The sequence below is a fragment of the Oncorhynchus tshawytscha genome, linkage group LG03, assembly GCF_018296145.1.
Source record: "Oncorhynchus tshawytscha isolate Ot180627B linkage group LG03, Otsh_v2.0, whole genome shotgun sequence".
NCBI lineage: Eukaryota > Metazoa > Chordata > Actinopteri > Salmoniformes > Salmonidae > Oncorhynchus > Oncorhynchus tshawytscha.
The window spans coordinates 40,526,186-40,629,424 of NC_056431.1; the positions used below are offsets into that span (position 1 = coordinate 40,526,186).

Sequence of the window (103,239 nt, forward strand, 5' to 3'; positions counted from 1 at the left end):
GTTCTGTTATAATCTCCAACCGGCACAGCCAGAAGAGGACTGGCCACCCCTCATAGCCTGGTTCCTCTCTAGGTTTCTTCCTAGGTTCTGGCCTTTCCAGGGAGCTTTTCCTAGCCACTGTTTTGGGTTTTAGGCTGGGTTTCTGTACAACACTTTGTGACATCAGCTGATGTAAGAAGGGCTTTAGGAATACATTTGATTGATTGATTGATTGAAGTAGCTTTTCAGATGCTTTGTCTCAGATTTGTCTTCGTTTGTCAGGCTGCAGGTAGCAAGAAGCATGTCTAGGGCCTTGATGATAGACGGTAAATGAGTTGCCACCGGTCGGACCGCAGCAATACACACACTCCATCACGTGTCTGAAAGGCGATTAAGACAGCAGCCATTTTTTTTAAAACTTGAGGATGGCCCATCTCTCTGGGCTGGCACTGAACAGATTGTAAAGACAATTCACACAGTGAAAAAAGGTTGATACTTCTGGGCACGACTGAGCTGCATGTACACCCACAAGATTAAGAGTATGGGATGCACAAGGTGAGTATGCCCAAACAGTTCGAGCTTCTAATTTTAAAAATGAATCTCTCCAGAAATAATTCTCTCACTGTTGCTGCCTGTTATAGACCCCCTCAGCTCCCAGCTGTGCCCTGGACACCATATGTGAATTGATTTCCCCCCATCTGTCTTCAGAGTTCGTTCTGTTAGGTGACCTCAACTGAGATATGCTTAACACCCCAGCAGTCCTACAATCTAAGCTAGATGCCCTCAATCTCACACAAATTATCAAGAAAACCACCAGATACCCTAAATCCGTAAACATGGGCACCCTCATAGATATTATCCTGACCAAGTCAGGAACCAATACATACAGTCAGTCAGGAAAGCAAAGGCTAGCTTTTTCAAACAGAAATGTGCATCCTGTAGCTCTAACTCCAAAACGTTTTGGGAGACTGTAAAGTCCATGGAGAACAAGAGCACCTCCTCCCAGCTGCCCACTGCACTGAGGCTAGGTAACACGTTCACCACCGATAAATCCATGATAATCCAAAATTTCAATAAGCATTTCTCTACAGCTGGCCATGCTTTCCTCCTGGCTACCCCAACCCGGCCAACAGCTCTGCCCCCCCACAGCTACTTGCCCGAGCCTCCCCGGCTTCTCCTTCACCCAAATCCAGACAGCAGATGTTCTGAAAGAGCTGCAAAATCTGGACTCGTACAAATCCGCTGGGCTAGACAATCTGGACAGCGCCTTTCCTTCCAGTTCTCTGCTGCCAGTAACTGGAACGAATTGCAAAAATCACTGAAGCTGGAGACTTACATTTCCCTCACTAACATTTAACATCAGCTATCTGAGCAGCTAACCGATCGCTGCAGCTGTACATAGTCCATCTGTAAATAGCCCACCCAATCTACCTACCTCATCCCCATATTGTTTTTTTATTTACGTTGCTGCTCTTTTGCACACCAGTATCACTACTTACACAACATCATCTGCTCATCATCATCTGATCATTTATCACTCCAGTGTTAATCTGCTAAATTGTAATTACTTTACTCCTATGGCCTATTTATTGCCTTACCTCCTCATGCCATTTGCACACACTGTATATAGACTTTCTTTTTTTTCTATTGTGTTATTGACTGTACTCTTGTTTATTCCACGTGTAACTCTGTGTTGTTGTTTCTGTCGCACTGCTTTGCTTTATTCTTGGCCAGGTCGCAGTTGCAAATGAGAACTTGTTCTCAACTAGCTTACCTGGTTAAATAAAGGTTAAATAAATAAATAAAAAATTAAATGTGGCCAGTGGATTCTTTTCCAGTATGTGTGCTTGAACTCCCTTCCCTTTCCCTGACATACTTGCACCATTAACATAGCCTTCACCACGGCAATCTGCTCTGCAATGCCAGGCCCTCCTAATGCACTCAAAATCATTTCAGAAATGTCACTGCCTGTCTTCCTAGCAAAGTCTTTAAATTCAAGAAAACGTTCAATTATTTCCCATTTACCTGTTCCCTGAACTTTATCGTTGTGGACGTATCTCACCAATAATACATTTGCCTCAGTATGGGAAATGTCTGGAGTTGCGTCACATACAACCGAGTAATAGATTGCATCTTCTCTTTCATAAAGTATTGTTCTCAACACCCTTTGACCATATATTCCTATGAACACGTTTTGGCTCTCAGGGCTGAGGTAAAGAGTCAGTCGTGCTCATTTCTATTGGTCCCTGACTTTCTGTAAGTGCTCACCTAATAGCGGGTCATAATTTGACAACAATTCAAGTAAGCCTACAGTAGGTAATGTCCATTATGCACATCGTCAATATTAAGTGATTTCCCCCAGAATGGCAGATGCCTAGATGCTAAGTACAGTGTCCCATCCAAAATCCTTTCTAAAAGTGCTATGTTTTTATACATTACTGACTGGGTTTGCTTCTGCAGCTGACTGTCTATACCTGTAGCTGTTGTTTTCTGTATGCTGCAGATTTGTTCATTCCCAGTAACAGTTCTTGTGAGACACATCGTCCTCGTGCTCTGGTGGATTGTCCTACATTCTCCACCATTTCAGTGATGATATCTTAGCCATCCTTACTATTCAGAGGACTGGGTAATGGTTTACTTTGCTCATGAGAAAAAAGAACACATGGGATGCAATATAATGCCTTTACACTCTAACTATAAATAAGCCAGTCTCTCTGTACCTTTTCTCTTCTGTTTTGGTGACTTACTGTACTGTAAATAGTTGTGGAATGGCTTGGCTTCTGAGTCTGGGGGCATGATTTTATACAGTTCTGTCTCATCACCACACCTGTTGGCTAGTCTGCGAACAATAGCTCCGAATCTTCGAATCTGTCCATACTCTTCCTTTCCCTTATTACTTGCTTGTTCAAATCTCTTCTGTCACCCCTTCACCAGCACTGCTGCTACTCTCTCAACTCCTCTTCCTCCTCCCTGCTCTCCTCTGCATCAGAGTCTGTCTGACAGCTTTCGGCTGAGATTCTGCCTACCTGGGGCTCTCTAGGCACTAGGAAGTGAGTTAACAAAGGGAATTTTAGGTTTAATGTTTGCTCCTACAAAGGTTACCATACTAAACATGTACTACTGAAGAAAAACATTTTTTTAATGGTATACATATCAAATAGAATACGTATTTAAGTCTGTCTAAGTCATCATGTGCCTAACTTTACAATTTAAAAATGGTCTAGTTATGCTACTGCTGCTACAAAACAACTGCCTCACCTTCAAGGTCCACTGTTTCAACTTCATGTAGTAGACACATGTTGGGATCTTTGTCTACAGCAGTAGTAGTAGTAGCATCTACAGTATGGATAGGTAGTCTACATGTTAGGTTTTAATTAAAGTCTAGCTAGCGAACAAATATCACGCAAATAGTGGGGAATACAGTTACAGTTGAAGTCGGAAGTTTACATACACTTAGGTTGGAGTCATTAAAACTCGTTTACATACACTTAGGTTGGAGTCATTAAAACTCGTTTACATACACTTAGGTTGGAGTCATTAAAACTCGTTTACATACACTTAGGTTGGAGTCATTAAAACTCGTTTACATGCACTTAGGTTGGAGTCATTAAAACTCGTTTACATACACTTAGGTTGGAGTCATTAAAACTAGTTTACATACACTTAGGTTGGAGTCATTAAAATACTAGTTTACTTACACTTAGGTTGGAGTCATTTATACTCGTTTACATACACTTAGGTTGGAGTCATTAAAACTAGTTTACATACACTTAGGTTGGAGTCATTAAAACTCATTTACATACACTTAGGTTGGAGTCATTAAAACTTGTTAACATACACTTAGGTTGGAGTCATTAAAACTCGTTTACATACACTTAGGTTGGAGTCATTAAAACTTGTTTACATACACTTAGGTTGGAGTCATTAAAACTCATTTACATACACTTAGGTTGGAGTCATTAAAACTCGTTTACATACACTTAGGTTGGAGTCATTAAAACTCATTTACATACACTTAGGTTGGAGTCATTAAAACTCGTTTACATACACTTAGGTTGGAGTCATTAAAACTCGTTTACATACACTTAGGTTGGAGTCATTAAAACTCGTTTACATACACTTAGGTTGGAGTCATTAAAACTCGTTTACATACACTTAGGTTGGAGTCATTAAAACTCGTTTACATACACTTAGGTTGGAGTCATTAAAACTCGTTTACATACACTTAGGTTGGAGTCATTAAAACTCGTCTACATACACTTAGGTTGGAGTCATTAAAACTCGTTTACATACACTTAGGTTGGAGTCATTAAAACTTGTTTACATCCACTTAGGTTGGAGTCATTAAAACTCGTTTACATACACTTAGGTTGGAGTCATTAAAACTAGTTTACATACACTTAGGTTGGAGTCATTAAAACTCGTTTACATACACTTAGGTTGGAGTCATTAAAACTAGTTTACATACACTTAGGTTGGAGTCATTAAAACTCGTTTACATACACTTAGGTTGGAGTCATTAAAACTAGTTTACATACACTTAGGTTGGAGTCATTAAAACTCGTTTACATACACTTAGGTTGGAGTCATTAAAACTCATACACTTAGTTTACATACACTTAGGTTGGAGTCATTAAAACTAGTTTACATACACTTAGGTTGGAGTCATTAAAACTCGTTTACATACACTTAGGTTGGAGTCATTAAAACTAGTTTACATACACTTAGGTTGGAGTCATTAAAACTCGTTTACATACACTTAGGTTGGAGTCATTAAAACTCGTTTACATACACTTAGGTTGGAGTCATTAAAACTCGTTTACATACACTTAGGTTGGAGTCATTAAAACTCGTTTACATACACTTAGGTTGGAGTCATTAAAACTCGTTTACATACACTTAGGTTGGAGTCATTAAAACTAGTTTACATACACTTAGGTTGGAGTCATTAAAACTCGTTTTTCAACCACTCCACAAATTTCTTGTTAACAAACTATAGTTTTGGCAAGTCGGTTAGGACGTCTACTTTGTACATGACACAAGTCATTTTTGAAAAAACTGTTTACAGACAGATTAATTGTGGGGGTGTTTTGCTGCAGGAGGAACTGGTGCACTTCACAAAATAGAAGGCGTCATGAGGCAGGAAAATGATGTGATATATTGAAGCCACATCACAAGCCATCAGTTAAAGCTTGGTCGCAAATGGGTCTTCCAAATGGACAATGACCCCAAGCATACTTCCAAAGTTGTGGCAAAATGGCTTAAGGACAACAAAGTCAAGGTATTGGAGTGGCCATCCCAAAGCCCTGACCTCAATCCTATAGAACATTTGTGGGCAGAACTGAAAAAGTTTGTGCGAGCAAGGAGCGGCTAACGCAGCCTCTACTATTCTTGGGGTCCACAAGATGATGCTGACAGGCTTAAATAATACATTAACATCAAATCAGTTACACTAAGTTGTCTTTCCTTTTGTTTGCTATCACAGTTTATCATTAGGTGTAACAAAGTACCTACATTTGTAACTTAAGAGGTTTAAGTATACATTTTCAGTACTTACCTACCTCTGCAAACGGGACATTATTCGTCTTTTTACCTAAACATGCAAACACCATCAGATAGAATTCATAGCAAGCAGTGCACTGGAATGACATTCATATGAACAGGAATGACATTCACTCTCATGGGATGGGTGGCCAAAAATAACTAACTGAAACCCACACGCCCAATAAGCTATGAATATGACCGCATTGAGGCATATGTTTCTACAGCTACATGTATATGCAACATGCCGCTGCCTACTGTACTTCATTTTTTCATTTAACAAACAAGATAGCTCATAATCCAGTGTCTCACCAGTGCCTTTATCACAGTCAACAAACCAATAGCTTTAAAACGGCAACATTTTCTCCCAGCCTCATGGCAAAATGTGTAGAATAGCAAGATTAGCTATACAACTGCACATTTTCCTCTCTGTCCCATGGCAAAATGTGTAGAATTGCAGGAAATGAGCTTTAACACAGCAATGTTTTATCTCAGCCTCATGATAAAATGTGTAGAATAGCAAGATTAGCTATACAACTGCAAATGTTCATCTCTGCCCCATGGCAAAATCTGTAGAATTGCACAGAAATGTAACTGTTTCTGCACCCCCCCCCCCCACCACCACACATTTCTCACTACGCTACTGATTTGTTTCCTCTCGTACTCCAATGCATGTCAGATATCAGAGAGAAGCTGAGAGTGGCAAGTTTCATCCAAATGGCACCCGATTCCTTATATAGAGCCCATAGGACCTCAGGCGGAGACAGTGAAGGTGCATCAAAGCTGGGACCGAGAGACTGAAAAACAGCTTCTATCTCCAGGCCATCAGACTGTTAAACAGTCACCACTAGCCAGCCTACGCCCAGTACCCTGCCCTGAACCTTAGTCACTGTTCTAGCCGGGCTACCACCCGATACTCTACCTTGCACCTTATAAACTGCTGCCCTATGTACATAGTCATTTAACACTGGTCACTTTAATAACGTTTACATGCTGTTTCACCGACTTTACATGTAGATACTGTATTCTAGTCATGGCTCATCCTCAACTTATTTTTATATTTTTCTGGATTATGTGTGTATTGTTTTGTTTTTTATTGCTAGCTGTTACTGCACTTCAAATCTGTGTACGTGACCAGTAAACTTTGATTGATTTTGATTTGATTTTGAAGGACTCACAATTAGCGCACTACATAGGAATAGGCTGCCATTTACGAAACACCCTATTTCAGCCTGACCTCCAGCATTTCCAGATAAATAAACATGTAGAGTAGTGCATAGACACCACACTCTCTCTGGCTCATTTCTCTCGCTAACATCGAAACAAAGCCCGCCCCATTTTTCAACAGCCCACGAAAGGTTTTGCTAAATTTAAAGTCTCCCCTAGGCGACAGATTAGTGTACCTTCTGTGAGTCGTTAATGACGGTCCTAAATAAGGTTTCACTCATCCCCAAACTATTTTTTGTTGTACCGCAATGACTCGTTAATTGATTAAAACCATACTGTTCTTCCACCCAGAAGATTGCAACACAGATAAAAAGGAATAACAAGGTCGGCCTAACCTTTCTGTTGCACTTTGCATCAGTTTAACAGTGCAGTTTCAATAATCAACATCTTTACAACATTTTTTTATAAGGTCTTGGCTTAAGACTTTAAAGAAGTTCATTCCCGGCATTACAGAGCCCTGGTATACTGTAAGTCTCTTTTTTTTTTAAATAAAAATTCAGCACAATCTTTCTGTACAACAATCACTAAATTTCTATAGTGGTTGTTACTATGGAAATAAAAACAGGCAGGCAGAAGTATTGACCAAAGTACTGGTCCGGATCTATAGCCCACTGCAATTGTCTGAGATGTAGGCCTATTGTAGAAGTGTATTCCTCAATCCTCTAATAGTCCTGCATTAGCCCATAATTTAACTCTCAGGAACCGTGACTCTCTCTTATTTTGATTAAATTGTAATAATACCGATCCATTCCAAACACTGATTATTCCTCCAACTCTTAGCTATTATTTGTCTGCATGCTCCTATAAGTGGAGAGCTCTGTGTTCTTTTCGACATAGTTTGTCTTGTAGTTTCTCCACCTCTCTTGATGTACTCTCAAGTATTTACCTATTAGTCTGTGAAATTGTTGTAATTGGCTAACCTTCTTCTTATTCCTTTACAAAACTCTCCAAGAAACATGAACTTGGCATGAGCTTTTGAGCTGTCGGCGGACAGTTTTCTCAGCAACATAGTGCTGTATATATCTACTAAAACTGTTAGTGCTGTAAATACAGTATTGTTAATGTACATGTAGTGCAAACGTAATGTAAATCTATTACCATAATAAGGGTTAGGGTTGGGGTTAAAGCTATTCAATTCAATTCTAATAAGTTATTCTATTCTAATATGTTTCTTTTTTCACATCTGCCAATTTTCAGATGGGGAGGGAGATGATTTTGAGAAAAGACACATTCGATTGTGAGAGTTACCATAGCATCCTTTCTGCTATCTGAGCAACAATGCAGTACAACCTTCCACTCAAAGTTCATGGGAGATTCTCCCTCCTCAAACTAGACACTCTAATGTACTTGTCCTCCTGCTCAGTTGTGCACCGGGGCCTCCGACTCCTCTTTCTATTCTGGTTAGAGACATTTTGCGCTGTTTCAGAAGAAAGGTCTTTGTTTCTGGCCATTTTGAGCCTGTAATCGAACCCACAAATACTGATGCTCCAGATACTCAACTAGTCTAAGGAAGGATCGTTGTATTGCTTCTTTAATCAGAACATCAGTTTTCATCTGTGCTAATACAATTGGAAAAGGGTTTTCTAATGATCAACTAGCCTTTTAAAATGATTAACTTGGATTAGCTAACACAACGTGCCATTGGAACACAGGAGTGATGGTTGCTGGTAATGGGCCTCCGTACGCCTATGTAGATATTCCATAAAACATCTGCAATTTCCAGCTGTAATAGTCATTTAAAACATTAACAATGTCAACACTATCTCTGATCAATTTTATGTTATTTTAATAGACAAAAAAATGAGCTTTTCTTTCAAAAACAAGGACATTCTAAGTGACACCAAACGTTTGAACGGTTGCGTATATATATTTAAATGAGAAATACAACAACAACAAAAATACTAATAAAAATAACCATTAAGAAGGAAAGAAATTCCACATATTAACTTTTAACAAGGCACACCTGTTAAATGAAATGCATTTCCAGGTGACTACCTCATGAAGCTGTTTGAGAGAATGCCAAGAGTGTGCAAATCTGTCATCAAGGCAAAGTGTGGCAACTTTAAATAATTTGTTTTACACTTTTTTGGTTACTAAATTATTCCATTTGTGTTATTTAATAGTCTAGATGTCTTCACTATTATTCTACAATGTAGAAAATCCTTGAATGAGTAGGTGTGTCCAAACTTTTGACTGGTACTGTAAGTCAAAACTGTAACTAGGCAACTCAGGAACATTCAATGTCATCTTGGTAAGCATTTCCAGTGTATATTTGGCCTTCTGTTGCAGGTTATTGTCCTGCTGAAAGGTGAATTTGTCTCCCTGTGTCTGTTGGAAAGCAGACTGAAACAGGTTTTCCTCTAGGATTTTGCCTGCACTTAGCTCTATTACATTTATTTTGATCCTAAAAAACTCTGTAGTCCTTGCTGATGACAAGCATACCCAAAACATGATGCAGCCACTACCATGCTTGAAAATATGAAAAGTGATACTTAGAGATGTGTTGTGTTGGATTTGCCCCAAACATAATGTGTTGTACTCAGGACAAAAAGTGAATTTCTTTGCCACATTTGTTGCAGTATTACTTTAGTGCCTTATATTCTGTGCATGCTTCCTTTCACTCTGTCATTTAGGTTAGTATTGTGGAGTAACTACAATGTTGTTGATCCATCCTCACTGTTTACCTATCACCATCTTCAAAGAGATATGTATCATCTGCTTTTTTAGTTTTACCCATCTACCAATAGGTGCCGTTCTTTACGAGGCATTGGAAAACCTTCCTGGTCTTTGTGGTTGAATTTGTGTTTGAAATTCACTTCTCGACTGAGGGACCTTACAGATAATTGTATGTGCGTGGTACAGAGATGGGATAGTCATTCAAAAATCATGTTAACCACTATGACTTCATGCTACTTATTATGTAACTTGTTAAGAAAATGTTTACTCCTGTACTTATTTAGGCTTGCCATAACAAAGGGGTTGAATACTTATTAACTCAAGACATTTGAGCTTTTCATTCCCAATTTATCTGTAAAAAATGTTTTAAACTAAATTCCGCTTTGACATTACGGGGTACTGTGTGTCGATCAGTGACACAAAATCTCAATTGAATCCATTTCAAATTCAGGCTTTAACGCGACAAAATGTGGAGAAAGTCAAGGGGTGTGAATACTTTCTGAAGTCACTGTAACATCAAGACACTGATAGGTGGACAGAAGAGGTGGGACATGTCATTAGAACTGGCAATAAACAATATTGGGGAGTATTCAAATGAGTGAATATATAGGGCCTATCCTGCAATATGAATACAGTGTGTCAGGACAGGACACTGACGATTTCAGGAAACCGATTGCCTCGAGTCATTTGAGTAAAGCAACTCATTTTGTAAGTTAGAAGTACACTTGGCTGAATTAGGACAAAACCATTTTTTCCCCCCATGTCACTTATGATACATTTAATTGAACAGGAAATGTATTACCCAGTGAACAATGGGAAACAATTAGGCTCCGTGTGTTAGAATCCTGACAGCACTTCTGCTTGGCAGAAAACCCCAGCTCACCAGATGGAAGCAGTATTTTTTTGTTTTTCTTGAGCTTGCAACATCTTGCTATTCATTCTCAGCGAGGAAATGTGTCCACTGTAATGAATCTGACCCGAGGAAAGCAATATATGAGTAATATAGCAGAATAGTGACTCAGTTGTAATGGCTCACAGTGGTGGTTGACTGCAGCAGTATGAAGAAGATAGTGGGATACCTTTGCAATAGAGTATAACTACCCCCAGTCTTATAGAGTCCCCCTAGTTCAGACCATATGAACTCATGTTGTGACTTCAATTGCCAGAATACACTGGTGGCTAAATGTTATTATTTATATATATATATATATATATATTTTTTTTTTTTCCACTCTCGTAAAAGCCCAAGATAAGTAATATCACAATGGCTTTGAACAACTTTAGATTTTGACACAATTCACAATTTAATATCCAGTTTGTCTACAAATGAACAATCGAGATGTTCAATTCACGTCTCCATCTCGACCAAAAGTTAAAGAATAGGACCAAATCGAATTAAATCAAACTTTTAAATGCACTTTTAATAAAGTTTGATTTGATTTAGTCCTATTCTTTAACTTAGATTTTTTTATAGCTGCGATGGAGACGTGAATCCAACACATTCATTGTTAACTTGAAGATTACATATGAAATCAACCAAAGCTTGAAATCCTTGGCCTATATGTGTTGTCTATTTTTAGTTGAACCCTGAGTTGAATTGTAGTAATAGCGGTTGATGACTTCGCAAATGCTGTTCATGGGTTGCACCCCCATCACTCGGTCGCATAGTTGCCAATGTTATCAATATTCTGCAGACTCCTCAAGCACATATGATGCTCAAAAGTAGAACGTGGGCTAATGGCTGTGTTCTCTAAATTACATTATAGGACCTCGGGGACTACAATGACGTTGCTGAAGTAGGCACATATTTAGCAGGACACAACTTTGCTGTTATCATCATGTTGTCAAATGTACTTCAGACAAATGGCAATGTTGTCTGTCATTAGCTAGCACATTTCTCAGTGAAAATCCATGAATATAGGCCTAAATAGAATAATTGATATGACTTATAAGTTCTTAGATCAACTCTCCAGTAGGAGGTGCTGCCCAGCCTACAGTTTTTTTTTCTGATAGTGGATATAATGTTCCAGATCTGACATTATTTCAAATTTATCCTCAAAACAACATGTTGAAAATTGGTTACCATGATGACATAACCCTGTGGTTGAAATTTCACCCTCAAAACAACATTTTAAATGCATGACGTTTTGCAAATCCAATGTATTTTCCATGTCACAATACATTAACAAATTAAGTTGAAACAACGTTGATTCAACCAGTTTATGCCCAGTGCCTACTGGGCACAGACATACATTCAACATCTATTCCACGTTGGCTCAACATCATTGTGTTAAAATGATGTGGAAACAACATTGATTCAACCAGTGTGTGCCCAGTCGGTGGGTTGTCCTCCTCTGCCGCTATTAGTTACTCTGAGTGACGTAGAGGTGGGCTGGCAAAGTGGTAAGTGGTGTAGTTTAGAAATGCTATCAGTATAATCAAATCATCACAAGTCAACGAGACTCCAGATAGCGCGCTGTTAGTACACTCACGACTTTCGGATGTATTCCAATGCAAATATCTTGGCGGAGCTGTCGTACAATTGTGCAGATGTGCGATAGCATGCAAGAGTGTTTAGTCGTCTCTCTTCCAACTTATTATCTTCATTCAATAAGTTGACAGATAGTGCAGTCAAACTAGTGTCGTTCTTTGAATGACTTGTCCTGCAGTCGTTAGGTACGTCCAGCACTTTGTCAGTCTTGTATCAGTTCTCAAATCAGATCCATACTTGAGCTCACGACCTGTCATCCTCAAAGCGCGTCCCCCGGAACTCTGGAGTGGACAGATATTAGAGGGACATATAACTTGTTATACACCGCTCTATGTTATTTCTTATCTTTTGTCAAAAACAAGCGACACAATGGATTTCTCGTTCTGCCGCCTATTATGTCTTGTGATTGCAATCACTATGTTCAATCAAAGGTGAGTTGAGAAGTTTCATTTGCTTACTTCAATATTTTTTACCTGAAGATTTCTTTGAATAGTCGTCTTTTACTTTTGCTGGTGTAGTCATTCATCTTCGATATATATACTCACAAGTTAATGAAATAATGAATGTTCCCGAGTTTATCTAAAGTTTGCACCACTATACAACCTACAGTTGCTACATTATTTTCGGCTGTGATTTTATTTACATTTTGCAGCACCTAGCTACAGTTTACACTCTACTCTAGTCTATGTTGGCACAACTATAGGTTCATTGTAGGCATTGCTCTTGTTCACAAATCATATTGTGCAATTAAGTACTGTACAATAAATAACCCCGAATAACTTTAACTTCACAAATCATGTTCATTTAGCATTATATGAGTTTGTCACAACTGAATAATACGTATCATATTATTGACGTGGTGACTAACTTTACTGTCATAAAGATCAGACTCTTTGCATGATAATGTAATGCACATGGAGATTTTTAGGAGATGTCAGCAACGACAACAAAAAAACGATCTTTGTTCCACACTGGGTCAGTGCAGGTATCCTGCTTAGACTATTGTAAAAACCCAAAGTTGATTTAAAGGGATATCAAATGTTTACTTCTGCGTAACTGTTTTACTGATGAGGATGCTGCATCACAGACAGACTACATTTCTTTCATGATTTACATGAATGTTCCCAAGTACTTTTCTACTCAGAATCAAAGTGATGTGAATTTGCTCTTAGGATTTTTCAATGACTCTAAAAAGTTATCCCACCATGTTTGAACTGAGTGTCTATTTTCCATTCCTGTTAACATGGTGTCCATCCTCTCTGGTGACATGCCCCTTCATGCCATACCTGACTGCGGGACTTAAGGTTTGATGTCACAGAGTGCTTTGAGACATGGCACAATGAGTTGTAGAAATGCAATCTGTTATTTTATCAATGACATTTCAGAAACATGTTTCTTTGATCAGTCCTGGCATTTACAGTAACAACTCTGCCAATATGAATGGTTGCACAAATGGATATTTATGTAATGAACTTCCTGAGATTGACTGGTGTGTGTGCTCGCGCCCCCATGTGTGTGTGTGTGTGTGTATGTGTGTGTGTGTGGGTGTGTGTGTGTGTGTGTGTGTGTGGTGGGTGGGTGTGTGTGTGTGTGTGCACATGTGTGTACACATGTGTGTGCGTGTGTGTGTGTGCAACAGGCAATATAATTCAGAATGCATAACAATAAAATCACCACTTTTCGACCTTCGACTACTTCATGAGTCAATACTGTCAGAAACAATTTACAACCATAAACTCTCAGAAGTGTAATACTGTAAAACACCCGACTCCTGTCATGTAAATGACAGTTGTTACAAATGATTTACATGCCACAGAAGTATCAATCATGTGCTACAGTACAGACACACCTTAACATCAAACCTTCTGTGTTCCAGGGTAGATTCCAACAAGATTCTTGGGCTGAAGATCCCCAATATCGACCCCATTCTCAATGCTAACACCGTGTGCTTGACCCTGCCTGGACTGAACCACAGACAACTGGAGGTGTGCATGAGAAACCCCGACGTCACCGCCTCGGCCATCCAAGGCATCCAGATCGCCATCCATGAGTGCCAGCACCAGTTCAGAGGACACAGGTGGAACTGCTCCAGCCTGGAGACCAGGAACAAGATCCCATACGATAGTGTGGTTTTCAAACGAGGTGAGTCACCTAACAGACAGTACGGGGTAGGGACCCCTCCTGAGTTTAAAAAAATGGTGCTTCTGATTCCCACACCTGCATCCCAAATGGCACCCTATTCCCTATAGTGCACTATTCCCTACAGTGCCCTTACTTGTAAAACGTATTACGCTATGAAGGGAATAGGATACCATTTGGGACCTATCCCACACGTCCCCTTTTTACTCATTCACTTTACACACAGCATTTGTTGTTAGATCTCTGGTGTTTGGTTATGGATGGGTATGTTTTGCCTGAGGCAAAAACAAACGTTTTCAAATGAGTTGATTCATCCGCTAAGAAATGCATACTTTGAATGAATATTTCGTTACATGGTTGCATTATATGAAATATATTTTCTTGTACTACTTCAACAAGTCATACAGTAGGAAATACAGTAGCGAAACGACAGATATGACACTATTAAGCTAATAAAAGTTTTAGTTTAGAAGCTTTTATGAGTGGATTTTGCGAATGCAGCATATTATGCATGCCCTATCCAATTGTTTGTTTGGATATCTAATTTTACTACAGGAAACATATCCTCTTTACCTCAAACATGTATCTGCTTGTTGATTTATTCTGACATACTTTATGGGGCCATATTTCTACGTTAGTCTGAATTAAAACTAGGCTAAAAAGCCAGTGAGACACATAAAGTGAGCCTTCTCGGGGCCCGGCTAATGCTTTTACTCTCTGTCAGTGCAAGTGCTGTGAATTGGCTCACAGCACTTTCCCAACTCTCAGTGGTAATACATAAACCTGTTTAGTTGGTTTCTGTAACACAAAGTGACAGTTTTCTTTAATCTTTCATTCATTTTCCCACTTCCTCAGCCATCAGTTCAGCCGGGCGTGCCTCTCACTTTAAATTATTTGTTAGATTGATTTGTTCCAGGTCTCTCGCCTCAGTCTGCTAGGGAGGAAATCTAAAACAGCATTTTCATGTCTGTGTCTCTGGGCTGCATCTAAGTGCGGTCCTCCATCCCCCATGGAATCATGGGGAGTTGGAGAGGCGGAAAAACGACTGTGTGTGTGTGTGTGCGTGTGTACGTGCGTGTGTATGAGTGAGTGAATAGGGGATGATCAATGGAACATCATCGACTATATCTTATCTATCCTCTATACACTTGGGTTGCTTTTCTTTAAGGCTTTCTTTACAAGCCCCAATATGCATTGAACTGGGGTCATGGCCAGTTTAGGACTTGTTCAAACTTCGGCACCTTTTTTTGGCCTCCAAATGTCATTTCTAATTGATACTGTATACCTATACATATTTAACAATAACAGTTACAGTTGGGAGTTTTTAAATGATACAAATGTGACCAATCGAATTCTTTCTTGATCATGTCTTCTTTTTGTCATCAAAAAGTAAGAAGATCATTGTTACAAATATCACAAGTTGAAGTAACACAGGATAAGTAACACTGAGCATCTCTACAACAGTGACACATTTGGACTGTTTGTAGTAATATCATTTCCCCCTCAAACTGAAAGCAGTTGAATCAATCCCAAATCGTACTCCCCTCCCGTTTCAGTAGAAAGCTGAGGGATGGAGCTGGAGAAATGCAAACACTCTCAAATTCATAGGCAGAGCTACGGATGCAAGGACTTACCATTCATGATATCACAATTACACTTTTAACCATGTTTTAATATAGTGTTTATTTACAACTACGGCAGTTGAACTAAGCTCATGAGGCTAAGTCATATTCAAGAATCAATTAGTACATTACCATTCATTTATAAGCCTAAAAATGGATGTAGCAACTGCAGATCTCCCCTTTAAAGTCTTGAGTATGTTCCAAACATGTTTATTTTATAACACTTTTTTTCCCCTCTTCTGTAAGTGATTCTGAGAAGGGCTGGTTTTATAGGAACTCGGGGAGTCATGGTTACAGGCTATTAGCTCTGATCACCACTAAGGAGAGTACATTATAGACAGACACCTGTGGTGAATATGCTCTGTATGTTACCCTGTAACCCTTTGGAATGGGCCGTACTGGACAGAGAAACTCTAGGCGCATTAAGTTGCTGTAACAATGTTAGGATTCTGCACGAACAACACGAGTAAGGTCCTCAAAATCGCCTTTACACATGTGAACCTTCTGTCAGAGATGTGTAGAATAATATGTATTTATGTGGGCCTACTTACAGCATGTGCTGTCAAGTGCTGCAAGATTCTGGTAACTTTCCCAACCTTTCCAGGTTTTCCAGAAATCCCCGTTGGAAGATTCCCGGAATCAGAAAGCAATAAGCAGGAAATCCGAAATCCTCTAACCTAGGATTTCTGGGAAAAAAACGTCATTTTGAAACCCTAGTACTGGTAACTTTCTGCTATTTCTTTTTGTTCCGCCTGTCACCCATAACATGCATGGCATGACAGAGCAGCCCATACTGGCCTGATTAGGGCTGAGACGCTGTGCGGCTGCTGTGTGTGATTTGGCAGGCAGATCAAATGGTTTCCGACAGTAGCCAGGTTAATTGTAAACATGCTGGAGAGCTCAATAAAGGGAGAGCTTTAAAGGGGATTAACAATACGGAGCTCACATCTGCTGCACCACCACCGGCCACTTCCAGCCCTGTTAATGATCACTGTCAGATCCTTATGTTGAAAGGATGGTGGGGGTTTGTTCACTCTCAGCCCCTGGGCCTGGAGACATGCAAGTGTTTTGGTTTAATTGCTGTTGTCCCAGATGTTTCTGCCTCTGTTGTGCTGTGAGGTAGGGTGGGTTTTATACTGGTACTGCAGTGTATCTCAAAAACCCATCAGGGCTCATTGGACTTCTGTATAGCTCCACAGATAGTAATCTACTGAGCTGTACTTGTATGTGCAGTAGGAATCAAAAGGACTATAACAGGATAGGATCTCTATTGTTAATCTTTTATTTCTCTTCATCTCTTGTAGGTTTCCGAGAGAGCGCCTTTGCATACGCCATCGCGGCAGCGGGCGTGGTCCACGCCGTGTCCAATGCCTGCTCCATGGGGAAGCTGAAGGCGTGCGGCTGCGACGAGAAGCGGAGAGGCGATGAGGAGGCTTTCCGCATCAAACTGAACCGGTTGCAGCTGGAGGCCATCCACCGGGGGAAGGGCATGGTGCACGGAGTCATGGAGCACTTCCCTGCAGACCTGCCCGGGCCTCAGGACTCCTGGGAGTGGGGAGGCTGCAGCCCCGACGTGGACTTTGGGGAGAAGTTCTCCAGGGACTTCCTGGACTCGCGCGAGACATACAAGGACATCCATGCCAGGATGAGGCTCCACAACAACAGAGTTGGCAGGCAGGTGAGAGGAGGCGTTTCAGCTACTGACGAGGGCTGTTTGGGGGTGGTGGGTGGTAGGGTTGCTATGGTAAAAAGTAGTGCACTTTATAGGAAATAGATTGTCATTTGGGACGTATTCTTAAATCATTGAGGAGTTTTGAATGGAAAAGATGTATTGGGGTAATATTTGATATACCGTAATTTCCGGGCTATAAGCCGCTACTTTTTTCCCATGCTTTGAACCTTGCGGTTTATACATTGACGCGGCTAAATCTATGGATTTTTCCCGCTTTCACAAGATTCATGCCGCCAAAAATCTGAGCACCGTCACATAATGTGACGTAAATCGTGCGCGCTCAAACTTCCCATCATTCTGATTACGGTAGTCATTTTGTCACCCTCATCGTGGCAAAGACACAGAGAAATGCATATGATGCAGCTTTCAAGTTGAAGGCGATCGATCTGGCTGTTGGAAAAGGAAATAGAGCTGCTGACAGCGTGGAGCATTGTCAAAAAATCCACTATCATCAACGGGTTTCGAAAGGCTGGACTGCTGCGTGTTGAAGAGGGCAGCGTTCCAACATCGGATGAAGCAATTCTGAGGCTATTCAACTCCGACACCGAAGGAGATGACTTCAGTGGTTTCAGTGCACAGGAGGAGAAAGATAGTGACCAATGACTTTCTTGGTAGGCTACTGTTTACTGCTATTTTTAAACATTTAAGTTACAAGCCGTGTTTCGTTTAAAAGCCTATTTATTTTTGTTACAAGCCGTGCTTCGTTAAAGCCTATTTATTTTTGTTACAAGCCGTGTTTCGTTAAAGCCTATTTATTTCTGTTACAAGCCGTGTTTCGTTTAAAGGCTGTGTAAAGTTCATTTGTTTCAATGTACCGGTAGTCACCTGCGTAAAAATTCCCTGTCTTAGGTCAGTTAGGATCCCCACTTTATTTTAACAATGTGAAATGTCAGAATAATAATAGAGAGAATGATTTATGTCAGATTTTATTTCTTTCATCACATTCCCAGTGGGTCAGAAGTTTACATACACTCAATTAGAATCTGGTAGCATTGCCTTTAAATTGTTTAACTTGGGTCAAATGTTTCGGGTAGCCTTCCACAAGCTTCCCACAATAAGTTGGGTGAATTTTTGCCTATTTCTCCTGACAGAGCTGGTGTTACTGAGTCAGGTATGTAGGCCTCCTTGCTTACACACACTTTTTCAGGTCTGCCCACAAATTGTGTACAGGGTTGAGGTCAGGGCATCGTGATGGCCACTCCAATACCTTGACTTTGTTGTCCTTAAGCCATTTTGCCACAACTTTGGAAGTATGCTTGAGGTCATTGTCCATTTGGAAAACCCATTTGCGACCAAGCTTTAACTTCCTGACTGATGTCTTGATATGTTGCTTCAATATATCCACATCATTTTCCTCCCTCATGAAGCCATCTATTTTGTGAAGTGCACCAGTCCCTGTTGTTCTGGGATTAATTTGCACTTTTCACACCAAATAACTTTCATCTCTGGGAGACAGAACGCGTCTCCTTCCTGAGTGGTATGAAGGCTGTGTGGTCCCGTGGTGTTTATATTTGCGTACAATTGTTTGTAGAGATGAACGTGGTATCTTTAGGCATTTTGAAATTGCTCCCAAGGAAAAACCGGACTTGTGGAGGTCTAAAATGTTGGCGGATTTCTTTTGATTTTCCCATGATGTCAAGCAAAGAGGCACAGAGTTTGAAGGTATGCCTTGAAATACATCAACAGGTACACCTCCAATTGACTCAAATGATGTCAATTAGCCTATCAGAAGCTTCTAAAGCCATGACGTAATTTTCTGGAATTTTCCAAGCTGCTAAAAGCCACAATCAACTTAGTGTATGTAGACTTCTGACCCACTGGAATTGTGATACAATGAATTATACGATAAATAATCTGTCTGCAAACAATTGTTGAAAAAATTACTTGTGTCATGCATGAAGTAGATGTCCTAACAGACTTGCCAAAACTATAGATCGTTAACAAGACATTTTTGGAGAGGTTGAAAAACAAGTTTTAATGACTCCAAGCTAAGTGTATGTAAACTTCCAACTTCAACTGTACTTCACATGCGACCCCTTGATAAGACTATGCACTTTGTATGTTAACAAAGCCCATTGTTAATCTGACTCCATCAAGACTATTCAGCAATACGCAAGAGACTATAGTTTAGGAACAGGAATAAAGTATCAAGAAAATAATAAGAATTGTCTATCAAAGGCAAATAAATCAAATCAAATCAAATTTGATTTGTCACATACACATGGTTAGCAGATGTTAATGCGAGTGTAGTGAAATGCTTGTGCTTCTAGTTCCGACAATGCAGTAATAACCAACAAGTAATCTAGCTAACAATTCCAAAACTATTACCTTATAGACACAAGTGTAAGGGGATAAAGAATATGTACATAAAGATATATGAATGAGTGATGGTACAGAGCGGCATTGGCAAGATACAGTAGATGGTATTGAGTGCAGTATATACATATGAGATGAGTATGTAAACAAAGTGGCATAGTTAAAGTGGCTAGTGATACATGTATTACATAAAGATGCAGTAGATGATATAGAGTACAGTATATACATATACATATGAGATGAATAATGTAGGGTATGTAAACATTATATTAGGTAGCATTGTTTAAAGTGGCTAGTGATATATTTTACATCATTTCCCATCAATTCCCATTATTAAAGTGGCTGGAGTTGAGTCAGTGTGTTGGCAGCAGCCACTCAATGTTAACAGTGGTTGCTGTTTAACAGTCTCTCGGTCCCAGCTTTGATGCACCTGTACTGACCTCGCCTTCTGGATGATAGCGGGGTGAACAAGCAGTGGCTCGGGTGGTTGTTGTCCTTGATGATCTTTATGGCCTTCCTGTGACATCGGGTGGTGTAGGTGTCCTGGAGGGAAGGTATTTTGCCCCTGGTGATGCGTTGTGCAGACCTCACTACCCTCTGGAGAGCCTTACGGTTGTGGGCGGAGCAGTTGCCGTACCAGGCGGTGATACAGCCCGACAGGATGCTCTCGATTGTGCATCTGTAGAAGTTTGTGAGTGCTTTTGGTGACAAGCCAAATTTCTTCAGCCTCCTGAGGTTGAAGAGGCGCTGCTGCGCCTTCTTCACGATGCTGTCTGTGTGGGTGGACCAATTCAGTTTGTCTGTGATGTGTACGCCGAGGAACTTAAAACTTACTACCCTCTCCACTACTGTTCCATCGATGTGGATGGGGGTGTTCCCTCTGGTTTCCTGAAGTCCACAATCATCTCCTTAGTTTTGTTGAGTTGAGTGTGAGGTTATTTTCCTGACACCACACTCCGAACCTCCTCCCTGTAGGCCATCTCGTCATTGTTGGGCCTACCACTGTTGTGTCGTCCCAAACTTGATGATTGAGTTGGAGGCGTGCGTGGCCACGCAGTCGTGGGTGAACAGGGAGTACAGGAGAGGGCTCAGAACGCACCCTTGTGGGGCCCCAGTGTTGAGGATCAGCGGGGTGGAAATGTTGTTGCCTACACTCACCACCTGGGGGCGGTCCGTCAGGAAGTCCAGTACCCAGTTGCACAGGGCGGGGTCGAGACCCAGGGTCTCGAGCTTGATGACGAGCTTGGAGGGCACTATGGTGTTAAATGCCGAGCTGTAGTCGATGAACAGCATTCTCACATAGGTATTCCTCTTGTCCAGATGGGTTAGGGCAGTGTGCAGTGTGGTTGAGATTGCATCGTCTGTGGACCTATTTGGGCGGTAAGCAAATTAGAGTGGATCTAGGGTGTCAGGTAGGGTGGAGGTGATATGGTCCTTGACTGGTCTAACAAAGCACTTCATGATGACGGAAGTGAGTGCTACGGGGCGGTAGTCGTTTAGCTCAGTTACCTTAGCTTTCTTGGGAACAGGAACAATGGTGGCCCTCTTGAAGCATGTGGGAACAACAGACTGGGATAGGGATTGATTGAATATGTCCGTGAACACACCAGCCAGTTGGTCTGCGCATGCTCTGAGGGCGCGGCTGGGGATGCCGTCTGGGCCTGCAGCCTTGCGAGGGTTGACACGTTTAAATGTTTTCCTCACGTCGGCTGCAGTGAAGGGAAGTCCGCATGTTTTAGTTGCGGGCCGTGTCAGTGGCACTGTATTGTCCTCAAAGCGGGCAAAAAAGTTATTTAGTCTGCCTGGGAGGGAGCAAGACATCCTGGTCCGTGACGGGGCTGGTTTTCTTTTTGTAATCCATGATTGACTGTAGACCCTGCCACATACCTCTTGTGTCTGAGCCGTTGAATTGAGATTCTACTTTGTCTGTATACTGACGCTTAGCTTGTTTGATTGCCTTGTGGAGGGAATAGTTACACTGTTTGTATTCGGTCATGTTTCCGGTCACCTTGCCCTGATTAAAAGCAGTGGTTCGGGCTTTCACGCGAATGCTGCCAACAATCCACAGTTTCTGGTTTGGGAATGTTTTAATCGTTGCTATGGGAACGACATCTTCAACGCACGTTCTAATGAACTCGCTCACCGAATCAGCGTATTCGTCAATGTTGTTGTCTGACGCAATACGAAACATACAGTGCCTTGCGAAAGTATTCGGCCCCCTTGAACTTTGCAACCTTTTGCCACATTTCAGGCTTCAAACATAAATATATAAAACTGTATTTTTTGTGAAGAATCAACAACAAGTGGGACACAATCATGAAGTGGAACGACATTTATTGGATATTTCAAACTTTTTTAACAAATCAAAAACTGAAAAATTGGGCGTGCAAAATTATTCAGCCCCTTTACTTTCAGTGCAGCAAACTCTCTCCAGAAGTTCAGTGAGGATCTCTGAATGATCCAATGTTGACCTAAATGACTAATGATGATAAATACAATCCACCTGTGTGTAATCAAGTCTCCGTATAAATGCACCTGCACTGTGATAGTCTCAGAGGTCCGTTAAAAGCGCAGAGAGCATCATGAAGAACAAGGAACACACCAGGCAGGTCCGAGATACTGTTGTGAAGAAGTTTAAAGCCGGATTTGGATACAAAAAGATTTCCCAAACTTTAAACATCCCAAGGAGCACTGTGCAAGCGATAATTTTGAAATGGAAGGAGTATCAGACCACTGCAAATCTACCAAGACCTGGCCGTCCCTCTAAACTTTCAGCTCATACAAGGAGAAGACTGATCAGAGATGCAGCCAAGAGGCCCATGATCACTCTGGATGAACTGCAGAGATCTACAGCTGAGGTGGGAGACTCTGTCCATAGGACAACAATCAGTCGTATATTGCACAAATCTGGCCTTTATGGAAGAGTGGCAAGAAGAAAGCCATTTCTTACAGATATCCATAAAAAGTGTTGTTTAAAGTTTGCCACAAGCCACCTGGGAGACACACCAAACATGTGGAAGAAGGTGCTCTGGTCAGATGAAACCAAAATTGAACTTTTTGGCAACAATGCAAAACGTTATGTTTGGCGTAAAAGCAACACAGCTCATCACCCTGAACACACCATCCCCACTGTCAAACATGGTGGTGGCAGCATCATGGTTTGGGCCTGCTTTTCTTCAGCAGGGACAGGGAAGATGGTTAAAATTGATGGGAAGATGGATGGAGCCAAATACAGGACCATTCTGGAAGAAAACCTGATGGAGTCTGCAAAAGACCTGAGACTGGGACGGAGATTTGTCTTCCAACAAGACAATGATCCAAAACATAAAGCAAAATCTACAATGGAATGGTTCAAAAATAAACATATCCAGGTGTTAGAATGGCCAAGTCAAAGTCCAGACCTGAACCCAATCGAGAATCTGTGGAAAGAACTGAAAACTGCTGTTCACAAATGCTCTCCATCCAACCTCACTGAGCTCGAGCTGTTTTGCAAGGAGGAATGGGAAAAAATTTCAGTCTCTCGATGTGCAAAACTGATAGAGACATACCCCAAGCGACTTACAGCTGTAATCGCAGCAAAAGGTGGCGCTACAAAGTATTAACTTAAGGGGGCTGAATAATTTTGCACGCCCAATTTTTCAGTTTTTGATTTTGTTAAAAAAGTTTGAAATATCCAATAAATGTCGTTCCACTTCATGATTGTGTCCCACTTGTTTTTGATTCTTCACAAAAAAATACAGTTTTATATCTTTATGTTTGAAGCCTGAAATGTGGCAAAGGGTCGCAAAGTTCAAGGGGGCCGAATACTTTCGCAAGGCACTGTATCCCAGTCCACGTGATGGAAGCAGTCTTGGAGTGTGGAATCAGATTGGTCGGACCAGCGTTGAACAGACCTCAGCGCGGGAGCTTCTTGTTTTAGTTTCTGTCTGTAGGCAGTGATCAACAAAATGGAGTCGTGGTCAGCTTTTCCGAAAGGAGGGCGGGGCAGGGCCTTATATGCGTCGCGGAAGTTAGAATAGCAGTGATCCAAGGTTCTTCCAGCCCTGGTTGCGCATTCGATATGCTGATAAAATTTAGGGAGTCTTGTTTTCAGATTAGCCTTGTCAAAATCCCCAGCTACAATGAATGCAGCCTCCGGATAAATGGATTCCGGTTTGCAAAGAGTCAAATAAAGTTTGTTCAGAGCCATCGATGTGTCTGCTTGGGGGGAAATATATACGGCTGTGATTATAATCGAAGAGAATTCCCTTGGTAGATAATGCGGTCGACATTTGATTGTGAGGAATTCTAAATCAGGTGAACAGAAGGACTTGAGTACCTGTATGTTGTTATGATCACACCACGTCACGTTAACCACGTTAACCATGAACCAGAAAGATGTTTGTTTCTGTCTGCGCGATGCGTGGAGAAACCAGTTGGCTGCACCGACTCCAATAGCGTCTCTCCAGTGAGCCATGTTTCCGTGAAGCAAAGAACGTTACAGTCTCTGTCTCTCTGGAATGCTACCCTTGCTCGGATTTCATCAACCTTGTTGTCAAGAGACTGGACATTGGCGAGAAGAATGCTAGGGAGTGGTGCACGATGTGCCCGTCTCCGGAGTCTGACCAGAAGGCCGCTCCGTTTCCCCCTTTTACGAAGTCGTTTTTTTGGGTCGCCGGCTGGGATCCATTCCGTTGTCCTGGGTGAAAGGCAGAACACAGGATCCGCTTCGCGAAAGTCATATTCTTGGTCGTACTGATGGTGAGTTGACGCTGCTCTTATGTTCAGTAGTTCTTCTCGACTGTATGTAATGAAACCTAAGATGACCTGGGGTACCAATGCAAGAAATAACACGTAAAAAAAACAAAAAACTGCATAGTTTCCTAGGAACGCAAAGCGAGGCGGCCATCTCTGTCGGCGCCGGAAGTAGATGTAATTACATTGTAAAAATGAATGATGGCATTAGCTTAAGTTGCAAAGCATTAACAAGCATTACAAGACATTATTCTAGGCATGATCAGAGAGGGAGAGAGAGAGAGAGAAGTCAGCCTGAAAGGTCATTCCCCAAGAGTCCCAGAGGTGGAGAGAGAAAGAGAGAGTGTATCTCACCGGCGCAGGTCAAGAACAAAGAAAGGAAAGCTAAGACCCTTTTATAAGCATCTGACTTCAAAATCTTAGTTGTTGACTAATAGCATTACTGTTCAGTTAACGTCCAACCAGAAGTCAGACCTACAGAATGTCAGGACAACAGAACCGCTGCTTCCCAGATGTGTGACAGAGTGGGGGTTGGTGAGATAATGCAGCTTTCCTAAGACAAAACAGAGGAAACCTTGCATACTGTTGATAAGAGTCACTTTAGGGGCTGGGCCGCCCTGCAAAGACACATTAACCATGAAAGCAGGTAAAGAATGAGATGATTATGATTTGGATCCTAATGGTCACGTCATTTTGAGACACAGTGTCTGATTTTATTGGCCCAGAAGTCAGTAGTTGACCTATCAATACAGATGACTCACTGATTTTCTCCACATGATGCAATTGCCTTGCGAGTGTGGTCTCTTTGAGTCAGGCCTCCAATCCCACTGTATTCTTAGTAATGTTTGTAATCTGGCTGTTACAATAACACCAAAGGACGCAGCTGCGTATTGTGTTCGAAAGTGCTCTTTGTTGTAGTATGGTTTTGAAGATATCTATATAGGTTGATTGATATGAAATAAATATCATAGCTGACATTTATTGGCAAATTCAGTGTCGTCACCACACCTCACCTTCATGCATACATACATTTTCCGGTCATTCTTACGTTTCAAAGTAAGGTGCCCCCTTATTCTTGTTGTGGATGTCTATCCCATAACTCTTGTTCAAGTGACTTGGATCTTGCGATTTATGAATGCTCTATTTAATCAACGTTCTACTATGGGCTTTCCCTGTGTAGCATGTGGCTAATGACGAAGCTTGGTTATGATGGCCATATAGCATTGGTCTGGAATGCGAACAGTTTCCTTCAAAAGATTGGTTATACTTAACGCTAGTTTTCTTTGATTGATGTTATGATACCATATGTGATCAATCGAATAATATAAGTTTGGTGTTCCATGGGGATTTTCCCAGACAATGTAGTTGATTTCATGGACAGATGCTTGGTGTTGACAATGGTATTATTGATCTGGTGTTTGACAAAGTGGATGATTTGTGTCAGATTTGTGTTGCTCCAGAGATGACAGGAAGTAGCAGTATCAGGGGATTGGGTTATGGGTTAGTTCAGTATGTTTTATGAAAGAAACAAAGAAGAGAAAGTGCCCATGCATTACAGAGTTTATAATAGAGATGATCATATACAACAATTACTACCACTCCTACTCCTACGCCTCCTTCTACACTATTACAACTTCTACTACTACTACGACTACTACTAATACTACCACTACTATGACTACTACTACTACTACTACTACTACTACTACTACTACTACTACTAGTAATACTACCACTACTACTACTACTGCTACTACTCCTCCTACTCCTACTCCTCCGACTATACTATTACAACAACAGCAACTACTACTACTACTAATACTACCCCTACTCCTACTCCTCTATTACAACAACTACTACTACGCCTACTACTAATACTACGCCTACCACTAATAATAATAATACTACCACTACTACTACTGCTACAACTACTACTACTACTAGAACTACTGATACTACTACTACTACTACTACTACTACTACTACTACTACTACTACTACTACTACTACTACTACTACTACTACTACTGCTACTACTACCACTACTAATACTACTAATACTAATACTACTAATACTATGACTCATCCTACTCCTTCTACACTATTACAACAACTACTACCACTACTACTACTGCTACTGCTACTACTACTAATCCTTCTACACTATTAAAACAACAACAATAACTACTACCTCTATTACTACTACAACTACTCTTTCTACACTGTTACAACATCAGCAACAACAACTACTACTACTACTACTACTACTCCTACTACAACATTACAACAACAACTACTACTACTGCTACTACTACTACTACTCCTCCTACTACACCATTACAACAACAACTACTACTACTACTACTACACTATTACAACAACAACTACTACTACTATTAATACAAATACTACCACTACTACTACTACTACTACTACTACTACTACTACTACTACTACTACTACTACTACTACTACTACTACACTATTACAACAACAACTACTACTACTGCTACTACTACTATTAATACTAATACTACTACCACTACTACTACTACTACTCCTACTCCTCCGACTACACTATTACAACAGCAGCTACTACTGCTACTACAACTAAAACTACCACTACTACTACTACTACTCTTTCTACAATATTACAAAAACAACTACTACTACTATTACTACTACTCCTTCTACACTATTACAACAACTACTACTACTACTACTACTACTACTACTACTACTACTACTACTACTACTACAACTCCTTCTACACCAATACAACAAAACAACAACTACTACTACTCCTTCTACACTATTACAACAACAACTACTACTACCACTACTACTACTGATACTGCTACTACTACTACTCCTTCTACACTATTACAACAACAACAACAACAACTACTACTACTACTACTACTACTACTCCTACTACACTATTACAACAACAACAACAACAACAACAACTACTACTACTACTACTACACTATTACAACAACTACTACTACTGCTACTCCTTCTACACTATTACAACAACTACAACTACTACTACTGCTACTACTCCTACTACTACTCCTTCTACACTATTACAAGAACAACTACTACTACTACTACTACTACTACTACTACTACTACTACTAATACTATACCAACTCCTTCTACACTATTTCAACAACAACTACTACTACTACTACTACTACTCCTACTCCTACTCCTCCTACTACACTATTACAACAACTACTACAACTACTACTACTGCTACTACTACTACTACTACTACTAACTACTACTACTACTACTACTAACTCTACTACTACTACTACCACTACACACAACAACAACTACTACTACTACTACTTACTCCAACTATTACTACTACTACTACTGATACAACAACTACTACTACTATTACCTTCTACACTATTACAACAACAACTACTACTACTACTACTACTACTACACATTACAACAACAACAACTACTACTACTACTACTACTACTACTGCTACTACTACTACTACTACTACTACTACTACACTACAACAACTAACTACTACTACTACTACTACTACTACTCTACTACACTACTACAACACTACACTACTACTACTACTACTACTACTACTACTACTCTACTACTATTACAACACTACTACTACTACTACTACTACTACCTTACTACACTACAACTACCTTCTACACTATTACTACTACTACTACTACCTTATTACAATTACAACAACAACTACTACTACTACTACTACTACTGATACTACTACTACTACTACTCCTTCTACACTATTACAACAACAACAACTAACAACTACTACACTATACAACAACTACTACTACTACTACTATTACTAACTACTCCTACTACACTATTACAACAACTACTACTACTACTACTACTACTATTACAACTACTACTACTGCTACTCCTTCTACACTATTACAACAACTACAACTACTACTACTGCTACTACTCCTACTACTACTCCTTCTACACTATTACAAGAACAACAATAACAACTACTACTACTACTACTACTACTACTACTACTACTACTACTACTACTAATACTATACCAACTCCTTCTACACTATTACAACAACAACTACTACTACTACTACTACTACTACCCTACTCCTACTCCTCCTACTACACTATTACAACAACTACTACAACTACTACTACTGCTACTACTACTACTACTACTACTAATACGACTACTACTACAACTCCTTCTACACCATTACAACAAAAACAACTACTACTACTACTATTACTCCATCTACACTATTACAACAACTACTACTACTACTGATACCGCATCTACTACTACTCCTTCTACACTATTACAACAACAACAACAACTACTACTACTACTCGTTCTACAACATTACAACAACAACTACTACTGCTACTACTACTCCTACTCCTCCTACTACACTATTACAACAACAACAACAACTACTACTACTACTACTACTCCTACTACACTATTACAACAACTACTACTACTATGACTACTACTACTGCTACTACTCCTACTACTACTCCTTCTACACTATTACAACAACAACAATAACAACTAATACACTACTACTACTACTACTACTACTACTACTACTCCTTCTACAACATTACTACAACAACAACTACTACTACTACTACTACTACTCCTACTCCTACTACACTATTACAACAGCAGCTACTACTGCTACTACAACTAAAACTACCACTACTACTACTACTACTCCTTCTACAATATTACAACAACAACTACTACTACTACTACTACTACCACTACCCCTTCTACACCATTACAACAAAAACAATTACTACTACTATTACTACTACTCCTACTACACTATTACAACAACACTACTACTACTACTACTACTACTACTACTACTACTCCTACTACACTATTACAACAACTACTACTACTACTACTACTACTACTACTACTACTACTACTACTACTACTACTACTACTACTACTCCTACTCCTCTACACTATTACAACAACAACAACTACTACTACTACACTACTACTACTACTACTACTACTACTACTTCTACACTATTACAACAACAACTACTACTGCTACTACTACTACTACTACTACTCCTTCTACTAACTATACTAACAACTACTACTACTACTACTACTACTACAACATACTACTCCTTCTACACTATTACAATACAACAAATACAACTACTACTACCTTCTACACTACTACTACTACTCCTTCTACACTATTACAACAACAACTACTACTACCACTACCACTACTACTACTGATACTGCTACTACTACTACTACTTCTACACTATTACAACAACAACTAATACTACTACTACTACTACTACTACTCCTTCTACAACATTACAAGTACTACTACTACTACTACTACTACTACTACTACTACTACTACTACTCCTACTACACTATTACAACAACAACTACTACTACTACTACTACTACTACTACTACTACTACTACTACTTCTACTACTCCTTCTACAACATTACAAGAACTACTACTACTACTACTACTACTACTACTACTCCTACTCCTCCTACTACACTATTACAACAACAACAACAACAACTACTACTACTACTACTACTACTACTACAACTCCTTCTACACCAATACAACAAAAACAACAACTACTACTACTCCTTCTACACTATTACAACAGCAGCTACTAATGCTACTACAACTAAAACTACCACTACTACTACTACTACTCTTTCTACAATATTACAAAAACAACTACTACTACTATTACTACTACTCCTTCTACACTATTACAACTACTACTACTACTACTACTACTCCTACTCTTCTACACTATTACAACAAGAACAACAACAAGAACTACTACTACTACTACTACTATTACTACTACTACAACTCCTTCTACACCAATACAACAAAAACAACAACTACTACTACTCCTTCTACACTATTACAACAACAACTACTACTACCACTACTACTACTGCTACTACTACTACTACTACTACTACACTATTACTACTACTACTACTACACTACTACTACTAACTACAACAACTACAACTACTACTACTACTACTACTACTACTACTCCTTCTACACTACAACAACTAACAACAACTACTACTACTACTATTACAACAACAACTACTACTACTACTACTACACTACACTACAACAACAACAACAACTACTACTACTACTACTACCAACTACACTATTACAACTACTACTACTACTACTACTCCTACTACTACTCCTTCTACACTATTACAACAACAACAATAACAACTAATACTACTACTACTACTACTACTACTACTACTACTACTTCTACAACTATTACAACAACAACAACAACTACTACTACTACTACTACTACTACTACTACACTACTTACAACAGCTAGCTACTACTACACTATTACTACTACTAAAACTACCTACTACTACTACTACTCCTTCTACAATATTACAACAACAACTACTACTACTACTACTACTACCACTACCCCTTCTACACCATTACACCAAAAACAATTACTACTACTATTACTACTACTCCTACTACACTATTACAACAACTACTACTACTACTACTACTACTACTACTACTATTACTACTACTACTACTACTACTACTACTACTCCTACTCCTCTACACTATTACAACAACAACAACAACTACTACTACTACTACAACTCCTTCTACACTATTACAACAACACCTACTACTACTACTACTACTACTACTACTGCCACTACTCCTACTACTACTACTACTACTTCTAATACTACTGCTACAACTCCTTCTACACCAATATAACAAATACAACAACTACTACTACTCCTTCTACACTATTACAACAACAACTACTACTACCACTACCACTACTACTACTGATACTGCTACTACTACTACTACTTCTACACTATTACAACAACAACTACTACTACTACTACTACTACTACTCCTTCTACAACATTACAAGTACTACTACTACTACTACTACTACTACTACTTCTACTACTCCTTCTACAACATTACAAGAACTACTACTACTACTACTACTACTACTACTACTACTCCTCCTACTACTACTACACTACTACAACAACAACAACTACTACTACTACTACTACTACTACTACTACTACTACTTCTACTACATTATTACAACAACTACTACTGCTACTCCTTCTACACTATTACAACAACTACGACTACTACTACTGCTACTACTCCTACTACTACTCCTTCTACACTATTACAAAAACAACAATAACAACTAATACTACTACTACTACTACTCCTAATACTACTACTACTACTATGAATACTATAACAACTCCTTCACTATTACTACTACTCCTACTACACTATTACAACAACTACTACTACTATGACTACTACTACTGCTACTACTCCTACTACTACTCCTCTACACTATTACAACAACAACAGTAACAACTAATACTACAACAACTACTACTACTACTACTACTACTACTCCTACTACACTATTACAACAACAACTACTACTACTACTACTACTACTACTACTACTACTACACTATTATAACAACTACTATGACTACTACTACTGCTACTACTCCTACTACTACTCCTTCTACACTATTACAACAACAACAATAACAACTAATACTACTACTACTACTAATACTACTACTACTACTACTACTGCTACTACTACTACTACTACTACTACAACTCCTTATACACTATTACAACAACAACAACAACTACTACTACTACAAGTACAACTACTAATACTTCTACTACTACTAATACTCCTACTCCAACTCCTTTTACACTATTACAACAATACAAATGTTTACTACTACTACAGCTTCTACTACTACTACTACTAATACTAATACTACTACAATTACTGCTACTACCAATACTATTACTACTACTACATCTAACTCTACTACTAATACTACTATTTTTCCTACTCCTACTCCTTCTACACTAATACAACAATAGCAACTATTACTACTTCTACTACTACTACTGCTCATACTACTACTACTACTACTGCTCCTACTCCTTCTACACTATTGCAACAACAATTACTACTACTATTACAGCTGCTACTACTACTACTACCACTACTACAACTACTACTACTACTACTACTCCTTTTACACTATTACAACAACAACAACTACTACTACTACTAATGCAGCTTCTAGTAGTACTACTACTGCTATTACTACTACTACTACTACTACTACTCCTACTACACTATTACAACAACTACTACTACTATGACTACTACTACTGCTACTACTCCTACTACTACTCCTTCTACACTATTACAATAACAACAGTAACAACTAATACTACAACAACTACTACTACTACTACTACTACTACTACTACTACTCCTACTACACTATTACAACAACTACTACTACTACTACTACTACTACTCCTACTACACTATTATAACAACTACTATGACTACTACTACTGCTACTACTCCTACTACTACTCCTTCTACACTATTACAACAACAACAATAACAACTAATACTACTACTACTAATACTACTACTACTATTACTACTACTACTACTACTTCTACAACTCCTTATACACTATTACAACAACAACGACAACTACTACTAATACTAATACTACTACAATTACTGCTACTACTAATACTATTACTACTACTACATCTAACTCTACTACTAATACTACTATTTTTCCTACTCCTACTCCTTCTACACTATTACAACAATAGCAACTATTACTACTTCTACTACTACTACTGCTCATACTACTACTACTACTGCTCCTACTCCTTCTACACTATTGCAACAACAATTACTACTACTATTACAGCTGCTACTACTACTACTACCACTACTACAACTACTACTACTACTACTACTCCTTTTACACTATTACAACAACAACAACTACTACTACTAATGCAGCTACTAGTAGTACTACTACTGCTATTACTACAACTAATACTAGTGATACTGCTACTTCTACTACCTATTGTTAATGTTGATGCACTGGACACTGATATTTAAATGACAGCGATAAGTTCTGTATGCTCCCAGGCAGCACTGTTGCCATAAACAAAAGGAATAGTAAATTGCTCATTGTTCTACGCTTCCTCCTCAGTAATTCGGTCTTGTATCTTTCCATCAGTTTACTTCTGGTTTCCTTGATTATTCAGACAAAACACAATTGTGGAGTTACTTAGCGAAGCAGGGAGAGAGAGATAGATAGAGAGCCTCAGATGATAGTCATGTTTCTCATGTGCAGCATGATAAAGCCATGCTCGGCCCTACGCAGTGACCCATGAGTTTGTCCATAGCATAGACACAATAGGCCATGACACCATTTGCTTTTTGGAAAAGTTCAAGAGGCCAGTGATATACTGTACAATCAGATGACATACATTGAAAAAACGAATAAATAATTTCCAAATCAATAGTCAATTTAATCCTCTTCTTAAGATTTTCAGAGTTTCTATGTTTGCGTATTACGAGGCTGCTGTTCTTAGTTGGATCCCAAGATTAATGATATATGATCAATGTTACACCCTTTGGTTTTAGGAAGTTGCAGTGTTATGACAAAAATCTATCAATATAGGGAAGATAGAAAGGCATAGCTAGCTACTAATGTTTGATATATTCGACACTCAGGGTGAAATGTTGCAGGGAAGATTTCATAGTTTGGGCACATTGAAGCTCTGTTTTTGCCAAGAGGCCAATTTGGCAACAGTAGCTGATTGTGTTAGAAACGTTACCTGCTGCTACTGGGACATGCTTTGAAACTGTCAAAACCGCTTTTTGGAGACAGCTTCTTGGATCACAAGGGGAGCCAAGAAAACCGGCACTATTAACATACATAAGTTGAAACAAAAACTTCCAGTACAAGTAGATTCACAAGAACGTCAATCAGCAGTTGCACTGTGTAATTTAAAGGAGCTGTGTCTTCAAATGTATTTCTGTAAGGCTCTGTTACATCTACTTGGAATTGAGTTGATTGTGTGCAGTGTCACTGAAGTCAGTGTAGAGTACCTGAGCTGTGTTTTGACACAGATATGACCAGCGTTCAATGCTGCAGAGTCTGTGCATCTGCTAGTCGTCTCTCAGATCAGGTTGCACAATGCTCTGGGCGTGTGGAGTGCAGTTCTCTTAGCACACCTCAAAGTATCAATGCTTTAATGAGTTCTACACTGGGAGAAGAAAACAATTGAAGGTGTCAATGTAATATACTGAAGTAGTGTACAGAGACAGCAGAGGTACAGTATGACTCAGGGAGTGGTGCATCGTTAGATGAATGCAACCAGGGCAGTGCCTTGATTACTTCAAACAGAGCAGAAAGCCCCCCCAAATCAAAACGAAAACACTGACAGGTGAGGTCTCAAATAATGCCTCATACCCTCTACCACCTCCCCCAACACCTCCCCTAAAACAAAGTGGTGTATACATGTCGCCTCATGCCCACCCTCTGGCTCTCACGACGTTCAGTCTTGTTAAAAGCTCTAATTAGTGGCTGCTGGCTGTTTGGAAACAGATGTTTAAACCCAGCAAAAGATTTTAGACATCAAACAGGGCGGAAAGTAAAGAGATTCGCCCTTCCTTCCCCACAAATACAGATTTCAGAGAAGTTAATCAGGGGAGAAAAGTTTGTTGTTTTTTTATTTAAAAAAAATCCCTCTCGCACATCCCTCTCCTTCTGAGTAATTTCTCTTTTCTTTATTTTAAACAAACGTTTAGCAAAATTTACTTCGCAGCAGCAGGTGTGTAACTTTCGGGGTAAGGGGGGTCGTGACCCCCACCAATATTAGTAACAGGTCAATTTAACCCCCCTACCCCCCACCCCCCGATAATATACCATGATGAGTTTAATTGATTGGAAAACACTTCCCTACTGTAAAGCGCCAGGCAGCTACTGGATTTATGTGGCTTTGCACAACAGTGACTCAGTTCCTCGTTTTATGATTGTATTCCAAAGATAGGAAAACAATATGCCAGAATTGAATTTCTGTCAGTGACAGGCTAAAACAGGTATTTGGCGCATTTAAGTGAATTGAGACTGAATATCTGACCCGTGGTGAAGGGTACACAAATAGAATAATGGGTTTTGACATTTAAATGTAGTTAAACCAAGAAGGCGTGTGATAGGGATTTTCTGAACTGTGAAGAGTAACAACACAGTTGAACGTAAAACAGAAACATATTGGTATTTCAGTTGTGATTTGGGTATATTGACCAAATTATCAGGACATTTTTGGATGTATTTTACCTTCAAAATTCAAACAATAATTTCACAACTATATACATATATATATATATATAAAATAATCTCCCGGGGTGCATTGCCCCCAGACCCCCCTAGCGGGGAACCCATTGACCTTGAACCTGACCCCTACCCCCCAATATCCAACACAAAGTTACGCCCTTGCACAGCAGTATGTTTGTGTATAATGATGTCATGACTGATCGGAACATCGTTTTGAGGTTCCCGCTGCATGACTAAATGTTTACAGTGGCTGTCGACAACATGGAGACATTTGCAATGGTAGTACATTCCGTTCAACAATATGTTCATTGGAATCACTCAATTGGAACTGCACACCCGCCACAAATGCTGACATCATTTCACATGGCATGTCTGTATTCACAGCTACGAGCCCGAGCAATGTGCTAAGATTGTAGACGGACACATTTACATGTAAATGCAGGTAATTTCATGACAACGCAAACGGAGCTTTTCTTTATACCTTCGGGATAGCTTCTTTGAGCGGCTGGTGCTGTGGGTGACAATTATCTTTCTGCTTTTATGTTGTATATTTAGATTAATGATGCTGTTTTTTCTTCTCTCTCTCTCTCTCTCTCTCTCTCTCTCTCTCTACTATGTAGCAGAGCTTATTACACCTTGACTGTGCATTGTGACTTTTTGGTCTGGCCTTTGTAAATCCTTTATGGTTGCCTGTTGGATCTCCATTAGAGGCATGCAGCATCATCTGAGGAGAGGGAGCATTCCATTGGCACCCAGAACAAATGTGCACCACTGTTAAAGCACGGCAGGTGGAAACTGTTACGGATACATTTTTCACTAGGAAGGCCAAATTGGATCGGTGAATGTTGTGTACAATTAACAAGAGAGTAATCCTGCACACGATTGGCACACGATGTAGTGGACGGTTCTCATTTGGTCTCCTTGTTGCTTTTAAATGATTGTTTAGTGTCAATTGTTGCGTGTCTCCATCTTAACCGTCCTTTGATGACTTGTGTTTGATTTACTTCAGTGATGCTGAAGCTTAATACGACGTGGGTTTGTTTATATTCTTTGAAATCGTGGCTTCACATCCCTTTATGGTTGCTGTTACATGTCTTTGAATGGAACAACATAAAGCAGTGTGCAAACTTTTGTTCGTAAAAAATGGCGGTTTACAATTCCAGGACAGATATATTTAGCACAAATATCTTAGTGGTTGTAGCGAGCTTCATAATTTAATGTCATATTTGCTAAACATTGAGTCGTTATCGTACTGTTAATCCCATTGAAGACAGACAACATACCAGTAACAATTCACAAGTAAGACAGTCAATAGAAGTAATTTAGGTCATAACATTTTAATAGACAATTAAACCCCATTTTTAATGACACAATAAGGATGACAGGAGTAAGGGGATTAAGAATGATGACAATATTAAACAGACACAGCATTTGATAAAGGAAGGAGCAAGGCTTGCGTCACAAATGGCACCCTTTTCGCTATAAAGTGCACTACTTTTGACCAGGGCCCTGCGCTGTATTTGGGACAGAGAGATAGTGAAGCGTTTGAGTCCTCTGTAGACCATGTAATACCTCGTTTTGCCTGTGGTCCTACTCTGCTACAAATATGTCTTATTTGATCTCCGTCTGAGGCTGGTTTATAGAGGAGTCTGTCGCACTCTTCCCCAATTAAAACAGCCCAGATGTGTGTTTCTAACGGTGGTCTGCCAATGAATTTGGGGGCAATTACTTCAAAGTACATTTTTTTTAAATGGTATTCTTTGCATAACTACAGTTTATAAGACCTACATATGTAACACACAATCTTCAGTGAGACTGACAGTCAAAGGCCTGAGATAGAGGCCTTTGGAGGATATGACCATGTGGAGTTAGACATTAATGTTTCCTCATATAAGAGGGCATTCAAATCGAGGCAATACACTAGGACAAAAATCTTATTTGGCTGTCCCCATGGGAGGACCCTTTGAAGAACCCTTTTGGGTTCAAGGTAGAACCTAATGTGGAAAGAAAGGATTGAAAAAGAAAGAATAGAAAAGAAACGAAAAAGAGGTTCTACCTTGAACCCAAAATGGTTTCTTCAAAGGGTTCTCCCATGGGGACAGGCAAAGAATCGTTTTATAAGATGATACAGATGATAAGATGATACCGTTGTAATACAGAGGTAGCAGCCTTTGGTATTACTGTAAATACTGTATGTATTGTTTGTTTATATCATCTGACAGTGATTACCATGTATAATATAGTATGTGTTGTAAACATGATGGATTATTGTGTGAATATAATTTAGAGCAGGGGTCCCCTATTAAATTCAGCCTTGGGACGATTTTTCCTTGAGCGGAGTTCGGAGGGGCGGAACATTGTTATAAATCATTTGTACACCGCAAATTGACAGCAAGAATCCCAAACAGATACAGTGCCTTCATAAAATATTCTTAACCCCTTGACTTTCTGCACATTTTGTTGTGTTACAAAGTTGAATTAAAATGGATTTCGTTGTCATTTTCTTTTGTCAACGGTCTACACAAAATACTCATCAAATAATGTCAAAGATTAAGAAAACGTCAGACATTTATTAAAAGAAATTATGAAAAATAAAACACAAATATATATTGAATAGATAAGTATTCAACTCCTGAGTCAATACTGTACATGTTAGAATCACCTTTGGCAGCGATTACAGCTGTGAGTTTTTCTGGGTAAGTTGCTAAGAGCTTTCCACATCTGGATGGTGCAACACTTGCACATTATTATTTTCAAAATTCTTCAAGCTCTGTCAAATTGATTGTCAATCATTGTCGGCAGATCTTTTCAGGTCTTGTCATTGATTGTCAAGCAGATTTAAGTCAAAACTGTAACCCGGCCACTCAGGAACATTCACTGTCTTCTTGGCAAGCAACTCTAGTGTAGATTTGGACATTTAGGTTATTTTCCTGCTGGATGGTGACTTCATCTCCCAGTGTGTGGTGAAAAGCAGACTGAACTAGGTTTTCCTCTAGGATTTTGCCTCTGCTTACATGTAGCTCCATTCCGTTCATGTTTTTATCCTGAAAAAACTCCACAGTCCTTAATAATTACAAGCATACCCATAACATGATGCAGCCACCACCATGCTTGAAAAGATGGAGAGTGGTAATGTGTTGTATTGGATTTGCCCCAAACATAATTTTTTGTATTCAGGACAAAAAAAGTTGTAAAAATTACCATATGTTTTGCAGTGCTACTTGAGTGTCTTGTTGCAAACATGTTTTGGAATATTTGTATTCTTTACAGGCCTTCCTTCTTTTTATTCTGTCAATTAGACTAGTATTGTGGAGTAACTACAATGTTGTCGATCCATCCCCAGTTTTCCATCACAGCCATTTAACTCTGTAACAGTTAAAGTCACCATTGGCTCATGATGAAATCCTTGAGCGGTTTCCTTCCTCTGGCAACTGAGTTAGGATGGACACCTGTAGCTTTGTAGGGACTGGGTGTATTGATACACCATCCAAAGTGTAATTAATAACTTCACCATACTCAAAGGGAATTTCAATGTCTGCTTTTTTTTTACTCATCTACCAATAGGTGCACTTCTTTGCGAGGCATTGGTAGACATCCATGAGTCCATGCAACTTATTATTTGACTTGTTAAACCATTTTTTTTTCATTTTTTATTAATTTGTCAAAAAATAAATACAAAAAATTCCACTTTGATATTTTTGGGGATTGTGGGTAGGCCAGTGACCCCAAAAATCTCCATTTAATCCATTTTAAATTCAGGGCCTAACACAAGAACATTTGGAAAATGTTATTTTACTGTCTTTTATGTCCAATATGTTTTAATTAAATAAAATCACCTGCGGACCATCTCTTGGGGAACCCTGCTATAGAATGAGACCTGTACAAGACAGGCAGTGTTAGCAGTGAGCGTCAGTAATGAGACCAGAGTTAGGCTAGGTTGCATTCCAAACGGCATCCCTATACACTGTAGGCCACCAATACTCAACTGGCAGACCGCGGTCCGGATCCGGTCCCAGAATGTGTTCAATACGGACCGCAGGTACCCCCACAGGAATGCACAATTTATAGTCCAATATTTACACTTGTTTTGGGGAAGGGGGAGTCTGATAGGAACAGTTGTGATGTGTAGCATGTGTAGTATATATGTGTGTGAGTGTGTGTGTCACAGGAGGTTGGTGGCACCTTAATTAGGGAGGACAGGCTTGTGTTAATGACTGGAGTAGAATTAGTAGAGTGGTATCAAATACATAAAACACATGGTTTCCATGTGTTTGATGCCATTCCATTTGCTCCGTTCCAGACATTATTTTGTACCGTCCTCCCTTCAGCAGCCTCTACTGGTGCATGTGTGTGTGTGTGTGTGTGTGGATGAGTGTATATCTGTGTGGGTGTGTGCGTGAGTGAGTGCATGTGTACTAAAGTGTGGAGGGTCAGTGCAGGTGTGCAGTCCAGTTCAAGTGTTCAGCACTGCGATGGCTTGTAGATAGAAACTGTCTCTGAGCCTCTTGAGAATTGCAGAAAATGTACTTTAAAACTGCAAAATGTTCTCTCTGCCAAAAAGAGGGGGTGGGAACAGTTTGGGGTCACATGCGTCGCAGGGTCGCAAGGAGGGGGTTTGTTACTACGCCGATAAATGACAATATCCATCCGGACCTTTGCCATCTAGGAAATATTTGTGACCTCACTTTTTCAAATTGTACTTTAGTATACCTGCCATAGGCCATACTGCTTTGGTCAAAAGTAGCGCACTATATAGGGAGTAGGGCGCCATTTGGGACTCCAATTAGGAGTTGCTAATCAGTGGATGGCAGACACAGGCATGAGCATCAGACAGTTCCTATACTCTGATCTATGTTCTCCCCTCCAGGCTTGTCTAGCCACTGGTCCTATGAGTGAGATTCTGAAACCCAGTCAGTCAGTTCCGTATCCAAAAAGGCTCCTTAAATCACTGTCAGCGTCTCTCGTCAGTCAGTCGGAGAGCTCGGCAGGCACCTCACACACGCTTCCTCCCGGTGCCACAGGCACGTGGACTCAGCTCATGCTCCCAGGTGCACGGTTGGACACGGCGTGGAGTAAAGGGAACAAGCAGGCAGATCCCATTCCCTAAACTGTGAACTGCACTGAGGGTTTTACACCCGTTTTGGTTTCAGTCGTCTCTCGTTTTAGTGTGCCTTTTTTTTGCGTTCGTCGCTTACAGGTTCTAAGATATCGCTTCATCCAGATGTTTTGTTGTTGTTGTAGTTAACAAATCTTCTAGATAGACAGTTGATTGTGAGAATTCCTGGGGGGAAAAACTACAGTAGGGATACAATTAGACCGGCCCGTTCAGTGTGTATCTAAAGGGTTAAGTGGGTAACTGTTGCGTAATTACAGGGTGTATGTAAAGCCAGAAGGATTCAGTTCGGGGACCCAATGCGCTGATGTAAAAACGAAGCATACAAGTATTTAGCCAGGTTTGTGATATTTGGTCTGAATGGGCTGTGATCAATAGTTGTTAACTTTGGCCCCAGTGAGATCAGGTGTTGTTTCTCTTTCCGTATCCTTCCTAATGGATGATTCAAGTGGGTCAATTTATCACTCTCCAACTCTCATTCACACAGAATAGCACTTTCTCTCTATTCAATGGAAACACCTACAAGAGGCCCTGAAATGGAAACCCACAGCACACAAATCCAAGCCTTCAAAAAAAGTATGTCCTGCTTCTCCACAAAGTACATCTGCTTTTGGCAACTGTTCAAAATGACCTTTAGTCTTAGAGTGGTTACGACCATGTCCTCGGCTCAAACCGTCAGAACGCTCTGTTTAATGGATCAGAACACAGCTGAATAATAAAGTTGGGTTTCAACTCGTTTCTAACCAAAGGGAAAACATGTTTCGGGATCTCCTCGCTCTTCAGCGGATTCTATCTCAAAACAAAGAAAGAGAAGCCAGCACATTAAATAGTCCAGTTTCACCCCAGCTCGTTTCATCTGTGACTCACATACTGTACTAGTAGAAACCTAAATCCTTTGGGTTTCAGCAGACTAAACTTGTTTCCAATCGTCTTCATGTGTGTGTGTGTCCAAGGGCAGCTGGTTAGAGGCCTAGGAGAGAGTAGAATGTGTGAGTGCTGAAGGTGTGTGTTTGTGCTTGTGCTGTTGATAGGGGTGGGTGTAAGGAGCATCTGTCAGTGCTGAGGGTGGCCCCTTTTCCTGTTGGTAATTGGATCTAAAAGTTTATAACTCAGGCTGACAGATGAGTGCGTTGTTGAGAGAATGGGAGGTCTGGGAGTGTCGGAGGGACATCCTCAGTCGGGATGTGAACTTGACATTGTCATGAAAAACGTTACTACAGTTCAGCTTCGGCGAGTCAGTTATTCCACTTAAAACCGCTCAATATTAGGCTAGTGCTACTGTACCTACATGTTTGTGATGCCTGTCATTTTTGTTGATGCCTAATTGGTTACTCAGCAATGTGAAGCACACACACACACACACACACACACACACACACACACATCTAATTTTGGGAGAGGGGGCCAGGATCAAGTGGAAGGGAGTTCCACCACCTTAGAGTGAGAAATGGTGTACATAAAGTTTATTTCTGTTGAACATTATTGCAGAAAAGTCAAGCCAATTATTTTAGTCACAATTATACGTCCTAAGTGTTGCCAGTTGTAGAGTGAAAGAGGAGTCTAATCACAGTCTAGTTCATTTGCCTAATTTGATTGACTGAACGTGTGTCCTACTGCAGGGATGGGATGAAGGAGGATGTTAACGTGCAGTTCCCTGTTCCCCTCTGTGCAGGTGGTGATGAACCACATGAGACGGAAATGCAAATGCCACGGGACATCAGGAAGCTGCCAGCTGAAGACCTGCTGGCAAGTCACACCGGAGTTCAGGGTGGTAGGCTCGCTGCTCAAGGAGCGTTTCCACATAGCCACCCTCATCAAAGCGCACAACAGGAACACGGGCCAGCTGGAGCACGCCCACCACCCCACACACAGACGGCTCAACGAGCTGGTCTACTTTGAGAAGTCCCCGGACTTCTGCGAGAGGGATCTGCGGTCCGACTCGGCCGGAACGCAAGGGAGGATCTGTAACAAGACGAGTCACGAAATGGACAACTGTGAAAGCCTCTGCTGCGGGCGAGGCCGTAACATTTTACAGCAGACCCGCAGTGAACGATGCAACTGCAAGTTCCACTGGTGCTGTTACGTGGTCTGCGAAGAGTGTCGAATAACAGAGTGGGTCAGTGTCTGCAAATGAAGAAATGCCGAAATGTAATAATCTACCTTTTTTTTTTTTTTTTACAGAGAAAGACTGCAATACACCCCTTCCCTTTGCAATGGACTGCCATTTCCATTAATAGAATGGATCGCACGAAAACAAGACTGGAATATAGCCAGTTCAAAGAGGTGCACAACCAATGTGTGCACAGCATGTGTCCAACCGCCACAGTTCCCGAGACTCTGGATCTGCACGGCCTTTCATCTCGGAAAGTGTTTTTAGGATACATCAGATTAAAGATAGTGAGATACTATGGATGGTATTGATTACTGAGCACTCATTTATTTAAACAAGGCGTCCCGAAAATGACAAATGGAGGATTTTGTTATCTCTAGACTAAAACAACTGCATGGGATCCCGGTAATTTAAGAAGAAGAAGAATGTTACATCTACTCTTGCTATACTCAGAGCGACAGGTTAACCATGTCAACTCATTTTGAATGTTTTGTAATGTTTCAGGTTACAAAATGTGGCAATTCTAGATGTCACTCTGCAAAATGGCTACCTTGTCCCTCACAACAGTACATTTGTCCATACTGGCAAAAAAAAAAAAAAAAGAAAATGTGGACTAGAGTGTTGACTGTTGCGGGTGTTCTCTTGCAAGGATGGAGTTGGGAAGACAGAGGATCAGATGATCAAGCGATAGAGACATGAGTAGTTACAGTACACAGAACGGACATGAGAAACAGCCCGAGGGCAAATGGTGGAGCTGATTCATGTCTGGAAGGCTGAAACAATGAAAAGACTGGGCCCGTTGGTTGGTCTATGCAAAATCGGGTCATCTATAGCCCTGCCTTCACACGACTAACTGTTGACATGTAGTCAATGTTATAAAGCACTACCGTTATCTCATAGGTTTGACTCAATGGACAATTAGAAATTGACTGGGTTGTGGTGGTGGTCCAAAATAGGGGAGGGGTGTTTTTCTATTGGGCACAGGGGTGGGTATAGTGCGTTTATTCTCTGGTTTACATTCGCCGTTTTGCAGATTTTAATATATGATTTCTTCCATCCTAGCCAAATGTCATCATCTGCTTGTGCTTCCCCTATCAAGGTGTTTTGGTACTTCCCTGATGCACTGCGCTTTTCCGCACGTTAATTATACCACAGGTCAATATAGTCTACCAGTCTAACTGTCTATACTGCTATCTGTCCACCATTCATAGTGACAATAGTGGTAGGTGGATCGTTTGCAGGTTGACATATTTTTGTCTTGTCCTGAAGGCAGAACTGAGTGATGTCCCCTTAGATTGGCCAGCTGGCAAAGTCAAAATTGTCTATATTGTAGAAATGTATGAAAAGAAAATGCTTTTTGGTCTTCATTTTAGGTTAGAGTTAGGTATTAGGGTTAGCAGTGTAGTTAAGTTTAGGGTTAAGTTTAGGTTTAGGTTAGGTTTAGGTTAGGTTAAGTCCAGAACAAGATTCATGACAGAAAATGTTAACCTGCGGATAATTTATCCAGATCTGATACATGCTAAGTCGCAATCATACCACACATAAAATCATTCAAATCGGCACCAATTTTCAATATAAGCGGAGATGCCAAGTGCATGAAAGAACAGTGAAGACATGAGACACGCAACTCTAAAAGCTCCCGCATTTATCTTTTTTAGGGACAATACAATTATCCTACCTAAACTAGCCTACAACACCACCATTTCAAGTGAGTACAAAACCCATGCTCTAGGCTTTAAACTGCAATGAAAATGTAACTTGAAAAAGCCTTGTTATCTGAACATTTCCTTCCATTAATTCCATTTGGATCATTTGTGGGTTTACTCTCGATGCGCTGTCTGTTGCATATCATCATTCTCCCAAGTTGTCTTATAATATTGGGGCCACATATCCTCCCAGCAGGCCCAGTTATTCAGGAAAGCTGAAAAGGATACTTCGGGATAGACTTCCAGTCATTGTGCTAACGCTAGTTAGCTTTGGCTCGCAAAACTACCTTTAACTTACTTCAAACTGGACACAGAGACATACATGTGGTTCCTCTGACTCTGGGGAAGTATATAAAGGGCCTCATTGCCAAAATCCCAATGTGTCCCTTTAACACTGCTCTGCCTTCTCTCCGATCTGAGTGACTATTCCTCGCGCACCTAGAACCTAACGCTTCAATATAGCCGAAATATTTGTCATTTCGCTGTTAAAATGTATGACCTTTTATGTGTGGCATAAACACAACCGGTCACAATGTTTTAATCCGGTTAGGCTACTTCAAAAGCCTCCTTTAGGCTACTTTCGCATATTCGTCCAAAATATAATTCCAGCATCCAAACTGCAGATTGTGGTGTTAAAATTGCAAACCAAGAAGTTGGTCTACTTTGCTTATTGGTTGTGGTGCATTGGTACAAAAACCTGTTTGTGAAAAACATGTTTTTATATATATATAGAATTATAAATATAGCATCAAAATCTTGAAAATCGTATTCCCCCCTAGCTGATCATTGTCTGCAGCCGGCTCTGATCGTAGTGTAGGTCTAATGGAACAGGCAGGGAGAGTTAGCTGTCCGAGGTGGTCGTCAAACCCTCAACATTCTGGCCCTTAGCCCTGCGTGGCACCGACTGTGCCACAAAAGCATGCAGAAGTGGCAAAGTCGATATCCACGTTTATAATCACAGATATTGTGATTTTGGTCGTAAACATCATTTTTTGTTAATTCTGTGCCGGGGGTGTGCATTTTATTTTACAGTACAAGGGGAGGTTTGGGTGAAAATATTTCAAATGTTGCGGAGGTGGGCGATTCTTTTCTTTCTATGACACCTCAAGTTGGACCAGACCCCCACCCCCAGTACATTTCTAACTGTCCCCAATTAAGTTAGCTGTAAACCACCATTTTGTACAGATGAATGGTTGATGTAAGTTCTTCCAAACCTAAAACTCAATGCAAATATATGGTTGTCTATATTCTGTAAAAAATCATAATAATTGTTGTTTCAACTAAATACTATTAAGTAACTGGTTCCACAGCTTTTCTTTGTGTGTTTACACACCTTTTTCAGTTAAAGGGTTAACATTTTTAGTTGGGCCTAAACTTGTGTTTGCCCAAATGATGTGTTTGCTTAAATTGTCTCATATGTTCATTCAACTAGAAATGATTATTTGGGCATCTTACCTAAAAAAACAAACAGCTGTGGAACTATTTAAACAGACACAGTGTGTTTAACATACATATTTGACAGACATTGCACATGTTCATTTATAAAGTCATTCATATTCAACATGTCCTCTGAACTCACAACCTCTTGGTTTACGGCACGCTAATCTTCCTGCTACACTATCATGTCTGTGTCAACGACTGATTTCACCTGTACTGCTACACGTTGCACTTCACTGTAAATCTCAGCTCTGTTAAAAGTACACTCAAGAAAAGCTATTATGTTCGTTATAGTGATTCAGGAGTAACATTAAAACAGAGTAATATGCTCCGCCAACATTAGACAACTATACAGAAAAAACAAGAATCACTTAAAATAAGTCCATCAAATCAACGATGAGAGAATAGTCAGGTGAAGAGATAATCCACCAAGACATGGTGGTGTAGCAGGAGGATCAGAATGCCATCAACCAAGAGTTTGTGAGTTCAAATCCCAGGTGCATATATATAATCATCCTGTAAATAAACATGCACAATGTAATTATGTGTGTCAAATATGTGCATTCAAATCACTGTCAGTTGGACAGACTTTTTTTTAAGTTAAGATGCCCAAGTAATGTCTAGTTGAATGAACATATGAGACAAGTTGAGCAAACACATCATTTTAAATGGACAGCATTTTTGTCAAAGTTTCCTCAAGTTGGAGCTTAGGTTTGGACCATATATATACATTTTCTGTTCAGGTAACACTTGGAATGAAAAGTTGAGTAAACAGAAAAATGTCTGGAACCAGTTACTGAATAATAATTTGTTGAAACAACTAGATTTGTGGGTGTTTTTACAGTGCATCCTTGTTTGCTAATAGGTCCATTGTTTGCTAATAGGTCCATTGTTTGCTAATAGGTCCATTGTTTGCTAATAGGTCCATTGTTTGCTAATAGGTCCATTGTTTGCTAATAGGTCCATTGTTTGCCTGGATGTGTGTTTTTATTATGAAAATCGAATTTCTGCATAGAATATATCAAAATGCATTTTATCAAAGAACCGGTCAGTTAGGGTAATTTATTATGAGCAAATACATTGGGTCTGTGTTTTTTTTAAAACACATGATATGTTACTGGTAAAATGTTAGATTATTTTGATGCAGATTTAGTAGTTTGCACATTAATTTTGTTCTGGAGAAGGTGTATTTTGGGGATATAACATAGCAATATTAATTTTGTTATAAATGTATTATTTTTCATCTTTGTTGGTCCTGGTTATTTTCTAAGTTATTTTATTTTTGTGGACGACTTAATATTTGTAAAACAATAAAGAACTAAAGTTATTTTTTTTAAAGGGACTTTAATGTGAAGACAAATGAGAAGAGTACGTTTAAAAAATATTAGAAAATAAAGTGCAACAATGGATCTGGTCATGAGTCAGCAACTTTACTGGTGATGCACATCATTCCGACTCTTTTGCCTTCCCATAGATGTTGTAGTTTGCGTGCAGCTGCAGATAACAGCACCGGGGCATCCTGGCTTAGTGATGCATTCTCAGTTCCCTAGTGTAGGATGAAGTGACCAAGTCAAGTGTGAGAATGTGAGAGATATGCTTTCAAAGTCAATAGATGTGCACTATTAATGTGGAAAAGTCATACAGACCTATTCTTATCTAAACGCACAAGCTGAGAGAACAAAAAAAAAGCTCTCCCTCTTTACTGTCTTATAATAGTAGCTTGGCATCCAGTACTAGTTTGGTTCATTTTTTGGCTTGGTAAGAGCTGCTTGAACTGTGAGAACATGTCGGGCCTCAAACCCTAGGTTGACATGTAGCGTTTGCAATCCGCACTGAGATATCCCCAGGCCTTCTGTCAGCCGACAGTGAGCTTCATCAGCAGCCAAATTGCAGCGAGTTGATCATTTTTGCCTTATATAAACAGGCAGTACCAGAAATGAACAAACAGTACTTGCGTAAGATGATTTTTAAGCTTCCCTTTGATAATTCCTTCTGTCTTTCAAAAAAAAGGAGGAATTTCCATTTGAATCATGAATAGGTATAATCACCCAGATAAATACATTAAAAAGAGAGCAATCAATAGTTGGCCATCATTGGTGCATGCATCCCTGTCTGGACTTTTAGTTCATTTGAATAGTATCTCTTATTGATCTTGAGAGTATGTCCCAAAGTTATTCTAAACGTAAAGAGTGACTGCCTTTAAAAAATAAACAAATTCCTTTGATGTGGCGTCTTCTGTATATGAGTCAGAAACAGTGAATCTAGTGTCAAAGTTGACGACGAAGTGTATTTAGGATCATATTGGTCAGAAAGTCAGTCTCGCCTAAAAAATAAGTTTGGAACATCCGTGGGTCGTAATAGGTAAATGAAAGTTGGGTTTTGATTGGAGGATGGTCCATTTGCACGGTAACATGGGGTGAACAGCTGCGGTGATTGCTCTCCATCCAATACCATAGACAGTGAGACAGACCTGCTCAGCAGCTCCGACTTTGTTGACATAAGACATTTTTTTAAACTTGAGAAATACTCCACCAAATAACCTTAGTTAACTAAAACGTCCTCTGCAAAAACGTCAAAAGGAATGACAGATTTCTTGAGTTATCTTCGATTCATTCCGGGGATTTTGAGGAAGTGAAATAGGCTGCTATGTCTACGGTGTCCCATGGGGGACAGAAATCATTAACCAGCCACGGAATCAGTTAGGAAACACAACTCCAAGACTGAAATCTCGTTTTTCTAATGAGCAACAGACAAAACACGTGCCAAGCGAAATGTTCAGTGGCTCTTAAAGTACCTAACATTAGGTTGGTGATTGAGAATGAGATGTTTAATCCTGTTGCATGAGCTGGCAGGTGTGGTATAAACCTCTTTATACAAAAACAAACATTCAAATGCTGCAATAATTACACGAGGACACACTTGGACCTACATTGAACAAATACTTATCGTTGCACGCACTCATTATCCAATAGCACACCCTTTTCCAGCCCAGTCCCATGAAATGGCAGAAAAACCTTCCATTTGCATTTTAATCAGTGCTTTTAAATGTCAGAAAACACTGCTGCCCGATGTCTGACCTTGGGGCATAGAACCTACATGCTCTGAAATAAAAACCATGAATTGTTTCACCAGTCATATATTTAAAGAGTTGGTGACCAAAAATGTAAGCAACAGAAAATGCTAGTCCATTACTCTCCACAAACAAGCGTTGCTCTTTGTGGTGTAAAGACGGCAGGGAAAGCCACTCGCCATAAAGAAGAGCAGAGCAAGTCTCAGAGCTAGCAGATGGAAAACAGTCTGCACTGCCAAAGCCTGATTTGAAATAAATGTTCCCTGTGCATTCCCCCCCCGAGGGTGGATCGCCTAAAGCAGATTCAAGGGACCAGTCCATACAAGCAAGGTCCCAAACAGAAGAGAGTACACACAGCGCGTGAACATCTGAGCAACAGTTTTTTTATTGCAAGAAGTCTTCATGATTGCCTTTGTTGAACGCAAACACACTGCAATTCAGGGTTAATAACCATAGCATGTTTCTTGAAAGTGTCACATGACTCGTTTATGCTTGTTTGGCCATACTCGGAAAGAGGAATTATTATTTGACATTATCGTCGGCACGAAGACCACACGTGAGTGCTGTTATAGGTGTAGGATTACTGGTCTCTTTGACGTGTCTGACAGGAGCAAGCTCTGCTGAAGGCTACCAAACCATGAAGCATAGTCATTATTGGTTTATTACAATTCAACAGAAAACAACCACTTTTCTCATGTTTTGACATCCAGTGCGTGGCCTATCCATCATAGCTTAGCACAGGTAGGGTGTCCATATTAGGGGGTGTCCTAATACGGACACGGTACAGAGGTACGCTACTGTGGCTGCAGTTAGGGAGGTGATCACGAGGCAGTGCTCCTTGCTATCAGTACCGTTCATCTGGGGAAGGGCTTGGTGATTACCAGACCCATTGTTTACGGACTCCCTTCCTATGGGCACTCAGCCTGTGGTCCTGACTTGTGTGGCTGAACGGGGCCACAGGACACCTCCTCTAGAGACACACACATGTTCGTAAAGGAGTGTAGCGAAACAATCGTTGTGCCACTTTTTGATAATAATTCACATAAAAATGGACCATTCCAGTAGCGTGATGGTTAATCACAGATCAGGGTTTCAAAATTCCAGTAGACTTTCGGAGATCCTGGCTGAATCTTCCAAAATCCTGGGAATTTGGGGAACGCTACCAAAATGTCGCAGCCCTATCACAGACCAAGCTCAGAAGTAGCAGTGGGGAATAACAAGACACAACCACACGTTTTCTTTCTTGACAATGTCAAATATGATATTGTGAGCATTGGAGTGCTGCCCCGTTGAGTTATATGGAACCCCCCAAGCAAACATGAGTGGGCTGTAGGTTCCTTATAAACGAGCTATATGAACATTCCATTGTTGACTCTGATCTGAACTCAATGGCTGGGGGGTTCCAGCTGGTTCAAGCTTTCTGTGTTACACCAAGCAGTTGGTCATATTAGAGAGTTAGCCACACATGCTACAATACTTTATAGAATTCTAACGTCTTAGCGGGTGATGTTCAAAGACATTCATGGGATGGGCGGTTGAGTGAATCGGCCTGATGCTGCTCTAGGTGACTACGGACTGTAGCCTACTGTAAGTGACCAGTGGTCTGAGAGACGCCACAGTCAGTATGTCAGCAGATATGTAAGAGCAGATATGTAAGAGCTCAGGTCAGATCAGACGAGAACTCACATACAGACGTTTAATCCCATCCAGGCCCTTGTTCTCCCTCAGGTTACACTGTGATCGATCACTTTTGACGCGTCTTTATTGTCGGATTTGTTCTGTGGTCAATATGATAACACTCTGGACTGTCATCCTGCTTTGGTGAAAACATAATCCTGACTTCTTTTCGATACTCAGCTCGAGTTTGGAGAGATGCTTTTCTCCCTCAGGTTCTTGGCTGTCATTGGCGAAGTGTTCCATCGTTGATATAAGAAAAAAAAAAAAATTTAAACGTGCACTTGGCTTTTCCTACTTTTATTGAGGACAAATGGACTGATGACGGCTGTGAAATGCGGTTGTCTCACCTAGTTATCTTAATTAAGATGAATGAAGCTGTAAGCCGCTCTGTAAAAGAGTGTTCACTAGATGACGCAAATGTCAATTCAACTTGATGGGTGCAGTATATTCATTGTTATTTTAGTTCAAATTGAGATTAAATATGAAAGAAAATACTGCGTCGCTAGCATAGGTAAAATACGTGCTACAAACACAGAGATACATACGGTACCTCACTGTACATACAGACATACTGTACCTCAGACATACACTACCGTTCAAAAGTTTGGGGTCACTTAGAAATGTCCTTGTTTTCCATGAAAACATACATGAAATGAGTTGCAAAATGAATTGGAAATATAGTCAAGACGTTGGCAAGGTTAATTGAAATAATAATTGTGTCCTTCAAACTTTGCTTTCGTCAAAGAATCCTCCATTGCAGCAATTACAGCCTTGCAGACCTTTGGCATTCTAGTTGTCAATTTATTGAGGTAATCTGAAGAGATTTCATCCCATGCTTCCTGAATCACCTCCCACAAGTTGGATTGGCTTGATGGGCATTTCTTACGTACCATACGGTCAAGCTGCTCCCACAACAGCTCAATAGGGTTGAGATCCGGTGACTGTGTTGGCCACTCCATTATAGACAGAATACCAGCTTACTGCTTCTTCCCTAAACAGATCTTGCATAGTTTGGAGCTGTGCTTTGGGTCATTGTCCTGTTGTAGGAGGAAATTGGCTCCAATTAAGCACCGTCCACATGGTATGGCATGGCGTTGCAAAATGGAGTGATAGCTTTCCTTCTTCAAGATCCCTTTTACCCTGTTCAAATCTCCCATTTTACCACCACCAATGAACCCCCAGACCATCACATTGCCTCCTCCGTGCTTGACAGATTGCATCAAGCACTCCTCCAGCATCTTTTCATTTTTTCTGCGACTCACAAATGTTCTTCTTTGTGATCCGAACATCGCAAACTTAGATTTGTCTGTCCATAACACTTTTTTTTCCAATCTTCCTCTTTCCAGTGTCTGTGTTCTTTTGCCCATCTTAATCTTTTCTTTGTATTGGCCAGTCTGAGATATGGCTTTTTCTTTGCAGCTATGCCTAGAATGCCAGCGTCCTGGAGTCACCTCTTCATCGTTGAGGACATGTGAGGCGTCTGTTTCTCAAACTAGACACTCTAATGTACTTGCCCTCTTGCTCAGTTGTGCACCGGGGCCTCCCACTCCTCTTTCTATTCTGGTTAGAGGCAGTTTGCGCTGTTCTGTGAAGGGAGCAGTACATGACATTATACAAGATCTTTAGTTTCTTGGCAATTTCTCGCATGGAATAGAAATTTCTCAGAACAAGAATAGACTGACAAGTTTCAGAAGAAGGTTTCTGGCCATTTTGAGCCTGTAATCGAACCCACAAATGTTGATGCTTAGATACTTAGCTAGTCTAAAGACGGCCAGTTTTATTGATTCTTTAATCAGTACAACAGTTTTCAGCTGTGCTAACATAATTGCAAAAGGGTTTTCTAATGATCAATTAGCCTTTTAAAGTGATAAACTTGGATTAGCTAACACAACGTGCCATTCGATCACAGGAATGATGGTTGCTGATGGGCCTCTGTACGCCTATGTAGATATTCCATAAAAAATCTGCCATTTCCAGCTACAATAGTCATTTACAACATTAACAATGTCAACACTGTATCTCTGATCAATTTTATGTTATTTTAATGGACAAAAGAATGTACTTTCCTTTCAAAAACAAGCACAATTCTGTGACCCCAAACTTTTGAAAGGTAGTGTACATACATACATACATACTGTACATACATACATACTGTACATACATACATACATACATACATACATACATACATACATACATACATACATACATACATACATACATACATACATACATACATACATACATACATACATACATACCTCATTCTGTCAGCTTCTTTACAAATACTTGATCTGTGCTAACATTACAGTTTGATCTTTATTACTTCTTAATGGCCTGTACCAGCATGAATGCTATCGAGGAGGAAAGAAGGATAATTTGTGGGCCATATTCATGCAATATTTCAGAGCAGGCCAGCAAGTACATGCTTTTAACACCATTTGCAACATGTTCTGGGTGACCGAAGCCGACACCACGAGTGGCTTTAGTTCCATTTTCTTGAAGGCTTAGCGAAAAGGGTTATGAAGCCTGCTCACCCAAGTGACTGTTCCCAATTTACACTAGCTTAGGCTCTATGGCCATGTCTTCACCAGGCAGGAGATTGGAGTGACACAAGGAGCAATCCACTGAAATATTGATTAGCGGGGTTAAATATTTCCTCACCACGAGTGCTATAAACGGATAGGAACCACAAGCTCTCGGCCCAACTAGGTCCCTAAGAGGGAAAGCTTTCGACTCACAGCCAGCCCACTCCACCTCCCCAGGTCCCCGTCTATCATTAGATCAAATCTGTTCTCGTGCTCTGTTGTGACGTCCTAAATACTTCACGAGTTCTCTTTTAAAAAGGGCTCCTTGAGTCACTTGTCGCATCCCTCATAGAACATCATGTCCTTTGGCCCTAATGGGGGCTGAAGATCATGATCTAATGGACGTCATGCAGTTTTGGGAACATTTTGTCAGTTAAGAATGAATTATTTCAAGAGAGCGTGTTTGAAACATACCTAACGTCTTGAAACTGGAGTGAATTGGGGCAGTCCACATATTTTCCCAACTAACTAATGGAGTTTGTAAAAAATGAAAAATGTCATCAAATAGTCATTTTATCACTTTTCCTGATGGGTGGCATTTTTATACAGATGCTATCTTAGCCTTCGATATCATTGGCCTCTACTCAAGGGCCAAGAGTTGTTTTAGGTAGATTTTAAGACAGTTTCATCCATGGTTGCCTTTAAACATAGGAATGTACTTAAAACACCATTAGAAAACAATCTTTTATCTGTGCTAGGATGCATATTTTGGTCATCTGTCATGCATTCTCACGAACACAGACAGCCCCTGGTGTAACAGCCCCTTTTTGCCTTCGAGAGAATTCTCCTGGAGAATAATATAGTGTTTCAAAATGTTTACACTTGGGGCTGGGTTCAATCTGTATCGCTGAAGCGTTGCAGATTGCGCAATCAAAGTTTTAAGGTCATTTCCAAATGAGAAGACATATTGCAGCGTTTACGTGAATGCAGTCTCCGCTCACACGGGACCATTGCCTTTAAACTTCAATCACGCTTTTACACTGAACTTCAGCGATGAACATTGACTCCAACCATACAGATTGACTCCAGCCCTTGGTCATCATGGGAATAAAATGGTACTCCCTGTGTCCCTGGAGATACCTCCGCACTCTCCCACCCAGTGACCCAGGGCTCTACAGCTTTGATCAAAGTGATCTGCACTAAATGAGTTAAATAACTGCATCATCGAACCGACCATTCAAAAGTTCTAAAGAATATAACTCGCAATTTCAGCATTAATAACATAAAACGTACAAGCAACGTTACCCTTTAATCTTAGGCTCTTCAGATTATATATATATTTTTTTTTTTGGGGGGTTATTGCTGACTCACACCAACCCACAAGCCACAGTTTATGGTCACATAATATTAAATCACAGAGCTGTGGATAGTAAAGTGTTTTTATTAACCGATATGAGGGGCGATGGTTGAACAGAAACGGAGCCAAGCACTTGTGAATAAATTGAGGAGCTGAACTGTCGAAGTGAAAACAATGTTCCACAGTCATTTGAAGCATCGGGAGAAGATTCCAGACAACTAGAGATGGGAATAGGTACCACAGCTACAGGAACATGCGTGATTTTGTACTTGAATGATTTTTTTTTTTTTCTGTTTTGTTATAAGTACGGAATGTTTTAAAGGGGCAATCAGCAGTTGAGAAGTCCATTTTTGGACTTGTGAATGTATGATGCTGTATGTACTCATTTGTTCTTAAATAATATAACTTAGAAATGCCTCATGTGCTTAGTTCAACTCATCAGAACCCAACATATAAGCTTTACTCCAATGTTTGTAAGCAAAGTAAACGTAAACAAACACTATAAAGCCTAAAACATGGTTAAACAATAATTTTGACATTATGGAGGGTCAGTCTTTTCAGCCACAGCTCTGTCATGTGGCTCAGTTGGCAGAGCATGGTCCTTGCAATGCCAGTGTTGTGGGTTTGATTCCCACGGGTTGACCAGTACGAAAATGTATGCACTGTAAGTCTGTATGTTATATTAATTTGACAGTTCTTACATTTCTCCAGCCCCGTCCCTCAGCTATTTATTGAAACAGGGGCGGGGAAGCACTTTGTTATTGTTTCAGCTGCTGATTGCCGCCTAACGGAATTCTCGCAATTTCAGTACAAATCTTTACCATCTACACAACTGCATGGCCAAACGGATGGCTATTATCTCAAGTCTTTCCAACTGCAAAGACGTAGCTCTTCAGATGAAGATTTATCATGGGACCAATGTAATGGACACACTTTGGTGCCAAAACCTGCATTCCTCTACTGCGGTCACACTTCAAGAAGGACTTCAAAACGGACTTTACCGTAAAGAATTTGAATTCAAGAACAACAAATCACCAGGTATGCCATTGCCACTCATTGGCTGACCATTAGGCCCGGAGTGAATCATTTATATCTCTGAGCTACAGCATGTCTGACAATGAGGACGGGGGGGGGGTGAGGATGGCATAATACACGGTCCAAGCAGAACACAGAAGTTCTGACAAGTATTCAAAGACAAACAGTAGAACTACGGTTTCAAAAAAGTACGTGCAAACTTGTTCCATACGATTTATTTACCTCGTAAAAAAACATCAGAGGGTATTTATTATGAATAAACCATTGGTAAAGGGACATGACACTGGGCTACGTGAGGCTAGAATATAGGCTAATCAATAACAGCTCTTTGTTCCGAAAAAGACAAACCCCCAGGGCATTTCTGCTACCTTAAACAAAAGTTCAACATGCTCTGCACAGACCTGTAGTACTGAGTTCAGAGATCATTCCAGAAATGTTTCCCTCCTTCAACCCTGCAGATCTTTCCCAGTGAAATATGTCTAATACCGCTTGTGGCACACTATACAAGTATACTGTGAACCAGTTGAATCAGCTGTATACATTAACTGTATCCAGAGAAGGCCTGGACAGGAATGTACTCCACTTTCACGCTCGACGTCTCACGGGTGCCCCGTGAAGTCAAATGAAAGTGTGTCAGCGCTAGGGTGTCATCTACCACCACCCCTCCCTCTCTCGTCTTATTTGGTATGTGAGAGTCGTCTTAAGCAGCGCTAGAAATGACTTGGGAGAGACAGATTGGGACATGTCTGAAGGGGAGTGTCGAGGCTTCACTGTTCCCTAATGTTGAAACCTGCCTGCTGATGTGTGTGTCAGACATTACCTGCGCCAAACACGACGCCTGAATCAGATGACATAACCTTGGTCATGTGACATCAGCATCCTACTACAGTACGCACACGTCTTGTTCACAGCATACAATTTTTTAACCCACCTAACTTTTGAAATCCTTTTGGAGGGGTAAGGGTGGCGGTGGGAGGAGCGGGTCCCGATAGACGTCTTTCCTCTGAGGTGTAATTCTTCTTACGTGATCCGCCAAGCTAGTGACACGCGGCTTTTTAAAACAACACCGGGGTGACATCTGGAACAGGCAACCTTTATAAGGATTACGACATCAGGGTGTTCTCCTCCAGATAAACAAAAAAACAAGAGGTCGTAAATGGGTTGGTACATTGCAGGCGCTCCAAACAGACAGTGTTATAGGTATATTCCTCATCTCAATGTGGAAACCACAACTGAGCACCTGGGAGGCTTCTGTGTCATCTGACTGATGGAATACACTTAGCTTAGCTTAGCTTAGTTTAGCTCAATTGACATTTGAGTCGGTGGGCTATGGAATCAAAGTCAGCTCTGATATTGAACTGCATTGCTGTATTTGTATCAAGAAAAGCCCCTTTTTCTCTCATTCACCCTGGTTGAATGTTTGATGGTTGGCACTTGACATAGAACCGACAGTTTCTCTAGGCACTTTAGTGAGGGAACGATTGTGTGTTATACAGAAAACTATTACAGAGCAAATGTCTGCCAGAGATAGCTAATTGTCCAATCTTCTCCAATCAGGAATCCCTCTCTCCTTCTCTCCTTTCTCTCCTTTTCTCTTTTCTCTGGCATTGATGCCAGGTTGGCGGTTTCGAATGAAGACAAGTGAGTCACTCACTATACACTCTTTCGAAGCTCAGTAAGAAAGAGCCTATAATGACATGCTGCATGTATGAGACAGCCATAGAACCAAAACAAGGAAAAGCATGAGCCCAGTGCCGACTCCAAAGAGCCCTCTGTGAAATGTGTTGTGAAGCCCTACACAGCTGAGCCTTTGATGATTTTAATCGGCAGCAAAGCACTGTCAAATGAACTTTAAGGAAACCTTAGGAATCCCACAAGAAAGACCTGCACTGGTGGTGTGCTCTTCCCACTTCCCGTTGACTGCTGGAGATCCTTCATTGTCCTGCTGCTACTGTGTAACGTGATATTAGGTGAAATACTGTATATTCATGCACAAATAACCACAGGGGAGCTTTTAAACAGACAGCTGAATACAACTGTCAGCCACGCAGGGACCAAACTGCATTACAGTAGATGCACCATGCATTCATTAAACACTGTGGTTAATAGGAATACGGTGTCCATATTAGGACTGCCTTGTGAGAAAGATGAAAGGTGTGCAGCAGGTGACATGGATGGGTTGAGGGTCTTTCAGGGGATTGGGCCTTTATTGAGTGGCCAGCCATCCAGCCAGGACGGTGACAGAGGCCAGAGAGAGGCACACAGCGTGGAGCGGAGCGGCAGCGCCGAGCACATCAGTTAGACGGGCAATAAACGCAGGTCTTTAATCTGGCTAGACCAGCTGGCCGCGGCTGACAGCACCGAGGTTCTCATTACCTCCCTTTCATGTGGTCATGCATCTGCAAGTGGCGTGCCTCCACTACATTGCTCCCAAACAGGGGGACTTTCCAAGTAGAGGAGAGAGAGAGAGAGAGAGAGAGAGAGAGAGAGAGAGAGAGAGAGAGAGAGAGAGAGAGAGAGAGAGAAACATCCTAACTTTGGAGTAACAGTACACACTTTGCACAGTCCCTTTGTTTCTACACTTGAGCGTAAAATAGACAATTTAGCTAAGCAAGACTGTGCAGAATCAGAAGGCACCATTTTGAGATTTGAAGTGGTTTGCCGCCTTTCATTTACAACCTGTTCATGTCACAGCAGGGAGCTATCAACATAGTAAGAATGAGAAGTTCTTCAAGGTAATGTTTTTGGAGGTGGTGTCAACGTGAGGGTTTGTCATGTGTGCATCAGTAGGTTACACGGGGGTTGAGAGGGAGATACTGTGCTGCAGCTAAAAAATGTCTCCCGTACAAATGTGCCCCAGGTGATCGGTGGCCACAGGTGATCGGTCTGAGGAAAGCAGTTTACCTCACATGAGAGGAATGCAAGTGTTTACCTTACACATGCAAATAAGTTGTGCTCTGTATCAAAGTTCATGAGAGAACTTCAGATACCAACCACACCTTCAAGAGCTTTCTGATATGAGATAACACAATGAGGTGCGGTCGACACAGGACATTATCATTAGCCATGAAGTCTGGTCAACGGACATTAAATAGACAAGGAAATAAATAAATAAATAGTGAATACATTCACGGTGTATATTTGCAGCCAATTATTATTATAAAGGAAGGACGTACAGGTGTGGTCTTTCCTGCTCTACGACTCGTGCATGATGCATCATGCACGAGTATTGCTACTGTTTTTAATCTTTAGTCATTTCCAGAGGAACATGTAACGTCTCTCTATGATAATGATCTGTCTCTCCCAGACCCAGTCCCCACATTGATCCTTATCTGAGCTTCCATGACTAATGGGGAGGTTTCCCAATCACTTAACAGATCTAGGATCATAAATCAAAGTGATTATAAACGCTAGCCAGTCATAAGAGAACAATTTCATGAATTTGAAGCAGTAATTCAGTAATTCATTCGAATCCGATCATTAGACCTCTCACGGCAGGCTTCAGTCATACAAACGTTCTACTTAAATCTGAACTAGTTCTCTAGCAGATTAGTAAGAACGTCTCAAGAATGTCTCCCAGGTGGCGCAGTGGTCTAAGGCACTGCATCTCAGTGCAAGAGGTGTCACTAGAGTCCCTGTTTCAAATCCAGGCTGTATCACATCCTGCTGTGATTGGCGAGTCCCATAGTGCAATGTAGATTGCAAAATAGTTGGGAAGAGATTTTTGATGTAATGATTCCATGGAACATGATTTATGAGCTGGTACACAAAATGACTATCAGGTTTGAAGGTAAGACCCAGATGCAGACTATGTTGGAGAAACAGGGCAGGAAAACGACAGGTCAAGGCAGGCAGGGGTCGATAACCACAGTACTGGGGGAAAGGTACAGGACAGCAGGCAGAGTGGTCAGGCAGGCGAGCTCAGAGACAGGACAGAGAATGGTTAAAACCAGGAGAGTGAGAAGAAGAGAGACTGGGGAAAAGCAGGAGCTGAGACAAAATATGCTTGTTGACTTGACAAGACAAATGGGTAATAGACAAAGGGCTGTGAGACATGGGTTTAACTCTGGACACACGAAAGGTGGGATGTATACGAAGAGTAGAAGACAGCAGAGGGGCTAATCATTTTGCCGATAAACCGGGGGGAGAGTTTGCGGGATTCCACCCGGAGGGACAGATCTCAGGTGGATAGCCATACCGTCTGTCCGAGACAATACCGGGGATCCTCTTGTCGTTAATACCTGGAGGTGGCCTTGAGGGGGGTAGAATCCGGAGGACAGGCTGGCCGACGACCCTATGAGGACACAGAACGCCTTCCAAAACCAAGATGAGAACTGATGGCCCCGGTCAGAGACCATGTCAACCGGTAGTCCATGGATCCAGAAGACTTGCTGCACCATGAGCTGGGCCGTCTCCTTGGCAGAGGGTAGTTTGGGGAGAGGAATGAAATGGGTGGCTTTGGAAAACTGATCCACCACAATCAGGATGGCAGTGTTGCCATCAGATTGGGGAAGACCCGTGACAAAGTCCAGGGAGATGTGGGACCAGGGACGCTGAGAGACAGGCAGAAGTTGGAGGAGATCAGCCGGAGCTTGTCGAGGAGTCTTGTTTTGTGCGCACACCATGCAAGCGGCAACAAATGCGGAGACGTCATAGCGGCCACCAAAAGCATCCTCACACAAAAGCCAGTGTTGTGACGTTGTATTGGTTAATGTGTCAACTCTTGCTCATCGAATGATTGCAAGTTTTTATTTACGTGATTAACTGAATCAAGCAATTATTAACTCATTAACCTGGGGCACCATGGGAAAACTGTTTTTATTGAGTTTCTATTTCCCAAATTAACTCAAAGAATATCAGAATATCGATTTTACAACAGCCGCTAATTAACCAGTTTCCTCTATCAGTCTCATAATCTGAACGTCGTATAGCCCTTGCATCTGCACAGACCCGGGTCCCACTAATGAATTCGTACCACACCAATCTTAATTGAATAGTTATTTACTAAAAAGCTAAAATTATGATAAAAGATACACATAGACAAAACACATTATAGGCTATTGATTAGAACTTAGTATAACGGGCCAACACACTATGGCGCGTGTTACCCACAATGGGAATTTCAAAAGAGAGAGAAAAAAAAGAGTACACAAGAGAAATATACATTTGGGTGAATTTGTCAGCTATGCTATTCTAACCCTAGCCTTGCCTCAAACTGCCGCTCTTATGGGTCAGAATATATAATGATGTAATTATGTGGGGGGTGATCTCCGGGGATTCTCTGCGTGGACCATTCCGTTGTTCGATGACGCACTTCTCCTGCGCACCTCGTGTCCGTGTCCCTTTTGGCTTAGGAGTCTGTTACCTCACCCCTTTCTCTGGAAGAGGTCTTCTGAGGACAGACAGCTCTGTAGCTCAGAAGCCACAGCATAGGAATGAAACCCTTTAGATATCACAATTTGATGGGAGATGGAGGCTAGGTGGTTCGACTTCAATTCACCCGCTTAGACACAGCTACTCATCCGTAGCTTGGGTAGAAAAGGATTTCTTTGTCCTCAAACTTGCGTGGCGTTCGGGGTTGGTTGACTTTTTCAGACCCTGCTGCAGCTGGGGTCACGTAGTCCTGTTGTAAATTCTATACTCACAGGTTTTATACCCTTGGGTCAGAAGTGGGCGTGCCCGCCTTTTGGGCAATTCTCTGGGCGTACCAAGTAAATGAGGCAAGGCTAGATTTTCTCAAATCCCATTTTAGACAACTATCTTAATATTTCATCTTCCCCAAAACATTCTCTTTGATTTGGATATTTTCCATACAACGTACAATGTGTAAACATCACACATATATTAGGAAAACCCTTCACATTACAATGTTTTCGTAATAACATCACCTTTAATAACAGAACAAAAATGACATACATTTTCATAGTCCACCTATCGTCATGACCACCATTGTGGCTAACGGAAACTGTTATTTTTTGTTCCAAAGTCCCTTTATTTCATGTTTATTGTTCTGAGGCTGATTCTCCATAGTGACAGGACAAAGGAATTTGTCTGTGGCCTGAGATTTACAAGGGGCGTGGGGCCATAAAACTCCCCCACGTCTTCAGACCCACAGATCTCTCCTGCTCTGTTGGGGTTGAGAGATAATCTTGTAGGGTTGTGGTCTCCTGTAACTTGACACCAGGGTCCAGTGGGAGCCCAGGTGGCACGCCAGTCTGAAGGAGTGGGCCACTCCAGGACCGCGAACCCCCGGGGTTCGGCTGAGAATGCTGTGCCTCCCGGACCTGTTTCCCTATAGTTTCCCTATACCCCAGCTGAGTGCCGTCGCCAGGCACAAGGTGGGAAGGATGGTCGCATGCTCCAGGGTAATCTGGCTTGACATTCTAGGATCCCGGCCGATATGAGAGGGAGAAATTGAACCGTGTGCACAGCAGGGCCCATCTAGCTTGCCTGGATTCGAGGTGCGGAGATACTCCAGATTTTTGAGGTTGGTCAATATGTTGAATGAGTGTTCCGCCCCATTCCAGCCAGTGCCTCCATTCCTCCAAAGCCATTGTCTCTGCGAGAAGCTCACAATTTCCTCATCATAGTTTTTTTCCGTGGCATTGAGGCGATGGGAGAAGGGGCAGGGATGTAGCTTCAGGTCCAGGGCAGAACGCTGGGACAGGACCTCCCCCACTCCTACATCCGAGGCATCGACCTCCATCATGAACTGACAGGAAGGGTCAGGATGAACCATGATGGGAGCAGTGGTGAGGCGGTATTTGAGGTCCCAGGAACGCCCGGTCAGCAGCAGGGGACTACGTGAAATTGAACCTTGGGAGAGGAGAGTTTGATTTATTTTTATTTCACCTTTATTTAACCAGGTAAGCTAGTTGAGAACAAGTTCTCAAAACATACAGTCAATAATACAGTAGAAAAAAAGTAAAAAGTCTATATACAGTGAGTGCAAATAAGGTCAAATAAGGGAGTTAAGGCAATAAATAGGCCATGGTGGCGAAGTAATTACAATATGGCAATTAAACACTGTAATGGTAGATGTGCAAAAGATGGATGTGCAAGTAGAGATACTGTGGTGCAAAAGGAGCAAAATAAATAAATACAGTATGCGAATGAGGTAGATAGATGGGCTGTATACAGATGGGCTATGAACAGGTGCAGTGATCTGTGAGCTGCTCTGTTTGCTGGTTCTTAAAGCTAGTGAGGGAGATGGGAATCTCCAGCTTCAGTGATTTTTGCAGTTCGTTCCAGTTAGTGGCAGCAGAGAACTGGAAGGAAAGGCGACCAAAGGAGGAATTGGCGTTGGGGGTGACCAGTGAGATATACCTGCTGGAGCATGTGCTACGAGTGGGTGCTGCTATGGTGACCAGCGAGCTGATATAGGGTGGGGCTTTACCTAGCAGAGACTTGTAGATAACCTGCAGCCAGTGGGTTTGGCGACGAGTATGAAGCGAGGGCCAGCCAACGAGAGCGTACAGGTCGCAGTGGTGGGTAGTATATGGGGCTTTGGTGACAAAGCGGATGGCACTGTGATAGACTACATCCAGTTTGCTGAGTAGAGTGTTGAGGCTATTTTATAGATGACATCGCCAAAGTCAAGGATCGGTAGGATGGTCCGTTTAATGAGTGTATGTTTGGCAGCATGAGTGAAGGAAGCTTTGTTGTGCAATAGGAAGCCGATTTCTAGATTTCATTTTTGATTGGAGATGCTTAATGTGAGTCTGGAAGGAGAGTTTACAGTCTAGCCAGACACCTAGGTATTTGTAGTTATCCACGTATTCTAAGTCAGAGCCGTCCAGAGTAGTGATGCAGGATGGGCGGACAGGTGCGGGCAATGATCGGTTGAATAGCATGCATTTAGTTTTATTTGCGTTTAAGGGTAGTTGGAGGCCATGGAAGAGGAGAGTTGTATGGCATTGAAGCTCGTCTGGAGGTTAGTTATCACAGTGTCCAAAGAAGGGCCAGAAGTATACAGAATGGTGTCGTCTGCGTAGAGGTGGATTAGAGAATCACCAGCAGCAAGAGCAACATCATTGATGTATGCAGAGAAGAGAGTCGGCCCGAGAATTGAACCCTGTGGCACCCCCATAGAGGCTGCCAGAGGTCCGGAAAACAGGCCCTCCGATTTGACACACTGAGCTCTATCAGAGAAGTAGTTGGTGAACCAGGCGAGGCAATCATTTGAGAAACCAAGGCTGTTGAGTCTGCCAATAAGAATGTGGTGATTGACAGAGTCGAAAGCCTTGGCCAGGTCGATGAATACAGCTGCACAGTAATGTCTCGATGGTGATTATGATATCGTTAAGGACCTTGAGCGTGGCTGAGGTGCACCCATGACCAGCTCTGAAACCAGATTGCATAGTGGAGAAGGTACGATGTGATTCGAAATGGTCAGTAATCTGTTTGTTAACTTGGCTTTTGAAGACGTTAGAGATGCAGGGTAGGATAGATATAAGTCTGTAGCAGTTTGGGTCTAGAGTGTCTCCCCCTTTGAAGAGGGGGATGACCGCGGCAGCTTTCCAATCTTTGAGAATCTCAGACGATACGAAAGAGAGGTTGAACAGGCTAGTAATAGGGGTTGCAACAATTTCGGCAGATAATTTAAGAAAGAGAGGGTCCAGATTGCTGTCGAAACCGAGGCTAGTGCTGACAGGGGGAAGCCAGAGTGCTGTAACCCCGGATGAAGCTGCAATAGAAGTTGGCGAACCCCAGGAAACGTTGCAGCTGCAACCTGGACGAAGGCTGGAGAAAATCCACCCCCGCTCTCACCTTCCCGGTATCCATCTGGACACTTCCAGCGGAGATGATGTACCCCAGAAAGGGGATGGTGGAGCGATGGAACTCACACTTCCCTGCCTTAACAAACAGCTGGTTCTCCAGGAGGCACTAAAGAACCTGTCGGACGTGAAGCACATGTTCTTGGGGGGAGCGGGAGAAGACGATGATGTCATCAATGTAGATGAAGATGAAGCGGTTCAACACATCACGGAGAACATCCTTTACCAGACCCTGGAACACAGCAGGGGTGTTGGTGAGGCCAAATGGCATGACCAAATACTTGTAGTGGCCGCTGGCCGTATTGAAGGCAGTCTTCCACTGATCCCCATCCCATATCCACACCAGGTGGTAGGCATTCCGTAGATCCAGCTTGGAAAACACGGTGGCCTCCTGGAGCAGCTCGAAGGTCGAGGAGATGAGTGGTAGAGGGTAGCGGTTCTTCACCGTCTTCACCGAGTCCCCAGTAGTCGATGCATGGAGGCAGGGTCTTATCCTTCTTTTCCACAAAGAAGAACCCTGCGTTGGCGGGAGAGGACTAGGACATATAAATCCTGCAGCTAGCCTTGGTCTCCGGTTTCAACAGCGAGTACTGTCGTCCCTGGGGCGGAACGGTGCTAGGGAGAAGGTCAATCCCACAGTCATATGGTCGGTGCGACGGAAGTGAAGTGGCCCAGGACTTGTCGAACACCTCCAGAAGGTCCTGGTACTCCTGAAGGTCTGGGGACCTTCCGAGCCCCCAGGAAGAAGTCCCGGGCTCCCCAGGAAGAAGTCCCAGGGCAGGTTGCACTGAATTCAGACACTGGGCATGGCAGAACAGATTCCAGCCCATGATGGCACCAGTAGACCAGTTGATGAGGGCATTGTGTCGCTGGAGATAGGAGAATCCTAATACCACGGGTATCTAAGGAGACTTGATGAAAAATAATTGAATAGTCTTGCTGTAATTCCCCTGACACCCGTAGGTTGATGGGAGTGGTAATATGAGTGACTCGGGCCCAGAGTTAATGAGGACCCGGAGAGATTTAGACTGGTTTCCCCACACCAGAATGGCATGAAAAGGGGTGCGTGCAAGGGAAGCAGGAAAGTTCTCCAAATGGCCCACGCTCCTACCAGTGAGCCTGATCTTTTTAAAGGACAAGAGGACCCAAAATTATACAGACAACTCTTCATGTTGATCCTGTACTGCCGTTCCGCTGAAGATAGCCCAGCTCTACCTAGAGCTTCGGTGACTCTCAGCGATAGGCTCAGGTAGCAGTGAATTAGTCATCTTTGGTGACTCTCAGGGAAAGGCCGGGAAGCCTCGGGTTATCTCGGCAACGGGGTCGTTGTGGACTTCTGGAATGACTCGGTGGAATCTCTGGACATGCGAGCGAAGTCGAATTTCCTCTCCCTCATTCCCTCATCCCCGTAGTCACCCATCGATTCGAATGGTCAAATCGATGAGGGAATCGAGATCTTTAGGTAACTCCTGAGCAGCAAGCTCGTCCTTGACCTCCTCCGAGACGCCATGCAGGAACATATTGAACAGTGCTTCCTGGTTCCAAGCACTCTCCGCTGCCAACGTGTGGAAATCCACCGCATAGTCGGCCACACTGCAGGAGTCCTGCCGAAGCTAGATTAGCTTCTGGGCAGCTTCTCTCCCGGAGAACGGGGTGTAAAAACTTCTTCACCTCTCTCACGAACAACTCCAGACTAACGCATATGGCCGGCTGTTGTTCCCATACAGCAGTAGCACAGGTGAGAGCCCTCCTGGACATCACCGTGATGAGATAGGCTATGTTGGAGCGATCCGAGGGGAAGGAGGAGGGCTGAAGCTCAAAAATGAGGGCACACTGAGCTATAAATGCCCGACAGGTGCTCAGCTCTCCATTGAAGGGTTCCTGGGGGGGGGGTAGACGGGGCTCCCGAGAAGGTGGAGTGGCCGATGAGACGGCACTGCTAGTAGCTGGGTTACTGAGGGGCTGTGGGGTTACCACCGTGGTAGGCTGCCTTCCAGAAAACCCTCGGAATTGCTCCAGCAAACTGTCATGGCGTTCAGCCAACATTTGGACCCCCTCCATAAGGCCATGAAGCAGTTCCTCGTGCCTTCCGATGGTAGCTCCTTGGGAGGAGATGGCATCGCACAGCTGGCCGGGTCTGCTGGGTCAGTCATGGCCAGTTCGTCAGGTTTATAGGTAAGACCCAGATGCAGACTGTGTCGGAGTAACAATGTTTATTACAGCAACAGGGCAGGCAAATGACAGGTCAAGGCAGGCAGGGGTCGATAACCAGAGTAGTGGGGTACAGGACAGCAGGCAGGCTCGAGTCGGGTCAGGCAAATGTCGGTAATCCAGTGGTGGGGCAAAGGTACAGGACTGCAAGCAGGCTAATACCCTGACTACATCACTCGCGTCGGGTGCGCGAGCGTTGCAAAATAAATGTAGAAATCTATGTTATTCAATTATTGCACCAAAGCTGCTTGCGCGCGTCAACAAGCGTCTGCGTTGCCAAGGGCTAAAATAGAAGTCCTTTCTATTTCTGACGAGGATCGCGCTGCAAGTCCTGCCTCTCCCATCTCCTTATTGGTTTATAGAAGCAGGTACCCACGTGCCATCTCCTCATTGGTTATACCCACGTGGGTGATTGAAAGATGACGAACTGTGTTGCCGGTTGTCGTGGTAATACTATGAAAGTTTAGATGCCAATCACCATATAAGTTCAAATATGAAAAAGCCTGGAAGGAGGAGAGATGACTAGAAACGATTCGGTTGACAGTTGTATGTGTGGATTAATTGTCAGAGTAGAGGACCTTGTGCATTTCAGGTAAAATAACAACTCAATGTTTATATCCCAGGACAAATTAGCTAGCAACAGCAAGCTAGCTAAATAGGACAAATTAGCTAGCAAGTGCAAGCTAACTAGCTAAATTGCCATAAATGTTTCATGCTTTTCGACCTGTCCCCAAATTAATGTCATTTGTTCAGCGTTTGTTTTGATATTTTAACCTGCGTGTCATGATCACGTTTGGTGTAGGGGGACAAAATAAATGTATGCACGATGGCACACGATGGCGCACGCGAGCAGACGGTTTGGGTTCCATGTAAGGGTCAGGGGCAGGCAAAGTGGTCAGGCAAAGTGGTCAGGCAGGCAAACTCAGAGACAGGACAGGCAAGGGTCAAAACCAGGAGGGCGAGAAAAAGAGAGACTGGGGAAAAGCAGGAGCTGAGACAAAAAATGCTGCTTCACTTGTTAAACAAGACAAACTGGCAACAGACAAACAGGAGACAAAGGGCAGTGAAACATGGGTTTAACTCTGGACACCTGAAACACGCAAACAGAGAACACAGGTATAAATACACAGGGGATAATGGGGAAGATGGGCGACACCTGGAGGGGGGTGGAGACAATCACAAAGACAGGTGAAACAGATCAGGGTGTGACAATGACGCTGGATTACAGTTTTTCAATTTAAATTATTATGTAAAATTCTTGCAACCAATAGAATGTTAAATGAGGGATACAACCTTCCCAGCTCTGCAGATTTTGCTGCGAAGAGACTGAATCATTAGATCATTTGTTTTGGTACTATGTAGCTTGTTTTTTGTCGTAGATACAGGAATGGCTGAAGAATTGCAACATTTATATGGAGCTAACACTGTAAATAACACTGCTGGGCGATTTGAAAAGTTATACTGTAGTCAATCGCTCAATAATATAATAATACTTTTAGCAAATATGTTTATCTTTGATTTACAATGTGTAGAAACTATGAGAATAGAAATGTTCAGAACGTTTGTGAAATAACACAGCACATTTGAAAAATATATGGCAAATAGAAATCAAAACTGGATGGTGTTCCGAGATAGATGGGAGGGGTTGAGGGAAGCTGGATGGGACTAAAAACAAACAAAATATGAGTATTGTAAAATATACTGTGTCTGTAAAATGTATATAGTTATGTATAAGCTGGAAGTAGAAGCGTAAGTGTTGTCCATTAGTTTACTCCAATTAAGGGAGGGGTGGTAGGGTTAGTGGAAAATAATAAAGGAAAATATATATTTTTTAAATATCTATATATTTTATAGATATACAGTATATTTACAAAATATATATGAGGATTGAAAATTATGCAATGTTAAAGCTAAAACCTAAAAAATAAGAATAAATCATGAAATATATTACATAATATTATCATAGTAGACAAAGTAATTGTCCAGATTAACTCTTTACATCATATTATTTTGGCAATACACACATACTTTAATGGTCCAATGATAACCCATTAACTAATGTATGCTGTCCTCATCCATTTCAAAGAATTGCCTCATTTGCAGATGTACAGTCTCATCAATAGTGGCAACCACAGCAGGCCGTGAGCCCTTAGTTCTGCCTGGCTGCATGCACATCTGGCCCTGAGGTCATGGATCTCCTATTTGATAACATGAGGATGATGGATGCAATGGGCTCATATGACTCAAGTGGTTTCTCCCAGAGTTCAGATGCTGTCAGGTTTGAGGCCAGCAGGGCTATGTAAAGAAGATAGGCTTTAATATACATCACTGTTAGATGTTCTCCAGTGGCAGACAGGTCATTGGGAAAAAGCAACGGTCAACACACTTGTCCACTTCTTTGATTTGTTGAAAAATATAGCTATTTTTATTCATTTAACCCTTTTCTTACCAGGAAGTACCATTGAGGCCAGAATACCTCTTTTTTACATTTTCTTTTTCTTTTTTACATTTTCAGGGTAGTGTAGGGTAATGAAACGTTAGCCTGGTCCCAGATCTGTTTGTGCTATCATGCCAAACATGTGCCTAGAAGTTGAAATGATAGCGCAAATAAATCTGGGACCAGGCTAATGGAATGTCAGCCGAATAATGGTTTGTTGGGTGAATAATGTTTCTGTTTCCTTGGTGTTCACGTAGCTATTAAAACCAATGAGGAGTGATGTCCCTGTAGTTCTACATTCCAATGGGCTTTCGTGATGCTTACAATTTAATTTAAAATGCATAAGAGACCTCTGCATCTGGTGATAAAGCTGGGTGTGACACAGTGTGTGGATTTATAAACCAGCATTCTTGTTCATTAATGCATAAAGACACTGTTCTGTTTCTCAGAACACAGGAACACATGCTCAGTGTGCGTTGTGTTTGTCCTGAAAAGAAGAGCAAATAAAATGTGATCAGTCATTATATCTGCGGATATTCCGTTTGTTCTTATTTGACCCATAATCTGTGTCCAGGAAATGGACCCCTGGGTGGTTTATTCCCTTCAAAAAGATCTGAATAAGTCTGAATTCACCATTCCTGGTGAATAAGCAAACCATTAGACTACAGCAGTCATAATGGTTTCAATGTCATGGTCTGTAATGGTCTTTCATTATAAAAGTCCAAAACACACACTGTATAGGGTTTTGCCATGCTATTTTACTGACTCTACTGACTCTGAAAAACACCAGAATAAAGATGCCCAGGGTCCCTGCTCATCTGCATGAACGTGCCTTAGGCAAATTGCAAGGAAGCATGAGGACTGCAGATGTGGCCAGGGCAATAAATTGCAATGTCTGTACTGTGAGACGCCTAAGACAGCTCTACAGGGAGACAGGACGGACAGCTGATCGTCCTCACAGTGGCAGACCACGTGTAACAACACCTGCACAGGATTGGTACATCCGAACATCACACCTACACGACAGGTACAGGATGGCAACGACAACTGCCCGAGTTACACCAGGAATGCACAATCCCTCCATCAGTGCTCAGACTGTCCGCAATGGACTGAGAGAGGCCGGACTAAGGGCTTGTAGGCCTGTTGTAAGGCAGGTACTCACCAGACATCACCGGCAACAACGTCGCCTATGGGCACAGACCCACTGTCGCTGGACCAGACAGGCCTGGCAAAAAGTGCTCTTCACTGATGAGTCCCGGTTTTGTCTCACCAGGGGTGATGGTCGAATTCGCGTTTATCGTCGAAGGAATGAGCATTACCACGAGTCCTGTACTCTGGAGGGGGATCGATTTGGAGGTGGAGGGTCCATCATAGTATGGGGCGGTGTGTCACAGCATCATCGGACTGAGCTTGTTGCCATTGCAGGCAATCTCAACGCTGTGCGTTACAGGGAAGACATCCTCCTCCCTCATGTGTTACCCTTCCTGCAGGCTCATTCTGACACGACCCTCCAGCATGACAATGCCACCAGCCATACTGCTTGTTCTGTGCGTAATTTCCTGCAAGACAGGAATGTTAATGTTCTGCCATGGCCAGCGAAGAGCCCGGATTTCAATCCCATTGAGCACGTCTAGGACCTGTTGGATCGGAAGGTGGGGGCTAGGGCCATTCCCCCCAGAAATGTCAGAGAACTTGCAGGTGCCTTGGTGGAAGAGTGGGGTAACATCTCACAGCAAGAACTGGCAAATCTGGTGCAGTCCATGAGGAGGAGATGCAATGCAGCTCTTAATGCAGCTGGTGGCCACACCAGATATTGACTAACTTTTGACTTTGACCCCCCCATTTGTACAGGGACACATTATTCCATTTCTGTTAGTCACATGTCTGTGGAACTTGTTCAGTTTATGTATCAGTTGTTGAATCTTGTTATGTTCATACAAATATTTACACATGTTAAGTTTGCTGAAAATAAACGCAGTTGACAGTGAGAGGATGCTTATTTTTTGCTGAGTTTGTTAAAACCTACCATAACCAGAAACTGTGGATAGATGGCAGCATTCGCGCAAAACTAAAAGCTCGAACCACCGTATTTAACCATGGCAAAGCAACTGGGAATATGGCTGAATACAAACTGCGTAGTTATTCACTCCTTAAAGCAATCAAACAGGCAAAACGTCAGTATAGAGACGAAGCAGAGTCGCAATTCAACGGCTCAGACACAAAATATATGTGGCAGGATCTACAGACAATCATGGGCTACAAAGGGAAAACCAGCCACATTGTGGACACCGATGTCTTGCTTCTGGATAAGCTAAACACTTTCTCGGCTCACCTTGAGGATAACACAGTGCCACTGACGCGGCCCGCTACAAACGACTGTGGGCTCTCCTTCTCCATGGCGTCGTGAGTAAGACATTTAAGCGAGTTAATCACCACAAGGCTGCCAGCCCAGTCGACATCCCTAGCCGCGTCCTCAGAGCATGCGCCGACCAGCTGGATGAAGTGTTTACAGACATATTCAATCTCTCCCTATCCCAGTCTGCTGTCCCTACTTTCTTCAAGATTTCCACCATTGTTCCTGTACCCAAGAAAGCAAAGGTAACTGAATTAAATGACAATCGCCCCATAGCACTCACTTCTGTCTTCATGAAGTGCTTTGAGAGGCTAGTTAAGGATCATTTCAGCTCTACCTTACCTGACACCCTAGACCCCCTTCAATTTGCTTACCGCACCAATAGATCCACAGACGATGCAATCTCAACCACACTGCACACTGCCCTAACCCATCTGGACAAGAGGAATACCTATGTGAGAATGCTGTTCATCGACTACAGCTCGGCATTCAACGCCATAGTACCCTCCAAGCTCGTCATCAAGCTCGAGACCCTGGGTCTCGACCCCGCCCTGTGCAACTGGGTACTGGACTTCCTGATGGGCCGCCCCCAGGTGGTGAGGGTAGGCAACAACATCTCCTCCCCGCTGATCCTCGACACTGGGGCCCCACAAGGGTGCGTTCTGAGCCCTCTCCTGTACTCCCTGTTCACCCACGACTGCGTGGCCACGCACGCCTCCAACTCAATCATCAAGTTTGCGGACAACAGTGGTAGGCTTGATTACCAACAACGACGAGACGGCCTACAGGGAGGAGGTGAGGGCCCTCGGAGTGTGGTGTCAGGAAAATAACCTCACACTCAACGTCAACAAAACTAAGGAGATGATTGTGGACTTCAGGAAACAGCAGAGGGAACACCCCCTTATCCACATCGATGGAACAGTAGTGGAGAGGGTAGCAAGTTTTAAGTTCCTCGGCATACACATCACAGACAAACTGAATTGGTCCACTCACACAGACAGCATCGTGAAGAAGGCGCAGCAGCGCCTCTTCAACCTCAGGAGGCTGAAGAAATTCGGCTTGTCACCAAAAGCACTCACAAACTTCTACAGATGCACAATCGAGAGCATCCTGGCGGGCTGTATCACCGCCTGGTACGGCAACTGCTCCGCCCTCAACCGTAAGGCTCTCCAGAGGGTAGTGAGGTCTGCACAACGCATCACCGGGGGCAAACTACCTGCCCTCCAGGACACCTACAGCACCCGATGTCACAGGAAGGCCAAAAAGATAATCAAGGACAACAACAACCCGAGCCACTGCCTGTTCACCCCAATATCATCCAGAAGGCGAGATCAGTACAGGTGCATCAAAGCTGGGACCGAGAGAAAAACAGCATCTATCTCAAGGCCATCAGACTGTTAAACAGCCACCACTAACATTGAGTGGCTGCTGCCAACACACTGACACTGACACTGACTCAACTCCAGCCACTTTAATAATGGGAATTGATGGGAAATGATGTAAATATATCACTAGCCACTTTAAACAATGCTACCTTATATAATGTTACTTACCCTACATTATTCATCTCATATGCATACGTATATACTGTACTCTATATCATCGACTGCATCCTTATGTAATACATGTATCACTAGCCACTTTAACTATGCCACTTTGTTTACATACTCATCTCATATGTATATACTGTACTCGATACCATCTACTGTATCTTGCCTATGCTGCTCTGTACCATCACTCATTCATATATCCTTATGTACATATTCCTTATCCCCTTACACTGTGTATAAGACAGTAGTTTTGGAATTGTTAGTTAGATTACTTGTTGGTTATTACTGCACTGTCGGAACTAGAAGCACAAGAATTTTGCTACACTCGCATTAACATCTGCTAACCATGTGTATGTGACAAATAAAATTTGATTTGATTTGATTTGATTTTTTTGAATGTGGGTGTGTTCGGCCCTCTTTTCCTGTAGTCCATGATCATCTCCTTTGTCTTGCTCACGTTGAGGGAGAGGTTGTTGTCCTGGCATCACTCTACCAGGTCTCTGACCTCCTCCCTATAGGCTGTCTCATCGTTGTCGGTGATCAGGCCTACCACCATCGTGTCGTCAGCAAACTTAATGATGGATATGGTATAAGATATCCGTAATGATATAATGCAACCTTTTTTGTGTCAAAACCATCTGCAGAGTTGAAAATGTGATGTAAACCCATTGAACTTGTATTTGTTTATTCAGTACATGGCAATTTAACAGCAAAAGTTATTTTATGCTCACCACATAATCATGCACAACCTTTTATCCGCAACAAGTCAATTGAATGGAAACAAGTCAATTGAATGGAATCTCTGGTGGGGATATGTTTGTATGCTGATTTCAGAATATTCACATGAAGATCTTTCGCCAATTGGATTGAAACCTAGCTACTGACTAATTTCTCCGAACAGGGTAAAAGAATATACACAAATAACTCAAACAAAATACATGACATAGTATGGAGAAGCAATACTCCAAGCCAAAGTTCCATATTACTCGTCAAACATAGAGAACTTATACTGTATACTGGTTGTTGGGGTGTGGTGGGTCCGTGGGTGGCTTTTGACATTTTTTGGGTATTCCTAATCTTACTCATTGGTATGAAATAGTTTGGTCCAAATCGGATGTTGGGTACTATTTTAAATGAATATTATCTGAATTCTATACATTTAAATTGCCAATTTGGGTGCAACCAATTAGCTTAATTTCTCAGAGATCAAATTATATTTCAACAAAATAATGTTTCAGGAATGCTAATTGTATCTGTTACTACTATCTGTTACAGAAACGATTTCAGAACAATCTAAGATGGTGGGTGTCGAAATCCTCTTTCTTGACCCTGTACCCATGTTTGTCCAAATAGTTGTCATAGAAAAGAGGCAGTGGCTTTCTTCAGAATAACCTTAAGTTTCATTAGACATCCCAGTACACATGATCTCAACATCAAAACCAGGCCATCCTGGAACCGCTGGATGGCAGGTTTGACATTGTAGTTTGAGACTGAGGCTGTCCCAATATGGAAAGTGTGACTAATAACTTTTTATTTGACTGATCATTTTGGATGTTTTTTTTATTTGGATGTCGTCAAAACATTAGAAGAGATAGGATGTTTAAATCCCTGGGTGTATTTGGACTGACTTTCTGATCAGGCATCTGCAGGCCACATTGATGGAATCAGACCACACAACTAGTCAAACCTCTGTCACACAGGGCTTAATTTGTTTCCATCCGTCATGACGTCCCATCCAATCTGCATATCTAGATTAAAGAGTGCCATGACATGGGTAAACTGTAAACTTAGACAATTACTGGTTGAGCCCCTCTCGCAGGTAAGATGTCAAACACCTCACAGGGGAGTCCGTTTGTTTGCATGCAGTTAGGCCTTTGATTTCGGGCTAAGTTATGACCACAAGCTTAAGTGTAATAGCTGTGACTTTGACCTGTCCTCTGTGAGGGATGAGACAGCTTGAAGCCAAATAACAGGGTGATGTTAATCGCAGGGCCCGAGAATGAACGGTTGTCACTTACGAAGGATAAAGATGTTTAATGAGTCGCTAAAGGCAGGATATAAGATCCTGTAAGGGGGGAAATGACAGAGACCTACTTAAAGTATTTTGTGATGAGGTAATGACTACTTAACTCAATTCCCAGGTGTAACTTGAAACCTCAAGACATACTGGACTCAGAAGACCTGCAATGCGGTTCAAATTAAAACAAGTTGTCTGCCGTAAAAAAAAATATATGTATATTTAAAAGTCATCATCACTTTTGGATTTGGGACAATTCTCTTGAGGATAAATTGCAGGCATTTTTGTGACAACTAGTTCAGGTCTAGTTTTCCAAGGGAATTAAAAAAACTAAAGAAAGCTGGCAAATAGAACGGTATTAGCAGTAAACGTGCAAATAGTGCATTTGTCTGCTGTTGTGATTACTCCCAAGGTTTGTATTCTCATGGATTCCTCTCACAGTTCCAGTAATATCGACAAGTGATCTCTTTCCTGCGCGGTTTTTAACGGACTTACCAAACATAGTTAAAAGTGGATGACTACTTGTCCAATTAAAACATTATGGGAAGGAGTGAGTCACAGGGGTCAGAGGTCAAAGTAGGTCCAACTTACTTGTCACGACTTGTGTGGCTTCAGTGATTGGTTTGAGTGAGTCTAAGGGGGGTGGGGGGGTATTTCAGTCATTATCGTCAGGGTATTTACCGTCCCCATACTTACAGACAGAAGTAGACTAATGACACAATTGTATCCAGATGATAATCCAGACCTTTATAGTCACCCGCCACAGACTGCCACACTGCACACACTCTGGTGCCCTGACACTCTGGTGCCAATTTACGAGCAGGGCATGTAAACCTGACAGACCAGCTGGGACCACATCACTGAGATATGAATCACAAAACACAGACTTTCATCTTAAGCTCTGTGCTCCGCCAGTGGTGGCTGAATCAGGGAGCAGTTGAAACATGACTTGTTCTGGCCATTGTACTGTGTGCCCCGCCACCATTTTATCCTTAAATCACAACATTACAACATCCTCAGTCTGGCTTTGTTACTTTTCAAAATGGATATGATCAAATAGGGAAAACATTTAGCAAGAAAACGTTTCTCAGAGAAAATATTAAATGGTCCTCCTTGGTACTTTTCTGGACATGCTTTCTTTGTGCAGATCCAGATAGCAATGAGGTGACAAATCTATGCATATTTTGAAATTGTCAAATGTCGTTTTGTTTATGGTGAAATAATGGAGTCGGATAAGATAAAGAAAGATATGTAGTAAACATATAACTGCACTATTCACACATAAGAGATACACATGCTATACGGTATGTACAACATAAACATAAGTCACAAAAATGATATTTTCATTGATCTTTTACTGCTATCAATGCGACATGTCTTTGCTCCTGGAGAGCTGGCAGCTATAGAGACAACCAGACACCAGAGAACTCACAAAGTACCTATTAACATCCTGTTGCAATAATTAAGTAATTTACTACTGTAAAGGTCAAAAGCGTTCATCATTCCTCATAATGGCATTCTTCTGAACTTCTATTCACATTGGACAGTGACACATCATTTTTCCTAGTGGTTTCCTCAATAAAAATGCAAAAAGCATTCATTTCATTTTTTAAAAATGTTACATTTATCTAGTTAGGCAAGTTAGTTAAGAACAAATTCATATTTACAATGATAGCCTAGGGACAGTGGGTTAACTGTCTTGTTCAGGGGCAGAACGACAGATTTGAACCTTGTCAGCTCGGGGATTCGATCTAGCAACCTTTTGGTTACTAGCCCAACGCGCTAACCACTAGGTTACCTGCCGCGTCTCTTTGTTTAAAAGAGAGATTTTAAAAAATCCTTCCTTTTTTATAAAACCGCAACATTACCTTTTTTTATTTGGGTAAACCTAAATGTATTTCCTTTTTTTTAACCGTTTGTGGACATTGACTGAACACCAAAAATTGGTCCTGGGTGTAATAGGTGCGTGCTGGTGGCAGGGAAGTCGGGCGCAGGAGAGTGAACTTGGTATAAATGGAGCAGTTTAATAAACGCTAACAAAACTCTGAACCAAAATATACACCAATAATATAAAAAGGTAGAAAACCCGTCGCACACCAGCGACATGACTTGCACTAACATACAACCGATGTAACATACAAACAATCGCTGACAAGGACATGAGGGGAAAAAGAGGGTTAAATACACAACATGTAATTGATGGGATTGAAACCAGGTGTGATGGAAGACAAGACAAAACCAATGGAAAATTAAAAAATACAGTGCCATTTGCCTGGTCCAAAGTTGCGCACTATGTAGAGAACCTGTACAACCTGTGTTGTTTCAACACCCCCAGACTCTCCATGATAAATCCTCAATCATATATTTTCACTCGTTTAAAATTTGGAACATGCCAGAAACGTAATGCCTTTCAATTACACATAATAATCCCAATATTTCAGAGAGTGACAGACTGCATTAGATGGTCGATCTAGCACAGTATTATTGAATTCAAACTGCTTTCCCATGCTTCACTGTAAATTGTTTGTGAATTTTCCCACCAGCGCACACCTCAATCATATCCACACGATTCTGAAAAGGAGTTTTTTCGACAAATCCGATGTGACTGTCCTGCTTGGTTCCATATGGCGGGCCTGTCTCTGTGTATTTAATGGTCATTGCTGCTAGGGAGGGATCTGTTGGATTCCTATCTGGTGTGTGACTGGGAACTGTGGGTTAACTGGCGGGGCCGGCCGATGATGTGGTTCCCCTGTGCTACTTCACACATGGCGATGGCCGATGCCCATCAGGATGACTCCGTGGGAATGTCAGGGCCCAGTCCACCGCCATCAGTGAACGCTCTGCTGTGGTCACACACACAGATGATTACACTTCCCCAAGTTCGCAGATGGGCAGAGCACCTTGCCACGGCCTATGAGCCCTTCTTTGAGGTAGCGGCCGATATATCAAAGCGTGATTGTATCTTCTTTTCAAAGTTGTACCCCCAAGAAAATAAGAACTTCATGTTTTGTCTTGTATTGTCTCTGTTCCCATGTTGTGCGCCCTCAAATTGCACCCTATTCCCTATATGGTTCCCTAAAGAGGGCTTATAGAGCTCTAGTCAAGAAGAAGTGCACTAGCGTGCTATTTAGGGTGCTATTTGGGAGGCATCCAGGGCCTGTCCTGGTTTCTCACTGTCATAAAATGTAATAGGGCCATTACATTTTCCAGTGTAAATGTTTTCTGTTTTGTTTTGTTTCTCTAAACCTCTTTAACTCCATCCACCATTGCTTTTTTGGTCGTTATTTTACTAATTGGACCCATTAAGATCACAGCAACCGATCCTCTGCAGCTTGCCTTCATTTGGGTGTTGGGGTATTCATTGTTATGAACTCTACTAAAACAATGTTTATTTTCTTTATGTCACGCACATAGTCTACTCTCTAACCCCAACCTAACCTTTGACCCTTTCAGATAATAAGACCTGAGTAGTGAGGACTCCATCTTAGGACTCCAGTCACCTTTCCCCAATGCTATCCGCATATCAGCCTGTATCACCTAATCTTTTCTGTCGGATGTGAGATTTTCCTAACGGCAATGGCAGGACTTCTTCCCATCTTTAAAACAACTTTGTAAGTACTATGGTAAGGCCTATCATATATCTGTTTCACAACACAGCTCTCGGTAAAAATGTGACTGTGACACATGTCGAGGTACTCGAGTGGTTCTCGAGAGGTTCTTGAGCGGATCCCGTTGGTAGAGCAGCTGAGGAGGCGAACCAGAGGATCTGAACTGTCTGATTGAAGAGAACGTTCAGTGTTTCCAGGGAATCTGACTCAGGGATCAAACAACCTATGGACTCCAGCCACCAGTGACGGGCTGCTGGACCCTGCTCCAACGGGAACACCCTCTCTGTGGCTTCCTTTACAAATATTAAAGACCTATACTTTCGTTTGGAGATTTCTGCTCTTTATTTGTGGTTGCATAAATAAAAACTGCCATGCACTCATTCATTTGTGCATTTAATATTGAGTGAAATCCAAAAATACACAAGAAAACATGCACATGTTCAGTTCACCATCTGCAAAAATACTTCCAATAGCTGCCGCTCAGATTTTTCTTCTTCTTATAACAGTCAAAATATGAGGAGGAGCATTCTTGTGTAGAGGGAATTCAACATGGATGTTGATAACATTGTATACTCTCTCTCTCTCTCCCCCCCTCTCTCTCTCTCCCTCTCCCTCTCTCTCTCTCTCTCTCTCCCCTCTCTCTCTCTCCCCCCCTCTCTCTCTCTCCCCTCTCTCTCCCCCTCTCTCTCTCTCTCCCCCTCTCTCTGTCTCCCTCTCTCTCTCTCTCTCTCTCTCTCTCCCCCCCTCTCTCTGTCTCCCTCTCTCTCTCTCTCTGTCCCTCCCCTCCCTCCCCCTCTCTCTCTCTCTCTCTCTCTCTCTCTCTCCCCCTCTCTCTCTCTCTCCCCCCTACCCTCTCTCTGTCTCCCTCTCTCCAGCTGACAGGTTGGGGATTAGCAGGACTGCCTTCAAAGCCAAGTCTATGTGTGAGCAGATTTACTCAGAACACAGGGAATAATTAAGCCAAGGCCCTGCTTTACGCTGCAACCAACTAGAACCGAAACACTTTTTACCTGCAGAAGGACTAGATTGAAGACACCACAATGTTACTCGAAGCATTTGATTGTTACAGCTTCTCATGCTCCCTTTGTTGTGTCGTTTTTTTTAACCTCTGAATCACTAATGTACATTAGATCAAGTAGACTAGAGCAGTGGTTCCCAAACTTTTTATAGTCCCGTACCCCTTCAAACATTCAACCTTCAGCTGCGTACCCCCTCTAGCACCATGTTCAATGCACTCTCAAATGTTGTTTTTTGACATTATTGTAAGCCTGCCACACACACACTACACAATACATTTATTAAACATAAGAATGAGTGTGAATTTTTGTCACAACCCTGCTCGTGGGAAGGGACAAAGAGCTCTTATGGGACCAGGGAACAAATAATAATATAATAATAATCAATCATTTGTTCAGATATCGGTAAGTGGAATGGAGGCAGGGCATGAAAGGGATAACGAATCCAGTTGTTTGTGTCATCCGTTTCAGGAAAGTACCTGCGTAATTGCATACCGAACTCACTCAGGTGCTTCGCTATATCACATTATAACCTGCGCAATTCTGTATGTTGTAAAAGCATTACATGGTCGCTGCCCACATCATTGCATAGTGCAGAAAATACACGAGTTCAGGGGCCTTGCTTTAACAAAGTTAACCATTTTCACTGTAGTGTCCAAAACATCTTTCAAACTGTCCGGCATTCCCTTGACAGGAAGAGCCTCTCAGTGGTTGCTGCAGTGTACCCAAGAGGCATCGGGAGCTACTCCTTTACCACTACACTATGTCTCCCTGTCATGGCTTTTGCGCCATCAGTACAGATACCAACACATCTTGACCAGCAAAGTCTATTTTATGTCCATGACTTTAAAAATATCCTCTCCTGTTGTCCTGGTTTCCAGTGGTTTGCAGAAGAGGATGTCCTCCTTAATTGACCCCCCATAAACATAACTGCCATGTGTCAGGCCCTGTAACGCATAGAATTCACTGGATTGTATGCGAAGCAATAATTGTGTCAAAACATCTCCTGCCATGTCACTGATGCGTCGTGAAACAGTGTTGTTTTATGAAGACATTGTCTGTATAGTTTTCCCCCAGCTTTGTCTCAGCCATATCTGCTGCAGCAGGAAGAATTAAGTCCTGGGGCTTGTCTGTCCTAAGCACTTGGGAAATCACCATATAATATGCTTCTATCCCCTTCTTATTAATGGTATCTGTTGCTTTTATACATGTCTTACTGCTCGAAAGTCATCTTAATTAAACCATCTAATGTTATTGAATGTTAATTATTTGACTGGGCTACCTGTATCTGACATTTTGTTGTTATTTCGCTGAACACTAGATGGTTTCAATTACTTTTTAGTGAGACTAGGCTACTCAGACGAAAGAAAAAAAACTCACCCAAATGTATAGCCCCATTGGAAAATATAAATGGCCTGTTTGAAAATGTGAAGACATTTTTTTTGTTTAATAAAATATGTTTTATCTTAAATGTTTTTTAAAATGTGAATCCCATTTTTATTTGGCGTACCCTCGACGGCATTGCGCATACCCTAGCTTGGGAATACCTGGACTAGAGCACTGACCTTCTGCTTGCCACCCCCTCCTGTCCACATACACTAATTACAGTTATGTGTCAAAGCATATAAAAGAGGATTTAAAATCAATTATAAACAGGATGGTTTGAGCCCTGAATGCTGATTGGCTGACAGCCGTGGTACATCAAACCGTATAACACGGGTATGACAAAACTGTTATTTTTACTGCTTTAATTACATTGATAACCAGTTTATAATAGCAATAAAGCACCTCAGAGGTTTGTGGTATATGGCCAATATACCACGGCTAAGAACAGCCCTCAGCTGTGGTATATTTGCCGTATACAACAAACCCCTGAGGTGCCTTATTGCTTAAATATTTAACCACAGAACTTTTTGATATGGCATGACCTTTCTGCCCAAGGAGTGGTTGACATCGTCGGGATTCCCCAATGCCTGCTGTCCTGTCTTCAGGTGCAGCTTTGCTACACCTCACCTTCTTCTACGTTAATCTGCACTTGTGTAAACATGCTCTGGACGAGGAAAGAGAAATAATATCACTGGCCAGCATAAGAAAAATTGGTGAAAAAAAGAGAAGTTCCACAAAATTACAAACGTCAAAGCTCATTTTCTCCTCTCTCTGTGACATCTGGCTAACAGGTGTGTAACCAGCTGTGGCGGCAGGGCTGGCCGAGACTGGGGATCTACTCTCCCTACAGGACAGAACGGGAAACGCACTCTCTGGACAGGCCTGAGTTACAGATAGGCCTATGTTTTATAGGCCTCCTGATCTCAACAAAAATTCACTACACAGACAACAGATGTCAGATAACAGAGTGTATCCAGTACTACTGTAAACTCTTTCTTGGTTTATTGATTCTGGAAACAATGACAGCTGAGATCTCTAGGTCAAAACCATAACAGCTAGCTGAGAAGGGAAGGTCAGCTGAGAGGTTAGAGTGACTCCAGAGGAGGCCGATATGAAAACATTTTTGTTTTAATCTAGTTTCTCCTCAATAACGAGAACCAGCACCAGGGCTGTATCCCAAATGGCACCCTTCTAGTCCACCACTTTTGACCAGGGCCATTGTAGGGAATAGGGATGCAATCTGGGTGTGCAGCCCAACATTGAATAGATCATGGTTGTAGGCTCTCAGTGTGTTAACATGTCTATGTCGTTGAGAAACCACACCCACATCCTCCAGCTGATAAACCCTTCAATAGCTCCCATCTGTATGGTGCATTTCCGTCATACATTCTGTCGTAGCATCATCCCACAATCCAAGCTCTATGCAATGGGAGCATGTTGGGGGCAGAGCATCACATATAAACAAATCACACAGACACACATGCACGTGCACACACACACACACAAACTAACCTTGTGAGTACACACAATTTGGTCCCATTCAAAATCCTATTTTCTCAAACCCCTAACCCTAAACCAAACTCTACCCGTACCCTAACCCTAACCTTAACCCTAAAACCTAACATTAACCCTCAACCTAAACCTAACCCTCAACCCAAAAAAGGTGCCTAACCTGCATTGCTTGCTGTTTGGGGTTTTAGGCTCCTTTGAGATATCAGCCAAAAATAAATTTGATTTGATTTGATTTGATTTGAACTAACCCATGTTTGGGGTTTTAGGCTAGCTCCTAACCCTAAACCTAATTCTAACCCTAATGCTAATTCAAATCGTAACCCAAAAACCCCTAGAAATAGCATTTGAACTTGTGGGGACCAACAAAATGTCCCCAGTTAGTCAAACTGGTCCCCACAAGTATAGTTAAACACGTCCACACGCGCACACACACACACGCACACACACACACACACACACACGCGCGCACACACACACACACACACACACACACACACACACACACACACACACACACACACACACACACACACACACCCTTCTGATCATGATGATGACCTTGCATGATAGACAAAATACTCTCTATATGAGTTACATTACATGAGGGCTCCTGAGTTGTGCAGTGTTCTAAGGCACTCTATCTCAGTGCTGGAGGTGTCACTACAGACACCCTGGTTCGAATCCAGGCGATATCACAAGCGGCCGTGATTGGGAATTCCCTAGGGCAGAGCACAATTACGAGTTATTTTTAGCGCATCATTGCCAGATTTAGGTCAGACCTAACGCTTTGGAAAATGTAATTAACCATATTGGTCAAAATATTGACTTATTCCTTTCCTTTTTCACTGTTCCGTCCTACTAACACCTGACATTATGTTGCTCTGGCAACCACTGCCCGACGTAAGTATTTCACGTCTTTGTTAATGACCATCTACAGGCTTTGCACTGCAGAGACCCTGTCTGGGGTAAAAGTTTTTAAAGCTGTCATTTATACCTGGCTGAGTTACTTTCCCAGCCCTGTTTGGCTCAAGGAAGCTTCTCTCCCATTTGGCATTCTTTCAAGATTACACCTTTTACAGGCATTGAGGAGCGGTCTCCACAAGAAAGTCTGAACAGCCCAGGGCCCTGGGTCCCTGTGGTTAGACAGACAAAGCTGGCCGACACAGATGGATGGTAGAAGGACATCCCCGCTGGGGCTCTCACAGCACACTACTTGACTACACACTTAAAGGGGAAATATGGGATTGGTACATCCATTTTTGGACTTTTGAAGCTAGAATCCATATCACTTCCGCTCGTGATATTACAACAACAAAGAAGCCATTTCAAACAACGAACACCGACGGTCGCTCCTCTGCTCCATTTCATCAACAGAACAAAAACGATAACAAAGGCGCTGGGAGGGGGGTCGAACAACGGCGCCGTTTCTCCAAAAGTGGATTCTAGCGTCCGATTAATAATAAGGTAGACATTGATTCGTGAAGAGTATCACTTTAAAATGCCTCGTGAGCTGAGTTCAACTGTCTTAACCCCGTCAGGACCAAAGTGATCACATTGTTGTTGTTTGAATCTCAGACGGCCCCTTTAATTAACCCCATGGCATAGACCAGCCTGTGGACCAGCACTGGCACTCACACTATCATAAATAGCACTGTCACTCCATGTGCAGTAGTGTTCGGAGTAGTTTCTATTTCTCTTGGAATCGAGTGGGAGACTAAATGAAAAAAATAAGTATCCTTGAAATACACGTTGGGTCTCTGACAACTCAAATGAAATCATTAACTTCCAAACAAAAACACCCGGCTAAGTGGTTTGGGTTGTTGGTGGCCCTGACCAGTTATTGGCATACTTAATTCAACTTTGTTGAACAATTACACATAAAAGATCTGAATTGAACCCATCTTTTGAAATGTTATGTGCGGTTGTCTGATGGTTTGATTTCAATCCACACGCATGCCCACCATTTGTTGTAGCGTAATCAGAGTCTTGGATTCATTACTTCAGTACTTTAGGGGGAGAGGACATGCAGTTTGAATGTAGCTCATTGAAAAAAAGGTATTAAAGATCTTATTTCATGAGTGGAGACATATTGAGTTGTGAACATTGGACTTTACAGATAATCCCTTAGAACTCCTCAATAATATATTGTGTTTGAACATTTTTATTTAGGTAATATTTGAAACCTTGTGGACTGTTCTTTTATATAACATACAGTGCCTAGTGAAAGTCTATACACCGCTTGCACAGTCTTCACATTTTGCTGCCTTGAAATGAAAATAAATCAATATTATATTTGTTTTTTTTCCTACCAATATACACAGCCTACTACTCCACATTGCCAAAGTGGAAGAAATATTATAGAACATTTTCCAAATTAATACAAAATGAAGATGTCTTGACTGTGCATTTATTCCCACCCCAGAGCTAATACTTGGTGGAATTACATTTTTGTAATTGTCCGGTTGAAAAATAAAACTCTATCCCGGGGTTGGGTATTCAGAAGACTGAGGCAGGGTTTCCTCTTACTTTTCATGTGGGCTTTGCTCCTTTCATATGTATTTTGATCCTGACAATCTCCCCAGTCCCTGCCGGTGACAAGCATACTCATAACATTATGCTACCAGCACAATACTTGGAAATACAGGCGATCAACGTTGCATTCACTCCACATTACTGGACTGTATGATAAAAATTAAGCCTGTGTTAAAAAATCCATCCATTCTGTTTGCAACAAGGCCATTAAGTAATACTGCAAAACAACACATCAAATACAGTGCCTTGCGAAAGTATTCGGCCCCCTTGAACTTTGCGACCTTTTGCCACATTTCAGGCTTCAAACATAAAGATATAAAACTGTATTTTTTTGTGAAGAATCAACAACAAGTGGGACACAATCATGAAGTGGAACGACATTTATTGGATATTTCAAACTTTTTTAACAAATCAAAAACTGAAAAATTGGGCGTGCAAAATTATTCAGCCCCTTTACTTTCAGTGCAGCAAACTCTTTCCAGAAGTTCAGTGAGGATCTCTGAATGATCCAATGTTGACCTAAATGACTAATGATGATAAATACAATCCACCTGTGTGTAATCAAGTCTCCGTATAAATGCACCTGCACTGTGATAGTCTCAGAGGTCCGTTAAAAGCGCAGAGAGCATTATGAAGAACAAGGAACACACCAGGCAGGTCCGAGATACTGTTGTGAAGAAGTTTAAAGCCGGATTTGGATACAAAAAGATTTCCCAAGCTTTAAGCATTCCAAGGAGCACTGTGCAAGCGATAATATTGAAATGGAAGGAGTATCAGACCACTGCAAATCTACCAAGACCTGGCCGTCCCTCTAAACTTTCAGCTCATACAAGGAGAAGACTGATCAGAGATGCAGCCAAGAGGCCCATGATCACTCTGGATGAACTGCAGAGATATACAGCTGAGGTGGGAGACTCTGTCCATAGGACAACAATCAGTCGTATATTGCACAAATCTGGCCTTTATGGAAGAGTGGCAAGAAGAAAGCCATTTCTTAAAGATATCCATAAAAAGTGTTGTTTAAAGTTTGCCACAAGCCACCTGGGAGACACACCAAACATGTGGAAGAAGGTGCTCTGGTCAGTTGAAACCAAAATTGAACTTTTTGGCAACAATGCAAAACGTTATGTTTGGTGTAAAAGCAACACAGCTCATCACCCTGAACACACCATACCCACTGTCAAACATGGTGGTGGCAGCATCATGGTTTGGGCCTGCTTTTCTTCAGCAGGGACAGGGAATATGGTTCAAATTGATGGGAAGATGGATGGATCCAAATACAGGACCATTCTGGAAGAAAACCTGATGGAGTCTGCAAAAGACCTGAGACTGGGACGGAGATTTGTCTTCCAACAAGACAATGATCCAAAACATAAAGCAAAATCTACAATGGAATGGTTCAAAAATAAACATATCCAGGTGTTAGAATGGCCAAGTCAAAGTCCAGACCTGAATCCAATCGAGAATCTGTGGAAAGAACTGAAAACTGCTGTTCACAAATGCTCTCCATCCAACCTCACTGAGCTCGAGCTGTTTTGCAAGGAGGAATGGGAAAAATGTCAGTCTCTCGATGTGCAAAACTGATAGAGACATACCCCAAGCGACTTACAGCTGTAATCACAGCAAAAGGTGGCGCTAAAAGTATTAACTTAAGGGAGCTGAATAATTTTGCACGCCCAATTTTTCAGTTTTTGATTTGTTAAAAAAGTTTGAAATATCCAATAAATGTCGTTCCACTTCATGATTGTGTTCCACTTGTTGTTGATTCTTCACAAAAAAATACAGTTTTATATCTTTATGTTTGAAGCCTGAAATGTGGCAAAAGGTCGCAAAGTTCAAGGGGGCCGAATACTTTCGCAAGGCACTGTATATTCACTTTTGTGCCTAAAAGTTTTACTAAATGCTTGGGTCAAATCCAATACAACCCAATAGAGATTGAAATCCTCTATGTTGTCTAGTATTGCGCTGGCATAATCATGTTATGGGTATGCTTGTCACCGGCAGGGACTGGGAAGTTTGTCAGTATCAAAATAAATATGAAAGGAGCAAGCAAATCCTGGGTAAAAGTTAGAGGAAAACCTGCCTCAGTCTTCTGAAAACCCTGGGATAGAGTTGTCTTTTTTTTATGCCAAAGTCACACCAGAATGGCTTTCCAAGAGGTGTTGAGTGTTCCTGAGTGGTCCACCCTCAGTCCTGACTTATATTTGGTAGAATAGTATTCAAAATGACTCACCGCTGTAAGGGCTGCCAAAAGTGGTTCCACTACGTATTAACACATATAGAACAAGGAGCCAGGGGCCTCATTCATCAATATTGCCTAGAAACTATTCTAAAATTCTACATATGAACAGAATTTCGTAACGCATAGAAAAAGTGTGATTTATCAAACAATCCTACAAGTGTCATATGCACACCAGTAGGAGGTAAATGGTTAAAAATGTTACAAAAAAAATCCACATTTTAAATCCCGGGGGGAATATACATCGACGTACCATGAAATGGAACCTTGCAACAACAACAAAAAGCTACGGGAAAAAAACTAATCTGAGACAACTTAGAGGTGCTAGGGTCAGAGATCGAGTACAACCAAAACGTTTTATTTGACTCGCTCAGTTGTGGCTTAAAAACATAGCTACAAAGAGAGGACCATTAGGACAATTCAAGTTGCTTTAGCAATGTCAAATATACTCATACAAATGAGTAAGCATCACTCACCAATAAGCCATCCTTCCTCAACAGCATCTTCCTGTAGGCGTATAGGCCAACACTGCTGTCGGCAGAATGAACAGGGCATGCGTTCCACCTGCCCAACCTGCCACCACATTCAAATCAAATAAAATAGTATTTGTCACATCCGCCGAATACAACACTCCTTACTTACATGCCCTTAACCAACAATGCAGTTTTAAGAAAAATAAGAGTTAATAAAATATTGCCTAAATAAACTAAAGTAAAAAATAAAAAAGTAACAATAAAATAACAATAATGAGGCTATATACAGGGGGTACCGGTACCGATTCAATGTGCGGGGTATAGGTTAGTCGAGGTAATTGAGGTAATATGCACTTGTAGGTAGGGGTAAAGTGACTATGCGTAGATAATAAACCATGAGTAGCAGCAGCCTAAAAAGGGGAGGGGGGGGGTAGCCATTTGATTACCTGTTAAGCAGTCTTATAGCTTAGGGTTAGAAGCTGTTAAGAATCCTTTTGGACCTAGACTTGGTGCTCCGGTACCGCTTGCCATGCGGTAGCGTAGAGAACAGTCTTTCACTAGGGTGTCTGGAGTCTTTGGCTATTTTCAGGACCTTCCTGTGACACAGCTTGGTGTAGATGGCAGAAAGCTTGACCCCGATGATGTACTGGGCCGTACGCACTACCCTCTGTAGTGCCTTGCGGTCGGAAGCCGAGCAGTTACCAAACCTGCCGGTGATGCAACCAATCAGGATGAGGGGGAACAGGTGTTGTCGTGCCCTTTTCACGACTGTCTTGGTGTGTGGACCATGATAGTTTGTTGGTGATGTGGAACTGCTCCTCTACAGCCCCGTCGATGAGAATGGGGGCGTGCTCGCTCTTCCTTTTCCTGTAGTGCACGATCATCTCCTTTGTCTTGATCATGTTGAGGGAGAGGTTGTTATCCTGGACACCACACTGCCAGGTCTCTGACCTCCTCCTTATAGGCTGTCTAATTGTTGTCGGTGATCGGGCCTGCCACCATTGTGTCGTCGGCAAACTTAATGATGGTTTTGGAGTCGTGCTTGGCCATGCAATCATGGCTTCCGGTGCATTCGCTGGAGAAGTCCTCTGCAGTAGCTGCTGCTGTTGTAATAGTTGAGCTACTTGTGTCATCAGTCTTTTGTTCATATCAGCCAGTGTGTTGTATCTGGAATAATACATTAGGGCCATTCTCAAAGATGATGGTGCAAAGAAATACAAAAGAACGGTTGTTTTTTTCTTTGTATTATCTTTTACCAGATCTATTGTGTTATATTCTCCTACATTCCTTTAACATTTCCACAAACCTCAAGGTGTTTCCTTTCAAATGGTACCAAGAATATGCATATCCTTGCTTCAGGGCCTGAGCTACAGGCAGTTAGATTTGGGTATGTCATTTTAGGTGAAAATTGATAAAAAAAGGAGTGGCTCCTTAAGAGTTAAGTGTGTTCCTATTTTAAATGCTCTTCAAATAAAGTTTGAATTGAAGTTTGATTTGATATTGGATCTTTTGATGATTGTCTGAATATAGACTCCATTAACTTTATGGTCTATCATTCTTATTAAGACTTGTATGAACTAGGTTATAGACATACTAAATACATGTTTGGAGTGGATTGCCTGCTGAGCTGAACTGGGGTGTGCACCAGCCATACTGCTCGTTCTGTGCGTGATTTCCTGCAAGTTTGGAATATCAGTGTTCTGCCATGGCCAGCGAAGAGCCCGGATCTCAATCCCATTGAGCACGTCTGGGACCTGTTGGATCAGAGGGCGAGGGCCATTCCCCCCAGAAATGTCTGGGAACTTGCAGGTGCCTTGGTGGAAGAGTGGGATAACATCTCACAGCAAGAACTAGCAAATCTGGTGCAGTCCATGAGGAGGAGATGCACTGTAGTACTTAATGCAGCTGGTGTCCACACCAGATAACTGTTACTTTTGATTTTGACCCCCCTTTGTTCAAGGACACATTATTCCATTTCTGTTAGTCACATGTCTGTGGAACTTGATCAGTTTATGTCTCAGTTGCTGAATCTTGTTATGTTCATACAAATATTAACACTTTTTCTGAAAATAAACGCAGTTGATAGTGAGAGGATGCTTCTTTTTTTGCTGAGTTTATTAAAACCTACCCTAACCAGAAACCGTGGATAGATGGCAGCATTCGTGAAAAACTAAAAAGCTCGAACCACCGTATTTAACCATGGCAAAGCAACTGGGAATATGGCCGAATGCAAACAGTGTAGTTATTCCCTCCATAAGGCAAAAAAAACAGGCAAAACGTCAGTATAGAGACGAAGCAGAGTCGCAATTCAACGGCTCAGACACGAAACGTATGTGGCAGGAACTACAGACAATCATGGGCTACAAAGGGAAAACCAGCCACGTCGCGGACACCGATGTCTTGCTTCCGGACAAGCTAAACAATTTCTTCGCCCGCCTCGAGGATCACACAGTGCCACCGACGCGGCCCGCTACCAAGGACTGTGGGCTCTCCTTCTCCATGGCACTTGTTCAGTTTATGTCCCAGTTGTTGAATCTTGTTATGTTCATACAAATATTTACACATGTTAAGTTTGATGAAAATATACGCAGTTGACAGTGAGAGGACGTTTCTTTTTCTGCAGAGTTTATTTAGTTCTAAATGATTAACTCTTGAGGTGGGAAGACATACTCAGTCAAGACAGTCGTTTTTTATTTATAAAATGTTCTATACTTTTTCTTTAACTTTGTATTTGAACAAATCATCTGGGGCTTTATCCTATTCAATTATGCCCATTGACAGTTACTGTAGACCCCTCTGAAGAAGGGAGGAGGAGGTCTGCATACCTGGAAAAGGCCCTCCAGGCTAATGCAGGTAATGAGCTTTAGGCCGCTTGTCCTTAAGATGAACTAGGATCAGCTCCATTTTACTCATTGGCTTTTGACATTTCTACCATTCACCGTCAAGTGTTGCACTCCCAGACTCATCAGCCGGCCTCTGCAGGTCTTCTCTAAGCATCTGAGTTAAATCTGTTTCATATGACTTCGCGACCAGAGGTCTAACAGAGTTTACCCTGAACCTCTGTTCTGCTCTCTGACTCCTGGGTGGGTATTTTTTTCTTATTTATTTTTTAGTTTGTCTCTTCACATAATCTCCCGAGGTATTATCATTCTGGTATCTACTAGTTTGAGGATGACAGTTGATAAGATGCTTGGCCCACTATGAGTTACTGTGTGATCTTACTTTATGTATGGCCCGACAATCAGAAAGGCTTGAATCAGAAATGTCAAGACCGTGCACACGGAGTGGTTTAACTTTCGTTTGGTAGTCTCCGATTTGCGAGCTTGCAATGAGTGTTTGTAAAGGAGCTTGATTTTCCCCTCCCTCAAATTGATATCATGCTTGTCTATTCTATTTTATTCACCAGAGGGGGGAATGGAAGCTGATAGTTGGAGATTGCCAAGTTACAAAAGGCTAAAGGTGATGGAATTCCTCTCCCTCTGATAGTGTTTTCCTTGCATACAAGTGAAAGTAGCTCTCGCTCCTGGCCACTCGGTTGCTCCCCTGAAGAAACAATACACATCCTCTGTTGCAACGTGCTATCATTGTGTTGCTATTGGGCCTCAACAACTGCTCCAAGGCACACGCCATGTTCGCCTGTTCCTTATCCCTATCCTAATTTTCTCTTGAACATGTTACTCATAAGGAAAAGAGCAATACGCAATGGAAAAAATATCAATAAGCTGGTAGACCTCAGCCTTCATTCACCAGTATCCATCAAGGTGCTCATCTGAGCACTGATTACAGTTACAGGACATGTTTGGTCTTTCGTCAGACTGATCTTGTGATCATATTCATTGGAACAAACGTGTTCAAATGTATACTGATAGAAGACTGATATACTCGATGGGAATTGGAAGTGTACTGTCAGTGTTCAGATGACATGTTCGGGAATGGTAAGCCACAGGTGCCACACAGTCCTCCAAAACCAACACTGACCAAATGCCTAAAGTATGTATTCTATTCCATGACCAATCCACTGAACCCAAGCAAACCACACAAGAGTGAAAGTAATGGACCCAGAACTTTGGGTTTGGAATTAAAACAATGCGTTTTAGTGAGTTAAATTGGTTTGATTGCAACTGTAGATAGCAATCAGGTCTGCTACCCTACCGACGAAATGTCTGCTTTTAATTTTATTGTGTTTGAAGTCTGATGAGCATCCAAATGTGCACACACACACACACACACACACAAAAAATCTCAGACAAGAACCTCTTTATCCCCCCCTCCCTCCCTCCCACACACACACACACACACACTCCCGCCTGGAGTACCTCATCAGCGCAGGTGTGAGCATTCACACATTACCCCGTCATCGGCTGGTTTATTTTCTGATCCGTGGACACCCTTCTCTTGCTTCTCTCGCTCTGACTTTGCTTTCTCTATAAACAAATATATTTGAAAATGTTCTGTTACTGTTTATGGAACTCAATGTCTGTCTGTCTGTCTGTCTGTCTGTCTGTCTGTCTGTCTGTCTGTCTGTCTGTCTGTCTGTCTGTCTGTCTGTCTGTCTGTCTGTCTCTGTCTGTCTCTGTCTGTCTGTCTGTCTGTCTCTGTCTGTCTGTCTGTCTGTCTGTCTGTCTGTCTGTCTGTCTGTCTGTCTGTCTGTCTGTCTGTCTCTGTCTGTCTCTGTCTGTCTGTCTGTCTGTCTCTGTCTGTCTCTGTCTGTCTCTGTCTGTCTCTGTCTGTCTGTCTGTGCGTGCATGCGCATGAGGCAAATATTTGAGCCGATACCGTGGAAACAAGCGATATTTAGAGCTGATAGTTTCTCCCTTTAATTGCGGGAAATGGGTTTCAGATGTTGCTCCCTGGCTGATCACTTTGGGCCTGAGCTCCCCTCGTCATGTCTTATAAAACCACTTCAAGGGGAGGCTGATGTGGGATGATAGCGCCTTCAGAGACAGAGGCCCATGAGTTAGCCTAAATGGTCCTCTGGGTCCCTCTGAAATAACAACTGCAATATTAGCAGTAGCAGTGTGACCCATAGGACATAGGACATTAAAACAATAACAAATCAAGCATTTAACCACGTTCAATACAGACACTTAAACCAACCGCTTTTGGGATTTCGTTTTTGGATGTTAAAAAAGGCCACTAAGTGTTTTAACAATGTACATCAACAACTAATTAACACAACATTTGCTATAATTCATTTTCAACACCTGTTAGAAGGATCCAAGATGATTCATGTGGATGTCACAACCACTATTCCCGTAATAGGATGATTCTGTTTATTTTCTTTGGATGACTTCTTTCTACTGGGGTGAAGACTTTGGTAATTCACTAAGGAGACTTGGGAGTTGATATCATGATGAGAGAGAGTTAGAGAGAGGGGGGTTAGAGAGAGAGAGAGAGAAGGGGAGAGAGAGAAAGAAAGAGAGAGAAAGAGATTTGGTATTTGGTATCCTTTGTTGTCCTCTGGTGGAGGTCAGATAAGGAGAGGTACACTCAGACAGAACCAGTATATACAACGGAACTGGGCAAAAATCGGTATTCAAGATCAACTCGGAAGCAGTTATGTTTATAAGTATATTTAAAAGTGTATTTAGAAATATATTTAGAAGTATTTTTTTTTACCCTGTATCTGATATCTCTCAGCTAGATTACAAACTTCTATAAGAGGATGAGTGTTGTCTTTAATCAAATAGATTGGTCAGGCTTGTCTTTAACCCCCAAACCCAGGTCAAGGAGGAGATGCAGGGTATGTTCTGATATGCCATAATGATTTTCCTATGTTGATCTCAACATTAAGTTTGGCAACAGGTGGAACTTCTCCCTCCGGAGAGACCACCGCCTCTGAAAGATACCTTTCCCCCCCCCAAAAAAAACCTTCCTTCTTCCTCTGTGCCTTTTTCTCTTTTTCTTTTTAATTTGACAAGTCACCGTGTTGTGCTATAGTGGGATGGGATTACATCATCCCCTGCATGGAACAGAGCAGAGCGCTGCTGCTAGGCGCTGCTAGGCCTTTTCAACATGTGCTGTTGATCTTGGCCCAGGTGTCTGGAGCAGTGCGAGGTCCGGGGAACAAGAGGTCCCTCTCAGGCTGGGAGGAGAAGAGGGTGGCTGGGCAGGGAGAGGGAATGGGCCAAGCGGTAGGGAGGGATACAGTGATAGCAGACCTCTACAAACCACCTATCGATAGGAATGCACCTACCAGCGGGCCTTGAAGCTGTCCCTCACTCCTGGCTGCTGGGACTGGGAAATAAACCCAATGTTTGCATCACAAATGGCACCCTATTCCCTATACAGTGCACTACTTTTGACCAGGACCCATAGTCCAATGTAGTGTGCTACATAGGGAATAGGGTGCCATTTGGAACCCAGACCCAATATCTACAGTACCCCACACAATCCTATCAATGACCTCTCTTATTGTGTCACAGGGCACCTACATCTGTGTCATAACTACTCTGCAATACGTACTCATGGACAGTTGCATGAATTTTGTTGAGTTATACATGTGATGCAATTTGAGGCTTATTAGTTGTTTTGATTCTAATCAAAACATAAATCACCAAACTGCTGTTATGTAGCCAAGAGGAAAACATCTGTAGATACACTAGTGGCAATACGGAGCTACTTAAAGTGGGTTATCATGGGAATTTATTCTATCAAAAGAAGTGCGAGGCAGCTCTATAGATGGTGAAACATCCCCGAACATCAAAGGTGCTAGAATGTGTTCCTGCGGTGAAGGAATCTCCCCTCTGTGAACACAGGGTCAAGACAGGCCCCACTCCGTCATTCACTCCTGTCATAAAAAAAACAGCAGGAGACCAAGTGATGATCATACTCATTTATTTATCTATATCTGCTCTGAAATGAAGCGTCGAGAATCTTTCCAGCCAATTGAACGTCCGAGTGTGATTCCCAGGCCCGGGGAGGAAGAGGGTTTATTTTGGGAGGGAGAGGGAGAGGGTCAGACCATCAAAGAGCAGAACGATGACAACAGGAGTTGTGTGTAATGTATTTATCTGCCGGTTTCTGTCTTTCATGATCCGCTTCTTGTTAAACGTAATCACGGCTCTGTGTGTTTCTCCTGGCAGGGCCCAGACATTAAGGACAATCTCCCCGCACGGGGCTAGCACCATCTACTGATAGACACCAGTCAACACTCACAGGTCACAGAGCCTTTCTGATGCACAGAGAACAGGCAAGAGTGCCACCTGGCAGGAATTAAGGATACTGCATTTACTGGTAGGCACTGGTATGATTTTATCATGACATGTCAGACGACCTAGGTATTAAGGATACTGCACTGACTGGTATAGGCACTTGTATGGTTTTATCATGACATGTCAGACAACCTAGGTATTAAGGATACTGCACTGACTGGTATAGGCACTTGTATGGTTTTATCATGACATGTCAGACAACCTAGGTATTAAGGATACTGCACTGACTGGTATAGGCACTGGTATGGTTTTATCATGACATGTCAGACAACCTAGGTATTAAGGATACTGCACTGACTGGTATAGGCACTTGTATTGTTTTATCATGACATGTCAGACAACCTAGGTATTAAGGATACTGCACTGACTGGTATAGGCACTGGTATGGTTTTATCATGACATGTCAGACGACCTAGGTATTAAGGATACTGCACTGACTGGTATAGGCACTTGTATGGTTTTATCATGACATGTCAGACAACCTAGGTATTAAGGATACTGCACTGACTGGTATAGGCACTGGTATGGTTTTATCATGACATGTCAGACAACCCAGACATTTTGGCTTCAGGTTATTGTGACTTTAGATAATTATGACTCACTACTCTTCGGATACAAAATATGAAAAGGTTCCGAAATCACCAAAATGGCCGCTATTTGTGCTGTCATACTAATCACACTAACTTCCATTAAGAATCCTCAAATACTTATAACAAATGTAACATTTACAGATATGAGAATGTAGAGAAATATTTCCTTCAGAATGGAAGAAAAAAAAACCCAGGTGAAATATTAGCTGGAGGATCAGTGGGTTGTGAATGGATAGTTTTATGAGGAGAGCCTGACAGAGCTGGGATGTCTGCCTGCTGGCTCAATCAAAGACTCTATTTAGTTAGATATCAGAGAGAACACATCTGTCAAGGCCAGCAGGAGAACCACCTCGCTCTGTGCTCACAATATCCACTGCCATTCTTCACATTGCTGTCCCATCTCTTCTCTGTTTCAACGGTAGCATCCAAAATGCCACCCTTTCTGCTTCTGTAGTCCACTACTCTTGACTAGGGTTCTGGTCAAAAGTAGTGCACTATATATGGAATGGGGTGCGATTTGGGACATAGCCAATTTGTTTCTTGTTAATGAAGAAGTTATAGAGCTGAGTCCCTTTATTTTTCTAAGCTATATGATAAAGGGTAAAGGATATAGGAGAATGACAAATTAATTCATATAATATGACCAAAGAGAGTCAAAAGTTGATCAATGAGATAGATTCACATCCAGATTAAATTAATTTGACCCTCCCATTTGTACATTTATTTATATATCACTAGGCAAGTCAGTTAAGAACTAATTCTTATTTTCAATGAGAGCCTAGTAACAGTAAGAACTAATTCTTATTTTCAATGAGAGCCTAGGAACAGTAGGTTAACTGCCTTGTTCAGGGGCAAAACAACAGATTTTTACTTTGTCAGCTCAGGGATTTGATCTTGCAACCTTGCGGTTACTAGTCCAACGCTCCAACCACTAGGCTACCTGCCATATACTTTGAATGATATAGTTGAATGCTCATTGTTCAGGTTCAGTCAAAAGGGCTAGTATTTATTTTACTTAGCCCTTTCAAGCAATCTAACCAAGTAAAGAAGGTAACTGCCAAAATAATGGAAACACTAGAGCAAACGAGGGATACAAAGTATATTGAAAGCAGGTGATTCCACACAGGTGTGGTTCCATCACCCGTCCACTATGAAGTGTGTGTGTGTGTGGTGTGTGTGTGTGTGTGTGTGTGTGTGTGTGTGTGTGTGTGTGTGTGTGTGTGTGTGTGCGTGCGTGTGTGTGCATGCGTGTGTGCGTGCGTGTGTGCATTCCCTTCCTCTCATCTGTTAAGATGTGTTATGACAATGGAGCAGCAGCTGATGTTCCCTGACAGACCGGTCCTGATAAGCACATCAGAGCCTTTTAACTGATAACTGTGCGTCCCTAAATATAGCAGCAGGTTTGTTTGCGTGACTAGAGTATGTGTGCTGCGCCGTGTGTGTGTGTGTGTGTGTGTGTGTGTGTGTGTGTGTGTGTGTGTGTGTGTGTGTGTGTGTGTGTGTGCGCGCCTTGTGTGTGGCCTTCAAACGACAGCCTTGGAACACCTGCTGCCCTGGGAAAAGGATGCCCGATGTCATTGATTTGTGAACTCGTGTTGCAACCCAACACAGGTTCACACCGGATGTTTGTATGATCTCTGTTTCATCCCCGGGCAACAAACAAGGCCTCTATTACTGTACCATTAAGTCCAAAACGCCACCATGTTCCCCATTCCCTACTACTTTTGACCAGGGCCCAGGTTTGTGTAGTTCAGTCTTTGAGCTGTTCTTGTCTATTGATGTTCTATGTGTGTCATGTTTTGAGTGGAGCCCAGGAAGAGTCGCCGCTGCCTCAGAAACAGATCCAGGGAATCCAAAATAAAATACAAAAAATACTAAATACTAAAAGCTGTGCGCTATGCTGGGAATAGGGAGTCATTTGATATTGACACGTAGCCCTGCTGTAGAAGTCTGGCCCTTGACCTTGACAGCTTTGTAGACTGGTTGGTGTTTTTCTCAGTGAGATCCCGAAGACGCTCCCAACACCGCCGCCGTCTTTCAGTTCTTGGTGTGGCTTGAAACTCCTCTATGATGGCCCTAACAATCCCTCCTTTTCAAGGATGGGAAAAATAGAAAAAAAATTGCGAATGCCTCTGATGTCTGATGTGGTGGGAGTGTGCGCGTGTTTGTGCGCGTGTGTGTGTGCGTGCGCGTTTATAAGTGTGTGTGCTGTATTTCTCTGTTGTGTTGCTGTGTGTCTTATCAGGCTATGGCCAGCTGCGGCAGCAGACAGCTCCCCCGAGGAAGGACCTGTGATCTGGCCTGCCTGCCTGCCTGTCTGCTTGTCTGCCTGCTGCCTCCCTCCCACCTGCCTCTGGCCACAGTGCTGTGCTAAGCCCCTGCTGAAGGGCCTGATGGACAAGGCCTAGATAAGGCAGGATACCTGATCCCTCTGTTTGCGTTTGATGTGCTCCATGACAACAGCCAGACAGATTCTTCTTGTAGAGAGAATGGGCTGGGGGTAAGAGGCTAGTGGGAAAGTGAGAGGCTTCATCTTTCTGGGAATGAGTGGCAAATGATTTCAATGTTGTAGTCCAATTAAAGTTGTTTTATTACTGCTTACTACTTGTCCGATACAATAGCATTGTAACTGTCTTGGATTCAGTTATTTCATTGATCTAATAATGGATTCACAGACGTATTTAATTATCTGTGAATATTTTCACTCTCGTGCTTTATGAGCACTGCTCTTGCCATATAAAGGATTGCGTCTAAACTTTAACTAAAGAACAATTAAGTTAATGTATTTAGCATAGAAAGAGCTTTTCCTGTAGTAGTAGTAGTAGTAGTAGCAGTAGTAGTAGTAGTAGTAGTAGTAGTAGCAGTAGTAGTAGTAGCAGTAGTAGTAGTAGTAGTAGTAGTAGTAGTAGTAGCAGTAGTAGTAGTAGTAGTAGTAGCAGTGTAGTAGTAGTAGCAGTAGTAGTAGTAGTAGTAGCAGTAGTAGTAGTAGTAGTAGTAGTAGTAGTAGTAGCAGTAGTAGTAGTAGTAGTAGTAGTAGCAGTAGTAGTAGTAGTAGTAGTAGTAGCAGTAGTAGTAGTAGTAGTAGTAGTAGTAGTAGTAGTAGTAGTAGTAGTAGGAGTAGTAGTAGTAGTAGTAGGTATAGGCAGGTGGTTTTCACTGGTCGTGTGACTAGACTCCTGGCAGTGGCAGATGGGTTGAAAGGAGTATTTCTGTCATGATGGGCAATATTACCCTGATAGAGGCCTTGGGGACTACCATATTACCTTGTGGACTAATTAAATGCTAGCTTGAAGTGGTGAAGACTGTTGCTGACAGAATAGATCAACAAGGTGCTGTACCTCTGACTGAAGGACATGGCTGCCCTCTGGTGTTCATTTTCATTTTTCAGAACCAACCAGGATGGTAAAATTGAGACATATCAGTTCCTCTACTTTCCATATCTTTGAATGAGGTACCACAAGAACGCAAAAAAAAAGATGACATTGGATCTGTCTCATCCTACAAGCAAAGGTTTGCCCGTATTTTTTCTCTCTCAGAATTACATGCCCCTCTCTTTCTAAATGATTCAATGCATACAAGACTTGAGCTAATATTTTGTTATATCCTCATAAAACTGCAAATATGAATTGACACTTTTATTATTACATGGACACAGGTGGTACACTGCAGTAGCATTTAATAACCACAAGGTGGAATAATTCAACCAGTGTGAGAGTGGAACACAAGTCTGTCATTGCTTCAGCACAGCAAGCACTCAACCATTAAGCTTATCTAGACGCTTACATAATATAAACAGCTATTCCAGTACACTTGAGTTAGAACTAATCATACTTCTAAAAATGTTACAATAGAATTACAAAATCAATGTTCATTCTATTTCGTCTATGCAACTTCAGTGTTTTTTTAATACGTGCTATTGGTGATCATGAATTGCATTGTGGTCCAAGTTGCTTTTTATTTGAGAGGAAGTGAATTCTTCCAACCGAATAAAATACTTTCCTCTGCCCATCTCCAATTGTCCTTCGTGAACAGATGTGATATGAAGCCTCTCGCCTCTCTCTCCTTTCGCACCCCACTCAATCATTCCCCCCCCTCCCTCTCGCTCTCTCTCTATCCCTCATTCTCCATCTTTTGCTCTATCACTCTCTCTATCTCACACTGTCAGTCATCTCTCTCCAGATGACTGACAGTGTGAGGCAGTGCCTGCCTGAACCCGGATCAAACTTTCACAGCAGTCACTTTGCATATGCATCACAACAGTGTCAAATCTGCCACGTCTGCGAAACAAATGTGACTTTCCTCCCTCTGCTCACATCAAATCAAATGAATGTTTTATTTGTCACTTGCTTTTGTGGACTAACAGCAAACTGCTTCCTCATGGGCCCTTCACAACAATGCAGAGAGGAAAATATTTCGTTTTTTCAACTAGGCAAGTCAGTTAAGAACACATTCTTATTTTCAACGACAGCCTAGGAACAGTGGGTTAACTGCCTTGTTGAGGGGGAGAACGACAGATTTGTACCTTGTCAGCTGATGGATTTGACCTTGCAACTTTTCCGGTTGCTAGTCCAACGTTCTTTCAACTAGGCTATGCTGCCGCCCCAGAATAACAACATGAGGAATAAATACACAATTAGTAATGATAACTTGGCTATGTACCTGTACCGTATCGATGTGCAACGCTACGAGGTTATTGAAGTAGATATGTACATATAGGTGGGGGTAAAGTGAGTAGGCAACAGGATAGATAATAAACAGCAGCAGCAACTATTTACAGTGCCTTGCGAAAGTATTCGGCCCCCTTGAACTTTGCGACCTTTTGCCACATTTCAGGCTTCAAACATAAAGAAATAAAACTGTATTTTTTTGTGAAGAATCAACAACAAGTGGGACACAATCATGAAGTGGAACGACATTTATTGGATATTTCAAACTTTTTTAACAAAATCAAAAACTGAAAAATTGGGCGTGCAAAATTATTCAGCCCCCTTAAGTTAATACTTTGTAGCGCCACCTTTTGCTGCGATTACAGCTGTAAGTCGCTTGGGGTATGTCTCTATCAGTTTTGCACATCGAGAGACTGAAATTCTTTCCCATTCCTCCTTGCAAAACAGCTCGAGCTCAGTGAGGTTGGATGGAGAGCATTTGTGAACAGCAGTTTTCAGTTCTTTCCACAGATTCTCGATTGGATTCTGGACTTTGACTTGGCCATTCTAACACCTGGATATGTTTATTTTTGAACCATTCCATTGTAGATTTTGCTTTATGTTTTGGATCATTGTCTTGTTGGAAGACAAATCTCCGTCCCAGTCTCAGGTCTTTTGCAGACTCCATCAGGTTTTCTTCCAGAATGGTCCTGTATTTGGCTCCATCCATCTTCCCATCAATTTTAACCATCTTCCCTGTCCCTGCTGAAGAAAAGCAGGCCCAAACCATGAGGGGGATGAGGCATTGTCATGGCTTCTTCACAACTTTGTTGGAGTGTGTGGACCATGTTAATTCCTTAGTGATGTGGACAACGAGGAACTCTCGACCGGCTCCACTACAGCCCTGTCGATGTGAAAGGGGGATTTCCCTATAGTGCATGATCAGCTCCTTTGTCTTGCTGATGTTGACGGAGAGATTGATAGTCCTGGCACCACACCGCCAGGTCACAGACCTCCCTATAGGCCAGGGGTGGGCAATTCCAGTCCTCGAGGGCCTGCTAGGTGTCACAGTTTTCCCCTAGCCCCAGCTAGTACACCTGACTCCAAGAATCACCTAATCATGATCTAGAATGCAATTTGATTAATCAGCTGTGTTTGCTAGGGATAGAGAAAAAGTGTGACATCAATCAGGCCTCCGAGGACTGGAGTTTCCCACACCTGCTATAGGCTTTCTCATTATCGTTGTGTCGTCAGCTAACTAAATGATGGTGTTGGAGTCGTGCTCGGCCATGCAGTGGTGGGTGAACAGGGAATACAGGAGGGGACTAAGCATGCACCCCCAGGTTGAGGGTCAGTGTGGCGGTGTGTTGGATGTGTTGTTGCCTACCCTCACCATCTGAGGAAGTCAGGAAGTCCAGGATCCAGTTGCAGAGGGAGGTGTTCAGTCCCAGGGTCCTGAGCTTAGTGATAAGCTTCGAGGGCACTATGTTGTTGAATGCTGAGATGTAGTCAATGAACAGCTGTGGATCTGGATTAGCATTTTCTTGTTTGCTTATGGCCCTAAACAGTGGGTTGAGTGCGGCCTTTGTGCCAGCATCAGTTTGTGTTGGTAAATAGACCAGAAAAAAACCTAGATGAAAACTCTTCGGAAATAGTGTGGTCTGCAGCTTGTCATGATGTACAGTATTCTAACGCAGGCGAGCAAAAGCTCAAGACTTCCTTAACATTAGAGATTGCGCACCAGCTGTTGTTAACAAAGAGACACACCCCTCAAACCTTCATCTTACCCGAGCCTGCCGACCGGTCTTGACGACGCATGGAAAAGCCAGCAAGAAGTATATTATCCATGTTCAGCCACGACTCTGCGAAACATCTAATATTACAGTTCTTCAGGTCCTGTTGACAGGATAGTCTCAAATGGAGCTCATCCTGTTTGTTCTCTAGTGACCTTATGTTTGCAAACAGAACGGAGGGCAGAGGAGGTTGATTTGCGTGTCAAAGTAGTGCAGTTAGAATGCCGGCTCGTCTGCCTCTTTTGCGCCATCACTTCCTCTTTCAAGTCTCGGGGATTAGGGCCTGGTCCAGAGTAAACAGAACGTCCAGAACTGCTGACTCGTTGAAGTAGAAATTGTCATCCAAATCAAAGTTAGTGATCGCTCTTCTCCAGAAGATGTTTTCGGTTGTAGGAAATGATGCACAAAAATCAGGACATAGCCGTGCTGCAGCACCCCCTGAAAATTCTTAAGAGAAAAAAAAAAATATATATATATATATATATATATACAGTTGAAGTCGGAAGTTTACATACACTTAGGTTGGAGTCATTAAAACTCGTTTTTCAACCACTCCACAAATTTTTTGTTAACAAACTATAGTTTTGGCAAGTCGGTTAGGACATCTACTTTATGCTTGACACAAGTAATTTTTCCAACAATTGTTTACAGACAAATGATTTCACTTATAATTCACTGTATCACAATTCAAGTGGGTCAGAAGTTTACATACACTAAGTTGACTGTGCCTTTAAACAGCTTGGAAAATTCCAGAAAATTATGTCATGGCTTTAGAAGCTTCTGATAGGCTAATTGACATCATTTGAGTCAATTGGAGGTGTACCTGTGGATGTATTTCAAGGCCTAGCTTCAAACTCAGTGCCTCTTGGCTTGACATCATGGGAAAATCAAAAGAAATCAGCCAAGACCTCAGAATTTTTTTTGTAGACCTCCACAATTCTGGTTAATCCTTGGGAGCAATTTTCAAATGCCTGTGAAGATACCATCTTCATCTGTACAAACAATAGTACGCAAGTATAAACACCATGGGACCACGAAGCCGTCTTACCGATCA

At 41.9% G+C, this 103,239-nt stretch overlaps 1 protein-coding gene and 1 long non-coding RNA gene across 5 annotated transcripts; both read left to right on the forward strand.

Annotated features, from left to right (window-relative positions):
- Positions 1 to 11,863: 11,863 nt before the first annotated feature.
- LOC112235528 (protein Wnt-10a) lies at positions 11,864 to 47,573 on the forward strand. Of its 4 annotated transcripts, none has more exons than XR_006082332.1 (5): positions 11,864 to 12,345; positions 13,791 to 14,056; positions 16,980 to 17,353; positions 42,584 to 47,086; positions 47,125 to 47,573. XR_006082332.1 is itself a non-coding variant. In XM_024403983.2 (4 exons), exons 1-4 carry the CDS (start codon positions 12,077 to 12,079, stop codon positions 43,043 to 43,045), a joined length of 1,371 nt encoding a protein of 456 aa, XP_024259751.1. In that variant the 5' UTR covers positions 11,864 to 12,076; the 3' UTR covers positions 43,046 to 47,573. The 4 variants fall into 4 exon arrangements, 1 of the variants encoding a protein (XP_024259751.1); XR_006082336.1 differs by having other exon boundaries at positions 42,584 to 47,067; XR_006082333.1 differs by having other exon boundaries at positions 42,584 to 47,029; positions 47,068 to 47,573.
- Positions 47,574 to 55,434: 7,861 nt separating this feature from the next.
- On the forward strand, positions 55,435 to 80,180 carry LOC121845090. The gene is made up of 3 exons (XR_006082347.1): positions 55,435 to 55,834; positions 78,630 to 78,787; positions 79,660 to 80,180. It is a non-coding gene; the product is annotated as an uncharacterized LOC121845090 (long non-coding RNA).
- The last annotated feature ends 23,059 nt before the right edge of the window (positions 80,181 to 103,239 follow it).

Excerpts from the sequence above, each read along its gene's own strand:
- LOC112235528 (XM_024403983.2), top strand. The coding sequence starts at position 12,077 with ATGACTTGTCCTGCAGTCGTTAGGTACGTCCAGCACTTTGTCAGTCTT. Across the intron at positions 12,346-13,790 it reads ATCACTATGTTCAATCAAAG|GGTAGATTCCAACAAGATTC; the intron begins GTGAGTTGAGAA and ends TCTGTGTTCCAG. Across the intron at positions 14,057-16,979 it reads TAGTGTGGTTTTCAAACGAG|GTTTCCGAGAGAGCGCCTTT; the intron begins GTGAGTCACCTA and ends CATCTCTTGTAG.